Below are 135,663 nucleotides of genomic sequence, written 5' to 3'. Positions count from 1 at the left end.
GCTGATCTGCAGCGGCCTTAAATTATTCACAATAAAAGAAACATCACCAGGAGACTGTTTCAGGGCCAGCAGGGTGGGAGATGTCTGGAAGCAGATTAGGGGAATATTTTGCGAAGTGTGGGAATTTCGGTTTTGGACTCGGTTATCAGCATTTCTGGCTGGAGCCCCACTGCCGGGCCTGGCTACTGATCTGCATCGTTAAATTGGCTGCAGTTTAGAGGCGCCCCCAGGTGGCCGTTCCAGGGGCTTACAGGGTGGGAGGGGTCCTGAAGTCGAATTGGTGATACATCCACAGAATAGAACCTAGTGAGTGAGTGCATTGCGGGGTTCAGACACAAAGGTTAGAGTTTGCAGATGTGACCTCTCCCATAGGGCTGGCACCCAGCTGTGGGGATCCCTGAAAGGCTGTGTTACACTGTGGTGCTCCCAGGCTCCCTGTTGACCAGATTTGAGGTTGCCAGGTCTGAGTCCCCTAAACCCTGGTGGCCCATACCCCAGAGACTCACACCTCTTGAGTCTTCAATATCTCAGACTTTCCACCCCTGAATCCATCATGCCCTGAGGTCCATCTGAAGTCCTTGAATGTCCTAGCCCTCAACGTTTGCGTTTTTTCTTTTCTGTTTTGTTTTTATTTTTATTTATTTTTATTTTTTTATTTTTTAATGTCCTGATTGCTAACATTGCATTATCTCCTGGTCTTTTCTCCCAGCGTATCCCCCAAAGTCTTTTTTTTTTTTTCAGTTATTTAGGGTTTTTTTGTTGTTGTTGCTGTTGTGGTTGTTCTATATCTTTTTTTTCTTTTCCCTACTTGTCCCCACCCTTTACCCACCCCCTTTTTCTTTCTTTCTTTCTTCTATTTTTTTTTCTCTCTCTTGTCCCTCATTTTCTTCTTATTTTATTTTATCTTAATTATACAATAGGTGCTGCAGGGAACACCTCACATTTGTGGGTTTCCTCATCCTCCGCTGCCTCATTTCTGTGTGAATTGATTTTGGCTACCTACACTATCCCCTTTCCCCTACATCTTGATATCCCCCATCATCTACTGTCTCTCCTATATTCCACCTCCCTTTCTTTGATCCCCAAAGTGTCTAACTCTTAATTTCTAATACCTTTGTTTTGTTTTCTTTTATTCACTCTTGAAACTATTGCCTTTCTTTTCTCTTCCCCTCTCTCATGAAAACACTAGCTTTTTAATTCATACCATATTCCTCCCATATTCAGTTGACTACCTCATTATAGGTACTCTACCTACTGCTATAACTCTACACAACTTACACGAATCTAATATCCATCCTCCCAGATCTCATATTGTTGCTCTGTTAACATTTATCACCCATACTACTTTACAGTTTTTCCTTGCTTACACAATTGCCTTTCCCTGGCCCTAATACTTTCCTTTAAAGTGAACTCAACCAGCAATAAGAAATTAGAATAAGAAGAACAAAGTGACAAAGATAAGATATAACACTTATGCAGAAACAACAGCTAATTAATCCCCAAGACTAGACAAAGAAGCTAAGGAACTGATTAAACCCGTCAAGATAAAATGATGACCAGACAGCAACAAAAATTTACAAACCAAACGAGTAATCAGGAAAACATGGCTGAATTGAATGAACAAACTAAAAACAAGGAAGGAGAGCAGAACTTCACACAAGTAATTAAAGACCTCAGAACATATATCACCGACAAATTTAATGAAGTAAAGGAAGAGGTTAACAACATGAAGACAACACTTGGAGGGGAAATTGCAGACATACGCAAAAAGATAAAAGATATGATGGGAATGAACACCACATTCAAGAAATCAAAAATACACTCACAACAAATATCAGCAGACTAGAAGAGGCAGAGCAGAGAATTAGTGATGTGGAAGACAGTACATTGGAAATCAAACAGATAGTAGAATTGATCGATAAAAAGATAGAAAAAATCCAGCTAGGACTTAGGGACCTGAATGACAATGCAAAATGCTCAAACATACGTATTATAGGCATTCCAGAAGGAGAAGAGAAGGGAAAGGGGTCAGAAGGAGTGTTGCAGGAAATAATGGCTGAAAACTTCCCAAATCTACTGAAAGAGATAGATGTACATATCCAAGAAGCACAGTGCACCCCAATCATCATAAACCCCAACAGGCCCACCCCAAGACATATACTTGTCAAATTATCCAATGCTCAAGACAAAGAGAAAATTCTAAAAGCAGCAAGAGAAAAGAAAACCATCACATACAAAGGAAGCTCCATAAGATTAAGTGCTGATTTCTCATCTGAAACCATGGAGGCAAGAAGGCAGTGGTATGATATAGTCAAGGTACTAAAAGAAAAAAAATTTCCAACCAAAAATACTCTATCCAACTAAACTAGCATTCAAAAATGATGGAGAGTTCAAAATATTCACAGATAAACAGAAACTGAAAGAGTATGCCAACAAGAAACCTCCCCTTCAAGAAATTCTAAGGGGAGTTCTGCAGGAAGAAAGGAAAAAACAAGACAGGCAGAGTTGGAGGAGAGTGTAAGAGCAACAAAAAAGACAAAAAGAGAAGGAAAAACAAACAAACAAAATATGACAAACACAAGTCCAATCAAAATATGGCTAACAAAAATAATTCCTTGAAATATAATAACACTGAATGTCAATGGATTAAACTCACCTATCAAAAGATTCAGACTGGGACACTGGATAAGGAAATATGACCCATCTATATGCTGTCTACAAGAGACACATCTTAGACCCAGAGACTCATGGAGGCTGAAAGTGAATGGCTGGAAAACAACCTTGCAAGCAAACAATAACCAAAAAAAGGCAGGAGTAGCTATATTAGTATCAGACAAAATAGACTTTAAATGTGAAACAATGGTGAGAAACAAAGAAGGATACTACATATTAGTGAAAGTGACAATCTCTCAAGAAGAACAAACAATCATAAATATTTATGCTCCTAACAAGGGCACCTCTAAATACGTGAAACAAACGCTGGAAAAACTAAGTGAAAGAATAGATTCATCTACAATTACAGTGGGGGATTTTAATACACCACTATCAACTCTGGACAGAACATCTCATAAGAGAATCACTAAAGAAACAATATTTGAACAGTATATTAGAGGAGCTGGATCTAATAGACATATACAGATCATTACACCCAAACACAGCAGGATATACATTTTTCTCAATTGCACATGGATCATTCTCCAAGATAGACCTTATGCTAGGCCACAAAGAAAGGCTTAATTAATTCAGAAAGATCAAAATCATACAAAATAATATCTCTGACCACAGTGGAGTGAAACTGGACATTTGCAAGGGCCAGAGGCCCAGATTTCACACCAAGATTTGGAAATTAAACAGCACACTCTTCAGTGGGTTGAAAAGGAAATCTCAAAAGAAATCAATGACTACCTTGAAACAAATGACAATGATAACACAACATACCAAAATTTATGGGATGCAGCAAAAGCAGTACTCAGAGGGAAATTTATAGCCATAAATTCATATATCAAAAAAGAAGAAAGAGGAAAAATTGAAGAACTAACTGCACATTTGAAGGAATTAGAAAAAAAACAAGAAAGTAATCCAACAGGAAGAAGAAGGAAGGAAATAACAAAGATAAGAGCAGAACTAAATGAAATAGAAAATAAGAAAGCACTTGAAAAGATAAACAAGACCAAGAGCTGGTTTTTTGAGAAGATCAATAAAATTGACAAACCTTTAGTGAGACTAACAAAGAAAAAAAGAGAGAAGATGCAAAACCACAAATATAAGAAATGAGAAAGGAGATGTCACCACTGACCCCACAGAAATACAGACTATCATAAGAGGATACTTTGAAAAACTATATTCCAACAAAAATGACAATTCAGAGGAAATGGACAAATTCCTAGAAACACATAAGCCGCCTATATTGATGAAAGAAGAAATTGATGATCTCAACAAACCAATCACAAGTAAAGAGAGAATCAGTCATTAAAAACCTACCAACTAAGAAGAGCCCAGGGCCAGATGGCTTCACAGGTGAATTCTACAAAACATTCCAGAAAGAACTAACACCAATCCTGCTGAAACTATTCCAAAAAATTGAAACAGAAAGAATATTGCCTAACTCCTTCTATGATGCCAACATTACCCTAGTACCAAAGCCAAACAAAGACACCACAAGAAAGGAAAATTACAGACCAATTTCTCTAATGAACCTACACGCAAAAATACTTAACAAAATACTTGCTAATCGTATTCAAGAACACATTAAAAGAATTATACACCATGACCAAGTGGGATTCACTCCAGCTATGCAAGGATGGTTCAACATAAGAAAATCAATCAATGTAATACACCACATAAACAGATTGAAGGAAAAAAATCACATGACTATATCTATAGATGCAGAAAAAGCATTTGACAAAATACAGCATCCTTTCTTGATAAAAACACTCCAAAAGATCGGAATACAAGGAAATTTTTTGAACATGATAAAGAGTATATATGAAAAACCTACAGCCAACATTGTTTACAATGGAGAAATCCAAAAATCCTTCCCTCTAAAGTCAGGAACAAGACAAGCATGCCCACTGTCTCCCCTTCTATTTAACATTGTCTTAGAAGTACTTCCTCGAGCACTGAGGCAAGAACCAGATATAAAACGCATTCAAATTGGAAAGGAAGAAGTCAAAATTTCATTATTTGCAGATGACATGATCCTATACATAGAAAACCCTGAGAGGTCTACAACAAAGCTTCTAGAACTCATAAATGAGTTTAGTAAAGTCGCAGGTTATAAGATCAATGCACAAAAATCAGTAGCATGTCTGTACACCAATAATGAGCAAGATCAGGAGGAAATCAAGAAACAAATACCATTCACAGTAGTAAATAAAAAAATCAAGTATTTAGGAATAAATTTAACTAAAGATGTAAAAAACTTATACACTGAGAACTATACAAGTCTGTTCAAGGAAATCAAAGACCTAAATAAATGGAAGAATATTCCCTGTTCGTGGATAGGAAGACTAAATATTATTAAGATGTCTATCCTACCAAAACTGATCTACACATTCAATGCAATCCCAATAAAAATCAACACAACCTTCTGTGGGAGGAGGGGCACCCGGCTTGCCTCAGTGGCAAACAGTGCGGCAAGAGGTGACACCGCCTCTGCCCACTGGGCCTAGACAAGGTGACCACGCCTGACTAGGCCTTTGCTGCTAACGGCTAGCCGGCACCGCTCTCCCCCTTCCTATCTCCCGCCTAGCCCAGCTCTCACTTCCCCTCCCCCCTCCCTTAAACCTAATCTCTTTGTACGCTGTTTGCCCAGCAACAGCTAACAACCACCTATCAGCTTAGTAACAGTGTCAGCCTATCAAGAGTTAGCACATACTCTACTGGCCAATCACTAGCCCAATGCCAGAACATTGCCTTATATGGAAACAGCATTTGCCCTAGCCAATCAGAACCCGCCACACCACTCCCTAATCCTATAAATCTGCATCCCCTTCTGCAATAAACCAGACTTGTGCCATCAGCCTGTCTCCGCGACTTCTTCCTGGGTCGTGCGCCCTCCACGCCTTCGGAGCCCCCGAGGGAAGCCTCAGTGGCCGTACGAGGCTTTCTTCCCCATGCCAGGGACCCCTCTTGTCCCACAACGGGACCCCACTCGTCCCGCAACAGGGACCCCGCTCGTCCCATAACAGGGACCCCATTTCGTCCCTCAACCTTCTTTAAGGAACTAGAAAAACTAACTATGAAATTTATTTGGAAAGGAAAGAGACCCCGAATAGCCAAAGACATATTGAAAAAGAAAAACAAAATTGGAGGAATCACACTACCGGACTTCAAAACATACTACAAAGCTACAGTAGTGAAAACAGCATGGTATTGGCATAAGGAGAGACACAGAGACCAATGGAATTGAATTGAAAGTTCTGATATAGAACCTCATATATATAGCCATATAATATTTGATAAAACCACCAAACCCTCTCAACTGGGAGAGAATGGCCTATTCAACAAATGGTGCCTGGAGAACTGGATAGCCATATGTAGAAGAATGAAAGAGGATTACCATCTCACACCTTATACAAAGATCAACTCAAGATGGATCAAAGACCTAAATATAAGAGCCAAGACCATAAAGACCTTGGAAAGAAGTATAGGGAAACATCTACAAGACCTGGTAATAAGAAATGGCTTCATGAATATCACACCAAAAGCATGAGCAGCAAAAGAACAAATAGATAAATGGGACTTCCTCAAAATTAAAGCCTTCTGCACCTCAAAGGAGTTTGTCAAGAAAGTAAAAAGGGAACCCACACAATGGGAGAAAATATTTGGCAACCATATATCCGATAAGAGACTTACAACTTGCATATATAAAGAAGTCCTATATCTTGAAAATTAAAAGATAAACAACCCATTTAAAAAATGGGAAAAAGATTTAAACAGACACTTCTCCAAAGAAGAAATACAAATGGCTAAAAAGCACATGAAAAAATGCTCCAAATCTCTAGCTATCAGGGAAATGCAAATCAAAACTACAATGAGATACTATCTTACTCCCATAAGATTGGCAGTTATGAAAAAAACAGAAGAATACAAATGCTGGAGAGGATGTGAAGAAATGGGAACACTGATCCACTGCTGGTGGGAATGCAGAAGGATCCAACCATTCTGGAGGACAGTTTGGTGGTTTCTCAAAAAACTAACCATAGATTTGCCATATGACCCAGCAATACCACTGCTGGGTATATACCCACCAGAACTGAAAACAAGGACACAAACCGATATATGCACACCAACGTTCATAGCAGCATTGTTCACTCTCGCCAAAAGTTGGAATCAACCCAAATGCCCATCAACAGGCGAGTGGATCAATAAAATGTGATATATACATACAATGGAATACTACTCGGCTTTAAGAAAAAATACACTACAAACACACGTGATAACATGGATGAATCTTGAGAACCTTATGCTGAGTGAAGCAACCCAGGCAATGAAGGACAAATACTACATGACCTCAATGATATGAAATAAGCAAGCTGCCTCAGAGAGCTAGAGGCTGGAAGATAGGTTTACAGGAAATCGGGGGGTGGAGGAAGGATGTGAGCTGACGTCTGCAGGGGTGGAATCTATGATGAGCTGGCGGTGAGTATGAGCACAAAGAAGAGATAAAATGGGGGCAAGGGGTTGCCTTTGGGTGGGGCTTTGTGGGTTTGAGGGGGGCTGGGAATGGGCGGATGGGTAATATTGCCCAAAATATTGGGGGGAGGGAGGGGCAACATACGAACATAGGAGATTCTCAGGTGTTGGTTGAGAGTAAAATGCTGAGAAAACCGTTTCAAAATATAATTAGGAGGGTTACCTGTTTAGGCTGCTCGGAGGGGATGGTCTGATGTGGGATGGACTCCTGGGGAGTGTCTGAATGCTCATTTTGCCAGGGTGGGTTGTACCATTGGGTAGAGACCCAAGTAATGAGAGTGGGGGTGGACCCACATCCTGGAGAGGACTAATGCCATCAATTAGAGGGAACTGTATCTCTCGAGAGAAAGGGTGGCTCCCAGGGCATTAGGGCAGTTGAGCAAGGCAGGCCCTGAACACTATTGCAAGTATATCTGGACGTGGCTCCTCGGGAAATGGAGATTGGCTGTTGCTGTGGGCCCCAAGGGGAGGGGAAAATGGATGTTGAATGGATGGAACCAAGGTAAATGTGGGGGTAAGAGAGGAGTTTCACGAGAGTACACAAGGATGGATATAAAACATGTAATATTACACCAAAAACATATAGGGGACGACAGACTAATAATGTAAACCATAATGTAAAACATAGGATAACTGAAAAATTTAGAAAACTGTATAGCCTAAAGTATGGACCACAATGCAAGCATAGATATCATCTTGTTTGAAAGCTATTGTCTTGGAGTCTGTACATCAGTTTCAGTAAATATGATATGAATAAGTTAAAAGATTATCACTGTGGAAGGGAAAAGATTTTATGGTGGATGTGTGGGAGTACTGTATATTGTATATATGAATTACTGTGATCTAAGGCTCTTGCAAAGAGAAGCTCAATAATTAGAAAAAAGAAAAGAAAAAGATAGGATGTAGAATTTTTCCAAATCAATATGTATTCTATATCTAACCTTTAAACTCATCGCTATATTCCATTTTACTAGTAAGGGAACCTGACATTATATTGGGCTTCACTTTTCAGTAAGTTTTGGACCACAGAGTGGTTCAACAATGGCGGTGGAGGAATACTGGTATGGGATGTTATTGACAGGCGATATATGGTTGACAGGCAGTTATACAGGGCATGTGTCCAGGGTGCATGGAAATGTTTGGATATACTCATAGTGGAAACAATTAAAAACAACAGCTGGGGGGGTACTGGGTTCCTGGTTGGGGGGTCTCTGTTGTGGTCCCTGGGGGAGCAGCAGGAGTCCCCCAGGTGCAACGGTAAGAACCAGGAAGGAATGAGGGCCCAACAGTGGGCTCCTGATACTAATGGCTATGCTTGTGAGCCTATACATGTGCAATAAGAACAAGGCCTAGAGTAGCATTGTGCCTGGGAGTTTCCTCCTGACAGCCTTCATGTTACTCAAATGTGGGCATTCTCAAAGCCAAACTCAGCATGTAGATGCAGTGCATTCCCCCCAGCGTGGGACATGACACCCAGGGATGAGCCTCCCTGGCACCGAGGGATCACTACCACATACCAGCTGATGATGCAAATAGAAAATGACCTTGAATTAAAGGTTCAATGTGGATCAGCAGAATATTCCTGTCTACATATAATAACATGACTTCAAAATGCTGTTTGACCTAATGTAAGGGGGAAATGGAAAGGAGAAATGAGTTTATAAGGCTATGAGTCTCTAAAAAAGAGTCTCGAGGTTGTCAGAAGGAATGCCCTTATGCACAACTGAGCAGAGTCTCAGAGACAGATAAAGTAGATACAACCCCAGGTATTGGTTCTTTTGAGGGATAGAGAGACCCATGGTCATGGCAGATGGGGTTCACTGCCATTTCAGATGGCCGTTCTTTGGAGCTGGTGTTTCTGCGTGATGTAACTGGACTCAGATGGGATCTCTATTCACAAGACTTGCATGCTACTTTACTGGAATTGTAGTTGGTGCTGGGGTTTAAGATATATTTAGGGGATTTGAATCTCTGGACTGACAATATGATACCCAGGCCCAGAGCCTCAACAGACTTCAGCTCCTACACTCTGATTTATTGGACTTACCCCACTCAGCTAACATGGAGTTGCAGAAGGTCAACCACCACACCATGGAGCCTAGAGTGTCTACAACTGAAAGCAGGAGGAGTGCATCCAGTATCCATGTGGAATCTAAGCCCCCACTTGACATAGATGTGGAATGGACACAACCAAGCCAAGGTCCACAGGAAGGAGGAATACAGTAAGGATCAGAGTGGACTTAATGATATTCTATTCATGAACTATTGTGGTTAATAATTGAGAAAATGTGGCATTGCTGTGGAAAAAGTGGCCATGGTGGCTGCTGGGTGCAGAGAATGGGAGGAGGAGAAGAGATATGGAGACATTCTCGGGACTTGGAGTTGTCCTGGGTAGTGCCCCAGGGACAACTGCCGGATGTTGTATGTCCTCCCATGGCCCACTGGATGGAACTTGGGAAAGTGTGGGCTGTGGTGTGGAACACGGGACATGGGGTGCAGCGATGCCCGGAGATGTACTCACCAGATGCAATGGATGTGACATGATGATGGTGGAGAGTGTTACTGTGGGGGAAGTGGTGGGGTGGGGGTGGTGGGGGCGAATGGGACCTCATATTTTTTTAATGTAATACCTTTTTAAAAAATGAATAAATTGAGTAGAATTTGGAGAAAACAAAAAACTTTTCTCCAAATCTCTCACATTTGTTTTCTCCTTTCAGGCTGCAGCACCCCCTTTAGTATCTCTTATAAATCTGGTCTTTTGCTAATATATTCTGTCAGTTTTTGTTTGTCTGTGAAGACTTTGAACTCACCCTCATTCCTGAAGCGCAGCTTTGTCAGATACAGAATTCTTGGCTGGCAGTTTTTCTCTTTCAGTACCTTAAATACATCCTACCATTTTCTCTTCTCCTCCAGGGTTTCTGTGAAAGGTCTGCACTTAATCTTCTCCAGTTTCCCTTGTATGTGATGCTTTGCTTTTCTCTTGCTGCTTTCAGAATCCTCTCTTTATATCTTATGTTTGTCATTCTGAATAGTAGGTATCTCAGGGTAGGTTGTTTTGGGTTTATTCTGTTTGGGGTGTGTTGTCCTTCTTGGTTATTGATATTTATGTCCTTCATAAGGATTGGGAGGTTTTCAGTCGTTATTTCCTCAAATATTCTTTCTGCCCCTTTTCCATTCTCTTCTCCTTCTGGGATATCAATAATGTGAATGTTTGTGCATTTCACATTGTCATTCAATTCCCTGAGACTCTGTTCCATTTTTCCCATTCTCTTCTTTTTCTGTTCTCCTGTCTTTTCCAGTTCAGATGTTCTGCCTTCAAAGTTACTAATTCTGTCTTCAAGCTATTCAAATCTGCTCCTATGTACCTCTAACGTATTTTTAATCTCATCCATCATGTCTTTCATTCTCATAAGGTTACTTTCTTTGCAGGCTTGCAAACTGTTATTTATGCTTTTCCAGTGTCTTCTTAATATCCTGTACTTCTTTAGTCATATTTTCTCTACATTCTTTGAAGCAATTTGAGAGTTGTGTGATTATCACTGATTGTCTTAAATTCTGTATCTCTTCAGATATTTGGTTTGTTCTCTGGCTTGACCATTTCTTCCTGCTTCCTAATATAGCTTGTAATTTTTTGCTTATGTCTAGGCATCTGAATATGTTGGTGAATTTACTCTGATGGCCAATTTCTGTTGCCTATTGTTTTTTTTCCCATAGCTTTTCTTTGATATTTGGTTCAACTTATTCTCCGTCTTTAAAACTGCCCAGCTTAAGTTTTCAAAATCAGGTCAGGGACTCACTAGTGGAGCACTGACTTTCTCCCAGGGGTTGGATACAGAGAACATGAACAGTTTTCATCCATGCAATTTCCAGACCAGCCAGCAGATGATGCTAGCTAGCACATGTATTAGTCAGGGTTCTCTAGGGACATAGAATCAACAAGAGATATCTGTCAATAGTATACACTTTTATCAGAGTCTCTCATGTGACCATAGGGATGCATAAGTCCAGGTTCCACAGACAGGCTGCAATCAAGGGCTCCAATGAAGGTTCTTAATGAGTTCCGGGAGATGTTGGCTGTCCAAAGACAAGTTAGGAAATTGTTGCTCAATGCTGGAATCACTATCCCTTTTAAAGCACTCAAATGATTGGATAAACATCACTCATTGCTGATGGCAATCTCCCTGATTGATGTACTTGTAATCAGCTATCTATGATTTACCACTGCAGTAAAGTCAATGGTGATTAAAGTCCATAAATGCCCTTGTATTACAGTTAACCCAATGCTTGCTTGACCAAACACCTCGGCACAGTTACCTGGCCAAGTTGACATATTAGCCTAACCATCACAGCACACCTTTTCACAGAGGTGTTTAGTCTTGGCTTTCCTGTGTTCCTGCCTTGAATCTCCAGAATGGAGATTCAAAGAAGGCTCTGCTGGCTGAATTCACAGAAGAAAAGGACACTGACCTCCCCTCCCTTTTCCCTTGAAACAGCTGACAGGAAAGAAGCTGTCTATTCCCCTCAGTTGACTGGAGCAATCCAGGGGTTTTACCTCAGCTTAATATCTTAGGGGTGGGGGAGTGGAAACCTTCCTGGCTGTCACAGGGGCTTGGTAACTCAGGTTTGTTATTTCAGCTTCTTCATCTCTCCTTCCCTCACCCTCCTAGGAATTGTGTAGCACTGTCCTTGACTGCTGACCCCCAAAGCAGGTCCCTTGGACAGCTTTTGCCTCTCCCCATTGTTTTTATGAAAGCATTCATATCTGTCTGTTAGCCCTCACCATTTTCCCACAATCCCCTTTCATCTAAATTTTAAAATATAGTAACATATATTAAAATAATCCTTTTATCTTTTTTAAAGTAAAAGGTATTGAAGCAAAACATATATATAGGGGGAAGCAGACATGGCTCAACTGATAGAGCACCCATCTACCATATGGAGGGCCCAGGGTTCGATCCCCAGGGCCTCCTGACCCATGTGGTAAGCTGACCCATGCACAGTGTTGCCACATGCAAGGAATGCCCCTATATGGGGGTGCCCCACATGCAAGGAGTGCACCCCACCAGGACAGCCACCCACTGTAAAAATAAGTGCAGCCTGCCCAGGAGAGGCACCGCACACATGGAGACCTGACTCAGCAAGATGACGCAACAAAAAAGAGATGCAATTTCCCAGTGCCACCAGATAATGCAAGCAGACACAGAAGAACACACAGCAAATGCACACAGAGAGCAGACAACGGCGGGGGGCGGGGGGGGTGGGGGGGGAAAGAAATAAATAAAATAAATCTTTAAAAAAACATATAGGGGGAACTGTTTAGATTATAAAGATACAGCTTGATCAATTTTCATAAAATGAATACATTCATATAACATTCACCTAGATCAAGAAGCTCCAATAGAAGATGGCGGCTGAGTGAACTTCCCGGTTACTAGCTCCTGGGGGGAATCGGCTGGGAGGCGTCGGAGACTCTTTGGGACCGGCTGTTTCGGGATTTTTCCTGGTCCAGAGGTGTCTGGACATCGATTTGGAGGGAAGGTAACAGAGAGGATCCATCTGTGAAATATACACGGAGATCCCAGCTACGTGTGGAGGACTCCCTCCTTGGGTAGGCAGAGCCGAGGCAGCTAGCACCACGCGGAGCCCCGGCGGGCGGCGGCCAGGGTAGCCTAGCTGGGCCGAGGTGGGCAGCGGGCGGGGGATACGAGCCACACTGCGGCGGGCGGCGGGCGGGAGAGCCGAGCCGCGCTGCGCCGCGCCGGGCGGCAGGTGGGAAAGCCGAGCCCGGCCGAGCCCAGCCCAGCTGCGGCGGGAGGGGAAGCCGAGCCCAGCCGAGCCGCGGCGGGCGGCGGGCGGGGGACCGGAGTCCAGCTGAGCCCAGACGAGCCTGGCGGCGGGGTGTATGTTCTTTGGTTTTTTTTTGTTGTTGTTGTTGTTTTTTATTTTTTTATTTTTTGTTGTTCTTCTTGTTCTTTTTTTTTTTTCAATCCTCTCTTTCTTGTCCCCAATATTCTTCTTATACTATTTTACCTTAACAATACAATAGGTCCTACAGGAAATACCTCACATTTGCTGGGTTTCCTCACCCTCCACTGCCTCATTTCTCTGTGAATAGATTTAGCCTGTCTACACTATCCCCTTTCCCCTACAACTTGATATCCTCCACCATCTGCTATCTCTCCTATATTCCATCTCCCTCTCTTTGATCCACAAAGTGTCTAAATCTTAATTTCTAATACCGTTGTTTAGTTTTCCATCTGGTATTCGTCCCTGAAACTATTACCTTTCTTTTCTCTTTCCCTCTCTCACAAAAACAATAGCCTCTTAGTATGTACCACATTCCTCCCATATTCAGTCGTCTACCTCATTATAGGTACTTTCCTACTACTATAACTCTACACAATTTACATGATCTAACCTCCATCCTCCCAGAACTCATATTGTTGCTTTGTAAACATATATCACCAATGCTACTTCACACTTTTTCCTTCCTTACACAATTGACTTTCCCCAGCACTAATACTTTCCTTTAAAGTGAGCTTAACTAGCAATAAGAAATTGGAATAAGAAGAACAAAGTGACAAAGAGAAGATATAACACTTATACAAAAACAACAGCTAATTAATCTCCAAGACTAGATAAAGAAGCTAAGGAACTGATTAAACCCGTCAAGAAAAAATGTTGACAAGACAGCAACAAAAATCTACAAACCAAACCAGTAATCAGGAAAACATGGCTGAATCCAATCAACAAACTGAAAATCAGGAAGTGGGGCAGGACTTCGCACAAGCAATGAAAGATCTCAGAACATTATCACCGACAAATTTGATGAAGTAATGAAAGAGGTTAACAGCGTGAAGACAACACTTGGAGGGGAAATTGCAGACATGCGCAAAAAAATAACAGATATGATGGAAATGAACACCACAATTCAAGAAATCAAAAATACACTTGCACCAAATATCAGCAGACTAGAAGAGGCAGAGCAGAGAATTAGTGATGTGGAAGACAGTGCATTGGAAATCAAACAGATAGTAGAAGTGGTCAATAAAAAGGTAGAAAAAATCCAGATAGGACTTAGGGACCTGAATGATAACGCAAAACGCTCAAACATACGTATTATAGGCATTCCAGAAGGAGAAGAGAAGGGAAAGGGGTCAGAAGGACTGTTGCAGGAAATAATGAATGAAAACTTCCCAAATCTACTGAAAGAGACAGATGTACATATCCAAGAAGCACAGCGCACTCCACTGGTCATAAACCCCAACAGGCCCACCCCAAGACATATACTTGTCAAATTATCCAATGCTCAAGACAAAGAAAAAATTCGAAAAGCAGCAAGAGAAAAGGAAACCATCACATACAAGGGAAACTCCATAAGATTAAGTGCTGATTTCTCATCTGAAACGATGGAGGCAAGAAGGCAGTGGTATGATATAGTCAAGGTACTAAAGGAAAAAAATTTCCAACCAAGAATACTCTATCCAGCTAAACTAGCATTCAAAAATGATGGAGAGTTCAAAATATTCACAGATAAACAGAAACTCAAAGAGTATATCAACAAGAAACCTCCCCTTCAAGAAATTCTTAAGGGAATTCTGCAGGAAGAAAGGAAAAAACAGGACAGTCAGAGATGGAGGAGAGTGTAAAAGCAACAAGAAAGACAAAAATAGAAGGGGAAAATAAAATAATACAAACAAAATATAACAAACACAAATCCAACCAAAATATGGCTACCATAAATAACTCTCTAAATGTAATAACACTGAATGTCAACGGATTAAACTCACCTATCAAAAGATTCAGACTGGGACACTGGATAAGGAAATACGACCCATCTATATGCTGCCTACAAGAGACACATCTTAGACCCAGAGACTCATGGAGGTTGAAAGTGAATGGCTGCAAAACAATCATACAAGCAAACAACAACCAAAAAAAGGCAGGAGTAGCTATATTAATATCAGACAAAATAGACTTTAAATGCGAAACAATTGTGAGAGACAAAGAAGGATACTATATTTTAGTGAAAGGGACAATTTGTCAAGAAGATCGAACAATCATAAATATTTATGCTCCTAACAAGGGCGCCTCTAAATATGTGAGGCAAACGCTGGAAAAACTAAGTGAAAGAATAGATGCATCTACAATTATAGTGGGGGATTTTAATACACCACTATCAACTCTGGACAGAACATCTCAAAAGAGAATCACTAAAGAAACAAAACATTTGAACAGTATATTAGAAGAGCTGGATCTAATAGACATATATAGATCATTACACCCAAACACAGCAGGATATACATTTTTCTCAAGCGCACATGGAACATTCTCCAAGATTGACCATATGCTAGGCCACAAAGAAAGGCTTAATGAATTCAGAAAGATCGAAATCATACAAAATAATATCTCTGACCACAGTGGAGTCAAGCTGGAAATTTGCAAGGGACAGAGACCCAGACTTCACACGACAATTTGGAAATTAAACAGCACACACTTAGAAAAACAGTGGGTCAAAGAGGAAATCTCAAAAGAAATCAATGACTACCTTGAAACAAATGATAATGATAACACAACATACCAAAATTTATGGGATGCAGCAAAAGCAGTACTGAGAGGGAAATTTATAGCCATAAATTCACATATCAAAAAAGAAGAAAGAGCAGAAATTGAAGAATTAACTGCACATTTGAAGGAATTAGAAAAACAACAACAAAGTAATCCAACAGGAAGAAGAAGGAAGGAAATAACAAAGATAAGAGCAGAACTAAATGAAATAGAAAATAAGAAAGCACTTGAAAAAATAAACAAGACCAAGAGCTGGTTTTTTGAGAAGATCAACAAAATTGACAAACCTTTAGCGAGACTAACAAAGAAAAAAAGAGAAAAGATGCAAATACACAAAATAAGAAATGAGAAAGGTGATATCACCACTGACCCCACAGAAATAAAGACTATCATAAGAGGATACTTTGAAAAACTATATTCCAACAAAAATGACAATTTAGAGGAAATGGACAAATTCCTAGAAATACATAAGCAGCCCATACTGACGAAAGAAGAAATTGATGATCTTAACAAACCAATCACAAGCAAAGAGATAGAATCAGTCATTAAAAATCTCCCAACTAAGAAGAGCCCAGGGCCAGATGGCTTCACAGGTAAATTCTACAAAACATTCCGTAAAGAACTAACACCAATCCTGTTGAAACTATTCCAAAAAATCGAAACAGAAGGAACACTGCCTAATTCCTTCTATGATGCCAACATTACCCTAGTACCAAAGCCAAACAAAGACACCACAAGAAAGGAAAATTACAGACCAATTTCTCTAATGAACCTAGACACAAAAATACTTAACAAAATACTTGCTAATCGTATTCAACAACACATTAAACGAATTATACACCATGACCAAGTGGGATTTATTCCAGGTATGCAAGGATGGTTCAACATAAGAAAATCAATCAATGTAATACACCATATAAACAGATTGAGAGAAAAAAAGCACATGATTATATCTATAGATGCAGAAAAGGCATTTGACAAAATACAGCACCCCTTCCTGATAAAAACACTCCAAAAGATCGGAATACAAGGAAACTTTTTGAACATGATAAAGAGTATATATGAAAAACCTAAAGCCAACATTGTTTACAATGGCGAAATCCTGAAATCCTTCCCTCTAAAATCAGGAACAAGACTAGGATGCCCATTGTCTCCGCTCCTATTTAACATTGTCTTGGAAGTACTTGCTCGAGCACTGAGGCAAGAACCAGATATAAAAGGCATTCAAATTGGAAGGGAAGAAGTTAAAATTTCATTATTTGCAGATGACATGATCCTATATATAGAAAACCCTGAGAGATCTACAACAAAGCTCCTAGAACTCATAAATGAGTTTAGCAAAGTCGCAGGTTATAAGATCAATGCGCAAAAATAGTAGCATTTCTATACACCAATAATGAGCAAGATCAGGAGGAAATCAAGAAACAAATACCATTCACAATAGTAAATAAAAAAATCAAATACTTAGGAATAAACTTAACTAAAGAGGTAAAAAACTTATACATCGAGAACTATACAAGATTGTTCAAGGAAATCAAAGAAGACCTAAATAAATGGAAGAATATTCCCTGTTCATGGATAGGAAGACTGAATATTATTAAGATGTCTATCCTACCAAAACTGATCTACACATTCAATGCAATCCCAATAAAAATCAACACAGCCTTCTTTAAGGAACTAGAAAAACTAACTATGAAATTTATTTGGAATAAAAAGAGGCCCTGAATAGCCAAAGACATATTGAAAAAGAAAAACGAAATAGGAGGAATCACACTTCCTGACTTCAAAACATACTACAAAGCTACAGTAGTGAAAACAGCATGGTACTGGCATAAGGAGAGACACACAGACCAAAGGAATCGAATTGAAAGTTCAGATATAGAACCTCACATATATAGCCGTATAATATTCGATAAAGCCACCAAACCCTCTCAACTGGGAGAGAATGGCCTATTCAACAAATGTTGCCTGGAGAACTGGATAGCCATATGTAGAAGAATGAAAGAGGATTACCATCTCACACCTTATACAAAGATCAACTCAAGATGGATCAAAGACCTAAATATAAGAGCCAAGACCATAAAGACCTTAGAAAGCAGTGTAGGGAAACATCTACAGGACCTTGTAATAGGAAATGGCTTCATGAATATCACACCAAAAGCACGAGCAGCAAAAGAACAAATAGATAAATGGGACTACCTCAAAATTAAAGCCTTCTGCACCTCAAAGGAGTTTGTCAAGAAAGTAAAAAGGGAACCCACACAATGGGAGAAAATATTTGGCAACCATATATCTGATAAGAGACTTATAACTTGCATATATAAAGAACTCATAGATTTCGAAAACAAAAAGATAAACAACCCATTTAAAAAATGGGAAAAAGATTTAAACAGACACTTCTCCAAAGAAGAAATACAAATGGCTAAAAAGCACATGAAAAAATGCTCCAAATCCCTAGCTATCAGGGAAATGCAAATCAAAACTACAATGAGATACCATCTTACTCCCATAAGATTGGCAGCCATGAAAAAAACAGTAGAATACAAATGCTGGAGAGGATGTGAAGAAAGGGGAACACTCATCCATTGCTGGTGGGAATGCAGAAGGATCCAACCATTCTGGAGGACAGTTTGGCACTTTCTCAAAAAATTATCCATAGATTTGCCATATGACCCAGCAATACCACTGCTGGGTATATACCCATCAGATCTGAAAACAAGGACACAAACCGATATATGTACACCAATGTTCATAGCAGCATTGTTCACCATCGCCAAAAGTTGGAATCAATCCAAAAGTCCATCAACAGATGAGTGGATCAATAAAATGTGGTATATACACACAATGGAATACTACTCAGCTGTAAGAACCAATACACTACAATCGCACGTGATAACATGGATGAACCTTGAGAATCTTATGTTAAGTGAAGCAACCCAGGCATTGAAGGACAAATACTATATGACCTCAATGATATGAAATAAGTTAACTGCCTCAGAGAGCTAGAGTCTGGAAAAGTGGCTTACTGGAAATCGGGGGGTGGAAGAAGGATGTGAGTTAATGTCTGTAGGGGTGGAATCTGTGATGAGCTGGGGGTAAGTATGAGCACAAAGAAGGGACAAAATGGGGGCAAGGGGTTACCTTCGGGTGGGGTTTTCTGGGTTTGAGGGGGGCTGGGGATGGGAAGAGGGGTAATATGGTCCAAGAAATAGGTGGGAGGGAGGGGCAACATACAAACATGGGAGAGTGCCAGAAGTTCGTTTAGAACTAAATGTTGAGTAAAACGTATCAAAGTATAAGTAGGAGGTTTACCTGGTTAGGACGCTCAGGGGGTATGGTCTGATGCGGGACAGACTCCGGAGGGAATAGCTGAAGGCTCATTTTGCCAAGGTGGGTTCTACCATTGGGTGGGGTGGACCCATATCATGGGGAAGACTAATGCCGTCGAATAGAGAGAACTGTATCTCTTGTGAGAAAGGACGGCTCCCAGGGCATTAGATTGGCAGGCGTTGTGGGCCCTAAGGGGAGGGGAAAATGGACGTGCAATGGATGGAACAAAGGTAAATAAGGGGGCAAAAGAGGAGTTATGTGAGAGTACACGAGGATGAATATAAAACAGCTAATATTACACCAAAAACATATAGGGGACGACAGACTAATAATGAAAACCATAAGACAAAACATAGGATAACTAAAAAATTTAGAAAACTGTACAACCTAAAGTATGGACCACATAGTAAGCACAAATGTTACCTTGTATGAAAACTATAGTTTCGGAATCTGTACATCAGTTTCAGGAAATATGATATGAATAAGTTAAAAGATTATTGCTGTGGAAGGCAAAAGGTTTTATGGTGGATCTGGGGAAATACTCTATATTGTATATATGAATTTTGGTGATCTAAGACTCTTCTGAAGCTGACATTATGTTGGGATTCACTTTACGGGAAGTTTTGGATCACAGAATGGTTCAACAATGGCAGCGGAGGAATACTGATATGGGATATTATTGACAGGATATATATGGTTGACAGGGAGTTATACAGGGCATATGCCCAGGGTATATGGTAATGTCTATATATACTCATAGTGGAAACAATTAAAAACAACAGCTGGGGGGGGTACTGGGCTCCTGGCCGGGGGGTCACTGTTGTGGGCCCTGGGAGAGCAGCGGCAATCCTCCAGGTGCAACGGCAAGAACCAGGAAGGAAGGAGGGCCCAACAGTGGGCTCTTGATACTAATGGCTATACTTTTGAGCCTTTGCACCTGCAATAAGAACAAGGCCTAGAGTAGCATTGTGCCTGGGGGTTTCCTCCTGACAGCCTTCATGTTACTCAAATGTGGCCACTCTCACAGCCAAAATCAGCGTGTAGATGTGATGCATTCCCCCCAGCGTGGGACACGACACCCGGGGATGAGCCTCCCTGGCACCGAGGGATCACTACCACATACCAGCTGAAGAAGCAACTAGAAAATGACCTTGAATTAAAGATTCAATGCGGAACAGCAGAATATACCTGTCTACATATAATAACATGACTTCGGGAAGCAGTTTGACCTAATGTAAGGGGGAAATGGAAAGGAGAAATGAGATTATAAGGCTGTGAGTCTCTAAAAAAGAGTCTGGAGGTTGTCAGAAGGAATAGCCCTATGTACAACTGAACAGAGTCTAAGAGACAGATAAGGTAGATACAACCTCAGGTATTGGTTCTTTTGAGGGATAAAGAGACCCACGGGTTCTATGGTCATGGCAGAAGGGGTTCATTGCCATGACAGATGGCCCTTCTTTGGAGCTGATGTCTCTGCGTGATGGAAATGGACTCAGAGGGGATCTCTTTTCACAAGACTTGCATGCTACTTTATTGGAATTGTAGTTGGTGCTGGGTTTAAGATATATCTAGGGGATTTGAATCTCTGGACTGATAATATGACACCCAGGCCCAAAGCCGCAACAGACTTCAGCTCCTACACTTTGACTTATTGGACTTACTCCACTCAGCTAACATGGAGTTGAAGAAGGTCAACCACCACAACATGGAGCCCAGAGTGTCTACAACTAGAAGCGGGAAGAGTGCATCCAGTACCCATGTGGAATCTAAGCCCTCACTTGACATAGGTGTGCAATGGACACAACCAATCCAATGTCCACAGAGAAAATGTGGAATGGGTGTGGGAATGGTAGCCATGGGGGCTGCTGGGTGTGGGGAACGGGAGGAAGAGATGAGATGTGGAGGCATTTTCGGGACGTGGAGTTGTCCTGGATAGTGCTTCATGGACAATTACGGGACACTGTAGATCCCCCCAGGGCCCACTGGATGGAACGTGAGAGAGTCTGGGCTATGATGTGGACCATTGACTATGGGGTGCAGTGATGCTCAGAGATGAACTTACCAGGTGCAATGGATGTATCACGATGATGGGAGAGAGGGTTGCTGTGGGGGGAGTGGGGGGCGGGGGCGGTGGGGTTGAATGGGACCTCATATATTTTTTTAATGTAATTAAAAAATAATAATAATAAATAAATATTAAAAAAAAAAGAAGCTCCAGTAGACACTACCCCCCAAAGATAATTACTATAATGACTTCTATCACCATTGATCAGTTTCACCTTTTTGAATCTTAGATCTTTCAGTTTATACTGTTTTGTGTCTGACTTCTTGTGCTCAAATTTTTGTGAGATTTATCCATACTGTTTCACACAGCAGTAATTTATTCATTCTCACTGCTAAAAGATTTCCATTATGTGCACATACCACAAATTATATAACCCTTCTACTTTTTTCTTCTTTCTTTTAAATGTTGCATTAAAAAAATATGAGGCCCCCATATACCCCCCACCCTCCCACCTCCCTCCTCCCACATCAACAACCTCTTTCATCATCGTGGCACATTCACTGCACCTGGTGAAAACATTTTGGAGCACTGCTGCACCACATGGACAGTGGTCTACATTGTAATCTACACTCTCCCCCATTCCACCCAGTGGGCCATGGCAGGACAATGTCCAGCATCTGTCCCTGCAGCATCACCCAGGACAACTCCAAATTCTGAAAATATGCCCACATCATATCTCTTCTTCTCTCTCCTTACCATCAGCAGCTACCATGGCCACTTCTCTATGTCAATATTACAATTTCTTCCCTTACTAATCACAATAGTTTCCCAGCAGAACACCAGTACGTCTACTCTAATCTATACTCTATTCTTCCATCCTGTGGACCTTGGAATGGTTAAGCAGGGTACCAGAGACAGCCAAAGTAGATAGAAACCAGGCACTGGTTCTTCTGAGGGTTATGGGGACTCACAGATTCTATGATCATGGTAGATGGCTCTGGAGTTCAGGGCCATGTAAGTTGGCCCTACATTGTAATTCGTGTTCCTGAGTATGATGGAGTTGGACTCAGATATGACCTTTCTACACATGCCTCTTCTGTTACTTTTACAAGACCTGTGGTTGATGTTTGGGTTGCTGTATACTCAAGAGACCTGAATCTCTGGACTGTCCATGTGACAGCCAGGCCCTGAACCTCAGCAGGCTTGCAACTCTTACTCTCTGGTTTATTGGAATTACCCTGGCCAGCTAACAGGGAGGTGGAGATCAACCACCACACCAGGGAGCCAAGAGTGCCTACAACTGCATCCATCATCCATGTGGAATCTAAGCCCCCTCTTGATGTATAGGGGGGCTGAACTTATCTAACCCTTTTACTTTTGATGAACATTTGGGTCAAGTTTAGGGCTCTTATGAAGAATGCTGCTTTTGAGATCTATCCACATTTTTGTTAGAGCTGAATTTCTCAGTTATAGGGATGTATATGTTCAGTTTTAGTAGATAATGCCAAGTAATTATTCAAAGAGGTTATAAAATTTACACTCCTACCATCAATATATGAGAGTTCTAGTTATTCTTGGACAATTCTTGGTATTTTCTGTGATTTATTGTTTGTTTTCTTTTTTGTTTTTCACCTTAATTTTAACCATCCTGGAGTCTGGTGGGATTTCATTGTGATTTTAATTTTCATTTCCTTGATGACTGAGATTGAGAAACTTTTCATAAATTTATGGGGAATTTGAATATCTTATTTTGTGGAGGACTTAGGTTACCTTCCCATTTTCCTATTTGTTTTTGATCTTTTACTTATTTTTAGCAACTACCTACATATTTTGCAGACAAGTCCTTTCTTGCAAATATCTTCTCCAACTCCATGATTTGCATTTTGACACTGTTAATGCAGTCATCTATGAAAATAATTTAATTTTAATGCAGTTCATTTTATCAATCTTTTCCTTCATTGTCAATAAGTTTTTGCCTTAAGAAATCTTTGCATACTTCCAAGAGCATAAAGGCAGTTTCCTCCACTCTTCACATTTAGGTACCCAACCCATTAGGAATGGATTTTCATGTATTGTGTTATGTAGGTGTTACAATTCAGTTTTCCCCATATGACTATCCAATTGACCAAGCACTATTTATTGAATTGACCATCTTTTCCCCACTGCACTGAAGTATGCTTCTTGTCATAAATCAAGTAATTGTGTAGGTACAGGTTTGTTTCTGGACTCTATGCTGTTTTATTTACCTATCTTTGTAAGTCCCACATGATTTAATTACTGTAACTTTACAATACATCTTTTTTTTTTTAAGATTTATTTATTTATTTAATTCCCCCCCCCCTCCTGGTTGTCTGTTCTTGGTGTCTATTTGCTGCGTCTTGTTTCTTTGTCCGCTTCTGTTGTCGTCAGCGGCACGGGACATGTGGGCAGCGCCATTCCTGGGCAGGCTGCTCTTTCTTTTCACGCTGGGCGGCTTTCCTCACGGGCGCACTCCTTGCGCATGAGGCTCCCCCACGCGGGGGACACCCTTGCCTGGCACGGCACTCCTTGCGCGCATCAGCACTGCGCATGGCCAGCTCCACACGGGTCAAGAAGGCCCGGGGTTTGAACCGCGGACCTCCCATATGGTAGACGGACGCCCTAACCACTGGGCCAAAGTCCGTTTCCCTACAATACATCTTGACATACTATAGTATGAATACCCTACAACTTGTCTTCTTTAAAATTTCTAGGCTCTTCTTGGCCCTTTCCAACAATATAAAGGGGCTTGGATAATGATGAGTGCTTCAATCTACTGGCAATTTGAGGAAGTTTTGTATTTATAATAGTGGCTCCCCCAATCCATGAAAATGGTCAATCCCTTCATTTATTTAGATCTTTAAAATTTTTTCTCAATAGCAATTTGTGGGTTTTTTACTTATTGTATTGGGTCTCACAGATATTGCATTTTTTACAAGTTGAAGGTTTGTGGCAACCTTGCATTGAGCAAATCTATTGGTGCCATTTTCCCAGCAGCACGTGTTCATTTCATGCCTCTGTATCACATTTTAATTAAGGTATGTGCATTATTTGTAGACATAATGCTATTGCACACTTAATAGACTATAGTATAGTGTAAGTATAACTGTTATAGGCACTGTGAAACAAAAAAATACGTGTGGCTCACTTAATTGCAGTATTTCCTTTAGTGCAGTGATCTGGATATCTGAATCCATAATATTTCTGATGTATGCCTGAATGGTCAATTGATTTTCATATATAGATCAGAAAAGTTGCTAATTCACTCATTAATTTTAATAGTTTGTCTTAGATTCTTTGGAATTTTTCAAATAGATCATCTAATCCTGGAATTTGTCAATATGATTTTTATTTCTTCCTTTAAATCCCTTATTTCCTTAAATTTTTTTTTCTTGCTTGATACACTGAATAGGAAGATGTTTTTTCCTACCCGTACCATTTTCTTGAAAGGTGATGATATCCAACCTGACAGTCTTCATGTTACTCAAATGTGGCCAGTCTTGAAGCCAAACGCAGCATGTAGATGCAGTGCATTCCCCCCAGCGTGGGACATGACACCCGGGGATGAGCCTTCCTGGCACCGAGGGATCACTACCAAATACCAGCTGATGATGCAACTAGAAAATACCTTGAATTAAAGGTTCAACTCGGATCAGCAGAATATCCCTGTCTACATATAATAACAGGAGTTAAAAATGCTATTTGACCTAATGTAAGGGGGAAATGGAAAGGAGAAATGAGTTTATATGGCTATGAGTCTCTAAAAAAGAGTCTGGAGGTTGTCAGAAGGACTGCCCTTATGCACACCTGAGCAGAGAGTCTCAGAGACAGATAAAGTAGATACAACCCCAGGTATTGGTTCTTTTGAGGGCTAAAGAGACCCACGGGTTCTATGGTCATGGCAGATGGGGTTCACTGCCATGTCAGTTGGCCCTTCATTGGAGCAGGTGTTTCTGCGTGATGGAACTGGACTCAGATGGGATCTCTTTTCACAAGACTTCCATGCTACTTTACTGGAATTGTAGTTGGTGCTGGGGTTTAAGACATATCTAGGGGATTTGAATCTCTGGACTGACAATATGATAGCCAGGCCCTGAACCTCAACAGATTTCAACTCCTATACTCTGATTTATTGGACTTACCCCACTCAGCTAACATGGAGTTGAAGAATGTCAACCACCACACCATGGAGCCTAGAGTGCCTACAACTGAAAGCAGGAGGATTGCATCCAGTATCCATGTGGAATCTAAGCTCCCTCTTGACATAGATGTGCAATGGACACAACCAATCCTATGTCCACAGAGAAAATGTGGCATTGGTGTGGGAAGGGTGGCCATGGTGGCTGCTGGGTGTGGGGAATGGGAGGAAGAGATGAGATGTGGAGGCATTTTCGGGACTTGGAGTTGTCCTGAGTGGTGCTTCACGGACAATTACGGGTCATTGTAGATCCCCCCAGGGCCCACCGGATGGAACGTGGGAGAGTGTGGGCTATGATGTGGGCCTTGACCATGAGGTGCAGCGATGCCCAGAGATGTACTTACCAAATGCAATGGATGTGTCATGATGATGGGAGAGAGTGTTGCTGTGGGGGGAGTGGGGGGTGGGGGCGGTGGGGTTGAATGGGACTTCATATTTTTTGAATGTAATATTTTTTAAAAAATGAATAAAAAATAAATAAATAAACATATGTGAAAAAAAAAAAGCATCTGGGACAGACACTTAGTAACTCCCTCTTCAGTGGTGAGGGGTGAAATGGGCATTGGCCCTCCCCATTTCTAGAGGCACGGAAACAAATAAGGTGTGTTCTGGAATTCCCGGGAAACAGGCAGTGAGCATCCCAATCCCTGATCTCTCCTTCAACTCCCCAGAGTCCTTGGGGAGACATTGAGACACCGAGCTGGATGGTTTTCTATGGTCACAAAAGTTCCAGAGACATTTTCAGTTATTGGACTGTAAGCTTTTACCCTAATAAATCCCCATTATCAAAAAAAAAAAAAAAAAAGTTCCAGAGAAAGTCACACATCGTGTAGTCAATGCCGCATTCCCAGGATTGTGGGTGCTAATCAAAAACCTGAAGCATCTGTCCAGGTTCTTTATTTACTACGATACAGTGAATGCTCTCCTCCTTCCATAAAGAAGTTTTAGATTACACAAAAGTTACATAAAAAATATAGGGGTTTCCCATATACCCCCTCCCCCTCCCACACTTTCCCCATTAACATCTTTCATTAATTTGGTACGCTTGTTATAATTGATGAACAAATATTGAAGCATTGCTACTAACCATGGAATACAGTTTACATTATGGTCTACACTTTGCACAGCACAATTTTATAAGTTTTGACAAAATGCATAATGACCTGTATCCATCATTGCAATATCACACAGAATTCCAATGTCCCAAAAATGCCCCATGTTACACTTATTCTTTCCCCTCACAACCCCTGGTGATCACTGTCTTTATATCAATGTTAAAGTTCTACCATTACTAGAATAATGAGTCTACTTTGGTCCATAGTTGCATTTCCCCCTTTTGTGTGTTCATTTCTCAATCTTGAGGATTTGGAGATGGTGATGCCCACTCTACTTCTGATTGAGAAGGGGCTTAGATACCATTTTGAACCTGAGTGGATATGGCAAGCCCCAGGCAACAACAGTGGTGCTGTCCATGGCTGAAGCAGCGCCAGGTCCTGGCTCAGAAACTGTCCAGCTTTGCAGAAGGGTCTGACCTCAGGGCAAGAGGGCAATCATATTTCCTGGGATTGTGAAAAGGTCTGGGCAGCCTGAGAGGGAGGGACTTAGGGGACAAGAGACTCTCTACTCAGTGGGTGAGGTCCTGTCTCTGTTCCTCTTTTTTTTTTTTTTTTAAGATTGCACTTTGTTGTTGATGTTTTTAATTTCTCTTTATTTTTTTAATGTTACATTAAAAAAATATGAGGTCTCTATATAACCCCCACCCCCCTCACCCCACTTCTCCCATAACAACCACCTCCTCCATCATCATGGGACCTTCATTGCACTTGGTGTATACATCTCTGAGCACTGCTGCACCACATGGTCAATGGTCCACATTTTAGTTTATGCTCTGCCCCAGTCCACTCAGTGGGCCACTGGAGGACATACAATGTCCAGCATCTGTCCCTGCAGTACCACCCAGGACAACTCCAAGTACTGAAAATGCCCCCACATCACATCTCTTCTTCCCACTCCCCACCCTCAGCAGCTACATGTCTGCTCCTCCTCCTAGCTTCCTAGTTCCCTAGGAACTCTTCTAGATGCGGGCTGTTCCTGATTGCCTAAGGAAAGGCCCCTGGTCCTGAGAGTGAAGAACTCCATGGGCCCCTGAAGAGGGACCAATTCCAGGAGAGTACTGGACCTAATATACAGAAGTCGGGGATTGGGGCTACGGGGACTTGCCGGGAAAGGGACAGCAGTTTCAGGAATTAGTACTTATAACAGGAAGAAGTATTTGTAATCTTTATTTACTATTATTATTTCAGTTTCCTGGGTGGCAAAACAAATACCATGCAGTAGGGTGGCGTAAACAGTGGGAATTTATCGTCTTCACGGGTTTGAGGCCAGGAGAAGTCCAAAATGAAGACATCATCATGGTGCTGATTTCTTCCAGAAGACTGTGGTGCTCTGTGGCTGGCTGCCAGTGACCCCTGGTCCTTGACTTCTGTGTCACACAGCAATGCTCATGGGGTGGCCTCTCCTTGCTTCTCTGGGTTCCACTGACTTCCAGCTCCTTCCAGGGGCTTTTGCTCTGTATCTGAATCTCATTATGCTTCTACAACTCCAGTAACAGGATTAAGACCCATCCACACCTTAACTGAAGTAACCGCATCAAAGTGTTCTACTTACAATGGATTCATGCCCACGGAATGGACTAAGAACATGATTTCTGGGGAACATAGCTCTAAGCCATCATAATTCTATTCCAGGAAAGTTTTCATTGTAATTTTTTCTCATAAGACCTCATTAGATATGATTTATACTTACTAAATAGAATGTGGCTCTAGGCCTTGGAGACCAGCTGGCTCTTGCACCTTCCTGAATGAGTGCCAAGCACTGTCCACATGCGGTAATGATGGTGCTCACAGCACCACTCTTCAGAGCTGATGACATTTCATTACCAACTTGGCACTCTTCTCTTGGGCACTGGTTTTCTCCATCTTTTGATCCTATTGGAGGTATGGTTTTGTGTCCTTATATTTTATTTTTCTGGATAATTACCTAGTCTTCCAAATGCCATTTCATTGTTTTCTCTAGAGGAAGTCATGCTATATTTAATAATTAATAATCTTTAAAATGATGATGGGCATTTATTTTACTTCCACTTTATCTTAAGTAAAAGTGTTATAACTTCCCCACCTTTAAAGATGATCAGTTTGTCCATTTCTTTCTAATTTGGCAACTGGAATTAACTTTCTAAACAAAGATCAGTAGAACCCATATTCCTGATTAGAACTCTTCAAAGGTCCACCCTCTCCTTTCTCTACAACAGCATTGCTCAACCAATTTCCCACCTGAACGTCCTAAATGATGAAACCCACACAAGAAACCTACTCTCACTCTCCTGGAGCCCACGTCCTTTGAAACACATGGAGAAGAGAGGGAAGGCAACCAAATTCTGGCTTCTCATAAAAGGAATACAGTGCAATGTGTCCAGAATTTTAAAAAGAGGCTTTAACTGCTGTGTCACTTTCTTCAAGTCATCTCCTTCTTCAAGTTCCTCAAAAAGCATGAAGAGAGAAAACAGTCGTGCAATGATAGCACGGAAGTTTCCCCATTCGCCACATCTTCCTGGCTTCCCACAAGGGTTTTCTGATTCAGAGGCAGCCAAATGCTCCAGGCTTATATAGGAATATGTCGGCCACAAGGGGCAGAACCCTAAGTCTATCCCCACAAAGGGGAATTTTATGACAAGATTCGGGAGCTTCCCACGTCATCAAAGAAGAGCAGAACAATGCTAGGAGATAGTCTTCCCCATCTCTTGTGCTTCCATGTGCTTTGCTATGTATGCCAAAAATGCAAGGCTTACTCATTCCTTACCTGGCCAAGTTCTCAGGGCTGTGCTTTCATGGAGTGATCTTGAGAGTAGAGGTCTCCCTCCAGGACAAAGACCAGGTTCCCTTTACAGCATTGCTTGCCGGAAAATGAGGCAGATTTCCCAAGCTGCCCAACTTTGCCTCCTGGGGACCCATCAACCTGAACCGAACAATGGGGCTTGTTCTGCTGACTAAATGTACTCAGCTGACGTGGGATACAAAGCAGACCCACTTTCTGCCCCAGCAGGTGGAGGGGGAGCACTGAAAATGTCATTACAGAAAACGACAGGGGTGTCAGGAGAGTGCTGGGGTCAGAACTGAGAACCAGGCTGGAGCCAGCAACTTCAGAAGCATCAGCATCATGGTGTAGTTTCTTAAGTATTTTGGGAGCTCTGTCCCATGCACCAAATGGACAACCGTGCTTTCCCCTGGTATCACAGACCAGGCAGAGACTGGCCCTCAGGAATGGGCAGCGAGGAGGCACTGTCCAGGGCCCCAGGGCTGGGTGTGGACCAATAGAGGAGGGAGGGCAAGCCTGGGAGATCTGTCTCTCCCCTGTCCAGAACCAGGCTGCTTGTGGACAAGTGTTCGGAGGTGGGTAATGCTGGGCGAACATGCCCTGCAGGGCAAGGCATAGGTAGAACAGGTTAAGGGTAGGGTTAGCCTAGGTGGGAGCCAGAACTTGCAGAGCTCAACCGCGAGATTGAATAGTTCTTTCTCTGGAGGGTAATGGGGAGTTATGGTAGGGTTACTACTGTATGTGGGGGGGCAGGGTCATTCTCAGGATGAGAAAACATCCCTTGGGGTTTTCTGAGGTGATGTGAGGAAGACCTGGAGCCCAGGGGGAAGGATGGGCTGATGGTCCAAGAAGAAGAGGGTGTAAAGCCTCATCTAGGCAAAGGCCCTGGGAATGCTGGAAGGGGAAGTGAATTCACACATTCGGGAAGGGGCGTTTGCAAGACTCATTGACTCAGAGGATGTGGTGGGTGACAGAGGAAGGTCGAAGTGACCCCTAGGATCCTAAAAGGGTAGCGAGGGATGGGGGTTCCATTGCCATGAGGGGGAAATTGTGGCAGGTCTGGAGCTCAGAGCAGCCTGGGCTGGATGGGAAGGAGTGAGGGGCCTCACGGGAGGGGAGGGGGCATGCGCAGAGAGAAGAGCGGGCCAGGCTTGGAGGCGCAGGAACGTGCGCATACCAGCTCTGATGGGAGGAGAACAAGAGAGAAGGCCAGAGAGGCCCGGAAGAGCCTCAGAGGGGCTGCCAAGCAAGGGGTCTCACCTCTCACTGCAGGCTCGAGGCCATGCCGGGCCAGGGCCTCTTGGCCAGAATACGCTGTCGACCACCTTCTGTGACCAGCTAGTATGGAAGGCTGGCAGCCCCTCTTCCGGGGAGCAGAGAGGAGTTGGTGTTGACCCTGCCACCAGCCAGGGGCCATGGACATGGGGAAGGAGGCGGAGACTCATATCCTTCCTGCCCCCGAGTCATCCCCAGGACCCAGCCCCAGGGGCCCAAGGCTCGTCCCCCATCCCATTTCCCCTGCTCTCAGGGGCCAGGAGTCTTAGACCATTCCTCACGCAAGATGCTGGACAAGAGAGTTCTCTCTATGGCCGCATGAATCTGAGTTCACCCAGTGGGTGTACCTGATGGTCCAAAGCTGCAGGGAGAAGACGAGCACTGAGCATCCCAGGATAGGTGGGGGCCTCTGGGGGTGGGGAGGGGCACCGCTGAGCCCCGGCCTGGCACGGGCCAGGCGCCTGGGGTGGCTGGACTCCAAGGACCGTGTCAAAAGCAGCATCTGGGTCCCGGCCGAGGAGGAGGGGGGAGAGAAAGCAGGCTCCATTGTGGCCCACTCTCCATCTCCCCTTCCACTCGGGGCTCTATTTTCCCCCACTCCACTTACCAAAAGGAAAGTCAGAATTATCCTCCCCCTCTCATCACTCCGGGGCCCCACACAGGGAAGAGCTAAGGCCCTCCCAGGGGCAGAGTGAACCAAGACTAAGACAGGCTCTTAGTCTTAGACTGTGTTCCTGTGTGAACCCACTTGTAGATAGGACCCTTACCAGTTAAGGGGTGCACTCACTTCTGAGGACAGTCTTCTAAGATCCTCTCTGGGTATGGGCAAGTGAAATCCGAAGCCAGGGGTCACAGAAGGCCACAGAAAGAAGCAGGATGTCAAGAGAAACCGGGCATACAGACACAAGGAGAGAGAGATGGCTGCATGACGGGGGCAGAGATGCAAGTCAAGGAACCCCAAGGAGTGTGGCAAGCCAGCACCGGAACTTTGGGGAGAAAGCATGGCCTTGCCAATGCCTTAAGTTTTGGACTTCTAGCCTCTGAAATCATGAGGCAACAAATGTCTATTGTTAAAACAATCAGTGCGTGGTATTTGTCCTAACAGCCATGGCAAACTGAGACATGGCTGCCACAGCTATGACAGAAGCTAGGGAGCTCAAGCTAGGCGTGAGGTTTCCACCTGAAGGAAGCAGGGAAGACTTTCCAGGGTGGAAAATTTTGATCAATACCATGAAGGACGAGAAAATTCCCCGAAGAGGAGGCTACCCCATGCAGCAGGACATACATGCAAATAAAAAAATGCCATGATCAAAGCTCTCAGCATGAAGAGTGCATTGGTTATCTACTGCTGCACAGCAAATTACCTCAGAACTCAGTGGCTTTAAGCAACATCCATTATCTCACAGATTCTGTGGGCTAAAACTGGGGTACAGCTTACCTGGGTCCTGTGATGTAGGTGTCTACAGGCTGTAATCGAGATGTCAACTGAGGCTGCAGGCATTTCAAGGCTTGAGGGGAAGGATCTGCTTGAGGCTCACTCAGTGGCTGTTGGGAAGAATCTGTTCTCATACCTTTTGGACTGCAGTTCCTCCGTGGTGATCAGCTGGTGGTCTACCCCAGTACCTTGCAACATGGGCCTCTCCATGGCACAGCTCACGACATGGCATCTAGCTCCAAAAAAGTGAGAAGGCAAGGGAGAGCAAGAGACAGAGAACAAGGCAACAGCCAGCCTTAGAAGTAGCATCCCATCACCCTCACCGTCTTCTACTCATTAGAAGCAAGTGGCTAGATCCCACCCATGCTCAAGAGAGGAGATGACACAAGGCCACAAGGACTAGCAATGGGGAACACTCGGGCCCATCTTAGAAGGCTGCATATCACCGTCAGGAATAAACAGCAAGTATAGGTTCCCAGTTGGGGGAAAGGCATTACAAATGGAACTCAGAAAAAGAGGAGGAAGAACTCGGAAGGGGCCTGACCATACAGAGTACTGAGAATCAAGGTGGGAGATCCAAGGAGGCTCCAGGGACAGAAGGTGTAGCTTGAGGTAGGACAACAACCATGGGGATGGAAATTAGGGTCATGTGAGAGATATCTAAAGGACAGTAAAAGGAACACTTAGAAAAAGACAGAATGTTGGATATTCTGGAAGACCACTGGCCTATTACCTTCCAAAAAATGTCATGAGAAAAAAAGTTGGGGGACTGATCTAGAGCTAAACAGAACAAGATAGAAAAAAACAAAACAACCAAATACAGAGGGTGCATTTCTATTCCTCATAGGATGTAGTACATCATAGCAGGAAAATGTCCCAGCTCAACAATCAGAAATAGGTGAACACATTACACACACATGCACATACACAGATACACACATATACGTATTCCAGAAACTGTAGAATCAAAGAGGATTAGAAGAATGAAAATTCCAGAGTTGGGGAATATTTCTGAGATGAGCCAGCAATATCCAGCAAGTCTGAGTCTAAGCTTGCCTAGGCAGAGACATTCTATTGTAGGAAAAATAAATCAGCAAATGTTCTGCATTCTTGGAGGGCTGAAATGACAAATTAGAAAAATGAGGGCTCAAAAGCATGGCCAGCTTAAAAGGCAGTGGAAATTTTGTACAGTCTCACAGGGCTTAGGAGATAAAGTCTTGTCTAGGAATAAGAGACAGAGAGGTGAACTCAGTCAGTGAAACTGCAGCCCAACTCCCACGCAGCTCACTACTCTATTGGATTCAGGTCCTAAGACCATCAACCTATCTGCCAAAGAGAGGAAAACAGAGGAAGATTACGTTATCGGGAGCCTTTGTAGCTTTTTTATACTAACGTTTGACATACAATAAAAAATCATCGTATGGTATGTGAACATATCTCAATAAAACTGCTTAATAAGTAATTGTGCAAGAATAGCCAGAAACAGCAGCTATGTACAGCAGGGGAACAGAGAGATTGAAAAATTTTCTTGTTTGTCTGTTTTTTATTGTTATTCTTACTGAAATAATGAAAATGCTCTAATAACGACTGAAGTGATGAATGCCCAACTATGTGATTGTACAAATCCCATTAATTGTGCACTTAGGATGAATTGTATGCTTTATTAACATGTACCAATAAAATTCATTTGTTTAAAAAAAACAGTCACTGGACAAGTGACAAGACAAAAGCAGGACCAGTAATTAAAAGAAAAAGCTGACGAGAAAAAGATGATCTAGAAAATGAAATTAGCAGGTTGACTTAATTACTTCAGCATGTTAAAGAAAATAAAAGTCAAGGTGGACAAGATAGTGAAATGATGGAGAATTTCACCAGAATATGGAATCTGTAAAAAATAGGAATTCTAGAACTGGGAAAATAAAATATCTGAAATTTAGAAATCAGTGGATGGGTTTAGCAAAAGATTTGACTCAAAAAAAACATAAGATTATTGAATATGAAGAAATTCAATAAAAATACCAAACTGAAACACAGAGAGAGGAAAAATAAGGGGGTAGGGGGACAAGAACAGAGACTAAGAGCCAGGTGAGGCACATTCAAAAGGGGTAATATATATCCCATTCATTCTCAGGAGGAAAGGGGAGCATGAATGTGGCAAAACAACATTTGAAATAGTGACAAAGAATTTTCCAAAATCCATAAAATTCATTTGTTAGTTTCTTATTACAACTGTAGCAAATTACCACAAAATCTATGGCTTAGAAAAACATGCATTTATCATCGTACAGTTCTGGAGGTCATAAGTCCCACACGAGTTTCACTGGGATAAAATCAAAGCGCTGGCAGGGCCTTACTCCCTCCAGAGGCTCTAGGAGAGAATCCATGTCCTGGCCTCTTCAAGCTTCTAAAGGCCACCTGCTTTCCTTGGCTCATGGCCCCTTCCTCCATTCTCAAGGCCAGCAGTGTAGCATCTTCAAACCCCTCTGTCTCCAACAGCAGGGTTGCAATCGAGACTGGATGGCCCACAAAGCCAAAAATAGTTTACTATGTTCCTTTACAGTAGAAAGGAACTTTACAGTCAGGCAGTCTGGGGAAGTGACTTATCTCTGAGCTTTGGGTTCTTCACCTATGAAGTGGGAATTACAGCAACACCTACCTCATAAAATTGTGAGTGTTAAACGACATGAGAACAATAAACATTTATTGAGCTTTTAACTACCTGCCAAACAGTGTTCTAAATTCTTTACAAGTGCTCTTAATTCCATTTGACCTCACATAAACCCTGTTGGACTGGAATTATCATCATTCCCATTTTATGGACCAGCAAACTAAGGCAGTGGATGTAGAGAGTTAAGTACCATGGCTGGCGCATAGTAACTGCTGGTTGAATGGTTTCTTCCCCCTAATGTCCTGGCTAGCAGTATCAACTGTGTCCCTGTCTCCCCCACTAAGTAGGAGGGCCTGGAAGACCTTGACCAGGTCTGATACATTTGCATCACCAGTACCTAGCAAAGGGCTAACCTTGCACAAAGACGCCTCAGGAAATGGCCATTCCGCAAATGAACCAATGAGCCTGTGATGACCAGAGCTGGCCCATCGTGACCCTCAAACGTGACCTCATGGAGTTCATGAGTGAAGTCATATAATCGGAAACTAAGGCACCATGATTCTCCTGTCATGGACCACAGTGTCCATGGGTTCCCTGTCACATCACCACACACACACACACCCTGGGGCTCTGCACCTCATGGTCTTGTGATCTCTGAGGCACTGGCCCCCTTATCTTGAGGAACTTTGCCAGTTTTATACAGATCTGAGTTTGGGACCCCTGAGTCTCCACGGTTATTTCTTAGTCCTGGGATTTCCAGACTCTTGGGTCTTGGAAATCTGAATCTTTGGATCCCCCTGGGTCCCTGAAGTTTGAGTATCCGGGGTCTCCAAAGCCCTTGGTCTTTGCGGGACCTCCAGGTCCCTGGTTCTTCCAGCTGCTCAGGTCTCCGTTGTGCGAGTTTTTAAACCCCATGGTCTCAGGGGTGAACCTCTGCGCCTTTCGGCTCCTGCGGTTGGGGTGGATGATAGCCTGGAGTCTTTGGACCCTTTCATCTGGAGGGTCTGGGTCTCCAGGGTCTCCATGACTCTGGGCATAGTTGCTGCTGGATCTCAGGAGTCTAAGCCTTTGAATCTCTCAGTCTAGGAGTCAGGGTCTCTAGACTCCTGGCCTGGCCAAGACCTCTCTCACCTGCCCTCCATCCTAGGGTCCCATCTTCAGCACTACCCGAAGGACGGACGCGTGAATCCGTTTCACTGTCAGGCGTCTGTGCAGTGGATCTCAATCTTACCTACTGCCCAGAGCCAAGCGCACGTGCTGAGACATACCCCCCCCCCCCCGCCCCCATCGCTAACAGTTCACGCACTTGCAGAGCCCTCGGTAGGCACCTTGCTCCGTCTCTCGCCTCGGCCTTTCAGCGGGGAACAGCACCACTACTCCGCGCGCAGATCCAGTGCAACCCGCGTTCTCGGACTCTGCCCTGCGCACAAGCTATCTTCCCCGTTTACACTCTTGGCCGATCCCCGCACACCCACCTCCATGCCCACCCTCAACCCACCTTGAGAGGTTAATCATATGCCCTCTAATCCCTTTAAAAAATTTTATATAATCCCACGAAGGCAGAAAAATAATTTCGTCTTTCCAGGATCCTGCTCAGTGACAGCGTGTCACCACGGCCACAGCAAGCCCCGCCGCCTGTGTCAGTGCGCAAGCGCAGAAAGGAAACAGGGCAGTGCATTCTGGGGATGATAGGCAGACGGCGCCTAAAAGGCTGCTGGGAGTTGTAGTCCCAGCGGACCCCCAGAGCCTCGGGGACTTCAGGCCGAAGCGTTGCATGCGCTTCTGGGAATCGTAGGTGACGTGGTTCCGAGGCCTGATGGGAGTTGTAGTCTGCGAGACCGCTTCCGCACCAGGCTTCCGCGTGTTGGGCTGTCTGGACGTCCCAGCACCAGTTTGCCCAGGTGAGTATCTTCTCCCGCAGTAGTCAGCCGTGGGTCCCGGCTCCTTACTATACGGTGCTGTGTGAGAGTTGAACATCTCCTTCGGGGTGGTAACATGCCCCTCTATGACCCCCCAACCCCCGTTTCCCTGCGGTCGTGTACTCGGAGGGGGCCCCGGCTGCCTTGCCCAGCCTGTCCCCTGCCCTCGCCCCCACTGGGCATGTCTGGGAGGCCACTTCTCTGTCCTAGAACCTCTGTCCTGCTCGATCTCACACAAACCGCCCTCTGGCAAGGTTGCAATATGGAGGCCCCTCTGGGTCCACGTCCTGGCTTCTGGATGCCTTTATTATCCTCCCATCCTACAGATAGCCACTGAGCGCCGACTCTGTGCCACACCTTGTGCGGGCTGGCGGGAGGTGGGGGTGTGAGATGAGGCAGACAGGGTCCCTGCTTTTAGAAACTTTGCAGTACAGTGTAAGAGGCAGAACTCTGTCAGCTAGAGTCAGGACTGGGGTGGAGGAATATGTGCAGCTGTGGGAGCCCAGAGGAGGCCCCCGACCCAGCCTGGGGGTCCACGAGGTCGGGGGGAAGACCTATCAGGCACTTCAGAGTGCCATGCCCAGATGAAATAACTGGTTTCTCCTCACACCTGTTGTCCCACAGTCTTTCCCCCCTTACCAAATGGCCCCACCATCTTTCAATTGCTCAGGCCAAAACTTCCAAGTCATCCCTCATTCCTGGCCAGACCCCAGTCCAAGTGCATGTCCTATGGGCTCTATCCTCAAAACACTTTCAGAATGCCTCCATTTCTTCCTACTCCCACTGCAATCAGCCCAGTCCAGGCCACCCTCATCTCTCACTGACCACTGCCACAGCCCCCTCGCTGGCCCACCTGCCTCTACCCCTGCCCCCTACTCAGCAGCCAAAGGATCCTTTTAAATCCTAAGGCAGCTCAGAGCCCACCTCTGCTGAAAACCTCCCAGGGTTCCTGTCTCCCTCTGAGTAAAAGCAAAACTCCTCCTCATGACCTATGATGCTCTGCTACCTGCAGACTCACCTCCTTCCTTCAGAAGGTGGACCCCCAGGCCTGGGTGACTGTAGATTTAGGGGGTGAGGAGAGGTGAGTCCAGGGTGACTACTTCCTGTCCTGCATGGGCAGATGGTGGTGGTTCTCTTTAAGAGACAGAGAACAGCTCAGCAGGAAGAGGTTTCTGCCTGGGAGGAGGGGGGACAGCTTCAGTCTGGGCATGCCTGAGAGGTGCCCCAGCGGGGACCAGCCTGGCTGGACATAGTGATTCAGAGTTAGCCACAAGGAGAGTGCAAAGAGGAGTGATGACCGTGAGGAGGGAGGCAGGGTTAGAGGCTCCCCAAAAGAAACTGAGTGGAAGAAGGAAAACCAAGAGGGTAGAGAGAGAAGGGAGTCAAAGCCAAGGGGAGAAAAAGTTTCACAGGAGCACTGCTCAGCTGTGAAGGTGTGAACCCCTCCAGGCAGGAGTGCTACTGGGGTGTTTGAGAGGTCTGGGTGGGTAAAGGAGAGCAGCGGAATAAGGTTAGAGGAAAGAGGAGCCAGATCACGCATCACGCGGGGACTTGTAGACCATTCGCTATGAGATTCATTATAATGAGAAATAATCCATTATGATGACATGAGACCCAGTAGGACAGGAGATCCATTATAATGAAATCCATGGGAAGGCTGAGAGAAGATAATTTGGCAGGTCTCCCTGGCTGTTATGTGAAGGATAATGTGTGTGTGTTGGGGTGAGAGACAGGGGAGGCAGGGAGACCATCGAGGAGCCTGCTGCAATAGCCCAGGAGGGAGACGGTGGCTCTGCACCTCTTGAAGCTCAAGTGAGAGGGATTTACTACCTTTTTCTTGGGCACTTGGGGGTGGAGGGCACTTGGGGACAAGGTCAGGCTGGACATGATGATTTAGTTGCCCCCAGGGAGAGTGAGAAGGAGCAGCCAGAATCCTGAGGCCAGGGCTTCTGGCCTGAGCAGCTGGAAGGACAGAGCTGCCCTTTACTGCAGGAGAAGCTGGTTTAGGGGACAAAATCAAGAATTAGGGTTTTAAGATGACTGTTTGGCATCTGAGTGACACTGGTCCCTGCCCTCATAGAGTCACTTACAGTCATATAAAATCCCCACGTCATGGTAAATTTTAGCAGTGTGACCTGCTCTGATTGGTGTGGAAACTAGCAGAGCAGTCCCGGCTGGTGACAGTGGTGGCTGGGCCTGGGAAGGGGGAGACCTGAGCCTGGGGAGGCTTCATGAATTGGCCTGGCAGGCAGGACTGAGGAGGGAGGGGTGGAGGGCTGCGTGGGGCTGGGGTGAAAAGGTGAGAAGACTTGAAGGAGGATGGATTCAGGTCATGAGGCCACAGACCCAGGGTGGGAGATTCTGACACCAGAGCAGGGTTGAGTTCAATCCTGGAATTCCACCCACCACCACCCCAAAACAGGGGGCCACCCTGGCCCACCTCCTTGCAGGTGTGACCCAGGCTACCTCTGAGTTTCTCAGGGAGAGGCATCACCCTGCCTTTTGGAGGACACATTTCTCACCCGTTCCTGGAGTCAGTGCCTCACTCTCACCCCAAACAGTGCAATCCAGTTGCCCTTTCCAGCTTATGCCCTTTCTCTGAGTGGCCTCCCTCTGTCCTTCAGAGTCGCTGGACCATCCAAAGCTCTGCACAGCGCTGGGGCCTCCCTCTGTCCAAGGCCCCCTTTCACTAGGGATCCAGCCAGCCTCCCTGGAGAAGGACGATGCACCCCAGCCCCTCTGATCAAGACTATTAATAGGGGTGACCTTGACCCAAGTGGTGACACCAGCCCCTAAGAAGCATCCCCATCCCCGAGGATGGGTAAAATCCAAGCAGGTTCCGGAAGTGGCAACCGCTGGCCTCATCCTGGGCATAACCCGCTATCTCTCTCTTACCCCCCTGAAGCCGCCCGCTCCTGCCCGGGACCACCGCGATGCCGGCCCCGCCCTGCGCCTCCTGCCACACGGCCCGCGCCGCCCTCCGCCGCCCCCGCTCCGGACGCGCGCTGTGCGGCGCCTGCTTCTGCGCCGCCTTCGAGGCCGAGGTGCTGCACACGGTGCTCGCGGGCCGCCTGCTGCCGCCCGGCGCCGTCGTGGCCGTGGGCGCCTCGGGGGGCAAGGACTCCACGGTGCTCGCGCACGTGCTCCGCGAGCTCGCCCCGCGCCTGCGCATCTCGCTGCGCCTCGTGGCGGTCGACGAGGGCATCGGCGGCTACCGGGACGTGGCGCTGGCGGCCGTGCGGCGCCAGGCGGCGCGCTGGGACCTGCCGCTCACCATCGTGGCCTACGCAGACCTCTTCGGCGGCTGGACGATGGACGCCGTGGCCCGCAGCACGGCCAGCTCCGGCCGCAGCCGCAACTGCTGCACCTTCTGCGGGGTGCTGCGGCGCCGCGCGCTGGAGGAAGGGGCGCGCCTCGTGGGCGCCACGCACATCGTGACCGGTGAGCGCGTGCGCACGCGGCTGGGCGGGTCGGAGGGAGCAGGGCGCGTGCGCGGGGCGGAACCAGAAGGAAGGTGATTGGCGGGGAGTTGAGCGCAGGCTCAAAAGGTGGAGGCCCTGGGCATGTTCCCTAGAGGGAGGAGCCTGATGAGGAGAAGGGGGTATGCGCATGCTCCAGTGCGCAGGCTTGGAGGAGCCAGGCCGGGCATCATCAAGGCTCTTGGTCTTGGCCACCATCTTCTTCTACACAGATTGACATGCAGAGGGGATAAGTGAGGGGGGTCCTTAGTTCATTACTTTAAAAAAATTGTGCTAACATTTTTGGTCTCAGGATCTCCAGTTGTCTGGGAATCCCCTCGGAATCCATCTCTATCTCTGAAAAGCAACTGCCTTTTAACCCATTTTCTTCGGTGGCCTCTGGGCTCTAACATAACTCTTTCGTGCTCTCTCTCATCCATTCCTTCACCAATTACTGAGCTTCCACCGTGTGCCAGGTCAAAGCTGTGTGGCCACAGCAAATTGCTTAACTTCTTTGCAGCTCTGCTTTCTCTTTATAATGGGAATATTAGGGTAATTAGATGAGTTAGGAGTAAACAATAGCAGATACACATGGCTATCGTCATCATCACAGACCTGGGGCTGAGGATACAGCTTTGCCCAGGTGCATACCTAGTCCCTGCCACTGCACAGGTTTCAATATAAAATCACAAACCATTACAAGTGTCACTGAGGAAAGTACACGGACTATATGTGTGTGAAAAAGGATTATGAATGCAAGGCATTCAAGGAAGTCCTCTGAGATCCAAAGACTCAAGGTGAAGGGTGAAGGGGCCAAGGACTGGGGACAGAGGAAACAGCCTGTGCAAGGGTGACACGAAGACAGTTTTGCTTTGACAAGCTTACTCTGGCTGTGATGAGAATGGGTTGGAGGGGGCAAGGACAGAGCCTAGGAGACCAGTTAGAAGGAGGCTGCTGCTGCTGTCAAGGGGACACGATGGGTGGAGGAAGGAGAGAATCAACACACTTGAGGGGCAGTAAGGCAAAGTGCCTCTGGGTTGCTCTCTTTCCTCACCCCAACCCCCTAGCTAGGACTTAAACTCTGGAGGAGGGCAGTCTGAAGTTCAAACACTGGTGTGGCCATTCACTGCATAACCTTGGAACTTGGGGCAAATTCCTTGATCTCTCTGAGCCTTAGTTTTCCTGGGTTAAAATGGGAGGAATAATCCTTTCCTCACTGGACTGTTAGATCCATTCACCAAGATGTACGGTGGAGGAAGTTGCCTTGCGTTTTAAAATTAATTTGTTAGAATTCACTTATTAATTGTCCTTGTAAAAGTAATGAAAGCTTCCACCAGATAAATCCCTAACCTGTGAGATAATCTTTACTCTTTTTTTTTTTATGCCCACAGTTTTCAAAGACCTATAATTATTACAAAGGTAGGGAAGTCCTGAGTGGGTCTTTGATGACAAGGCTGGGGAGCAAACCCAACCTTCGGTGATTAATGTGGTTTACAGCTTCAAGGCAACAGGCACAGCATGGAAACGTAAACATTTGAACAGATGTCGTTTCCAGGAGCAAACATACCTGGTTACAAGGTCACAGCCAGTAGTCCTTGGCAGGCAACTATTAAGAGAAACAAAATTAGAGCAAAGTACTCCACCTATTCTCCCATCTAGTCCAGGGTTTCTCAACTCCAGCGTTATTGGCATTGGGGCCAGATACTTCCTTGGGGGATGGGCGGGGGGGCTGCCCTGTACATTTTAGGACATTTAGCAGCATCCCCAGACTCTCCCCACTAGATGGCAGTAGCACCCTCCCCAGTTGTGACAACTGGGTTGCAAAATCACCCCCAGTTGAGAACCACTGATCTAGACTCCAGTAGAAGTTGATAAGATACAGAATATAGATGTAGCTTCAGGTTTATGGTGACTGGTGTGTCAGTATTCATTTTTACCCTGGTCTTTCCAAACAAAGACAGTGCAAACACCGTGATCTGCATTCTCAGAGGAACTTTGTCAACAACTGTATTAGGTTCTTATTGCTGCTCTAACAAACTACCCCAAACCTTGTGGGTTAAAATAACGCATATTTATCTTACAGATCTGTAGGTTAGAGTCTGATGTGGGTCTCACTGGGCTACAATCAAGGTATGGGAAGGGCTGTGCTTCGTTCTGAGGGCTTTAGGGGAGAATCTATCCCCCTGCCTTTTCCAGCTTCTAGACGTTGCCTGCATTCCTTGGCTCACAGCCCCTTTTTTTCAGAGCCAGCAGTGGTGGGTTGAGTCCCTCTCATGTCACATCCCTCTGACCTTGCTTTCCTGGTCACGTCCCAGCTTCTGACTCTTCTGCCTCCCTCTTCCACTCTGCAGACCCTGTGGTCATATTGGGCCCACCTGGATCATACAGAATACTCTCCCTGTCTCAAGTCAGCTGCTTAGCAACCTGAATTCCCTTTGCCCCCTAAACAGGCTGCAGGGATGAGGAGTGGCCATCTTTTTGTTCTTGGGTTGGGGGCAGTATGATTCTGCCTACGACAACAGCCCTCTGGAGAATCTCTGTGAATTACAGTTTAACTGGGGCTGAAATGGTATTTGCAGGGGAAAGCACCTTCACTTTACCTGGAAGGTCAGCTAGCTCAGGGCCAGGTAGCAGTAGGGGGGGCGGGGTTCAAATGAGGCCCCCCCCCCCCAATTGAGGCGTGCGTGTGTATATTCCCATGGCTTTTCTCGCGGTACCCACCTCCAGCCTCTGCCAGGCTGCCCCGCGGTGTCCGGGGTCTCCCTTACCCCAGCCCCCGCCCACGCCCCCACCCTCCCTTCTCTCCCTGTGCCCGGGGTCTCCCTACCCCAGTCCCCGCCCAGGCCCACCCTCCCGTCTCCCTGGGCCCTGCCGCCCCCTCACCTGCTCCCCGTCTGCTCTCCCCGCCAGGCCACAACGCGGACGACATGGCGGAGACGGTGCTCATGAACTTCCTGCGGGGCGACACGGCGCGCCTGGCCCGGGGCGGGGGCCTGGGCTCGCGGGGCGAGGGGGGCGCCCTGCCGCGCTGCCGCCCGCTGCAGCTGGCCTCGCAGAAGGAGGTGGTGCTGTACGCGCACTTCCGCCGCCTCGACTACTTCTCCGAGGAGTGCGTCTACGCGCCCGAGGCCTTCCGCGGCCACGCGCGCGACCTGCTCAAGCGCCTGGAGGCGGCGCGGCCGTCGGTGGCGCTGGACCTCGTGCACTCGGCCGAGCGCCTGGCGCTGGCCCCGGCCGCGCTGCCCCCGGCCCCCGGCGCCTGCTCCCGCTGCGGGGCGCTCGCCAGCCGCGCGCTCTGCCAGGCCTGCGCGCTCCTGGACGGCCTCGACCGCGGCCGCCCGCGCCTGGCCATCGGCAAGGGCCGCCGCGGGCTGGCCGAGAAGGGGCCGCCAGGCGCGCGCGGGGCCGGCCCCGCCGTCTAGAGCCTCCGGCTCAGCCAGGAGACCACGGGGACGGCCCGGGTACCTGGAGGCAGGAGGCTGGGCTGATACCCGGGTTGGAGGGGAGAGGGGGCCGGGTCCAGATGTCTGGGTCTGAGGAGCAGGGGCGGGGACCTGGACTCCTGGGTCCGAGGGACGAGGGTACGGGGACCTGGACTCTTGGGTCTGAGGAGCAGGGGCGGGGACCTGGACTCCTGGGTCCGAGGGAAGATGGCCAGGTAGAAGGCAGCTGACCCCTGGCTCCCGGGTCTGAGGGAGGAGGTTGGGTCCAGATATCTGCGACTGAGGGTCCAGTCCCAGGCACCTGGAGCTGAGGGGGAAGGGAGCTATCAGCCTGTAATTCCTGAGCGACTGCTCCCCCCGCGCCTCTGCTGGGTCCCAGGTGTGCTCAGGACGCCCTGACCCTTTTGAGCACCTACTGTGTACCTGCTGTTTCCTTTGGCCTCTGGTGGGATAAGCGGGGTCCTGTGAGGTGATGGCCTCCGTCGTTTGCAGTGGTCGTGGTGACACCTGCTCAGGGCGTTCCTGTGAGCTCTTTCCTTGCATGGTCTCATTCCGTCTCATTCCACCACAACCATATTGGCCTTCGCCGTTACTGAGTAAGCAGAGACTCATGCAGGTGTGGTGACTGGCCCAAGGTCACGCGGCTTGAGCGTGGCGAAGCGGGCCTGGCTCCAGAGCTCTCTGAGACTGTGGAACTACCCCTCCCCGCTCCTGCCCCCCCCACACTGAATCTGCTGGTGTCCCCACGAGGTGGGTGAACAGCGGCTGGGTGAGCCCCACCCCTGCCCCCTCGGTTAAAGCGCTGCTGGAAACGTGCTCAATAAATGGTGGCCCCCTGGGTTGTTCCTACGGTGGCCACCAGAGGGCGCTGGGTTTGGGGGTAGCAGCCAGGGAGGTGTGGGGCCCAGAAGCTTCCTCCCTGACCCCTGGAGAGACTTGGGTTTCTCAGTCCCACCTCCAGACTTTTGCTGGGCTGGCCCCTTGTTCCTTTCCCCTCTTCCTGGAGGCAGGCTCCAGCTAGAAGTCTTCCCTGGCCTTCTCCCACCCAGCTGCTGGGTCCTGCCCTCACCGACTCTGGCTCACTTTTCCTAATTAGGCGGGGCTGGAGGGCGGGTCCCAGGCGCCCCATCTCCGGTGGATTAACTCTTCATCCAGCAAACGCTCCCAAGTGCCTGCTCTGCCCCAGGCTGCCCTCTGGCTGCTAGGGCCACAGCAGCGAACAAAGGACAGATCCCCTGCCCACGAGGGCGTCCCAGGCTGGGAGTAAACATAGAACGTCAGGTGGGGAAGTGAAAATAAAGCACGTGGAGGGAGGGAGCAGTCTCCACGGGAGGGCAGGGAAGCTGCTCTTTGAGGAGGTGGCATCTCAGAAGAGAGAAGTAGGCAAAGGCTGGAATCACGGAGCTGTCCCGGGCAGGGAAGAGGGGACTGCCCGTGCGGGAGGCCTAAGGTGAGATAAGCTCGGGGAGTGGGGGACAGCCCGGAGTCTGAGAGGTCCGAGTCGGGGAGGAAGAGAAGCACAGGAGATGTGGAGGCCGAGCCAGGAGCGGCTCGTGCTCGGCCTGGAGGAGGTGGGAAGCGTGATGGTAAGGCGGGGGAGGGCTCCAGCTGGGGTGGGTCAGTCATCCCAGCTGCCCTGATTGCAGGCTCCAGGGGGGTGGTGGGGGGTGCTGCCTATGTGCCAGACGCTGCCCTGAGCACTCCTCCCTCATCTGCTCAGAGATGGGGTGGGCAGTGGATTTTAGCCCCAATTCTATGAAGGCTAAACTGATGGCCCAGAGAGGTGAAGCGACTTGCTCAAGATCACACAGCCACAAACCACAGAAGGAGCTGGAGAACCCCTTCTCATCGCCAGCCCACCACCGATTCACCGGTCATTTGGACAAAGGACCTTTCTGCTCAACCCAGTTTTCCCTCCACAGTAGAAGACAGCTGTATTTCCATTGTGGTTTAGAGCAGCACCATCCAATAAAAGTACAGTGTGAGCCACGGGTGTAATTATTAAAGTTTTAGGAGACTTTTTTTTGAAAAACATGGAATTAATTTTAATAATATATTTTATTGGCCTGATGTATGTATAAATATGGGCTTGACATATAGTCAATAGAAAAAGTTATCCGTAAGATTTTCGTTCATTGTTTTGTGCTCCGTTTTTAAAGTTTGGTGCTTGTCGAGTCAGAACTGCCCCAGCGCAGGTGCCCAGCAGCCACCCCGGGCGCGAAGCCCAGCGCTGCCACCGAGCTCCGTGACCTTGGGCGGGTTCCTCACACCCTGTGGTTTTTGTGAGCAACTACGCAAAGGCGCTCGCGGCGGCGGCCGCCCTGGCGTGCGCGTCCCGGCGTGTGTGGGTCGGGTGCTGTTCTCGGTCCCGGCCGCGAGGGGGCGCCGCGACCACGCCGCGCAGGGGCGCCAGCCATTGCCTGGGCGGGGAGCCCTCCCTCCCTCCTCTCCAGGCCTGGCCCGGGTAGGTTCGCCCCCTCGTCTCTAGGCCAGTCCCTAAGGGCGGGAGGCACAGGTGGGCAGAAGTTTTGAGGCCCGGTATAAACCCCAGGGCACTTTCGGGGACCCAAAGACCCGGTGCACTCATTCATTCATTCATTCAACAGACCTTTATCAAGCATCTGATTTGTGAGGACGGATAACAAAACACAAAAACCTGCCCTTATGGGAGAGGCAAAAGAAACGGGGAAAACAGCACGTCGGGCGCGGGTGGTGACCACTGCCGGGAAGAAAAGCCCGGCAGGAAGGAAGATGGGGTTGGGCTGCCGTGTTCAGCCAGGGCTTAGGGAAGACGTGGAGGCGAGGCCGGGGCTCTGCAGAGCTGCGGGAAGCCCCTGCAGGCAGGGCAGCTGCCGGGCGGACTGAGGGCGCGTGGAGGGGCCCAGCGGTGAGAGGGGCCCGGTCGCGTGGGCCTGGGAGGTTTGGGGGCGGCGGAGTAACGGGGTCGGTTCTTTATTCATTCAGCAAACAACTCCCGACACCCAGCCTGGGCCGGGCCCTGCACAGGCAGTGGGGAAACAGCTGAGTCAGGTCCCCTCCCTGCTCCCCGACTGGTGGGCGAGGGCCGACCCCCTCCCCCACCCGAGGTCTGAGTGCCCGCGCCGGGGTCCGTAAGAGCGCCCGGGAGCCGGAAGTGGGGCCTCGGCAGGTTTCCTGGGAGACGCAGTGTGTAAACCAGGGCCCGGGTAAGGCTAGGACCCGGCAGGGGGCGGGCAGGGGCCGGGCCGCGTGGAGGGGGCAGCAGGTGCCACCGGGGGAGGGGGGGTCTCGAGCCGGCAGAGCTGGCCCGGGGGCCAGGAGGGTGCCCCCGCCCCGGGGTTGGGGTCAGGCTGGAGGGCAAACCCGGGAGGAGATGCGGCAGCCAACAAGCCGAGGGGTTGGAGTGGCGGGGTCGGATCCCGGGATATTTCAGACGTACCAGGCAAGAGTTAGCAACCCTGCAGGCGCTGGCGCAGGGTTTGTCAACAGGGCCTTGCAATGAAGCCAAACGCGCAGATACAGGAGAAGCCCGTGAGCAGGCGTCCTCCGCTTGGGCAGAAAGCCAGAGAAAACACGGGATCTTTTGATGGAGAGAGCCACTGAGGCGAGCTGCGGGAGTGCCGCGCAGCGCCTGTAGCCACTGCAGGAGCCCAGGACTCGGCCCCCTGGTGGCACCCTGTGGTGTGGAGTCTGAGGACCAGGGACCGTGCGGCTGAAATCCCAGGCGCAGGCCTCCAGGGAGGGGTTTGGAGCCCACTCTCAGAAAGCTCGGCTTCTCCTTGTGCTATCAGTGCCCCTTCCACCGGGTGTGTCCCCCCCACACGGCCAGGCTGACCATGCAGGGATTCGGGGGTCAGGCTCTGAGATTCTCTCATTCAGCCACTTGGGTAGAGCCCCTGCCGTGGGCGGGGGCCCAGACTGGGATTCAGTAGTGAAGGCGACAGACAAGCTCCTGCTCACTGGAAGCATGGGTTCTAGGAAGGGAGGACTTTCCTTTCTTTCTTTTTGTTTAATTAAAATTTTCCCAAATTTACACTCCACACCCACCAAGCAACAACTCGCCCGCCCCATCCCCCAGTAACCTCCCATCTACTTTCTGTCTCTACAAATATGCAATGTCTAGGTTTTTCACATAAGTGACATCAGACAGCATCTGTCCTCAGTGGCTTATTTCACTCAACGCCGTGTCTTCAGGGTTCGTCCATGTTGCAGCACGTCTCAGAACCTGGTTCCTCTTTACATCTGAATAATACACCACCCTGTGCGTCTACCACTTGTTCTTTCTCCATCACCTGCCGGGGACACCCGGGTGCGTCGACCCTTTGGCAACTGTGACGATGCTGCGTGAATATCGGTGTACAGGCTTCTGTTTGAGTCCAAGTTTTCCAAGCTTTGGGGGATCTACCAGGGATTTTCAGGTCACAGGACAAAATCAATCTTTATTTAGCTTTTTGAGGAGCCGCCGTTCTGCTTCCCCCAGCGGCTGCACCATTTCTCACTCCCATGGGAGACGGTTCTTCATCCAACAAACATTTATTGAGCAGTTACCATGTGCGAGGGACTGTCCCAGGAACTAGGGCACAGAAGCAAATCAAGCGGCCGCGAATCCCTGCGGCCAGAGCCAACCCTCAAGAGGAGAGAGACAAACTACACTTAAAAATAAGAACGTGGTGGCAAGTGCCGGAGAGAAAAAGTGACCAACAAGGAAGCAAAAGTAGAAAACAACTGCAGATTAAAATAAGGGGGGCTGGGATAGAAACTAAAAGGGGAAATGTCTGCCCTAGAGAACATGATCAGGAGGTGACATTCGAGCTGGCATCTGGGGGACAAGGAAGAGCCACAGGTGGAGTGGTGGGAACTGACCCAGGCAGAGGGCAGTGGGGGGGGGGGGCAAGGTTCTGGTGAGAAGGCCCAGCGAGGCTGGGGGGCCACAGGGGGCGGGCGGGCACCAGCCAAACACGGACCGCCTTGGAGGCACTTGGCCTTATCGCCGCGGCGGGGGATGGCACGTAGGTTTTAAGCAGGTCTGAACGTGATGCTGTTTATATTTTAAGAATGCGTTGGCTGCTGCGGCGGCGTGGGGCGGAAGGTGGGGGCGACTCGCTCTGAGGCTTTCACAGCTGCCAAGTGCGAGATTAGGGTGCCTTGGAAGATGGCCAGCGGGGTGGGGCCCCGGGGGCAGATTTGCCCTCTCGGAGCTACGGTGGGACAGGAATTGCCAAAGCGGGCGGCGAGAGTGGGGAAGAGGTGGGGAGCACGCCCGGCTCTCTGACCCCCGCGAGTAGGTAGATGATGGCTCAGTCGCTAAAATGGGAAGGCCGTGGAGCTCCCACAGAAATAAGTGGGTGGGACACGATGGAGCCGGGCAGGGGGCAGGCGGCCGTGGCGCCCGCGTCGGGTGAGCATGTAGAGGCGGCCTGGCACGCGGGGGACGGCGTGAGCGGATGCGGGTGCTGACTCAGAGACCTCAGAGAGAACTTGGGTAATCGAAGGAACCCGTGAGGCCAACAGTGGAGGGTCGAGTCGGGCGGACGTGCGGGGGTCAAATCCCACCTCTGCCCCTGCTGGCCGGGCAGCCTCGGGTAGCTCACCCCATCTCACGCCCTTTCCTCCTCTGTCAAATGGGGGGCAATCGCGCTTGCCCCTCAGGGCGGACGGGAGACTCCAACGAAACGTGGCCCGTAGCAGGCCCTGGAGAGACGGCCAACCAGGAGCCAGGCGGGTGTCCCCAAAAGCCAGAGGGCAGGGTCTGCGAGCTCATTCCACAGATTTTCGTTCCTGCTGGGGATCCAGTAGGGATCAAGGCGAATGCCCTTGATGACGCGGAGACGGATTTGGGGACAGAGAGGCACGGTGTACAGGAGCCAGGCAACCAGGCTCGAATCCCAACCCCAAGCTTGTATGAATCACTTCTATCTGAGCCTGTACCCCCTTCCCTGGGACCCCCAAACCTCGTAAAGCCACGAGAGGATTAAGCGTGGTCCTGTTGGGAAGGCCCTCGGCAACCTGCCCGACGCTCTGCAGATCTGCTTTTTCATGCCACGTGGAGACAGAGGCAGGCGTCCAGAGTCCTGCGGGGTGAGGACCCCTGCTTTGGACACCCGTGACCTCCAACGTAGGCAGAGACCACCTCCTCCGCCACCCATTCCCACCGTCACGCCCTGGCCCCTGTGTCTGTCGGGAAGGGCTCCACCCCTGAAATCACAGAACCCCACATCCCACTCCCTGACCACTTCCTCCCAAGCTCCCGGTGCTGTGGGTGGCTCCGCCATACCTGTTTCTCCACTGCAGAGACACCTCCTTGACCTTCGCCATGACGCCTCTTCACCAAGCCCCTGCCGGCTCCACTTCCGCCACCCCACAATCCCCCCTCTGTCCTCATCTCCCCTTTCTGAGCATGAGGGGCAATCCCGCCACTGCCCAGTCCCCCCACGCGCCTTCTCTCCACCTACATCTGGGCCACTAGAGAAAAAAAAAAGAAACCACCCAACTGGTGAGATGGTGACTCTTGGAACTCATGATCGCCCATCTCCCCGGGTATGTGGTCCTCCACCCTCCGCTGTCACCCACCCAGGTGCCCCTCGTGATGAGCTGGCCTCCGTCTCCACGGAGGAAACTGAAGCCACCCGACGGGCCCTCGCGTGCCTTCCTGCCAGGGCCCACGCCCCACCTGCCTCCTCACCCGCCCTTTCCTTCTTCCTTCCTGGAACAATGGAAGAGGCGCCTGCCCCTCGTCTGCGGCTGATCCCACCAGCTGTTGCACCATCTGCTCCTTTGTGCTGGGGCATCTCGCCCGCCGTGGTTGTCAGAGGCTCCCCGTCTGGGCTCCAGTCAAAGCGCCATGGCTTGGCGTTGTGCAACCTTGCATCCTTGGGCGAACGACATGCATCGTCGCTGGCTTGACTTCCTCCTCCGTAGAATGCGGATGACGCGATTACCTCTCTCATGGGACTCTGGGAAGAATTCCGTGAGTTAATTCACGGGAAGTGCTTGGAAACCATGGTCGACCCGCAAATGGGTGCTCTAATGAAACTGGCACTTGTCTTGGGAGATGACAGGGAGAAGACGTGGGAGCCTGAACTGTAGAGTCAGACCATTCTGAAGTTTATATCCTGCCTCCTGCACTTACTAGCTGCAAGGCTGTGGGCGAGCCATGTCCCCTCTCTTGGTCTCGGTTTCCTAGTCTGTAAAATGGGGACAGGATGGTATTGATCCATGGAGCTCAGACTTTCCACTCTCTGCCCTCGTCTCTACTCTCCCCCTCACTCGCTGCACCCTAGTCATCCTGGCCTCCTCTCTGGTCCTCAGATAGCCAACACCCCGCCTTTGCACCTGCTGTTCTCATTGTCCTCCCCTAGATATCCCCATGGCTCTCTCCCCAATCTCCTTTAGGTCTTTGCTCAAAGGTCACCTCTGTCAGGCATCCCCTACCCCCCTTTTTACTCTACTTTTTCCATAGCACTTAGAACTTGTAAGATCATGTGTTGTATTTCCTTGTTTCTTGATTGCTTCCCCTTCCAGAAGGTAAGCCTCAGCTGGGCAAGGATTTCGTTGATTTCATTCACTGCTGTATCCCCAATACCTAGAACTGTGGCTGATGCATATCAGGGTACAGGAATATGGGAATCAGTAGGTGTCGAATGGAGAGAGGGAGAAGAAAGGAAGACAGGCAAGGAAGGGGAGGGAGGGAGCGGAGAAGGACGCCGGCTAATTCACCTGAAGAATGTAACACAGAGCCTGACTGTGCTAAGCCCTCAATAAACGTGAGCGTTGGCTTTTGCTCTAATTATCCTCAAGTCTTTTCTTCTCATAAACAGCCTTCCCTGGTCAAGCACCCTTTCTCCTCCCACATGCGCCTAACAGTTGTCTTCACCAGAAGTCTCCACACCACTCCCTCTGCCACGTGGGCCCCGGCTTCCAAATGGCCCGTCCCCTCGCACCAGCCGGTCCCTTCTCTCCAAGGTCCACCACCCCTCTGGTGGGGTCCTTACAAGCCTCCCAGTGGCGACGTTGGAGCGGGTGCCACCCCCTCATTAAAAAGCTCTTGGCTTCCCTGGCACCAGCATCTCCTCCTGTCTTTTCCATCGCTCCTTCTCAGCACCCCCAGTCTCTTCCCATCCCCTAACCGTGGGTCCTCCTTGGGGTCCTTTGACTCCTCACCCTGTGCTTTCTCTCTGGGTGGGCTCGACATGCCCTGGCTGTCGGCGCCTTCTCTACTGGTGCCTCCCAATCCCTGTCTAGCCAGACAGCTCCCCCAAGCTCCAGCCCTGGGGCCCCAGCGAGGACCCCGAAGGGCTCGAAGGGCTCGTGTCCCTTCTCTTTTACCCACCACCCACAGGGTAAACCCCAAGCCGCTGCCTCACAGCCCCGGCACTCCTTTGCTGCGCTCTCAGCTCTTCTCTGTCATCGCAGTCTTGCTCGGAGGCCACTGCCCAGGGCGGTACCTTTGCTCAGAGCCGCTCACCCCCCTCCCACCCCACCAGCCCCCTGGGGAGCTCCTGCTCACCCGGGGGCCTTGGTGGAGTCTGCCCATCCTCTGGGAACCGTTTCCACACTCCTGGGCTCCTTCAGAGCATGCAGCACCCCGACTGAGTTTTCTGTTGCCCTGTTGGCCTTTCCCACCAGACCATGAATTTTTTAAGAGCAGGGACCCTCGTCATTCATTCATTCAATGAATATTTAGGGAGCATTTATGGCACGGTCTATGTGGGAAGTGTGGGTAGAATGGTGGGCGAGAGACCTGGAGAGCTTCGAGTCTGGCGGGGAAGGCTGCAAGGAGCCTGGCAGCCACCACGTGGGATGTTGAGGTGGTTGACTGAGCCTGATTCACCATGGCACCCCAGCTCTTTCATTGGGTTCCCTTGGCTCCCCCAAGGCCTCCTGCTCAGGCAGGGTGTTGCCCGTTCAGGCAGAGGGCCCCTGGGGTACATCAAATGGAAGCCTCCTGCTCAACCAGAGTGGGCAGGGGCTGTGTTTGCCACGAGGTTCTTTTTGCATGTTGTCTTTAACTTTTTATCTGAAGTAATTTTAGGCACACAGCCCCAGGTGCCCTCCCCCCACTGCCCCTGGAGGTGGCATCTTGCCTGATTCAAGTCCAATATCAAAACCAGGAAACTGATGCAGGTTTTGAGACTGCAGCTAACCACTTTTACACGTGCTTTTACGTGCGTGCGTGTGTGTCCGTTTCCACGCAGTGTTCTCCCGTGGGAAGAATCTGGTCCACCGCCGCCGGCACCGCTCCTCCCGCGGCGGAGCTCCCACGGGCTGCTCTGCCCCTGTGCCAGCAGAGGTCATTTCTAAAGGAAGGGGCCTTCTGTTTGCACGCTCGCCCTCCCGTTTACGAGGCGGAGGCCTCGGGCTCAAGAGCAAGGCCCGTTAGCGGAACCGGCTGGCGGGGAGCAGACTCGCAGGGGAGAGGCGGGCGAGCGGGTTCAGGTGCAGGCGCCCAGTCCTGGAGACCCCAGCTGGACAGACAGACCCAGGCTAAGGGCCGGGCACAGCGACGGCCCAGACAGGCGTCCGGGCGGAGAAAGGCCGGGGCAGGCACGGCCCGGCAGGAAAGTGGTTTGGGAGCCAGTTCTGGGGTGAGCGAGGAGCAGCACGGAGCCAGGGCCCTGAGTCACCACGCGGGGGCGGGTGGAGCTGCCAAGGCCCACGGACAAATTACAGTCATTAGGGAATTTAAGAGGCTGGGGGAGGGGCTGAGGACAATAGGCGAGGATGGGGCGAAGCCAGGAGGGGACCCCGGCCCAGGGCCCCGCCTCAGGTTGACCTGGCACCCTGCCCCACCGCCCCCACTCTGTCTCCCTTACAGCCCCAACCTCCTGAGCCTGCCCATCGCCGAAGCTGCACAACCCTGGGGTCTCTGCTCTGCCCTGAGTCTCTGTCCCCCTCCCTCTGGGTCTCTGCCCCCTCCCTGGGTCCCTGTCCCCCTCCCTCTAGGTCTCCGTCCCCCTCCTTCTGGGTCCCCGTCCCCCTCCCTCTGGGTCCCTGTCCCCCTCCCTCTGGGTCCCTGTCCCCTCCCTCCGGGTCTCCGTCCCCCCCCTCTGGGTCTCCGTCCCCCCCCTCCGGGTCTCCGTCCCCCCCCTCCGGGTCTCCGTCCCCCCCTCTCCGGGTCTCCGTCCCCCCCTCTCCGGGTCTCTGTCCCCCCCTCTCCGGGTCTCTGTCCCCCTCCATCTGCAGAGCCTAGCCAGGCACACCACTTCTGGCACTGACCCTCCTCTGCTGCGGGATCCCTGCTCCCCACCCCCGTTAGGACCATGAGGACCCCAAAATGAGAAAGCAGAAGGGACAGGAACCGCCCCGGGGCCCTGGCCCCTGCCCTCCGCCCCGTCCCCCACCTCCCCGTCTGCTAGCTCTCCACCACCGCCTGCCTCTCCGTCCACCCCCCCCCTCCCCGCGCCACAGGCCCTGCTCAGCAGCGCCTTCCTCCTCTCTGTCTTCACTAGGCCCCCCTTCTCTTGAGCGCTCCCCTCTCCACCTGCTCCTTGGGTGGGAGAGGCGGTTCCTCTGCCCCTTTCTCTCAGGACCCTCCTCTCTTTCTCGGTGTCTCTCCAGTTGTCCAGTCCCATCTGTTTTTCTGCGCCCGCCTCTCCACACTCGTCTCTCCATGAATCTGCCCCCACCACCTTCTCCCTCTGCCCTCTGTCTCTTTCGCTTCCTCTGTTCCCTCTTTCTCTCCCTCTCCATCCCTCCCCTTCTCAGCCCCTCCCGCACCTTCCCCCAACCCCCTCCCCCGGTGTCACGATCCCCCCATGGTGTGAGTGGGAGCTCCCCTGCCCCCCTGCCCTGGGGTCCCCCACTCCTGGATTCTTGCCAGATTCTAGCACCTTCTTCGGGCGGGCAGTGGAGGGGCAGGAGGCCGTGGGCCGGGGAGCCCTGGAATGGGAACCAGAAGGTTAAAGGAATGTCATGAGACAGGCGGGAGGCAGGGCCAGCTGCCCAGCCAGGGATAAAAGGCTCAGCATCCTGTGGGCAAGGGAGAGACGCCACCCCAACTTCTTCCACGTGCAGAAGCGGGTCCTGAGCCTTGCCCTGAGTCCTCCCTCCCTCCGCTGCCCAGGGAGCCCCCACGCCCCTCGCCTGGTCTCTGGGCCTCGTGGCTCAGGGCTCTTGGTGTGAGTGGCTCTGCCATCTCTGACTCGCAGTCTCTGCCCTCCTTCTCTCTCGCCTTCTGCGTTTGCCAGAACCCGTGACCCCCAGCCCCCAACATGTTTCTCCTACTGGCAGCCCTTCAGATCATGGCTCTAGGTAAGACAGCAGTGGGGTGTGGGGCAGGGGGCGTCTTGGAGGCTCTGAGAAGAGACAGGGAAGGGTCCTGGGGAGCCGGGAGACTCACGAGTGCTCTGGAGAAAAAGAGCGGGAGGTAGTTTGGGGGTCGTGGCTGAGGAGCGTGCGGGGGGCACAGCTGTAAGTTCTGAATTGGGGACATTTCAGGAAATGGAGGGGGTGGATAGGAGGAAACTGGTGGGGAGAAATAAATGAGGAATTGTAGAGAACTCTTGGGTCCTGTGTGGTTCTGTTAGAAAGGAGGGCTGACGGTGTTACTGCAGAACCAGCATGGGGCAATTCGGATATTGCCAGAAGTGATGGAGGAGGGTGGCGACGGGAAGAGGGGGTCACAGCAGGGTTGCGAGGTGGTGGAGATCCCACAGAGTTGAGGGGGCGGGGAATATGTGCTCATCTGCTTTCCCCAACCCTGCTTGCTCTAGGCCTGGTACAGAGCCAAAGTGATGAAAACAAGATAATTGGTGGCTATACCTGCAACCAGAACTCCCAGCCATGGCAGGCGGCCCTGCTGACGGGCCCCACGCATCGCTTCTTCTGTGGCGCGGTCTTGCTCTCAGACCAGTGGGCCATCACTGCTGCTCACTGTGCCAGCCCGTGAGTGACCCCCCCACCCCATTCTTGTGCCAAGTACATCTAGATGCCCAGAGCTCAGCTTTGATTGCAGAGTCCAGTTTAGAACCCAATATGGGACCTGGGTAATGGTTTAGGATCTAAATAAGAACCTAGAACCAAGTACACAGCTCAGAACAAGGAAGTCAACCATAAATCTTGGCTGTAGATTCTGAAAGCAGGCTGACAGCCCAGAACCCACAGGCCAGCTTGGAGTCTCATGCAGAACCTAGAACATGATGCATAACCTAGAGAACCTGATGCATGACCTGATGTGCAACCTGGAGATGCATAATCTGGAGTCTATGCCAAACTGCATAGAACCTAAGATTTGGAATCCATTCCAGTTTGGTGGATGAATTCAGGGCACAGTCTACAATCAGAAATTCAGAACCTCTCTCAGTACACAGCCTAGAACACAGAACCTAGAATGGTAATCCAGCTGTAAACCCAGAACTCTCCTTACAGCAAGAACATAAATCTCAGAGCTTAGAATGGAGAACAGAACCTGGAACCAGTTCCAGATCCAAAGTTTAATTCAGACCATAGACCACAGTTTAGAATCCAGACCTCAACCCGGTGTCTACAATCCAGAATGCCAACCATAATCTGAAGCCCCATGAAGTTCATACAGCTCAGAGCTCATCCCAGATTCTAGACATGAATGGAGAACGCAGCCTAGGAGTCACTCTCCAGACTAGAGCCCAGAACTCACCCAGTGCCTATAACCCAGATCCAGTGCCACAGTTTGAACTTCAGTCTAGAAGCTAGATCCTGAATCTCTGTCCAGAACCCAGAACCCTACCTGAGGCTGAAGGCTCAGACCAGTCCAGAACCAAGAGCCCAGACTACAAATTGTAGCTTGATCTGAAAAAAAAGCCAAGCCTAAAAATCAAGAGCTCAGACCAGTGTTTAGAATCCTCAGCCCAACTGGAGCATGGGTCTCAGTGTCTAGAACTCAGGTCATAAACTGGAGCATAATCTAGAACCCTAAATTTAATCTAGAAGCTGGAGCTCATACCAGTGTCTAGAGTCCAGATCATAATCCATTGTTCAAGATAAAATCCTCTGCCTACTCTAATACTAAAACTTATACCAGTGTCTAAAATTTGTGCTATCATCCAGTCCCAATCTAGAACCATAGACTAAAGCCCAAAACTCAGATTGTCTAGAACCCCAATCCCAGATAATATCCAAGATGGAGCTGCCCTGGAGCCTGCTCTAGAATATCAGTTCTGACTGATATTCCCAAACCCATAGCCCAGAGTCCCACATAGAACTCAAAGCATAAAACCTGGCAGACTCTGGAGCAAAACCAAGAACTCATAATCTTCACCCTACATCTAAGGCAGAAGCCAGAATGCAACTCAAGAGGGAAGGGAGGAAGATGGGATTCAGCCAAGAGAGAATGCCCAGGCCATGAGTAAGGGAATGGAAGTCCAGGAATTGCTCGGCTTGCAGTTAGAGGGAAGCAGGTTGGACTTGAGGAACTCATCACCAGGGTAGGGAACTGGGGAGGGGCGGAGAGGGAGGTCTCAGGTCAGACCTTGAGTAAGCCTCCTCTTGGGATCATGGGCCAGGATGCTTCAGGTGGTCCTGGGCAAGCACAGTCTCCAGAAGTGGGAGGCCACACAGCAGGTGCTGAACGTGGTTCGCCAGGTGCCTCACCCCAGCTACAACTCCCGGACCCACGACAACGACCTGATGCTGCTGCGGCTGCAGAAGCCCGCCCGTCTGGGGAGGGCTGTGAGGCCCATCAACGTGGCTAGATCTTGCGCCAGACCTGGGACCACCTGCCGTGTGTCAGGCTGGGGCACCATATCCAGCCCCAACGGTGAGGTCTGGGCTTCCGCATCCTGGGGAGGTGGGGCCTGGGGACCCAGACTCCTGAGACCTGGGGGAGGAGGGAGCTGGTGTCTTGGGTCTGAGGGAGGAGGCAGCTGGACTCCTGGGTCTGAGGGAGGAGGGAGCTGGATCCTGGGTCTGAGGGGAGGAGGGATGAGGGTCAGGGCGACTTGGTCCTGTTGGAGGACAGACCCAGGTGCTCACCCCCCAGGGCCCCCCCAGTCAGGTACCCCGACGCTCTGCAGTGCGTGAACGTCAACATCTTCTCGGACCAGGCGTGTCGGCAGGCCTACTCCAGAGCCATCACTGCCGGCATGGTCTGTGCTGGGGTCCTGCAGGGCGGGAAGGACTCTTGCCAGGTGAGACTCATGGTGGGAGCTGGAGAAGGGGGCGTGGTTGGGGCTGGGATTAGACATGAAAGGACCTCAGGGCCCTGAAAATCAGCACAGATCCTGACAGGGGTGGAGGCCCCAGGGACTGAGGGCGATTGAAGAGCCTGGCTGTGCTGCTTCCAGCCGGGGCCATGGGCCTCACGCCCTCCTGCCTCAGTTTCCTTTATGTTACGTGGAGAACACGCCTCTTGGGAGAGCTGTTGGAGTCAGTTGTTATGATGCATGGAACGAACGCTGTGCTGGGGCCTCTAGAAGTCTTTACCTAGCCCTGAGAGGGGCAGAGACAGGGAGATATGCGAAAAGGGAGATGCTGATTCCTAGAACAGAACTAAGCAGGACCCAGGGGCTAGAGGCAGAGAAAGACACAGAGGAGCCCCAGGGAAGCAGAGCCCTCAGGCTGGGCGCCCCGAGCTGGACAGGGCGGCCTCCGCAGCCCCTCTCTCCATCTCTGCCTCCTGGGCTCTGGCCAGACATCTGTCCCTCCGCGTCTCCATCTCTGTCTCTCCCCGCAGGGTGACTCCGGGGGTCCCCTGGTGTGCGGAGGCCAGCTCCAGGGCCTTGTGTCGTGGGGGATGGAGCGCTGCGCCCAGCCTGGATACCCTGGGGTCTACACCAACCTGTGCAGGTACCAGAGCTGGATCCAGAACGTGATGTCGGGAAGAGGGTCTGCAGCTTGACCCCGCACCTTGGCACCAGCTGGCTTCACGTGCCTCCCCAGACCCTCTTCTCCCCACTCAGCACCTGAGAGTCCCGGCCTCAGCCCTTCCTCCCTCTGACCCCAGAGTCCAGCCCCCTCCTCCCTCAGACCCCAGAGTCCAGCCCCCTCCTCCCTCAGACCCAGGAGTCCAGCCCCTCCTCCCTCAGACCCCAGAGTCCAGCCCCCTCTTCCCTCAGACCCCAGAGTCCAGCCCCCTCCTCCCTCAGACTCCAGAGTCCAGCCCTCTCCTCCCTCAGACCCAGGAGTCCCAGCCCCCTCCTCCCTCAGACCCAGGAGTCCAGCCCCCTCCTCCTCTAGGAGTCCCAGCCCCCTCCTCCCTCAGACCTGGGAGTCCAGTCCCCTCCTCTCCCAGTCCCCAGTCCTTACCCCTGCCTCAGATCTCCAGTCCCCCACGGCAGTTTCTTCAGTTGCACCCACCCATGCACCCACCAACACGACCTCACCATCCTCATTCAAGATCTTTTCAGGGGATCGGATGTAGCTCAGTGGCTGAGCATCTGCTTCCCACGTACAAGGTCCTGGGTTCAATCCCCGGTACCTCATAAAAAATGTATATTTTCAGCACAGAGGACTGGGGTGTGAAGTCTGAACTGGCACACTATCCCAAAGCACACGCCTCCCACGACTCCTCGTGGCTCTAAAATCAGATACTAATAAAAATAAAAATAGAAATGGAATAATCCCCAGTGTCACGCTCCCGTTCATTTAGTTCTTTCCACAAACACGTGCGCAGTGACCCTTGGTGTCCGGCTCAGCCCCTGCTGAGCTCTGGGGTCTGACCCTCCACCATCCTCTGGTGGTGAAGGAGGAAACACCCAGCCTTGCTGTGCTCTGCCAGCGGCGCCTCCCTTCTCCGTGTCCGTGTGTCCTCTGGGCAGGGGCTTCTCAGGTTCAGGGCAAGGAGGCCCTGCCTTTTTCCTGGAAAACACTATGCAGACGGGAGGCCCTTTTTCTCCATATCAGATCTCAGGTGAGGAGAGTTGAGTTAACCACACTCTTGAGTGCAAGTCCTGGCAAAGCCCTTCTTTCGTTTTCTTTATTTGCTTTGACCCTTCACCCTGGACTGCATCCCCCTTCCCCTCACAGACTCAAGCCGAACGGCTTGGAACTCATGCACCCCTGGGGAACATGCACCAGTGTACTGGGTTGTTTCTAATTTGCATGATACCTTTGTGTTCTGCATCTCATTCTCTATTCTTCCTTTCGTTCATCAAGGATTGTTTATTGGGCCCGGGTTATGCACCAGGCAATGGTTAGGTACAGGAGGTAGAGGTGCGGACAAGGCGGATGACACTCCTGCCCTCACAGAGCTTACATTCCAGCATGAGTGACACACAAGAAACAATACACATACTTTCAAAGTCACATATAGAGGAAAAAATAAACCCAAAATATGTCTTTTTTAAAGTTAAGTATAGAGTCCCTGTGAGTAAAAAGTCAACAATCACTGGAGGGCTTGAGGGCAGGCTTGTACTAACTTGCAAGAACCGATTGGCACATTTTCAGGAATTTTGAGAGGCAATTGTTAAGCACAGCCATTATTAAAAATTACATAAACTTACAAGTAAATAAGTTATATTAAAAACAAAGCTAATAAATACTCAAAACTCATCAATTTCTCATTATTGTCCTACATTTTACCAGTATTTATCCTCTAAGGTTATTGTCTCTTGAATTACTTCCGTATCCCAGAACTTCCACACAAATCTTCCCAACTCTGTATCCAGTGACGTGGTGTTGGTAGCTTGAAATCTGCCAAAGAGGGCGTATTTACACCATGGAAAATGGCAAGCCCTACGAATCAGGGTGTTTTTGTTTTGTTTTGTCTTTGGTCTGAGAGCGCCATTGTTAAACCTTTGCCAGCGCCCGCTGGGCAGGGCTGCTTGGGAATGAGTTAACCGCAGTGGTGACTGTCTTCTCGTAGTTCTGGGCTTGGATACAAGAGAGTTCAGGTAAACACAGAATGTCGGGCTGGCCTTGCAATAGGTCCAGCACGTGGGGGGCGGGGGGTGCTCTGAGCTTGCTGAGGTTGAAGGGAATTGCCCTTCTGCATCAAGGTGACTCTATACAACTTGGCTCCCACATGTCTCAGCTATACAAGATCCATGGGACATGGGGGACCAAAGAAGCTCGGGACTCCCAACAAGATAAAGATACAGCCCATGCGACAATTCTCACCCCACAGCCTACTATAAAGCTAAGTAAAGGTCATTTAAATTAAAGATGACTTTAATAATCTGATTTCCAACCCGTAGTCCCACCTATGGCCCTTGAGAGCTGGATTTTTATGTATTCCAGACCCAGGAATGCACATTCTTTTCACATGTTTAAACCTCTGAAATTGGGAGTTGATGGTGTCTTAGCACTGTGTCCCTATTCAATTGGCAGCTTTTTTCCTTTCCTTTTTGGTGGCATACAAAATAATAGTGCCACACAAGAAATGACATTTTAGATTTGGTGAAACGGGGTGTGAAGGAAGTTGAGCGTGAGTGAGGGGTCAGGTTACCCTGTTAAACAGGCTCTCTTATTCCACCAAACACTATTTCAACCATCTTTATCCACGTTGTTGCCTAATTTATCACTTCTAACTGCTGCAGAGTCCCCTTGACCTGGACCGTCCAGTAAGGTGGCCACAAACCACATGTGGTCATTTCATTTTAAGGTAAAACTAGTTAAAACTAAGGAAATGTTAAAGCTCTATTCCTTAGCCTTAGTCAATAACCACATGCAGCTGGTGGCTACCATCTTGGATGGGGCAGATACAGACTGTTTCCATCATCGCAGAAAGTTCTGTTGGACAGCCGTGCTCTAGTCTATGCTCTTGTGTCTCACAGTGTGGTCCATGCAACAGCAAGAGCTGATTAGAAACAGCATCACCAGGAGCTTATTAGAAATGTAAGCTCTGTGACCCCACCCAAGACCAACTGAATCAGAATCTGCATTTTAAAAAAGATCCCAGAGGACGTGATGAACCTCCATGGCTACCACTCATCATACTTTTTAAAATTAATTAATTAATTAATTTTAATTCATTTTTAAAAATATTACATTCAAAAAATATGGGGTCCCCATGTACCCCCCACTTCCCTCACCCCACTACTCCCCCCATAGCAACATTCTCCTCCATGATCATGACACATTCATTGCGTTTGGTGAATACATCTCTGAGCATCACTGCACTTCATGGTCAATGGTCCACATCATAGCCCACGCTCTCTCATGTTCCATCCAGTGGGCCATGGGAGGATCTACAATGTCCGGTAATTGTCCCTGCAGCACCACCGAGGACAACTCCAAGTCCCGAAAACGCCTCCACATCTCATCTCTTCCTCCCATTCCCCACACCCAGCAGCCACCATGGCCACTTTTTCCACACCAATGCCACATTTTCTTCGTTTACTAACCACAGTAGTTCATGAATAGACTATCATTAAGTCCACTCTAATCCATATTCTATTCCTCCATCCTGTGGACCTTGGATTGGCATCTATGTCAAAAGGGGGCTTAGATTCCACATGGATGCTGGGAGCAATCTTCCTGCTTTCAGTTGTAGGCACTCTTGGCTCCATGGTGTGGTGGTTGACCTTCTTCACCTCCATATTAGCTGAGTGGGTAAGTCCAAAAAACCAGAGTGTAGGAGCTGAAGTCTGTTGAGGCTCAGGGCCTGGCTCTCTCCCTGTGGCCCATCAGTGAAGCAGTACCTATTTTTGGACAGGACCCTTATCTATCTACATTTCTCTGGAATATTCACACAGGAGGGGGCCCCTGGACCAACAGGCTTACTCTTAAGAACTGACAGGTTTATATCCAGAAAAGAAGGGTTCCTATTTCCTTACACCCTCAACAACACCTGTGTTTCATTCATTCATTCCACAAACATTCATTGAATCCCGTTATGTACCAGGTTCTTTTCTAGGAACATACAAGATAAATACCTCTTCTCTCAGGGAGCTCACATTGCAGAGGGGAGGCAGACTAGAAACAAATGAATAAGTAAAGCATAAAGTGTGATAGATAGGAATAGTGTCATGGAGAAAAGGAAGCAGGATAAGGGGGCCAGAGAGTGCCAGAGGAGGGCACCTATTTGAAGTTGGATGGTTGTATAGTAAAGAGTTAACTCACACAAAAAAATTTAAAACATAAAAAAAAAAAACAATTAAAAAAAGAAAAAAACAATTAAAAAATCATTGAAAAAACAATGAATAAAAAAGAGTTAACTCAGCAAGCCTGTGTTATTCCAACCTGCACATTCCAAAGAGCTGGAAACCAGTTCCTGAGAGACAATCTCTGAGCTCTTGGAATGATCTGCTTGATGAGTGTCTTTGTTTACCTGGGATCTTGGGCCATGCCAGATATTCTATGCTAGCAATGTGATTTATGGTGAGAGCCATGGGTCACGTGGTATCAGCTTGACCTCTGGAGGGGCTGGAGACTGAAGTCAGCTATGTGATCCAGCCCCAATAAAAACCGTAGACACCAAGACTCCCTTGAGCTTCCCTGATTGGCAGTAGTCTGTGCATATTGTCACACATCATTGCTGGGGGAATTTAGTACTGTCCACAGGACTCCACTGGGAGAGGACAACTGGAAGCTTTTACCTGGACCCTCCTGGACCCTGCCCTATGTGCCTTTTTCCTTTGCTTATTTGCATCTGTATCCATAACTGTGAATTTAACAGCTTTTCATTTATTTTCTTTTTTTTTTTTTTTACAGAGGTACCAGGGATTAAACCCAGGACCATGTACGTGGGAAGCAGATGCTCAATCAACTGAGCTACATTCACTCCCCGTAACAGCTTTTCTGGTTTCAGTGAGTCTCTCTAGCGAATCATGGAACCTGAAGATGATCTCAGTGATACCCAACAACAGTGATCAAGGAAGTCTCCATGGAGAAGATGATGAGAACTGAAGGAGCCATGCAGATGTCTGGGGCAAGAGGGTTCCAGGTAGTGGGAGCAGCAGGAGATACCAAAGCCCTGAGACAGGAGTGTGCCCAGCATGAGTGGGGCTGGAGAAGAGGAGAGAGCAGAAGATGACATCAGTGGAGTATCAGGGGACAGACAGCATAGAACTCTGAATGTCATCATAAGGAAACTTCTCTTTCACTCCAAGTGAGGTGAGAGCACCGGAAGGTTTGGAAAACAGAGTGCCCTGTTCTGACTTACATTTTAAAAGGCCACCTTGGCTGCAGCATTGAAAATAAAGTATAGTCAGACAAGGACAGAGCGTGGAAGACCAGAATGGAAATGCGCAATAGTCCAGGTGAGAGACAATGGTGGCTGGGACCAGGATGGCTAGGATGGAAGGTGGTGACACCTGATCAGATTCTGGATAAACTTTGAAGGCAGAGCTGACAGCGTTTGATGACCAAATGGATGTGGGGTGTGAAAAAATGAATCCAAGAATGAGACTGAGGTTTTGGCTGAATAATGGAAGGATGAATTGGCCATTTATAGAGATGATCTAGTCTGCAAGAGTCTGCATTTGGGATGTGAACAGGGCGGAGAGGAGTTTGGTTTTGGACATAGAGGTGTTGAGTAGGCAGTTGGATGTTAAGTCAAGAATTCAAGAGCACGGTCTGGATGGAGACATAAATTTGGGAGTCATCAGCATGTAGATGGTATTTAAATCCACGAGACTAGATGAGATCACCAAGGGAGTGAATGTAGACTGAGGAGAGGTGAGGACCAGGACTGAGCCCTGAGGTGCTCTACCAGGTAGAGATTGGGAAGATGCAGAGAAACCACCAATGGACACTGATGGAGAGCAACCAGCAAGTTGGGAGGAAAACCAGGAGAGAGTAGGCATCCTGGGAGCCAAGGAGAGAAACTGACTGAAGGAACATGGAGTGTCCACTTGTCAAACACTGCTAATAACTCAAGTAAGATGAGCCCAGAAGACCTGGCCGTCAGACTCTGCAGCATGGAAGTCACCTGTTTCCTTAATAAGGCAGTCTTGGCAGAGCAGTCTGAGAGAAAGCCTGCATGGAATGGGTTCAAGGGAGGACAGGAGGAGAGGGATTGGAGACAGTGAGTGTAGCCAGTGTTTTAGATCTAGACTAGTTAAGGCGACCAGAAAATGGACCAGGAGCATAGTAGAGACAGAAGAGCTGATTAAAGTTTTTTTCTTTTTCTTCTCCTTCTCCTCCTCATTCTCCTTTTTCCTCTTCTTCCTCTTCTCCTTCTTCCTCTTCTCCTTCTTCCCCTTCTCCTTCTTCCCCTTTTTTCCTTTCTTCCTCTTCTCCCTCTTCTCCCTCTTCTTCTCCTTCTCTTTCTTCTCCTTCTTCTTCTTCCTCTTCTCCTTTTCCTCCTTCTCCCTCTTCTTCTCCTTTCTCTTCTTCTCCTTCTCCTCCTTCTTCGCTTCCTTCCCCTTTTCCCTCTTCTTCCCCTCCTTCCCCTTCTTCTCCTTCTCCTTCTTATTCCTCTTCTTCTCCTTCTCTTCCTTCTCCTTCTTCCCCTTCTCCCTCTTCTTCTCCTCCTCCCTCTTCTTCTCCTTCTCTCCCTCCTTCCTCTTCTTCCCCTTCTCCCTCTTCTCCTTCTACCTCTTCTTCTTCTCTTTCTCTCCCTTCTTCCCCTTCTTCCCCTTCTCCTTCTTTCTCACTATTCTCACTCTTCTTCTTCTCCCTCTCCTCTTCCTCCTCCTTCTTATCCTCTTTTTTCTTCTAATGGAAAATGGGAGGAATTGTAGCATGTTTGTATGTTAATGGGAAGCCTCATTGGGGAAGAAAAAATTTTGACAATGCAGGCAAGAAAGGGAAGGACTGCTGGAATGATGTCCTTGAGGAGGCAAGAGGGGACAAGAGAGCAGGTGCAAGTGGAGGGCTCTTTCTTAGGTGGAGGTACAGACTATTCATCCATAGAAATGGGAGAGCAGGCAAAGGATATGGGCACAGACACAGGTAGGTGGCAAGACTGATCTTTCTAATTTTTGCTATTCTGATGTGTGAGCAGTGGCATTTCATTGCTGCATGGAGGGGTTGTGACTGGGTGGCCATTTGGCCATTATTAATAGCACGGACCCAAAGAAGACTGGATGTCTCCCAACTCCTTGTTCATCTTTCTCTCCAGGAACCTGTCTTGTTTCTCCCTGGGTACCTCTCTGTCTTTGTACCTCTGTGTCTTTGTGCCTTGGTCTCTCTCATTTTCTCTGTCCTCTCTTCCAACCTTCAACCATCTTTCCATCTCTGTGTGTTTATCTCTTTGCGTCTTTCTATGTCTCCCCCTCCCTTCATGCTTACCTCAGGCCCCTCCTTTGGGCCTGGGTGTGGGGATGAGAAAGTCATCCCAGCCAGTGCCTCCAACCAGACCTTCCAGTTCCTGCTTGACAAAGCACCCCATGTTGAAGCCAAGCAAGGGTGGGGCCTCCGAGAACCTCAGGTTGCCTCCATCTCAGCTTTACTTTTTTAATAAGCACATTTCTGGCCTTCAGTATGTGTCAGGCTCTGGTCTAAGCACCTTCAGGTATTAACTCATTTACTATTCCCCTAGGATGTAGGTGCTATTGATAGCACCTTTCTTTTACAAATGAGGAAATTGAGGCACAGAGTGGCCAAGTCACTTCCTCAGGTCGTACAGCTAGTAAGTGGTGGAGCAGGTGTTTTTGAACCCAGGTGGTCTTCCACAGTCTAAGCTTTACCCACGAGAGAATACTGTCTCTTCTTTTCCTTGCTCTTGCTTCTTCTTTCTCCAGCCCTGCCCTCTGGAGGAAAGACCCTGATCTGTGAAAAGGGTACAACCGGGTTTGGTCCTGGTTGGGCGTGACTTTCAGTAGCCCACTGCCCTCCATGGACTCTGGTCTCCAAGTTCATCAGATGAGGGGGTGGAACTTGCCCCATCCTTAGCAAGTCCATGGCCTCACTTCAAGGAGCGAGTCAGCCAACCTGAGTCCTGTCTAATCATGACCCCAATGTCAGCATTGACCTGGCACTCGTCCCTCAGCAAATATTAAAGCCAGCCACCCCCACTCCAGACAGCAGCCCTTCCCAAGAGAGAATGGGTTCTCTGGGAGTGCAGACCCAGGCTGTAGAGCTGTCACCTCTCTTAACCCTGTACCCACCTTCCTGCCACCTGAATCTAATTCCACTCAAAAAGAGTGAACTCATCACCCATTCCAGATCCCATCCAGTGAGGTGGGGGAAACCCAGACGGGAAAGAACTATTGCATTTCTCTTACCTTGACAGGAGTTCACAGCCATGGCCCAGCCTACCAACACCAAAACCCTACCCTCAACAGACTCTCAACCTCACATCTAGTGTTCATCACCAAAATCAACCCTCAACCACAACTCAACTGTATCTCAACACCTCCCCATCCAAAGCCTTAACCTGGACCTCTCTCCAGCTCCAACCCAACAGGGTCTCATTTACAACATGACCCTATCCCAAACACCAACTCCAGTACCACCTCCAACTCCATACCCATCCTCATCCCTTTTCCATTCTCCTCCCAAAACTCACATTCCCAATGTTGTCATCTTATCCTAAACCTCAACAGGAACTCGACACCAAACCCATATTAAACCATACCTTTGTTAGTTTAGAGAAGACTTGTGAGGGACATTGAAATGGACCCAACAGATTAGTAAATATTGTCAGTGGAAAACTAGAATCTGCACCATTCATTATCTTTGAGCTATTTTATAACTCTGTAAATTGTAGTTGATAGCAATGCAAATAATTCTTGCCCATAACCTTGCAAATGAATTTTGTCAAGCGGAAGTATAATTAATTTCCCTCTCCCTCGGTAGAATAAGCCAGTTTTGCAACTATTTGCCTATGCATTTCAGCATTCCGTATTGCCTATACATGTGTAGTTCTTTAATTCTCTTTGAATCAGTTGTAACATTTTGGCTGGCTCTCTCAATTTTTACTGAGTTAGAATAAAATCTTTGACATTTGCCAATTTTATATAAGTATGAAAGTCATGGTTAGAACTCCATTTAAAGAAAAGATCCTTTAACACTAGATTTGATGCCTACATCCAAATCTGAACTCTCCCACATGGACCATACCAGGTTAGATGTGAAATTTCACCCCATTCATCTATCTCTACTTGTTCCTCTATCCTCATCCTGACACCACTGCTCTCCATTTGGTCCCCATCCCTGGTCTTCTTCCAAATCCTGACCCCACCTCTGTCCTCCCTAATCCCTAATCCTGCCCTCTCCACCCCCCTGGACTTAACTCACCGCCCCACCCAGACACAGTAGGTTCCAGAAGACACCTACTCACTCATCAAACACCACCCCTTCCTCCTTCCTCTTTTCCCAATCCCAGCCCCCAGAGCTTTCTGGTGCCCACTTCTCCCTCTCTACTCTCTCCCCCTCTCCCCCTCTCCCTCTCTCCTCTCTCTCTGTGGACTCCCTCACCCCATCTGACCCCGCTCCTGTGAGGATGTTTATCCAAAATATTGCTTTCCCAGGCCCAGTCCCTGCTTCCATCCAGATCCAGGAGTACTTGACTTCTCCACCCATTATCTAAAGCAGGGCTTCTTAACCTTTTATGTTCCATGAACCCCTTTGCCAGTCAGGTGAAAACCACAGACCCCTTACTAAGTCCACACTACACTGTGTATTATTTAATAAATAGATAACACCCGGACCAACATGTCCCCACAGGAATGTTTTTTTTTTTTTTTTTTGCATGTCAATTCAAGCTCACGGACCCCCTGTTAAGATCCCCTGATCTAAAGATTCCCTTCTTCTGCCGGATGGTCATGTAATCTATGATGTGGAGGTAAATCCAGAAGAAGAGGGGGGCTGGAGATGGAGTTGGGGCTGGAGACGAGACTGGGAATTGGAATTTGGATGTGTTAAGTTTGGTGTTGAGAGAGAGGCATGGGGTTGGAGGCGGGATTGAGTTGAGTTTTAGGGTAAAGGGTAGGTGAAGTTTGGGCTGGGAGATGGGATGGGGTAGAAAATGGCCATCTGGGAGCTGAGGTACGTGAAAAACATGCATGGGGTTGAAGAGGGAGCTAGAAGTGGGAATGCAGTTAGGAATGGAAAATGGGGTGAGCAGGGGTGAGCAGGGGGTTTGGGGGGGGGTATGGGGAAGGCATTCCCCTCTCTCCTGTTGGGTCCTGTTGCCTGAAAAGTTCATAGTGAGTTCAGCTGTGGCTTGGGTGGGGCCAGATCTGGGTCCCAGCTTGTCCTTGAAACTCCTCCCCAAGCAAAGGACCAAGCCCTGGCTGGGGGGTGCCTGCTGAGCCAGAGGGGTGGAGAGGGGAGGCCAGGGACAGGGAAATGCTGAGGGCGCTGGGGGAGGGCGTTCAGGGGTTAAAAGCCATGGGTCGGGGCTGAAGTTCGAGGCCGCTGGCAGGAGACGCTCTTCCCCGGCCCCTCACTCAGGTAGGGTTGGCCTGGGGAGGGGGCAGGAAGCCTTGGAAAAGGGAGAGGAAGGCGGGCTGTGGAGGGGGGCAGAGGGGGGCAGATGAGTCAGGGAGATGGAGAAGGAAGCTAGGGGCTCAAGCAGAGATGAAGTGGTGAGGGCCCACAGAGAGGAACAGCTCAGGAGGAGACCCAGAGAGGCGAGAAAAGGGGCGGAGAAGGCACCGGCGAGAAGGTGGCACGAGAGGCAGGGGCGGGGGAGTGCGTCGAGGCCCGAGCTCCTGCAGGCCGCTGGGGGTGGCGCGCGGCCCCAGGGCCCCAGGGCCCCAGGGGATGCTGCCCCTCCCACTCCGCCGCCCGGCCCCCACCGGAGGACGCGATTGGGGAGGGGGGATTCCGCGGCTAAGGTTCTCAGAGCCGATTGGGGGCAGCGGAGATCCCGGGCTGGGAAGCGCAGGAACAGAGGGGTAGCAGAAATGGGAGTTCCGAGGCAGCCCTCGACTCCCCACTTCAACTCCTCAGGCCCCGCCCGGCCCCCCACCCCGGAGCCGCCATGTGGCCCCTGGCCGCCGCGATCGCCACCCTGACCGTGGCCCTGTCAGGCGGTAAGAATGCGCGGGGGCGGAGGCGGGGTGGCCGCTGCGGACAATGGTGGGAGGAGTCGGGCCGGGGGCCGGGGGCGTGGGAGCCCCCGAGCACCGCCCCCCCCGCCCGCGCGGGGCCGGGTCCCGCGGGGACAGCCCTGAGAGCTTCCTGCTTGTCCCTGCGTGACCCTGTTTCCCTTCTGAGGTCAGCTCGCCCACCTCGCTGACCCCAGACCTCCTCCTGGGGTCTCCCAGCCCGTATGCCCCGCCCTCTTTTTTTAAGTCTCCCGGATCCCACCCACTGTCCCTGGTTCCAACGGGCACTCCCCCCCCCCCCCCCCCCCAAAACGTGCTCCGCGGCGGCCACTACAGCTTTCCAGGACTCCTGGAGAGCAGGAGAATCCTGGACCCGGTTCGGGAGCTCGCCCCCCTGAGCTGCCATTCCCACGGGAACACGGAGAGCTGCTGTGAATATTGAACTGAGGGAAAGGGCTCGGTGAGCGCAGGGAGAAGGGACTCAAAAGCTCGTCGTTAGTCATTATCATTATTGTTATTACCTCTTCATTCTCGGTCCCTCCCAAAAGCTGCTAGTTCAGTCTTCCTTTAATCCCTGCAGTGACCTCAAACCTCTCTGACACCACCCAAAGTTGGTCCCCAAAGATTTCTCTCCTCACATCGAAGGCCCTCGTCCCTGCCTCTCAGGCAGGTTCTCTGGAAACCTTTTAATGCATCTCTCTCCCCTCTTTTCTTTTTTCTTTTCTTCCAACAAGCGGCTACAGAGCCCCAGGCACAGCCCCTGCTTTCAGCATCCAAGCCGAGCTTGGGGGGCGGGTGTTCCTGCAAGCAGCCCAGCCAGCAACCTAGAGACGTAAGGGGGTGGGGGGCTGCTGACCTGGGAGGGGGGCCTCCCAAAGTCCTTGACCCTGGAGCAGAGAGCTGGAGGCCCAGGAAGGGCCCCACAGGACACGGCGCCTGGCACTGTCCTTGGCCAAAGCTGGGGTGGCTTCTCTGCTTTGGTGGCACTCCCAGACCTTGTGGCACGCCCTGGGCTGGGGACTCCACGTACAGCCTGATGAGCTTGTGTGCTTTAATTACTCCAGTTTCACAGCTGAAAGCACGAGAAGGGTCCCGTTTCCAAGACACAGGCAGCACCTGAGCCAGCATCTAAACACACGTACCTCAGTCATCAGGCCCCAGCAAACCACCTTCATAATTTCTGACCTAATGGTCTTTTTCAAGTCAGTGCTTTTGTACTTGCGTATTAAAAGCCAAGCCGATACTGTTTTCCTAAATGGAAAATAGCACCCTTTGCCATAAATAAAAGCAAAAGGAGAAAAAAAATCCTGCACAACGTGAACAAACCTATATTTCTATTGGGTGTAACCAATGCTTGATTCCTTTTGACCTTAATAAATTTTGGGTTGGCTGTGGAGGCTGCGGCTTCCTCCTGGTTTTAAACAGTGAGTGAGATGAAGATTAGAGAGGTGTTAGAAACACAAGAGCACCACGGGGAGAATTTCCCCTCAACCGGAATCAGGATAAATAGAGAACAGGAGGGCGACTCCGTTCAGAGCATAGGATTTAGTGTTATTTCTACCACCGGAAATGCCCAGCTGGGACTCTTGCCCCCAACTTGGAGAACCATTGGTGCAATCCCAGCACTTCCTGTACAGGTAGGGAAGCTGGCCCAGGAAGGAGAAGGGGCCTCCTGTTGTGGCTGACATCAGCCCTCACTCACCGAGGATGGTTAAATGTGAGCGCAGTCGAACCCTTCAGTTGCCCAGTGAGAGACAGACCATTCCTGCTCCTGCTTTACAGCTGAGAAAACCGAGGACGGCGACTCGTACAAGACCACACGGCACAGCCGGGACTGGGCTCTCTGCCCACTGCCCACCGCTCTGCCCCTAATGCAAGGCACATACAAGATTCATTTATTGAGCACCTACTGTGTGCCAGGTGCTGCCCTGGGGCCTGGGGCCACGGCACTGAATGAAGCAGTTAAGGTACCTATTCTCAAGGGAGCTTGCAGTCAAGGTGGGGAGATTTAAAAAGAAGTAAAAATATAGGAAAATAACAAGAGAAACAAATAACGATCATTGCTCAGAAGAAAATGAACCGGGGGTATTTAACAGGGAATGACTGGGGGTTGAGAGGGTCAATAGACCAGGTGGTAAAGGAAGGCCTCTTGGAGAGAGCTGAGCTCTCAGAGTCCAGAAGGACCCAGACATGTCTCTTGTAGATTCCGAGCACTGCCTGGTAGAACTTTCTGCCTTAAAGGAAATGCCCATTTCCTGCACACTGTCTAATATGGTAACCACTGGCCACAGTGGGCTATTGAGCATTTGAAATAAGGCTGATGCAACTGAATAAGTGAATTTTTTACTTTAATTTTAGCTTAAATGGCCACATGTGAGTAGCTACTACCATATTGAAAATCACTGATCTAGAGAAAGAATTGTCTAGGAAGAGGAAATGTTGAATGCAAAGGCTCTGGGGCTTGCTGTGTTGACAGAACTGATCCCTGAGGCTGGAGCAGAGTGAATGAGGGCATGAGATGTAGGAGATGAGGTTGGAGAGGCTGACAGGGGCCAAATGATGCAGAGTTCCACAAACCTCAGAAAGGCTTTTGGATTTTGTTTTAAAAGCCAATGCAGGATATTAAACCCGGGAGTTCAGAGGTTCCTCTGGCTGCTTTGAGAAGAGTGGATTGAAGGGCTGCTAAAGTGGCAGCATTTAGGAGGCTATTGTAGTCATCCAGGCTAGAGAAGATGGGGACTTGGACCAGGAAGTTGGCAGGGGAGCTGGAGAGAACTAGAGAGATGGAGGATAAATAGGAGGTAAAACCAGCAGGACTTGTGGGCTGTGAGTGATGAGAAAGACAGGAAGCCAGGATGACTCTTAGTCTGGGGTCTGAGCACCAAGATGTGGAAGGAACAGCTGCAGTTGAGAAAATCAAGTTGGGGATAGAAAGTCTAAGAAGCATGTATGGTGCTCATGTTGACAGTATTTGAGTTTGGAACTTAGAGGAAGAACTGAGAGCTAGAGATGTGAATTTAGGAGTGGTTAGCCTCTGGGTGGTATTTAAATCCATAGATGTTCCCAGGAAAGTTGGATGCATGGGTGGATGGTTGGATGGTTGGATGGATGGATGGATGGAAATTGCCTAGGTCAATATGTAGTCTAGTCTCAGTTCTGCCTCCTGAAATCCATCCCTATGGTGAAATAATAGGGGAAATACAGGCAAGGAAAACTGAGAACTTTACCCTTCTGGTTTCTATCAGAAGCATCTTCATTCCCCAAACTCTTCTCTGAACCTTCATTGAAGGGCTTGGCATTTCTACAGAAAAGGACATTGCCTCTTTGTTCTGATTCATCTCCACTGGATGGAAAATACCAACTCCCAGAGGCCAAATAAGTGACTCATCAGTTCCTTTCCCCTAAAGTCCTCGAGCCCAGAACTCCAGGCTTCCTCCTCCCCCTGGACTCAGTGCTCTAACAACTTCTCTTCTCCACCAGGCATTTCCCAAGAGTATCCCAAGATTCTGAATGGCACCAATGGGACCAGTGGGTTTCTCCCAGGTGGCTACACCTGCCTCCCCCACTCTCAGCCCTGGCAGGTAGCCCTGCTAGTACAAGGGCGCCTGCTCTGTGGGGGAGTCTTGGTGCACCCCAGATGGGTCATCACTGCAGCACATTGTCTGAAGCGGTATGTATGTGGGGGCCAGGGGAGGATAGGGGTGGGGTTGAGAATAGGACTGCAGAGGTGGGTGGGGATGGAGTTGGGTTTGAGGATGGGGTTAGAGTCAGAGATGTGGAAGAATTGTATTTGATTTTTGGGAATGAGGAAGGTGAGATGGGGATGAGGTTGGGGCATGGCTCACCAAGCCCTTCCTACACCCACAGAGGGTACAAAGTTCACCTGGGCAAGCACACCCTGGGGCATGTGGAGGCTGGCGAGCAGGTAAGAGAGGTAATCCGCTCTATCCCCCACCCTGAGTACCGGAGCAGCCCCACCCACCTGAACCACGACCATGACATCATGCTTCTGGAGCTGAGGTCCCTGGTCCAGCTCACCAGCCACATCCACGTCCTACCCCTGCCTCACAACGACCACCTCCCCCCTGGCACCTGCTGTCGAGTGTCTGGCTGGGGCACCACCACCAGCCCCCAGGGTATGCTCCCACACAGGGTGGTGGGAGGTCTCACAAAACTGGCTGGGGAAACTGGGGCTGAAATGGAAGGGAAGGTAGAGGGGAGTCCTTTGCATCAACAAGAGCCCTTGGCCTGTCCATAGCAACCCCTAGCCTTCTCCCAGGCTCACTTCCATCTTTCTCCCCAGCATGACCCCTTCTCTCGCCCCACCATTCTTTCCACCTCTCCTTCTAGTCTTTTCCTGGGAATATCTTGATTCTCCATCTCTCACATTCTCTAGCTTCTTATTCCTTCCTGACTCCCTCTCTTCAACTCTTTTCCTCAATTTCTCACTACATCCCTCTTCTCATCTGTCTCTCCACTGATATCACCTTCCTCCCAGTCACCCACCCATCCCTCCCTAGTCTTTCCTCCACTTTTCTCCCCACCTCTCTATCCACCCCCCCATTTCTTCCCCCATCTCCATCTCTTCCATCTCTTTCCCCAGCTACTCACCACATCTTTCTCTTCCCATCTCTGTTTCCTACCAACTCTCTGCCCATTCAATTTTCCTATTTATCCCTGACTCTGTAGCCTGTCCAGGACAGACATTTTTAGACCTTTCTCTCTCTCCCTTCTAGTGAGTTACCCCAAAACACTGCAGTGTGCCAACATCCAACTACGTTCAGACGAGGAATGTCATCAGGACTACCCTGGAAAGATCACTCCCAACATGCTGTGTGCCGGCACAAGAGAAGGTGGTAAAGACTCCTGTGAGGTGAGGCAAAGGGCTTGGTAGATTGCCATGGGCCAGGAAGGGTAGTCAGAATAGAAGCGAGGACAGATGCTGGGGTGAAGAATCTGCTTCCAGCCTTAGGCGAACCCAGCTCTGTGAGATGAGATTCCATCTCCCAAGTGGAGATCAAGACAAAAAAGAGGGTGCTCTCGTGGATGGCAAATGGAATTCATCCCAAGCACCAGCTTTGACTGACAGCAGCTGTCCTGTGTTGCGTTGCTTGAAAGTTGGAATTTTTTGGGTTGTGTATGACAGAAACTGAACTCAAAGTGGTTTAAGCAGAGAGGAAAATTACTGGCTTTTGTAGCTGCAGAGTTCAGGGGTGTCTCACTTCAGGCACAAATGGATGCAAGTGCTAAAATATTGTTTTCAGGACTCTGCCTCTCTAACTATCTGCTAACTATCTGCTCTTCTCTCTTCTTTTTGGTTTCATTCCCAAATAGTCTTTGCCCAGGCAAGGGCAAGATGGCCCCAGCAGCTGTGAGCTTACATCCTACCCTTTAAGCAACTCTTTTGGGAAAAGAAAACATCTCCTTTCCACAAGATTACACAAACATCCTGAGCATGGTTCTTACTAGGCTAACTTGAGTCATACATCCATTCCTGAACCATCATGTTGAAGGCCAAATATGAGTCACATGACTAACTGGGTCAATCCACATGGGTTGAGAGTGGGCAAGGGGTAGTTCTCCAAAGGAAAAACCAGGGAACTGTTACCAAAATAAGGGTGCACGGATATTACATGGGTAGAAACAACTGATGTCGAATGGAAATGGTTCTGTGATTGAGCTTTGTTTCAGTGGGAAAGGGTAAGATAATGAATTAGTGATGTATGTCTTGATCATTTAGTGATGTCTGCCTTGGTTCAGAGGGAGGAGTAGAGGTAGAGTGTGTTCCATACCCCACCCAGATGTGGATGGGTTAACTCAATAGCAGGATGGCACAATGGAGCAGGGTCAGTTGGTAGGTGGGGATTTGTCAGGAAGACAAGGTAAGCTGTCACATGCTCATGACAGAGGAGCAGAGAAGAACAGAGAGATAGAAGTGTCTATCTCTCTGTCTCTGTCTCTATTTCTGTGCCTCTCTTTTTCTTTCTTTCACTCTCTGTCCCTTTCCATTTGTCTTCCCATATTTTTTCTCTGTCTCTTTCTGTGTTCCTCCAACTCTGTCTCTATCTCTGACTCTGTGTGCATCCTTCTCCTTCCTTCACTCATGGCACATCTCCCTGACTGTGCCTTTGTTTATTCCTCATCTTTCTTTCTCCCCACTCAGGGTGACTCCGGGGGTCCCCTGATCTGTAACAGAACTCTCTACGGCATCATCTCCTGGGGAGACTTCCCATGCGGCCAGCCCAACCGGCCTGGTGTCTACACCCGAGTCTCCCAATATGTACCATGGATCCAGGAAACAATCCGGAAATACAAAACCCAGGAGCAGAAATGGATGAAGGCCCCCAAATAAAAGTTGGGTTAATTCGCCCGCCTAGCCCCTCCGCCACACCTTCTCACTGGTTCTGCCCAGCCCTTCTCTACCTCTCCCAAAGTGCCGCATTCTAGCTAATGATCCATGTTTTCAAAAACACTCAATCCCTGCTGACATTCAAAAGCATTCAGTCACTGCCAACATCGGGGTCTCCCTGACATATCCCAGTCTCCTGAATGTCCCAACCCAGATAAAGTTTCAGGTTTCCCAGATGCTGTGCCATGCCTAACAGAGACCCACATGATGTTCTAAACGTTCTGTCCATATTGTTAGGTATCAGTCCATCTCAACAAGATTCTGTGTCCCAAGAATGAACCTTTCCTGAAAATATCCTATACCCCTAAGATATTTATTCATTCCCAGTAGTCTAGATCCCTCTATGTTCTATACTCAGGAAGGTTCTAGATCCCCCCATAACATTTCATCCCGAAAATGTTCTCTTGTGCCCAGAATTTCCTGTCGCAACAACATCCTACGCCCTCTGAATTATTCGTCACAGCCAACACTGGATCCTCCTAATAGCTCATCCTTACACCGTTCCCGGTCTCCCAGAAGTCCCACCCCTAACTCCAGTCCACCCCTGCAACATTCCCTGTCTCTGAATTCCCGTCGCCGTGTACTCTAAACTGACAGTCAGTCCCCAAAGGTCTCCAGGACGCCATGACTAGATCCTTTGGTCCACCAAGTTCTCTGTCCCTGGATCTCCTCCACAAACACCCTTATTCAAGGTCCCTGGCCGCTGCATCTGCCCATGGTCCCAAAATGTGTGGCTCCTTTCTCAGTAGATGGAGTCCCTGCTTTGCACTCCTCAACTCTGTGCCCTTGAACAAGTCATAAAACTCATGTCTTCTCTTCTGCAAAATGGGGCTCACAATTTTTCCTCAGGGCATTACTATGAAGATTAATGTCAAATGCTTACCACCATCATTTTTTTTGCTGAATTCCCTATGCAACACAACCTCAGAAGGCAAATAACAACCCCTTAAGTTTTCAGTGTCCAAAAGCCTTGCCTTCATTTGTTTTTCTCCAGCTGACCTTGTGTAGGCACTCCCCTGGGTGTAGGTAAATACAGTTTTATTTATTCATTCAACAAGTATTGGTTCTTATCATAAGCCAAGAACTGTTGTAGATACTGGTGGTAAACAGCAAATTAAATAGACAAAAACGTCTGCCTTTGTGGAGCTCACATTCTTTGTGGGGAGATACCACGTAAAAAAAAAAGATAAAGAAATGGACTGTCAGATGTTGACATGAGCCATGGCGAACAGTGAAGTAGGGATGAAGCTACCGGATGCTGGGCTGGGGAGGTGCTGCTTTAAATGGGATGGTCAGGGAAGAACCTAACTGAGGTGGTGGCATTTGATGAAACACCTAAAGGATGGAGGGGCATATCTGGAGGACAGCATCCCAGAGAGACAAACGACAGCAAGCACAAGGGCCCCGCGGCTGGAGCCTGCCTGGTGTGATGATGGTGAATGGTCGGTGTGGCTGGAGCAGTGTGAGCGAGAGCAGCCAGCAGGAGTGGGGTCGGCAAGGGAATGGGGCAGATGGCACCGTGGGTCCTGGGCTGTGGGAGGGCTCTGAGCAGGGGAGGGACGTGAGCTGGCGTGGGCTCTGCTGGCATCCCTCTGGCTGCCTGATGGGCAACAGACTGAGTGGATGAAGGGCACGCTGGGAGTCCAGGGAGGTGCAACTGCTCGACCCCAGGTGGGAGCTGGTGCTTGGACCAAAGAGCTGGCTGTGGAGCGGTTGGGAAGAGCTCAGATTCTGGATCTGCTGACACTGGATGGGATGGGGGAGCAAGAGGGAAGTGTCTAGGTGACTCCAAGTCTTTGATCTGAGCAACCAGAAGGATGGAGCTGCCACACACTAACATGGGGAGAGCTTTGGGAGGAACAGGTTTTCGGAGAAAGATCAGGGGTTTGTGTTTTAAATTATTGGTTAAACAGCCAAGTGGCAATAAACCTTGTCTTCGGGGAAGTTACAGAACATAAACAAAAAAGCTAAATAGTCATAGATTCTGATTATTTCTATGAAGGATATAAGCAGGGTTTTATGTTACAGAATTGGGGAGGAAGGAAGCTATTTTCAATGGAGTGGTCAGGGAGGACTTCTCAGTGGAGGTGGCATTTGCCCAAAGAGCTAAAGGATGAGAAAGAACCAGTTTTTCAAAGAACAGGCCCGTGTGACTGGAGAGCAAGGATTTGGCAGGGAAGGAGATTGGAGGGTTCAGCTGGGGCCAGGCATGCAGGATCTTTTTAGGTTATGCAGCAGTTACAGAGAACCTAGATATGCAGGACAACATAGATGCACTCTAAAGGCACAGTGCTGCCCACTCAAATGGTGAAAGTTCAAAAGTCTGACAATACTAAATGTTGGCAAAGATGTGGGGCAACTGGAACTCTTATACACTGCTGGTGGCAATGCAAAATGGTACAACCACTTTGGAAAACAGTTTGGCAATTTCTCATAAAGTTAAACACACACACTTAACAACCAATCCAGACATTCCACTCCTATGTGTCATCTCCCCAAGAGGAATGAAAACATGTCCACACAAAGCATGTATGCAAATGTTCATAACAGCATTATTTGTAATAGCCAGAAAATGGAAGCCATGCAAATTTACAACAACCACTGAATGGCTGAACAAACTGTAGTATATCCATACTATGGAAGAAATGAACTATTGATCAATACACACAACGACTGAATCTGAAAGAAGCCAAACATTCATATGAAATTCTAAAAAAGGCAAAACTCCAGGGTCAGAATGTAGATCCATGGGCCAGGGAGCAGGGGGAGGGGATCTTTGGCAAAAAAGATACAAGGCAACTTAGGGCGTGTGGGGTGGGGGAGGCAGGGACTGCTTTATTTATCGATTGTGGTGGTAGCTACGCTTTTGCACCCAAATTCCAAAGTTCCTTAAACTGGACACTTAAAATAGGTGAATTCTGTTGTATGTAAATTTAAAAAAATTAAAAGGAAAACCACAGTTCTGAGTGAAAAAAACAAAACAAAACAGGAACAGAGTAAGCTCTGTTCCACAATACCATTGACATAAATTTAAAAATCCATGCACATGAAGCAATACACAATTTCCAAGAGGATATATGAATAAAAAGATATACAGCACTATGAGTGTACTAAATGCCATTGAATTGGCATTAACACTTTAAAACGGTTAATTTTAGCCTATGTGAATTTCACTTCAATGAAAAAAGACATACGATAATATAGATAATAGTATAAGACACACAATAAGAAAGCTAATAACACAAAAGATGCACAGAACTAAAGACAATAGGAGATAGGAAAGAATAAGGAAAAGAAGAGAGGGAGCTTGTAGAGGTCACTAACGATAGTGTGCCAGGTATTTCAACTCTCTCCACCTGAGGGTCAAGAAACATCTAAATATAATCATAAACTTTAAAATTAAAAAAAAAAAACCATATAGCACCTCCTTCAGAGAGCTGCTGGAAGCATGCACTGAGTTACTAGGTGGAAAGCTCAGGACGGCGCCCGGCACCAAGTCCCAGCTAGTAAGTGGTAGCTGTCGTTCGTGGCTGGCATCGGAGCGAGCTGCGAGAGTGACCGCTGGGGTCTGCGAGGGCGGGAGGGGGCTGCCCACGTCCTCCCCGCGGGACCCAGCATGGTGACCACCGCCACCTTGATTCAGGAAAGCCGGCGCAGGCGGGGGGACCACAGCCCTTCTTCCTCCCTCCTGGCCTTGCCAGCTACCCGCCCGCCTCTTCCTGTTTCCACACAGGGGAGCTTTAATCAACAATGGCAGCCTCTTTGGGAAAGGAATTTGGAGAGCAGGTAAAGCAGGGAGATGGAGAAAAAGAAAAGGAGTGGGGGGTCAAGAAGGACCTGGTCTAAGGGAGAACAGTGCGTTCTTGTAGCATCCGACTCCCTTTCCTTCTCACCGGGGCCCTGAGGGGGACGTCCCAGCCTCCCTGGTCCACAGAAATTTTAGACGTAGAGGGAAGGAAATTCAGCCCTGGTTGGGTCCCATCCAGGCTGACAGAGGCACATCCCGTGCGCCCCTCGCCCCCATAAACATCCTCTCGGACATCCCCCTCTAGCCTGGAGGGTCTGGGCCAAGCCCGGCCCCCGCCCCATGGGGCTCGGCGGGTCTCTGCAGCCCAGTGAGGGCGGCAGGCACATCAGCCAAGGTTTCCGCTAGAAGATCTCGCCTTTCGGAGGAGGGGACATTTGAGATGGAGCTTGATGAAAGATGCCGTGATCGTCCAAAATTCACTTCCTCAAATCAGGACGGCTGCCGTGGCCAGCTCCAGGGCCCTGGTTCTCTGGCGCCAGCAGGGGCTGGCTCAGCTGCGGTGACAAGCCCTGGGAGCTGGGCTGCCCGGGGCTTCGCTTGCCCGGTGCTGCCAGGCCTCCTTCAGGCTTAACCAGCCCGAGCCGGAAGCTCCGACCCGTTGGGTGTTTGCTCACGTGGTGCTGAAAGCACTGGGACCCTAAAGAAGCCCTCGCCGCCGCCGCACCCCACGTCTGTCCCGGCAGGGTCCTGGTTCTCAGGGTTTTGGGGAAAACGCCCATGGCGCCCTGTGGCTCAGCCAAGGGGGTCCCTTCAACCCGGCTTACGCCTGGTCCAGTAAAGCCACCCTTGCTACAGAGGTCTTTTAACCAGGATGATGTGACTAAAGGGTCTCTGGAGAAAGAAACCTATGAGCATGAGCGGGCTGGGGGGAGGCGGATGGAGCTCAGTGGTTGAGCGCCTGCTTCCCACATACGAGGTCCCGGGTTCAATCCCCAGTACCTCCTAAAAAATATATGAGCAGGGGATAGAGAGGACTCTGCCCCCCGAAAAATGCAAGAGAAAGAGGACAAAGGACAACCGCAAATTGCAGCTGATATTTCTCCACCTCTGAGAGAAACGGTTTCGCCGTCTAAGTCAGCTCTGACATTTCCTTCTTCATAAAGGAATAAACTCAGGAGGGCAATTTTGGTGGTGTCTACACTTAACACCCCCGATGTCCCCATCCCTCTTTGCCGCCTCGCTCCGGGCTCCGAGAGGGAGCCTCCCAGCAGCATCTTTCAGATGAGCAAACTGGTGAGGGGCGAGAGGGGCCGGGGACACCCCCATGAGTCATGATCCCTAAAGCCATCCATTCTCTGGAACCTGTGGGGATGAACGCCTATGTTCGCCTATTCACTCACACTTACTGCTTATTAATAAGCAGTTATGTACTAATTAATCAATTAATACATACTTATGCACTGTTCATTCGGTTAGTTACTCATCTCTTCATTCGTGCACCTGGTAACAGTTCAGGACGCAGCCTCTCAAGCCAGCCGGCCCGGGTTCAAATCCTGGCTCCGCCACTAAAAACCATGTGGCTTTGGGCAAGCCGCTTCATCTCTCTATGCCGGTCTCCACCTTTACGAGGGCCTCCACGTCCTGTGCCCTCTCCCACGTGCGGGGAAGGCTGGTTCCCTCTCCAGGGAGTGGGCTTCAGATTGCATTTATGGAGGACGCCCGAGCGTAAAGACCCGAGGCAGGGGGCCCTCCCTGGGGGGCTCGCCGGAGGAGGTGACGAGCGATGCTCAGAGCCCCAGGAGCTCTCTGAGTGCAGGAGCTGTGTGGCTGCACACCAGCCTTTGCCCTCTTGGGGCTTCGCTCCGACTACTAAACCAAGGGGTTGGCTTTGTCCAGAAGGCAAAAGCTGGCAATCTATGGATCAAACAAGGACCACTAAGCAGTCACCCACGGCCCCTGCCAACCGCTCGGTCTGCCGTCTGTCCCGACGGATCTGCCCATTCCGGACATTTCATATAGATGGGGTTTTACAACCTGTGGCCTGGGTGACTGGCCTCTTGAGCTCAGCACAGAGCTGTAGCTTGGATCAGATCTCCGTTCTGCAAAGAGAAACCTTTATGGAATTGGACGAATCCGGTTCATCCCTAGAAGGGGACCTGGGCTTCTCCAAAAGGGGGCGAGGGTCCCCCTAGGTGACCCGGGGTGGACCTGCCTCCTAAAGACCCTGCCAGCACCAGACTGCCCAGAGCCCCATTTGCAAAGCCCCTCCCGGCCCCCACGGCCTGTTTGGGGGCCTCCTCCCCACCCCCTCGCCTCGGCCCCAGCTCCCCCTCCAGCCTCCGGGTCTGCCTCCCTCTCGCCCCGCCCGTGTCCTCTCCTGCTCTCCACTCCTCCCGGGACCAGCCCCAGGCACCCACGTCCGCACCCTCCTGAGCCTTCGTCACGGGTTAGGATTAGGACCCAGCTCCAGCATCGCCTGAGACCTTGAGTCACCAGCCCGGAGCTGCCTGGTGGGAGAGGAGGGGAGCGCCAGGGAGGGGAGGGGCTCCGGGTCTTTCCTCCTGCGCCCCCTCCGTTTAGCCGCAAAGCCCAATTAGGCGTCATTACTTAAAAAGCGGATTAGAGGAAGCCCCTCCCTTGTTTTCCTTGTCCCCTTCCCTCAACCCGGAAATTGGATGGGCTGGGACAAAGAGAGTTAAAAGCTTTGTCAGCGTCCCTGTCTGGAGCAGACAGACAGAAGGAAGGGGACGGGTGCGGCGGCGGTGAGATAGGTGGTTGAGGAGGCAGGTGGGCAGTGGGGAGTCGACAGACAGGGGTGGCAGACGAAAGGGTGGGAACGTGGGTGGACGGAGAGATAGCAGGAGGACAGGCAGACTGACAGCCCACAGACAATGAGACCAGGTGAGAGGGGCAGACCAGGGCACGGCACGGCGGAGAGAGGATGGACAGAGAGAGAGCGGACAGACAGAGAGGGAGAGGATGGACAGGGAGAGGACAGACAGACAGGGAGAGGACAGACAGGGAGAGGACGGACAGACAGGGAGAGGACAGACAGAGAGGCAGAGGACAGGCAGAGAGGGAGAGGACAGACAGGGAGAGGACAGACAGGGAGAGGACAGACAGGGAGAGGATAGACAAGTAGGGAGAGGATGGACAGGCAGGGAGGGGACAGATGGGCAAGAAGAGAATGAACAGGCAGGGAGAGGATGGACAGAGAGGGAGAGGACAGATAGGGAAAGGACAGACAGAGAGGGAGAGGACAGACAGAGGGAGAGTATGGACAGGTGGGGAGAGGATGGACAGGGAGGGGGAAGACAGACAGAGAAGGAGAGGACAGACAGGTGGGGAGAGGATGAACAGGTGGGGAAAGGATGGACAGACAGGGAGAGGACAGATAAAGAGAGGACAGACAGGGAGAGAACAGACAGGTGGGGAGAGGATGGACAGGCGGGGAGAGGATGGACAGGTGGGGAGAGAACAGACAGGCGGAGAGAGGATGGACAGGCAGGGAGAGGATGGACAGGCGGGGAGAGATCAGACAGGCGGGGAGAGGATGGACAGGCGGGGAGAGGATGGACAGGCGGGGAGAGGATGGACAGGCAGGGAGAGGACAGATAGACCAGCCCTTTGTGAGCTTCCAAGGGAAGAAGAGAGGGCAGCGGCTGTCAGGACAGGGAAAGAGGGGAGTGGGTGTGGGGAGGGGCTGTCCCTGAGTCCCGCCCCTTTCTCTCAGCCCAGGGGCAGCCCAGCATGGACTGCAGCATCCTTTGGCTCCTGTGTCTTATCGGTGAGTCCCTGGGGCAGGGAGAGGGCAGGGCGGGGCTGGGAACCTCGGCCTGTGGGCCCTGGCCCCGCCCGGCCTGGAGGAGGGGAGGGCCGCTCTGTGCTCTGTGCCCCCTTCCCCCAGAGCTCTGCGCCCCTTCCCCTGGCACACGGAGCGGATGGCCTCCTCCCCGCGCCTGGTGCCTCACGCCCTCTCTGCTGCCTCTGTTTCCCTCCCATCGCCCTCCCTTCCGTCCGTTTCTTCTCTTCCTTTCTGTGTCTCCCCCGGTATTTGGGGGCGTCCCTTTCTGTACGTCCCCGGGTCGCCCTGTGCCGGCCTCCCTCTGCGTTTCTCCATCTCTCTACCTCGCTCGCCATCTATGATCCACTATCTTGATGTCTCTGGCCCCAGGGCTCAGCCAGGCGAGCACAGAGAAGATTCTAAACGGCACGGAGTGTCCCCCGAACTCACAGCCATGGCAGGTGGGGCTGTTCAAGGGCACCACCCTGCACTGCGGGGGGGTCCTCATTGACCGCAGGTGGGTGCTGACGGCTGCTCACTGCAGTGGCAGGTAAGTCCCAGGCTAGGTCCCTTTCTGGGGTGGGCAAAAGGAAGGGAAGGGAAGGGCGGGGCCCGGGGGTAAGGAGTAGGCCCTGCAACAGGGAAGTGTAAGTTTAGACAAGAAGTAGGACTTCCTCCACCATGGCCTGAGAGGTGGAGCAGGGTTGGGTGGAGGCAAGGAGCAGGCCTCGGAGACTGCCCCCCACCCGCTCCCACTCCTGCAGGCCCCGCTTCTTTCCTGCACGGGTCTGTGACCAGCCCTGGTCGTTCCCCCACCCAGGCTGGTCCCTGGACCCACATCTGCCCAAAACCTTTTGTGCACCTTCAAAGACTAAGTGGAACCTCCCTGGGCCGCAGGGATCCCATCTGTCAAAGGAGGCTGTGGGGCTTTCCAGGGGACACTCGGGATCTCTTGCGCACCGAGACAAGGACCTTGGGGACTGAAGAGCCACAGGCAGGACAGAGGGTCCATTCATTATCACTCGTTCGTTTATTCAGCACTTTCCGGGCGCCAGGCAGTCTTCTGGGTGCCGGTTGTACAGCAGGGAGCAAGGGCGAGCCAGAAAGACACGGGTGCACGGCAGGGGGTCCAGACGGGGTGAGGGGGTGAGGGGGGAAAGGGGGAGAACACTCGGAAAGACCAAGAGACGGAAAACGAGAGCAAGCGAGCGAGAGCGGGGACACAATCGGAGGGGCAGAGCAGCTGGTGGGGGCGCCGGGCAGGGTTGTGGCCAGCAGAGAGGGTGCGTGGGTGCCGGGGGGCTGCCCACCTGCTGCCTGCGAGCTGCCACGACCCCTCCAGCAGGTACTGGGTGCGCCTAGGGGAGCACAGCCTCAGCCGGCTGGACTGGACGGAGCAGATCCGGCGCAGCCGCTTCTCCGTGACCCACCCTGGCTTCCAGGCGGCCCTGCAGAGCCATGACCACGACATCCGGCTCCTGCGGCTGGGCACGCCTGTCGTCCTGACCCGCAGCGTCCAGCCCCTGCCCCTGCCCAGGGCCTGTGCGGCCGCTGGCACCCAGTGCCGCATCTCCGGCTGGGGCACCACCAACGGATCGTGGAGTAAGGGAGCCCGGGGCCGGGGGTCGGGATGGGTAAACGTGTGGGGTGTATGGTGAGAGGCCAGGAATCACATCTCAGAGGAAGGATGATGGGCAAAGGGTCAGAGTGTGCGGCCAAACATCAGGGATCATGGGCTGGGGTCAGAGATCATGGTGGGTGAGGGGGTGGGAGAGCCCAAGAGATGAAAGGATGGGGTGTGGGGTCAGAAGTCAGGGGTGAGGTCAGGGAGAGGGGTCATGGGTTCTGGTGTTAGAGGTCATTGTAGAATTAAGGTCACAGGATCCAGATGGTGCGAGGTGGGAATTGGGATTCGATCACGGAATCACATCTGGGGCTGGAAGTCCTGGAATTTGGGGTGCAGGGTCAGGGGTTAGGGCTCATGGAGTCTGGATCAAATACACAAAGATCAGAGTCACCGCGAAGTTGGGGGCTAATGAAGGAAAGGTTTAGAGGCTGCAGTCAAGGTAAGAGGAGAAGGTCAAAGTAAGGAATACAGGGGCAGGAGACAGAGAAAGGACATGAGGTCCAGTGGGGTCAGCAGAGGGCAATAAACTTGAAGGTCAAGGGTCATAACATCTGGGATTGGAGGAGAAGGTCAGGCCTGGAATCTTGAGTTATGACACTTGGGTCAACAGTCGAGGACAGCAAGCTAATGAGCTGGGATGGGGTCATCAGGAAATGGCCCTACATCTGAAGGTCTGAAGTTCAGGGGTTTTAGGCATGGGTTCAAGGTCAGGGTGGGTGGGGGTTATAGGTGAGGGGTTGGAGGTCAGGAGATGGGCTCCAGGCACCTGTCCTTGAGAGGAAGGATGTGGTCCCAGAGTGGGGGAGCTTTGGGAGACCCTGGAGCACCCATCTTCCACCCCAGGCCAATTTCCGGACCGGCTCCAGTGCCTCAACCTCCGCATCATCTCGGACGCGGAGTGCCGCGCCGCATTCCCCGGAAGGATCACAGACAACATGGTGTGTGCAGGTGGCCTGGCCGGACAGGACGCCTGCCAGGTGAGCGAAGGCAGGGAATGCAAGTGGGGGCAGCATGGGGGGATTAGCCAGGAAGGGAGGTGGGAGGGAGATGGGCTCAGAAAGAAGGGCAGTCCCAGAGGAAGGGAGGGACGGAGTCAGGAGGGGAGGTGGGCAGAGAAGGAAAGATGGGGCTGCGAAGACTTAGGCTGCCACCCAGTTGCCTCTCGGGCTCTGTCCTCCTCACACCAACTTCAGTGCATTTCGGCTCAGCTGAGGCCAGCGACGGTGGAGGCAGGAGAGGGGCTGATGGGCCTTCAAGCCTCTAACTCCACGCCCTTACCCTCCAGGAGGCTCCGTAGAGGAGGCTGCCCCCACCTCACAGCATGGTCCTCAAGGAGTCCTCCACCCTTCAGGGAGTCCCGCCCTCCTTCCTGGGATTGGTCATTAGACACAGTGTTCTCCTCTCTCATTGGTCAAGGCCCCTAGCCATGATCCTTAAGGAGTCCTCCACCCTTCAGGGAGTCCCGCCCTCCTTGCTGGGATTGGTCATTAGGCACAGTGTACTCCTCCCTCATTGGTCAAGACCCCTGGCCATGGTCCTCAAGGAGTCCTCCACCCTTCATGGAGTCCCGCCCTCCTTCCCTGGGATTGGCCCCTAGGGACTGTGGATTCTTCTCCATTGGTCAGAACTCCTGCCAATGCTTTCAGAGGACCTGGCTGTGCTCTCTTCCCCAATTCCCAGGCTTGGCGCCCCTATCCTCAAGGCCCAGTCCTGGGTTGGGCTTAGGGGAAGGGAAAGGGGAAAATGGCTTTCTCTCTGATTCAGGCAGTGCTCCTCCTTCTCCCTTCCAGGGTGACTCTGGGGGCCCCCTGGTGTGTGGGGGAGTCCTTCAGGGCCTGGTGTCCTGGGGGTCCGTGGGACCTTGCGGACAAAAAGGCATCCCAGGAGTCTACACCAATATTTGCAAGTATGTGAACTGGATCCAGACGATCATGAGGAACAACTGACCTGAGTCCTCCACTGCCACCCCTCAGTTTGGGGGCCACTCTGACTCTCTGAGCACCAACATATCCTCCATCAGCTCACCCACCTCCCACTCTTCTTCTTGGAACTCCAACTCCAACCAGCCCTTCTGTGACCCATAATTGGGGTGTGTGTGTAACTATCTGGAATAAATGTAATGCACGTGGAGGAGGGGTTATGACTGTCTATTCTGTTTGTTGGATGCCTCCATGCTGGCTGAGACTGGAGGAAGAGTTACCTGCCTAAAGGTATAGAAACAGAGATCAGAGAGGGTCAGGGTTTTCTCTGGGGATCACACAGGAATGGAGTAGAAAAAAATGCTTATAACAATGAAAATAAGGACCATTTTCCTCCATCTGGCACAATAGGAAATGTGCCCAGAATTTATAAGCTTTCCAAGGGCCCATGAAGGACCTGAAAAGCAAGAAAAACAATTTGGCTCCAAAATACAAAATGAAAACTTCCCAATCAAAATTCATGGCCACATAATTAAATGTCTATACAACATAACATTCTTTCAATGAGCCCATTCCAATTTGACTCTTCTGTAGGTAACATACATGATATTTAATATGGGGTGTCGGTTTGTTTCAATATGTCTGTGATGATTGGGGGGGGCAGGGCGGAGAGGGGAGAAGGGTGAAAGCAAGAGGCCCCAGCCTGGAAGTTCTTAAAATGCCCCAGGACCAAGGGCAGAGGCGGGGGATGGGCAGGGAGCAGCTCCTCCCCCAACCCCACCAAAATGAGGGGGGAGAGAGAGAAGGATGATGATTGACAGCGGCTGTGGGAGCATTTACTGAGCACCTGCTGTGTCCAGCTCCTTCCACCCAGCTCTTCTGAAGTCCTCATCTCCACCCCACGAGGCAGTGTTGTCATTCCCCATTTCCCGCCCTCAGATGAAGAAACCAAGCCTCCCAGGGGTGGAGTCCCTCGCTCCACGTCACGGTGGTAGGCAGAGGCAGAGCTGGGATTTGAAGCTGGGGTTGGCTGCAATCAGAAGCTAGGCCTCCCCTGCCTTGCTCCACAGCTGGTAGGAGAGAGAGCAGAGGAAGCCAGAGGGAGGAGGTCTGGTAGTAAACCCGCGGGGAGAAGTAGGGGTCAGCGCGTGCTCGAGGTTTGCAGTTGAGAAATTGAGTTGGCTCAGAGACGGGAAGCCACCTGGTTGAGGTCACACAGCGAGTAAGTGCCACAGCTGGATTCAAACCCAGAGACCCTGGGAAGGCTGAGGGAGGGGAGTGGAGGGAAGGGTTGGCAGGGAAGCCCAGCCTCAGAGGGGCCCTGGGGTTTGGGGCATCTGCAGAGGCACCTTTCCTGGGCCTCGACGCAGGCCCCAACTTGCCTCTCCCACCCTCTGTCCTGCCCCTTCTCCTGGCAGCTGCCCCACCTCTCTGACGCCCCAGTTTTTCTCCCTCCTTGGAATGGAGAAGGGGAGGGGCCCAGGGGGGGGGGGACCTGGGCTCTAGCTGTGAGTAGGGCGGGGGAGGGAGAGGATAGAGTCAGAGACAGAGGTGGAGGGGGAGAGATGAGGGGGGTGGGGGTGGGGGCAGGGAGCCGTGGGAAGAGCAGAAGAGACAGACAGACAGAGCTACCAGGAGTCAGAGGAGGAGATACTCGGAGACGGTCAGAGAGAGGCAGAAAGATACGGGGACACAGAAGGACTCAGAGACGGAAGGAGGAGAATGACACATCCACACGGACAGAAGGGGAGAATGTAGGAGGCAGAGAGTCAGAGAGATGCAGCTGCACAGGGACAGGGAAGGGAAGGAGGGACTCGGGCAGATGGACGGACAGAGGGAAGCAGAGAGCCAGGGGCTCGGGGCCAGGAGAGGGGGCGGAGGCCCGCGGCCTGGGAGGCCTGGGCCCCGGGGGGGCCCCACACCCTGCCCCCCGGGGCGGTAGAGGCAGGGCTGCAGGCCCAGTCATCTGGGGCCCTCCCAGGCCACCCCCGCCTGCCCGCTGGGTGCCCGGTGCCCGGTGCCCCAACCCTGCCAGGTGCCAGGCCCGCAGAGCCGCGAGTCTGGAGGGAAGGGAAGGCCTCGCTGCAGGAGGGCCGGGTGGCGGTGGCAGTCTCTGCCTCCCTCTGCATCCAGTCCTCCGCCTCCACCTGGCTGCCTCTGTCCTCAGCGACCCCTGGTCCCTGCTTCTGGGGCTGGCCTCAGCCCTCTACCCCTCTCCCGCCAGCCGGGGCAGCCGAGGCCACTGCCCTCCGCCTGGCCGGCCCTCCCAGGGGCGGGGGCTCCGCACAGCTGGTCCCAGCCTGAGCCCCGTACCCCAGCCCTGGCAGGCCTCAAAGGGCTTGTGTCCCGCTGCTACTGGGACGACCAAAAAGGGGGTGCTCACGGGTGGGGCCTGGTGCCCGTCCTGAGCTGCAGGACCCCGACCGGGTCTCAGGTGGACCATTCTCCAAAATGGACCTGGGGCAACCCGTGCCTGGTTTCGACGGGGCCAGCCTGCCCCAGACAAGCCTCTCCCAGAAACTTGCACATCCTCCTTGGCGCCCCGGCAGCTCCTAGCTGAGACCCAGATGGGCCAGCGTCCGAAACCGACACTAATTTGAAGGGTTTGGAGGCTGGGGTGTTTCGAGAGGAGAGCAGGCGAAGGAGAGAGGAGGGGCCGGCACCGGCGCCGGGCTCCCCGGAAAGTGATGTGACCCCTGTGTCCTTGTTCGCAGAGCCACGGGGCCTGCCCTCCCCGCTCCAGGCCATGATGAGTCTGCCACTGATCGTGCTCGCTCTGGCGACAGGTAGGCTGCGGCGCGGGGAAGGCGAGGGGCCTCCCGCTCCGCCCGCTAGAGCCCCCGACCCTCCAGGCCTGGGCGCTGGCAGGGCCGATACCCACAATCCGGAACAGCCCTTAGAGCACCCGAAGGGAGGACGCGAGCCCCGGGCGCCCCTGCCGAGCCCGGGCCAGCCCGCTTGGACGCTAGGATGAGGAGGGCCAGGGGAGGGGCCCCGGCAGCCGCGTGGGGGAGGCGTGCAGGGGGCCCCTCCCGCTCTCTCTCCTCTTCCCCCTCCCCCACCCCTCCCCCGTTTCTGGGAGTGCCCTGGGCCCACCTTCTCTGGCGCCTGAGCCCCTCTTTTGTCCCCGCCCCCCTCCAGGGCACGTCGGGGGAGAGACCCGGATCATCAAGGGGTACGAGTGCCCCCCTCACTCCCAGCCCTGGCAGGTGGCACTGTTCCAGAAGTCTCGGCTGCTCTGTGGGGCGACCCTCATCGCCCCCAAATGGCTCCTCACAGCAGCCCACTGCCGCAAGCCGTGGGTGCGGGGGCTGGGCGGGGCTGGGTGGGGGCTGGAGGGGGAGAGATGGCTGGAGAGGGGTTTGGGCGCGGGGAGAAGGGGGGCGGGGTGGGGAGGGCGCTGAGCTAGCGCTGGCTCTGGCCGTGGGGCCCGAGCTGGGATGGAGGACGCAGGGGTGGATGGCGCTGGAACCGGGCTGGGGCTGCGTCTTGGGTGGCTGCCGGGCCCGGAAGGGGGCTTCGCAGGGAGGCGGGGCGCGGGGCCGGGGGCGGGGCCGCCTGCCTTCGCCCGCAGGGCTCACGCGTGCATTTCCCCGTGTCCCTCGGCCCTGCCGTCCCTGAGCGCCCTCTCTCCCGCCTCAGCAGCTACATCGTCCATCTGGGGGAGCACAATCTCCAGTCGCGCGACGGCTGTGAGCAGATCCGGACAGCCACCGAGTCCTTCCCGCACCCGCAGTTCAACAACAGCCTCCCCAACAAGGACCACCGCAACGACATCATGCTGGTGAAGATGGAGACCCCGGCCGTCATCACCCGGGCGGTGAAGCCCCTCGACTTCTCGTCGCGCTGCGTCCGCGCCGGCACCCGCTGCCTCATTTCCGGCTGGGGCACCACCACCAGCCCCCAGTGTAGGGGCGCGGGAGGGGAGCGAGGGCGGTGCTGAGGGCGGGGGGAGGCCGAGGAAGCTTCCAACCCAGGAGGCTGCCGGGGGTTGTCAAGAGAGGGATAAGGTGACAGGAAGAGGGGGAAAGGAGGGGCCGGGGAGGGTCTCTGGACCCGATTCCCCGTGCCAGCTCCGCCATGCGCTAGGACCTCAGGCCAGCGGCTACCCTGTTTTGAACCTCGGTTTTCTTCTCCATGAAAGGAGAATAATCACAGCCACCTCCCATCGTTGCATGACAGATCATGCCCGTAGAGCAACCCGCTGAGCCTTGAATCCACAGCAGCTCTGTGGCTATGTTCTCAGGGGTGAACTGGCCGCGCGCGGGAAGGACAGGGAGTCCCCAGACGCTAGGTTCAGCGCGGCGGCTCAGGAGGAGGGAGGGTCCCGCCTCCCACACGCCCCGTGCTGTTCCCACAGTGCACCTGCCCCACGCCTTGCGATGTGCCGTCATCACCATCATCAGGCAGAAGGAGTGCGAGGACGCCTACCCCAACAACATCACAGAAACCATGGTGTGTGCCAGCGTGCAGGAAGCGGGCAAGGACTCCTGCCAGGTCAGAGGGCAGGGCCTGGGTCCCCCCCGTCACCACCTCCAGGTCAGAGGGCAAAGCCTGGGTCCCCACCCCCTCCCTGTCACCACCTCCAGCCCCCACTAAGTCTTCGTCTGCATCCGCAACCCCAAGCCTGCCTCTCTCTGCAGTCCCAAATCCATCTCCACCCCCAACTCCACACAACCTATAACGCCAACCACGGCTCCACCCCTGATTCCGACCCCAACCACCCCAGCGCATTATCAGCCCTAACCCCATCCCCAGTCCTATCGCCAATCCCAACACCAACCCCACCTTCAGTCTCTTTCCCACCCCGACCCCGTCCCCATCTCCTCCCCACACGGCGCCCGCCCCCCTTGCCCTCTTCTCTGACCCCTCCTCTCTCCACATCCCCAGGGGGACTCTGGGGGACCTCTGGTCTGTAATGGGTCTCTGCAAGGCATCATCTCCTGGGGCCAGGACCCATGTGCCATCACCAAAAAGCCTGGTGTCTACACCAGAGTCTGCAAATACGTGGACTGGATCCAGGAGACGATGAAGAACAATTAGCGGGACCAGCTCGCCACCGCCGGACAGCTTGATCCTATGGGTGATTTGGTTTCTGTTCATTCTAATAAAAAGAAACTATAACCAGGACCCTTTAGATACTTTCTTCGGGCCTCCTCGTGACTGCAGGAGATGCTGTAGCCCCATAACAGACCTGGGCTGGGAACCAGCAAGACCTGGGTTCAAACCTCCGCTCTCACTAAGTTGTGTCTCTGGGAATGATAACATCTGTTTTGATCCATAACTGTTGAATCTTCAGCCCCTTAGACAGTTTCTGGCCCACACCAAGGAGTCAATAAATATTTACTGAGCGAATAAATTTACTAAGTGCTTACACTGTGCCAGACCCTGGTCTGAGGACTTTTAAATGCATCAACTAATTTAATCCTGACAAAGATCTATGAGGCCGGTGATATGGTTATACTCATTTCACAGATAAGGAAACTGAGGCCCAGAGTGACAAAGTCACTTGCTCGAGACCAAAGAGGCAGTAAGAAGAAGAGCAAGGTTCTGAAGCCAAGGGGACCTCTTAACTACCAGTGGTACAGCCTCGGCAAAGGCTTGGTTTCCTTACCCATAAAATGATGAGGGTTTAACATAATGCAAAAGTATAACAGCACAGGGCCTGCACACAGTAAGACTTGGTGAAAGGGGGCTATTGTGCTTTTTTTTGTTGTTGCTGGTTTTTTTTTAGGCAGTACCAGGGATTGAAGCCAGGACCTTGTACACGGGAAGCAGGCACTCAACCACTGAGCTACACCTGCTTCCCAATGAGAATTGGTTTTTTTTCCATTTGTTTGCTTGTTTGTTTTTAGGAGGTACCAGGGCTCGAACCTGGGACCTTGAACATGGGAAGCAGGCACTCAACCACTTGCGCTACTTTTGCTCCAAGCTATCATTTTTTTAAAAGATTTATTTATTTATTTATCTCCACCCCCAGCCTGGTTGTCTGTTCTCTGTGTCCATTTGCTGCGTCTTCTTTGTCCGCTTCTGTTGTTGTCAGTGGCACGGGAATCTGTGTTTCTTTTTGCTGTGTCATCTTGTGTCAGCTCTCCGGTTGGCGGCACCATTCCTGGGCAGGCTGCACTTTCCTTCGCGCTGGGCGGTTCTCCGTACAGGGCGTACTCCTTGCACATGGGGCTCCCCTACACGTGGACACCCCTGCATGGCACGGCACTCCTTGCGCGCATCAGCACTGCGCATGGGCCAGCTCCACACGGGTCAAGGAGGCCCGGGGTTTGAACCGCGGACCTCCCATGTGGTAGACGGACACCCTAACCACTGGCCAAGTCCACTGCCCCTCAGTTTTTAACTAACCTCCACGATGGGTAGTTGGCTCATCTAGACCTGTGCTGGCCAATTTGGCAGCCAGTAGCCCTGTACGGCCATTTAGATGAAAATGAAATAAAATTGAAAGGCAGTTCCTCAGTGGCACTCGCCACCTCTCAAGGGCTTTAGAGCCACTGGCCGCTGCCATGTCAAACGCCTGTGACAATTCATCTTTGCCCGAAGTTTCATCGGACAGCGCTGAGCTGGGCGGCCTCGGGAGTTATTCTCCTTGGAGACCATGTCCCCCTGCTCAGGATCTTACCCCGTGTTCTGCTCCCCTTGCAGGGGAGGCAGCTGGCACGAGGCAGAAGCAAGCCCTTGGCTGGTAGTGATAATCTCCCTCTGTTAGGCTGCCTTGCTGTGTGATCTCCTGTGAGCCGCCTGTCCTCTCTGGGGCTTCCATGGCTAAACTTCCCTCCTTGGTCTTCTGTGACTGGTGGGCCTGCACGTCACCTGGAGGCACCCAGATGGCCGGGAGGACATGGCACGGTCCAGCTGTGGGTGCGGGCTTTGCCTCCGGTGGCCGCTCAGCTCCCTCTCTTTTCCTGTTTCTGTGTGTCTTCTTCTCTCTGGCTTTTGGGCCTGGGTCTCAGTCTCCCTCTATCCTGTATCCTGGTCTCCGCTCTTTCCTCCCATCTCTTTTCATCTGTCTCTAAGCCTCAGCCTTCTTGCTTTTCTCAGGTTGTCCTTTCCGGCATGCGGCTCCCCGCCTGTTTATCTTCCCTCTCTCTCCCCATCACCTATCTCCAACACCATCGCCGCTCCCAGCTCCCCTGGGGACCTGCCGCTCTCTCCCCCACTGGGAAAACTTCTCCGGACAAGGGACTGGGGGAATCCCGGAGGAAAATGGCTTCAAGCAGGGTGTTCTGGGCCCCTCCCAGAGCAGGAATCCGGGCCCAGGCTGGGCGCCAACCCCACCCAGGGATAATTAGGGAGAGGGAAAGGGAGGGGGCGAAACCTGGAGGGGTGGGCGGGCTCTTCCGGGCTCTTTGAGGTTAAAAGGGAAGGCCGGGCCAGGGGTCCCGGGGCAGAGGAGCCGGCGGCGGACGGCAGGGCCTAGGTGCTCTGGTCCCCTCCCTCCTCCCCAGCGGCGAACAGCCAGGTGAGGGGGGGCGCGGCCCACCCCAGCGGGTGGATCGCGAAAGGATGGGTGGGGACCCTCGGGCCACGGGGCAGGGGCTGTGTTTGAGCCTCGGTTTCGCCATCTGCGGGCTGCGGGGACGTCCCCCGAACCGCGAGGTCTGGGAAGAGGCCCCCGGCCCCTCGGAGCCTCCCAGCCCACCCCGCCCCGCGCGCTGCGTGGAGAGCAGCCGGGTGGCGCGGGCCGGGAGCGCGCTCCCCTCGGGCGCAGGGAGGGCGGGAGGACGCCACGAGCGGCGTCTGGAGGGCAATTGTGTCCATTAAGGCTGCACCCGGCCCTCACCTCCCGTCCAACCGCCCCTGCGGGACTGGGCGCCGCAGATCGAAAGGGGTCCCTGGGCTGCACGAGGCCGAGGCTGGGCCGGCGGGAGGGCGCGGAGGGTGGGGGTCTCCGACAGGGCACCTGTCTTAACCCCCCTCCTGCCCCCGCCCAGGCCTGGACATGAGACCCCCGCACCTCCGCCTCTCCGCCGCCGCCGGCGCCTGGATCCTGCAGCAGCTGCTGCTGCCGCGGCTGTTGGCGCCGCTCTGGGGTGAGGCGGAGGGCAGGGGGCGGCGGGCGGCGCGCGGTGCTGGGGCGGGGGGAGGTCGGAGGAGACGTCCTCGCCGCCCACCGCCCGCGCAGAGACCGCCCCGCGTCTAGCCCCGCCCCTTCTCTGGCCCGCCCCCTTTCGGCTCCTCCGGGATCTTTAACCCTTTTCTCTCCTCGCCCCCTTCTGGCCCCGCCGCGGGGTCGCCCCTCCGCCCCCTGTCCCCGCCCCTTCACTCTCTGCTCCGCCCCAGCCCCGCCGCGCCCTCTTTTGCCTGGTGCTTCTCCTCCCACTTCCTTCGCATTCTGAGCGAGCCCCAATTCCCGCTCTTTCCCGCGCCTCGCCGCATCCCGCCGCGAGCCCCAGTTTCCACCTGTCTCTAACGCCTCCCCCCATTCGGGCCGCGCCCCGGCGCCGCAGCTCCGCGTGGTCCCGCCTCGACCCCAAACCCAGCCCCTGCCCTGCCAGCTCTGACCCTTTTTCTTTCTCCAGCCGCGGAGGCAGCGCTGATCCCCAAAAACGACACCACCTGGGACGTCGCGGCCTCCGGCGCCCCGTGCGCGCGCGGCTCCCAGCCCTGGCACGTCTCCCTCTTCAACGGCCTCGCCTTCCACTGCGCGGGCGTCCTGGTGGATGAGAGTTGGGTGCTCACGGCTGCTCACTGCTGGAACAACAAGTAGGGGAACCCCCTGCGGAGGGGCAGTGGAGGCAGGCCTCGGGGAGGGGGCGGGAACGGCTGGGGCACCTGAGGGTATGAAACTCTCCTAGCAAGATGTGGGGGCAGTCAGGGAGGGCTTCCTGTAGGAGGGGAGGAGGAGCTGCGCTGTGGCCGCCAGGGGGCGGTGTGGTCCTTCTCAGCGTTTCTGGACTCCATCCGTCCCCGTCCAGCTGCTGCTCCTTGGGTTCCACCGAGGCGCAGGTAGTTGTAAGCAACAGAGAGAAGCAGGGTCTCCTGTGGTTATGAGTTCAGAAATGTCCAACTCATGCGTCCCCACTGATGGAGGAAGCGTTGGGTGACTTTACAGAGAAGGAAGGGCTGGGTTTGGGGGGCAGCCCAGACCCCAGCTCCCTTCTCCCCATCTCCTTCCTCCCTCCCAGATATCTGCCCCCACCCCACCACGTACCCTTCTCCCTGGGGCCCCAGGGTCCCAGTCCCTACCGAGGTGGGCTCCTTGGGTTCTTTCTCTCCCCAGGTCTCTGTGGGCTCGAGTCGGCGATGACCACCTGCTGCTCCTCCAGGGGGAGCAGCTCCGTCGGGCCATTCGCTCTGTGCGCCACCCCAGGTACCGCCCGGGATCAGGCCGCCTTCTGCCCAGACGCAGGCACGAGCACGACCTCATGCTGCTGAAGCTGGCCAGGCCGGCCGTGCCGGGGCCTCGCGTGCAGGGCCTGCGCCTGCCCGACCGCTGTGCGCGGCCGGGAGACCAGTGCCAGGCTGCAGGCTGGGGCACCATGGCCACTCGCAGAGGTAGGGGCTGGCCAGGACACTGTCCCTTGGGGGAGGGGGTCCACAGGGAGGAGGGGCTGGGCCTGGAGCCCTGGGGCTGCGGGAGGAGGGGGTGGGCCTGGACGCTGGGGAATGAGGGAGGAGGGGCTGGGCCTGGATCCCAGGGATGAGGGAGGAGGGGTGGGCCTGGACTCCTGGTCTGAGGGAGGAGGGGCTGGGCCTGGATCCCGGGGGTGAGGGAGGAGGGGCTGGGCCTGGACCCCGGGGATGAGGGAGGAGGGGTGGGCCTGGACGCCCGGGGATGAGGGGGGTGGGGCTGGGGCCTGGGCGCTTGTCTTGGAAGGTGGAGGCTGTCCCTGGGGATCACCTGGCTTACTCCTTACTCTCCTCCCCTCAGTGAAGTACAACAAGGGTCTGAGCTGCTCCCAGGTTTCTATCCTGAGCCCTAAAGAGTGTGAGGGCTTCTACCCGGGTGTGGTCACCAACAACATGATGTGTGCTGGAATGGACCAGGGCCACGACCCTTGCCAGGTAGTGGCTGGTCGGGGAGAGTCTCTTGCTCATGGGAGGGAGGAGAAGAAGGTTATGGGAAAGGAGAAGACACCCATTCATCCCCAAACCCATAGCCAATCCCATTCCCAATCGCAACCCCATCCTATTGCTATCCCATCCCCTTCTCCAACTCCAACACCAGCCCCATCCCCAGCTCCACCAACTTGGGATGCACTTCCTCATCTCCAACCCTGTCCCCAACTCCGTCTCCTATCCTAACCCCATCCCCGAGTCCATCCCTGTCTCCAGATTCATCTGCATCCCCTTATCTACCAAGAACTACAGCCCAACTCCACCATGTTTCCATTCTCATCCCCTAAACCAACCCCCAAGTTCAGATCCACTCCCCAAGTCCCACCCTAAGCCTCAGACTAATGCCATCTCCTCTAACCTCATACCGAATTCCAACCTCGTCTTTATCCCAACCCAACTCCAACCCTGCCCCCATCTGCACCCCTTCCCATCACTAACCCCAGCCCCCAAAGTGGCAGCCCTGTGTTGGCATAGTCACTGATCTCTCCTTCCTTCCATCCCCAGAGTGACTCGGGTGCCCCCCTGGTCTGTGATGGGACACTGCAGGGCATCGTTTCATTTGGTGCCTACCCCTGCGGCTCTGCCCAGCACCCAGTTGTCTACACCGAGGTCTGCAAATATGTCCCCTGGATAAAGAAAACCATGCACTCCAACTGATGCAGATGTCGTGTGCCTTCACCATCTCAGGTCCCTGCGCCTCCTCCACAGTCTACTGGACTCTTTCCCTCTCCTGCTCAAACCTCTGCCACCTATTAGCATCCCTCCTCATACTCCTGTCCACTTCTGATTTCTGCCTGCATTGAAGCAGAAGTGCAGAAAGTGGTGACAGCGTTTTACTCGAGAGCATTTTACGTCACCCGATCTCTTAAGAGAAGCTATCAAAGCATCACGGATCGGTGGAATCGCCTGACCTGACTTCCTTCACCACTCCCTGCTGTGTGATATAGGGCAGGCCAAGGGTCTTCTCTGATCCTTGGTTTCCTCACCTGGAAAATGAGGACAATGAAATGCTTATCTCACATGTTGATGAGCCTATGCTATAGTGTATGTGTAAATCATTATGATAATTATGTAACACAGAGGGCAATGAATTCTGAATAAATATTCCCTATTTACTTGACCTGAACAGGTCCTGGTGAGAGCATGTGTGACTCTGTGTCCTGGGAGAAGTGGACAAGGGACCCCCATTCCCAACTACCCCCCCTCCAGGGCTGATGGGAAAATCTTATGCCCCAGTTCTCCCAAGTTCTCATGCAGCAGCTCTCAACCACTTCCTTCTTCCTTGCCACCATTTTCCATTTCTGGACCCACCCTACCATACTTCCTCTTGCCTCAGCAGGAGGTGGGCTGGCTTTGCGTCACCTGTATTTTCTATGCCTTTATGGAGTTATTGGAACCCAGAGACCTCACCCTGATCCATCCCAGCCTCCAAAACCAGAGGGCTGGGAAATCTCCCCATTCCAATTGCCAAGATCAGAAGCCCTCTGAAATTGGCTGGGTGGGAGAGATATTTATTCATTATTTAATGGGCTTTTGAAGTTCTGTCCTGAAAACTTGCAGGGAGAGGGTTGGGGATTCTCTTTCCTCTCCCTGAAATTGTGTCAAGATAAATATTTCTATGCTGGGATTCTATACACAGGATCCATCCAAAGCTAATAGATGGTTGGGGGTCTCAGCTTAGCATGGACATTGGAGTGTGTGAAATAAGCTGAACATATGAGCAACAGAAATTCTCTCAAAATGCAGGTTGTCTTTGTTTCCTCTTTTTTAAATTTATTTTTTATATCAATGTCACCAGTTACTCAGTCAACACAAGATAATAGCTACAATAACAATAAGTTTGCTTTACTCAGTGGTTACAATCCCCTTTTATTTTTGTTCATTCTTCAGTCTTGAGAGATTTGGAATGATGACGGCTCTGGCTGCTTCAGGCTAAGAAGGGATGTAGATAATATGGAGCAGAGGAATGGAATTGTTTTGCTTGCAGTTGAAGATACTCCTTCCTTTTGGGCTGGGGCTGGTCTGTCATCATCCTTTTGTTAGTTGTCTAGTGCAAGTCCAAAGAACTGGAGAGCAGGAGTTGGCCACGTACCTGCCGGGTTTCAGGGCTCCACCAGCATAGGAACAATCCAAAGGTTAACATTTCTGAAAAATATACTTAATAAGTAAATCAAAAATTATAGCTTTGAATAAAAGAAATAGAAGAATCATGATTAGGGGATTTATACCCAAGTATACCTATGCTATATTGGGAGATAGGTTTTCACATTCATGGGGCCATGTGGCTTGCCTATGGTGTCTGGACATCTCTAGAACTCCCAGGAGCACTTTTGTTTGAGGTTTTGTTTACTGTGGCATTTTGGGGAGTCTGGCTGAGACCTGCACAAGTGTAACTTCTGGAATGACCTCTTGACTCACTTTGAAATCTCTTTGCCATAAAACTATTTTATTTAATATTTCCCCCTTTTGATCAAGGTCTTTCTTCAGGTACATCACTGATTAATGTTTGGTAATGATCTCTTGGTGCCAGGGAGGCTCATCCCTGGGAGTTATGTCTGGCATTGGGGGAAAAGTAGTGGATTGATTTGCAAAGTTTGGCTTGGAGAGAGGCCACATTTGAGTGAAAAAGGAAGTTTTCAGGAGGTTACCCTTAGGCATTAATTATAATTAGGCTTAGTTTCATTAGTACAGGAATAAGATTCATAAGTGCGATCATTAAGATGGAGGTCTTGGCTTATTAGCTATTTTCTTTTATTAGGCAAGTTTTATATACTCCAGAGCTTCTGGCCTTCTTATTTGAGAAAGTAGTAGGACTCCTCCAGGAGGAAAGTTAAATGTTTCTTCTTTCAAACACCAGTCTATTGAGCATTTATCATATGCCAGACTCAATGGCAGGTGCTGGGGACATATTGGTAACCTCAACAAGCCCTTGCAAAGCCTACAATAGACTGAAAGGGAAGTTCTGAGTTCAGATTCTGGTATACAAGAGGTACTCAATTTATGACTATTCATCAGCTCCCTTCCATTGACTCTTCCCTGCCTGCCATTTGTACACCCAGGAAATGTCAATCAGGTATATCAACTGAGTCTGTCACCCAAGGGTTAGAAGGTAAGTAGGTGGGAATGCAAAAATATGACTAATTTTTAAAGGCAATTCACCCATTTGTTTAGTCACTCCACAAATGTTTATTGAGTCTTGTCCTATGCTAGGCCCTGGGGATGAATCAGATTGGGCCCTACCCTCAAGATGCTGCTAGTCAGGTCACAGAGAGCAGGAAGCTTTGCATTCTTGGCATTCAGGTCTCCACTCAAAGGTGACTTCTTTCAAGGAGGCCTTCCCAGATTTCTCTGTCACCATTTCCACTGCTCTGTTCCTTTTTTTTTTTTTTTTTTGTGAAGTACTAGTTATACCTGAGATTACCTCATGCATTTGTTTATTTGTTTACTTGATGATAACTTATCTCCTCTTATCCCCCAGTCCAGGAGGTCTTTGATTTATTCACTGCAGTTTTCTAAGCATCTGGTAAAGGGAGTGGTATACAGAAGCCTCTCAACACATTGTTCAATTAATGAATAACACAAATTGATTAGTGCTGTGAGAGAAGAAGGTGTAAGATGCACTAAGAGGGGTACAAGGACAATACCTGGAGGAGTCAGAGAAGGCTTCTCAGAGGAGGGGACATTTGTGTGGGGTTTTAAAGGATAAATAGGAGTTCACCATGTAGAGAAAGAAATGCTTTTTTATCACCTACTATGTGACCTTGCATGAATTACTTGAACACTCTCTCCTACCTCAACTTTTTCCTCTACAAAGTGGAAATAAGTAATACTTGCTTGGTTAGACTCTTGTGAGAAGCAAGTAAGATAATATATATATATAAAATGCTTACCAAACTGCCTAGCATGGAAAGGTAGTTATCGAAATGCTTCTAAAAGCAGTTAGCATGGCACTTAACACTTGTGGGTAGTCAGTCTAGCCTGTCTAGGGAGGGAGTATGGTGACAGCACAGAGCTGTGTAGGCGATGGAGAGATACATTTATTGAGTGTTTTCTATGTACCAGACAGCGCTGTAGGTGCTTCATATATGTTAATTCACTCAAACCCCTAAAACTCCCGACTATTACTGCCACTCAACAGATGGAACAATGGAGAGAGGTCCAGTGACTTGCCCAAGGTCATACACTCAGTAATTGCCAATGTTGTGATTTGGACTCAGACAGTCCAATTCCCGAATCCATGCTCCAAACCACCATACAACAAGGTACAACCAGACCCAGGTTCCTATTCAGGGTGGGGGCAAAGAAAGGTGTAAGGGGCTATGAGTACCCAGGGAAGGAAGAGATGGACTTTGCCTGGAGAAACCCAAGAAGGCTTCTTGGAGGAGGGGACATTTTGGCTGTGTCTTGAAGGATGAGTAGGAGCTTAACAGGCAAAGAAGGATATGGAGAAAGACACTCACTCATTCAATTAACATCTCTGGATGCCTTCCCTGAGCCCGGCCCTGAACACGGGACACAGGTGAGTCAAACCTGTACCCAGCCCTCCAGGGACTGCCCGCCTGGGGAGGACAGATGGGGAGAGAGGCAGGGGGAGGGGGGTGATGGGAAGACAATAGGGGGCAGATGGGGTAAAAGATAAAATAAACAGGACAAATCTTATCAGGATTTGGCAGAGATCCGGGGGTATCAAAAGAAGGGGAAGGGTGTTTGGTTCCAGGCCTGCTGGACCCCCAGGGCCTTTGAGTGGTGGGGTGCGGGGAAGGGGCTTTCCTTTAGCCTTCCGGGCAGGTGTGGGTCAATCCAGCTGGGACCAGAATTTCCACTTCTGGTGGGAACTTTGTCCTGGTGGGAAGGGGCCCAGTCCCCAGGGCCGGGAGTGCCCCGTGGGTGTGCGCACTGCAGGGGTCCCTGCTCTCCCCCCCTCACCGCACAGCGCCTGCCCCGTGCCTTCTGAGAGCCGGGCTCCCCCGCGCCTCCCAGGACTTCTGCCCACCGCCTTCCTTCTCCCCGAGCCTGTGCCCTGGTTCCAGCTCACCACCGCTCCACTCAGGAGGAACTGGCGCCTTCCCCCGGGCCCCTCCTTAGGGACCTTCCGCCTGCCTCTCCAGGCCATAAAATAGCCTCCTGCAGAGACTGCGTCCCCGGGTCACGGGGAACGGGGCACGCCCCTCTGGGGACCCTGCCCGAGGGGCCCACAGCCTCCCCACAGCGCGGCCTCTGCCCCGGCTAGCCAAGCCCGGCAGGTCCCCGCGTTCTCCACGGGGGCTCCCTCGCTGCCTCCGCTCTCCAGGCCCCCGGCCCCGGGCCCCAGGGCTTTCCCCTCCCCCGGGGACATTTCTCAACCTTGATTAATCACGGAGGCGTCCCCGGGAGGAGGAAGGCGACGGCATGGCTTACCATAAAGAAGCACCCGGCAGCGCGCGCCAGCTCCAGGCCGCAGGAGCCGCGGGCCATGAAGCTGCTGTGGAGCTGCTCGGCGCTCTCCCTCCTCCTGGCAGGTGAGGCCCCCGCCGCGGACCCCCGGGCTTCAGCGCCCCGGGCCCGGAGGCTCCTGGGCACCCCGCTCGGCCGCTGACCCTTCTGCCCCACCCCACCCCAGGGCACGGCTGGGCCGACACGCGCACCATCGGGGCGGAGGAGTGCAGCCCCCACTCGCAGCCCTGGCAGGCCGGCCTCTTCTTCCTCACGCGGCTCTTCTGCGGGGCGACCCTCATCAGCGACCAGTGGCTGCTCACGGCCGCCCACTGCCTCAAGCCGTGAGTGACCCTCGGGCCGGCCGAGCCCGGCCGGGAGGCGCGCGCCGGGCAGGACCTCCGGGGGAGAGGGGTCGAGCTGCGGGCGAGAGGCCGGAGCCTCCGTTTCAGCTACCGGAGGGTCAGCTCTTGGAGTTACACCCGGCAGATGCCCCCACTTCTCCAGAGAGTTAATTCTGAGTCTAAGTGGGAAATCTAGACTCTTGGAGTCCTGTACTATTATCCAGAGAAATCTAGACTCTTACAATCCTAGTAAGAGTCTGGAGGGACCCTAGAACTTTAGCCCCCCAAAAATCTAAAACCCTAGATTCAGAGAATATTAGAAAATTAGAATTCTAGGGCAGTGCTGCCTCATAGGAATGTAATGGAAGCCACAGGAGTAAGTTTAAGGTTTCTAGTAGACACATTTTGAAAAGTAAAAAGAGTCAGTTTAAGGTTTCTAGTAGACACATTTTGAAAAGTAAAAAGAGTCGTAAAATTACTATTTTTTAGGAGGTACGGGGTATTGGACCCAGGACCTTATACATGGGAAGCAGGCACTCAACTACTGAGCTATACTAGCTCCCCATAAAATTAACTTTAATAATACATTTAACCTGGTATATTCAAAATGTTTCTGTTTCAACATGTAATCAATTTGTAAATAATTATGAATGAGATACTTTGCTTTTCTTTGTACTAAGCCTTTGAAATCCAGCATGTAGTTTAACCTTAGGGCACAACCCAAGTTGAACAAGCCACATTTTCAAGTGCTTAATAGCTGTATTGGACAGCGCAATCCTAGAATCTTAGAATCAGGATATTCTAAATTCATTGATTATAAAAACTCACAGTCCTTTGGTCTTTGACCCACAGTATTCTAAAATACTGTGATTCATAGCATTCTAGAACATGGTACCAAGAAGATTCGAAAAGCTTAGAATCCTAAATGCCTCAGATTCACAAAAATCTAGAATCTGGTGGACTTACTATCCCAGAATATTACTAGTCCACGTTCTTAAAATCCTGAAAGCTTTAATTCAGAGAATTCTAGAGTTTTAAATGCTTTGAATCCCAGACTCTCAAATGTCTAGAATCAAAGAGTTGTAGAATTCTAGGATGGTGAAAGTCTAGAGCCTTATTGTCCCAGATTATTAGAGTCCCATATTTAATTCAGATTTTAAAATTCTAGATTTTTTGTGATCTAGCGAAATCTAGAACACCAGAATCTTAGAAATTAGACTCTAAACTCTTAGAATCCTAGGACCCATATTGATGGGGGGGATCTGTATCGCCTCTGAAGAGTGGCCGTCCATCCTGTGCCACTACTCCTCCCTCCAGGGGAGAAGCAGGAAGGCTGGGGGCGGGAGGCTGTGCGGGAATTTCCCATCATGCATTGCTCCGATCGGGGCCTCTTTCCTCTCAGGCCTGCGCATCAGGCTGGGAGGACAATATCTGGGCTTCAGCCCAAAGACAAGGCAGGAAAGAATCAGAGACAAGGAGGTGGAGGAGACCCAGAGGTGGGGACCCAGGGTGGTGCTGCTGCTGCTGGCTTCCCAGACACAGAACATGACCGGGAGGGTGACAGAGGGAGGCGGAGAGAAACATGACACCCACAGCCCTGAATTCTCAGTCATTAGCCGGAGGCCTAATGTCGGGGGCTGGAGGAAGGATGCGTAGTAGATCCCCCCAGGGCTTGAGCTGTCCAGGGCTGGGGCTGCAGCGAGAGGGCTTGAGGCCAGGCTGCAGGAAAAATGCACTCAGGGGTGATGGATATGGGGTGCAGGAGAAACCCGAGGGCACAGAGAAATCTGGGGATTTTCCAGATCCCACCCCACTGCCTCCACACACATGCAAACACATGCAGAGCCACGCCCTACAGAAGCCATCCGACCTGTGGGGGCAGGAGTGGGGCTGCTGTGTGGTAGGTGGGGCACCCTGAGTGGAGCAGAGAGATAGGTGGCTCATTCAGAAGGGGGCTAGGCAGGGGCGTGCGTTTTGTGAGTTTTGAGGGATGGAGACAAAGAGACAAGAGTGGGGAGCAGAAACTCAGAGAGGGGGTGTGCCTCAGAATCACATGGCAACCTGTGGGGGACCAGAGAGGGTGTGTGACTTGCAGAGGATCACACAGCACCCTGACAGACAGGAACACAGAGAGGGTGTGTGGTTGGCTTGAAATTACACAGCACCCCCTGGGTCATCAATAGAAGTCGGGGCCCCAGAGCGGGCCTGTGACTCTCAGGGACAGGAAAAGAGGACCGGGGCTGAGAAAACCCTCACCTTCCCCTAGCTTGACCCTCCAGGGCCTGTCCCAGCAGGTACCTGTGGGTCCGCCTTGGGGAGCACCACCTCTGGAAGTGGGAGGGCCCAGAGCAGCTGTTTCGGGCCACAAACTTCTTCCCCCACCCCGGGTTCAACAAGGACCTCAGTGCCCATGACCACAACGATGACATCATGCTGATCCGCCTGCCCAGGCCGGCCTTCCTGTGTCCTGCCGTGCAGCCCCTCAACCTCAGCGAGGCCTGTGTCTCCACGGGCACCCAGTGCCTCATCTCAGGCTGGGGGGCCGTGTCCAGCCCCAAGGGTACGGTCTTGCCCTGCGGAGGGCCTAGCTCCCTGTTTCTGTCTCTTCATTTCTCTCTTCTATATCCATCCATGCACCCGTGCATCCATCCAGAGTTCATCAAACGAAGACGCTTAATTGTAAGATGCATCATTTTATGAGCCGCCAAGAACACTTCCACCAAAACAAAACAACAGCGAAAAACATCCAGTCGGTCATTTTATAAATCATTTACTGAAAGGCACATCCTGATTTCAGAGACATTTAAATGTGGGAAAAAGCATTTAGAATCGAACAAGGCACACGCATCTCGGAGTCACCAATCTACAGCCTGCTAGCCAAATTCAGCCTCCCAGATCAGTATTGGCTTTCAAAGCATTTGGGCGGGGGGGAGTCTGAATTTGTTACAGCCAACATCTGAAACCAGATTTCTGGATTTGCTTGAACAATTCAAAGAAATTGTGACGCTGGGCCCACGTTGCCTGGAAAGCAACCGTTGGGGAGAGCTGGCAGAGGCTGCCTCTCTCAGGCAAGACATGAGCCGCGTGGCCCATTCCAGTCCGCCCCTTGGCAGCTGTCTCTGCAGTCCCCTCCGCTCACTCGGATCACCCACATATCGTGCACGTGTTTACATGCACGTGTATCTGCATCAGCATCTATCTGCTCCGTCTGTGCTGCAGCCGCTTCCACCTCTACCTAATATCCGTCTCTCTCTCTGTCAGCGACGCTCTCACTATGTCTTCTTCTTTACCTCATTCCCTCTCTCTTGATGCATCCAGGCCCAATTCTCTGTCTTTCCTTCATTGTCTCTTCTAAGAATCCATGAGAGGCCTCCAGCTCTCCGTGGTCCTTCTTTTCCTCCCTGTGAGCTGTGCACGAATCTTTCTGGTCTCTTGACTGCCTCTCTCTGCTTCTCTGCCTTTGGCCCTCCCTCCCCATCTCCCTGTTTCTGCTTTGGACCTCGATGTCTGTTTCTTCTTCATTGTCTCTTACCTCTGTCTGAGGGTCTTACGCTGTGACTCCTTGGGTCAGCACTTCTTGGGGAAGGGCCCAGGGTGGGTGTCTGCATGTGATGATCCTCTGTGGCCCCTCTCCCCCAACAGTGCGGTACCCACTGACGCTGCAGTGCGCTAACATCAGCATCCTGGACCCCAAGCTCTGCCATCATGCTTACCCAGGCCACATCTCGGACAGCATGCTGTGTGCTGGCCTGTGGGAGGGGGGCCGCGGCTCCTGCCAGGTGAGGGGACGAGGGGGATAGGAGACCGGGGTGCCAGGTCCTGGGGGCAGGGGTTGGGGGCCTCAACCTGATCTGAGGAACTCGTTGGGGGAGGAGAAAACTGGTGCCTTCACGGGAGGGAGGAAGTGGCCCTCGTGGTGCTCCCGAACAGACCCGCCTAACACTTCTCTGCTGCTCTCCCCTCCACAGGGTGACTCTGGGGGTCCCCTCGTTTGCGATGGGACCCTGGCGGGCGTGGTGTCTGGGGGCGCTGAACCTTGCTCCAGACCCAGGCGTCCCGCCGTCTATACCAAGGTATGCCACTACGTGGACTGGATCCGAAAGACCATGGAGGAAAACAGCCCTCGCGCCTTGGACGATCCGGAGAGGAGGGTGGGCGCGGAGGAGCCGGAAACTGCCTCAAGCAGCGGCGGAGACTCGGATCCCACCTCCAGCCTCCGCCCCCTCAGGCTCCGCCCTCGCACGCGGACATCCACGGTGGAATCAGTCCCTGTCGGACTAGAGCGCAGAGAAGACTCCGTCCCTAGTGGCCCCGTCTCCGTGACGTCACCGAGAGATAGCTCCACCCCCAGGAGACTACGCTACCTTACGGCCCCACCCCAACAAATGACATCCAGGAAATAGCTCCGCCCCTCGGACTTTTGCCCAATGGGACTTCCCCCTCCGGACTCCATCCCTCGAGGCTCCGCCTCCGCCACTCAGGGAGCCCGCCCTCGTGACGTCAGGGACGCGGTGACTCCGCCCCCTGGAACTGGCCTGTGGCGGACGGCGCCGCCTTGTGGCCGCGTCCTGGGTTTGAATCCCGGCCGTGACCCGACAGGCAGAAGGGACCGGAGGGCCTGGCGCCCCCCGAGCCAATGACTGATTTTACAATAAACGCGCGGAGCCGCGACTTCCGTCTCCCCGCGTCGTGGAATGAAGGGAGGGCGACGGGGGGGGGGGGGGGGTCGGTGGGAGGCAGATGCGACCGCGTCGCTGTCCCCTGGAGCCCCTGGCGAGTCCTGCCCCAAGTCCGTGTCCACCAGCCCGTCTGCAGCCAGGCCCGGGCCGCCCCGAGCGGCGGGGGAAACCAGGTCACGGCGCCAACCAAACCTGCCGCCCCAGATCCCGGGCCTCCCGGGGCGGCGGGCGGGGCCCCAGCCGCCCTCAGCGGCGGAGCGCGAAGACCCGCCTTCCCTCCGCGCTGGGTGACCCGCGGCAGCCCCCTCCTCCCGAGAGTCAGGGCCCAGCCCCTCCTCCCTCAGACCCGGGAGTCCCGCCCCAGGCCCTCCTCCCTCAGACCCGGGAGCCCCCGCGTTGCCTCTCGCCTCCAGAGCCCGAGGTTCCAGCCCCTCCTCCCTCAGACCCGGGAGCCCCCGCGTTGCCTCTCGCCTTCAGAGCCCGAGGTTCCAGCCCCTCCTCCCTCAGACCCGGGAGTCCCGCCCCAGGCCCTCCTCCCTCAGACCCGGGAGCCCCCGCGTTGCCTCTCGCCTCCAGAGCCCGAGGTTCCAGCCCCTCCTCCCTCAGACCCGGGAGTCCCGCCCCAGGCCCTCCTCCCTCAGACCCGGGAGCCCCCGCGTTGCCTCTCGCCTCCAGAGCCCGAGGTTCCAGCCCCTCCTCCCTCAGGCTTTGGTGTCCGACCCTCGGCCCCTCCCAGTTAGACCCGGGGTTCCCCTTCCCGAGGCTTCGCCGGCTCAGGTGCGGGAAGAGGCGGAGCAAGAGGCGGGGATTCCCGGTTAAAAGGCTCCAGAATCGTGTACCCGGCAGACAGGACGGAAATGCTGGGACCATTTTCGTCGGGTCCGAATCAGTAGGTGACCCCCTCCCGGATTCTGGAAGGTGAGGTGCAGGGGTATTCAGACACAGGCAGCAGCACCCCACGCCCGGCCCAAGACCCCAGCCTCGGGCCCTTCTTCCCCCGGACCCAGGAGTTGGGGGCCACAGCTCCGTCCTTCCTTGGAACTAGAAATCCAGTCCCTCGGCCACACCCCTTCTCAGACCCCGGACTCTGGGTCCCCAGCCCTGCCTCCTGCCGGATGCTCCCCGCTCCTTCCCCGGTCCCAAAACCCCTTCCGGGGCCTCCAGGCTCCTCCCTCCTGCCTCTCAGCCCCGCCCTCTCCCTCAGCCTCTCCCAGACCCCACCATGGGATGCCCTGCGCCCGGAGCAGCCTGGACCTGCATGTTCCTGCTTTTGCTGCTGGAAGGCTGGGCAGGTGAGGGGCGTGGAAAGGGGGCTGCGGAAGGGGAGAGGCTGGAAGGCATCGGCGGCACGCGGGGGGTCTGGGAGATTGCCGGGATGCGTGTGGGGGCAGGTGCTGCGGATGGGAGCATGTGAGTGCAGGTGGGAGCTTCGGTGAGCGCTCCGACGGTGGGTGGAGTCCTGGAAACGCATGGGAGCAGGTGGGAGTGCCATAAGACGTGCTGAAAAAGAAGACGGTCATGGTAGCCTGACTCTGAGGGGTGCGATACACATGGGAGCATGTGGGAGCATGTGGACGCATGGGGCAGGTGTGGGAGCATGTAGAGGCACATGGGAGCTTGTCAGAGCATGTGGACACACGTGGGAGTGTGTAGATGCATGTGGGAGCATGTTGAAACATGTGGGGTGATGTGAGCCCGTGTGGGAAAATGTGCGAGCATGGGGATACATGGGAGCTTGTAGATACATGTGTGAGTGTGGGAATGTGTGTGGGATCATGTGGATATGTGGAAACATTTGGCTGCACGTGGATGCATGGGGGAGCCTGGAGACACATGTGAGAGTACATGGCTGTGTGTGGACATGTGTGGGAGCATGAGAATACATGTGGGAACATGTAGGTGCATGTGGGGACATAGATATACATGTAGGAGCATGGGGATGCATGTGGGAGCATGTGGCTGCATGTAGGACCCTATGGCCACACGGGCGCAAAATTGTGGACACATGTAGGAGCGAGCATGTAGACATATGTGAGAGCGAGTGGATGCACGTGGATCCCTGTGTGAGGACTCCCAGATGTAAAGGCATGGCACGTGTATCTGCATGGTAGCATGTGGGTGCATGGGGCCACACCCACAAGGGTGTATGCATGCGTGTGGGACCATGGGAAGGCCCGCGGAGAACTTGCCGTGTGTCCATTTGAACCCACAGTGGTTGTCCTGGCCCTGGCACTGCCCCGGAGGGTGGCGGTCCAACCCTCTCCCTCCTGCTGCAGGACCCTCGAGGGCGCAGGAGTCCAAGGTGCTGAACGGGGAGGAGTGTGAGGCCCATTCGCAGCCGTGGCAGGTGGGCTTGTTCCAGGGCAACCAGCTGCTCTGTGGGGGCGTCCTCCTGGATGCCAACTGGGTCATCACTGCTGCCCACTGTAAAAAACCGTAAGCGGACGCTGGGGCAGAGGTGGGGCAGAAGCCCGAGGAAAGAGGATGTTGGGGCTGGGACCCCTGAACCTGAGGGAGGAGGGGCTGAGGGCCCATAAGGTCTGAGGGAGGAGGGGCTGGGGTCCCCTAAGGTCTGAAGGAGGAGGGGCTGGGGGCCCCTAAGGTCTGAGGGAGAAGGGGCTGGGGTCCCCTAAGGTCTGAGGGAGGAGGGGCTGGGGTCCCCTAAGGTCTGAGGGAGGAGGGGCTGGGGAGGAGGGGCTGGGGTCCCCTAAGGTCTGAGGGAGGAGGGGCTGGGGGCCCATAAGGTCTGAAGGAGGAGGGGCTGGGGTCCCCTAAGGTCTGAGGGAGGAGGGGCTGAGGGCCCATAAGGTCTGAGGGAGGAGCGGCTGGGGGCCTATAAGGTCTGAGGGAGGAGGGGCTGGGGTCCCCTAAGGTCTGAGGGAGGAGGGGCTGGGGGTCCACAAGGTCTGAGGGAGGAGGGGCTGGGGTCCCCTAAGGTCTGAAGGAGGAGGGGCTGGGGGCCCATAAGGTCTGAAGGAGAGGGGCTAGAGGCTCATAGGGTCTGAGGGAGGAGGGGGCTAGGAGCCTGGACTCCTGGTTGCAATGGGAGGGACTGAGGTCTTGACTCTAGGTCTCAGGGAAAGTGAGGGACCGGTGACCCCAACTCTCAGATCTTGTGAAGGAGAGCTGGAATCCCAGCCTCCTGCCTGGGCCCCAACTGCCCCTACCGTTACAGGAAGTACAGAGTCCGCCTGGGAGACCACAGCCTGAAGAAGAAGGACGGGTCGGAGCAAGAGCTGGCTGTGGCGCAGTCCATCCCACATCCCTGCTTCAACAGCAGCAGACAGAACCACAACCATGATCTGATGCTCGTCAAACTGCACCGCCAGGCGTCCCTGGGGCCTAAAGTGAAGCCCATCCGCTTGACGGATCGCTGTGCCCAGCCGGGCCAGCAGTGCACCATCTCAGGCTGGGGCACTGTCACCAGCCCCCGAGGTACTGGGCTTGGCCAGGAAAGAAGGGACAAGAGGAGCTGGTGGGCCTAGTGGTCCCCAAGCGATCCGCAAGACTTAGCCCCAGGAGGCAGCCAAGAAGGAAAAGTGATTGTGTTGTTGAGATACACAGGCGACCCATGCTGGAAGGCTGGATGCCCGGAATATCAAAGGGGTGGGGGTGGGGGTAGAGCAAACTAACAGATTGTTGAGGAGGGTTCAGAAAAATGGATGAGGGGATGAGTGGATGAGTGAATGCTTCCCCCTGCATGGTGGAGAGCCCTTTGGTTGTTCAAGTTTTATGCTGAACTTTTAACAAGGTATATGGATTCCCCAGGCAGCCAGGGGGCAGGCTCAGAAGTACCTCTCTCCTCTTGAGCCCAGGAGTCCCAGCCGCCAGCTCCCTCTTCCCCCAGGCCCAAGCCCTTTCTCCCTCTGGACTCAGGAATTGAGGTCCCCAGTTCCTTCCTCACACTGGATCCTACAGGCAGGGCCTCCATTGCAGTCCTCCCTTTGGGACATCACTTTGCAGGTGAAGAAACTGGAGCTCAGCTCAGAGAGGCAGTGTGACTCACCAGGAAGCAGCAAAGCAGGATTCGTGCCCCTGCCTGCCCACCTCCTGCTTCTAGGGAGGCAGTGTGATGCTGTGGAATCCCACTGCGCACAAGCAGGGCAGTTTGTTTCAAGCCGTGACTTTGCCCCTTTTCTCTGGGCAAGTCCTTTCCCATCTCCCAGCCTCATTTTCCACAGCTGTAAAATGGGAATAATTATCCAATAGATTTTGAGCTCCAAGAGGGCTTGGCTTACATCTGTTTTCTTTATTGTTATGTCCCTAGTACTCGGGATGGTGCCTGGCACATAGTAGGTGATCAATAAATATCTGTTGAGCGGATGAATGAATGAGTGAAGAAATGAAGAAATGAAAAATGTCTCCCTCCTTCAAAGAGCTGCCATGAGGATTAAATGAGATTGTGATCATAGAGCTCCTGGCACATAATTGTGCCAGATAAAAGTGATTTTTTCCCTTCAAGTCCATTCCCCAAAGGAGGTTAATAAGAAAGTTCAATTCCACTTTCAAACATTTATTCAGCACTTATTTTTTGAGCACTTAATGTGTCCAAGGTACTGATCTATTCACTGGGGGTACAGCCATCAACAAACATTACAAGGTCCCTATCCTTATGGAGTTGCATGTTAGGGAATAGACAACAACAAAACAAAACGAGGTATCAGGTAGAGGTCAAAGCCGTGGTGAACTCTTATGGAGGGCAAGAAGGTAGGGAGCCATGGAGAGGTGGTGTTTTAACTAGTGATCAGGGAAGGCTTCTCAGAAGAGGTGACATTTGGAAGAAGTACGATTTAGCTGAGATCAAAGATCTGGTGGTCCATGAAAGGGGAGAAGGAGGAAGATTGGAGGGAGAAGGACAAAGGTGTCACAACAAGGCATCCCCAGGGACCCCAGCCACCTGTCCCTTGACTTGAAAATGACCCAGGGTAAGAAAGGAAAAGCCCCTCTCTGGATGAAGATGGGGATGGCAGGGGGCAGGTCTTATTTAATATGGTGAGAAGAGATGTTTTCTGAGAAATGTCAGATGAACTCCTCATGCGGCTGTGGACAGGAGGGAGGTGAGACCCAGACAGAGATGGAGGAAAAGGGCTGCTCTTTCTGGAAACTTATGACTTCCTTCCCCTTCAGAGAATTTTCCAGACACCCTCAACTGTGCAGAAGTAAAAATCATCCCCCAGAAGCAGTGTGAGAACGTCTATCCTCGGAAGGTGACAGATGGCATGGTCTGTGCTGGTGACAGCAGCGGAGCTGACACGTGCCAGGTGGATGACTTGAAAGTGTCCATGAAACAGAGCCTGGGGTTAGAGGTCAGGCAGGTGCCTGCTCCCTTTGCCAGTGGTAGTCGTGGAGTTTGTGCTGATTCTACCACTGGTCAGCTAGTCAGCCACTTTTCCTTAGAACCTAGCTGGGTTCCCAAGCGTGGCTTCCTTCTCCTCTGATTTGTGCCTTAATGCGCTCTTCCCACCAGGAAATGGTGCCATTGACTGCAGCGCTTCCCCAGGGAGCTCCCCATCACCTTCTGCTGGCATTTATCAAGGATGACCACTCTTTCCTACTGGCCCCAACTCCAGTCCATTGTCCTTAGGGCTCCCTCGGGATTTGTCCCCTTCGTGGAAACCCCACCCCTTTTGCTCATGATTGGTCACTGCAGACAATGCTTTCTTCCTCATTGGCCAGGAATAGAGCCAGTTTCATCAGCGACCTCTTCATTAGAGCCAATCTCTCTGGATTGCTCCCTTCTCACAGAGACTCCTGCCTTTGTCCCTTGGGGATCGTCTGCAAGTGTGTGTGCACATGCCTTCAGGAGAACCCAGCTCCTTTCTCCCATTTTTGGTCCCTGGATTCAATGCCCTCTTCCCTATTGGTCAGGCCGTCTGGAGCCATCAGCTCTGGCCCCTCCCTGTAACTCTCACTCTCTTCTTTCTGGGTTGGACCTTGGAATCCGCATTCTCTTCCCCAGTTGGCCAGAATTTCCTTAGACAACCTGTCTGTATCCGGTTATGGAAGCCCCGCCCTTCCCTCTCGTGATTGGGCCAGGGGACAATGCCCTTATGCCCATTGGCTAGAGGGGAGTCAGCAGGCGATGGTGCCAAGGGCCGGATACTGCAAGGAAACCCATCTGTGGACATCACAGGTGACTCGCCTCTCTCGCTGTCCCCTTCCAGGGCGACTCCGGGGGCCCGCTGGTGTGTGGTGGTGTTCTCCAGGGCATCACATCCTGGGGTTCTGACCCCTGTGGGCGGCCGGAGAGACCTGGAGTCTATACCAACATCTGCCGCTACCTGGACTGGATCAAGAAGACCATGAACAAAAAGGACTGATCCTAAGAAGAGCCCTGGCCCCTCCTCAATAAACTTAGCTCCGCAGCCTGTCTCCTGGCCTGTCTCTGCTTTGGCTGCCGGGCGGTGCGTTTTGGGAGCTGCGCTGCTGCTGGGAGACATAGTAAGAAGCCTGGAGCGACCCTGATAGCTAATCTGATCATCATTTGAAGGGACCCTCTTTTTACGGAAAGACTTGGGGGAAGGGGAGAGAAGACTTAGAAGGATTTACAAATATCCAAAGGGTTGGTCTGTGAAAGTCAGACTCGAAAGGAATTTTGTTTTTAATTTTTCTGGGGAACAGAATTTTAAAAGCTTTGGGGGAAGGGACTTGTTTTGTCTCCTCCCACCACCATTTCTTTTAATTGCGCGATATATAGACAGAAGTGTGCAGGAAATATGGGTATAGTTTAAATATTCACACATACCCATGAAACCATCACCCAGGTCAAGAAATAGAATAGTGAAAACCCTCCAAAGTCTGAGGGACAGATTCTTTTTCTCAAGAAAAATAGGCATTTTTCTCACAGCTTAGAGCTGTCTGGGATAAGGGAATGAGCATCTTGTCATTGTTGGTGTCCAAACTGAAGGCAGATACCCATTCAGTGCAGAAAGTAATATTTTTCCAAGCTTTCATTAGAACAAAGACTTAACACAAATTGTCTTGGGGAAAGATGTGTGTGGTGGAGGAAAGCTATTGTAAGACAATAAAGGAATTGGGACAGGAATCAAAGCCCCTTGGGAGAGCCCCTCTATGTCCAGTCCTCTCCATTTCTGTCCCATTCACTTTTTGCTACCAATCCTCTAACCCATTTCTTTGACTCTATTAATCCTTTCTCTGGTCCATGCTTCAGCCTTTTCATGGACTGCTCCAGTCTCTCTTCCTTCTTTATAACCTTCCAATTTTACCTCACTGCCACCTGCTTCATTCGTATGTGATTTCTCAGACCATATTACTAAAAAAGAGAATTTGATTGGTTCAGCTCATCTCATATTATAAGTCACTGAATGGCCAATGGTTTGACTGCATTTTGGCCAGCTGACCAATCCTGTCCAACAAGTAGCTATTTGGAATCAAGTGATACAAAACATGGCTGCCTTGGACTATGAATAGGATAATTCCCCAGAAGAGGAAGGGGGTGTAAAAGGAGCTTTGCAGATGTCATCTTCCTTGATCCATCATGACAGTCCCTCTCATTTTGTGAAATCCCAAAGAAATCTGTCACTTTTAGTACTAAACCCCTGGTGCCAGGGATGTCCCTCAAGAGAAAGAACATCTCAACCCAAAATTTATTTACAAAAATTATTTTACAAAATACATGATGGAACATTTCAAGCATATAAAACATATAGAGAGAACAGTGTAATGAACACTTGTATACCACTGCACAACTTCAGCACTTAATGCAAACCAACTCTTATTTTATCTATTACCCCTACCCCCACCCCACATTCCTCCAACCTTGAGTTGTTTTGAAGCACATATAGGTCATCATATCATTTCATTCTTAAATATCTCATTATGTATCTCTAAAACAGTTTGACGAACTACTACTGGTGGGCCTAATCTCACCAGCTAAGAGTGGTTTTTGCAGATGAATATTTGCTATTCATTTGATGATTGCAAACACTGATTTTGAACCCTAATTTAGCAAGATGTTATCCCCTGAAAAGAAAGCCATTTTTCTCATTAGTAGACCTGTATTACAAAAATTTACACTAAATTGTTATTACTATATTTTGAATATTGTCAATTAAAAAATGAGAGAAAATTTTGTTTTCTCTCTTGTTATGTAAGTACCCACAAAATATCCTTAATTTTGTCCCTTGGCCCACAAAACCTAAAATATTTAGAATCTGACACTTTATAGAAAAAGTTTGCTGACCCCTGTTCCAAAAGATAGATTCATTTTAAACGTAACTATTCTAACAATATCACACTTTACAGGATTAATGATAATTCCTTGTAGCATCCAATATCCAGGTGAAATTTAAAATTCTCCAGTTGCACATAAACCAGAGAGGACTTAAAAGTTGATTCATGGTATTAAGGGAATGTAGGAAGAGGTTCTGTGACCTGGGAGGGGATGGGACTTGGCCAAGGGCAACTAGCAAGTCAGGAATACAGCCCTGGGCTGTGGAATCTGGCGGGAAATGAGAATGACCAGGGTAGAGAAAGCCTGGGGGAATGCATTTAATCGGGGGACCTATTTCTGCCTTAGTCAGGGAGCTTTTGGACACATCTGTCAGATCCCCAATTCAATTTGCAGAAGAGGGAATTTGTTGGATCAGCTGGCCAGGAGGGCATGGGGCTGACTCATGACGCGAAAGCAAGAGTCACGCATCCCAGAGCTGCAAGGACTTGAAATGGTGACTTCAGCCAATCAGCTGTCTCTCTTTATGACACTTTTCTCTGGGTCACTCTACCTGCCTTTCTCGTCTGTTTCTCTCTTACACGTGTAAGTTGTTTATCATTTCTGCTTATCTCTTTTCTTCTCCTGTGAGTCTCATTCCAGCCTTGTGTAGGCAGACTTCTTCACATGGAAGGAATACAGCAGCTACTGACACACCCTATTAAGCAAACCCAGCAGAGACACAGATCTCCTTTCTCCTAGAAGCTTAATATTAATCCCAAGGAAGAACTCCAATTGGTCCAGCTTGAATGGGGCCCACTCCTTGGGTCAATCACTGTTGCTAGGCAGGAAGCAGTGTTCTTATTGGCTTGGCCTGAGTCCTACATCAATCCCAATGCTCAGGGCGAAGAACCATGATTGACAGTTTTACCGAACTATACAAAATGAGGGGGCAGCTCCCCAGAAGAATTGGGGTGCTGTTCTTAAAAGAAGGGAGAAGGGAATCTGGAAAGTTAAAACAATGGGCCTTCAGAAGCCAGGAATTGGGTCAGGAGGGCCCAAGGTCCCAGTGCCCAGGATCCCGCAGGGCAGGGCCTCACTGGCGGGACAGAGTCAGGTGCCAGTTCTTAGGTGTGATCGTGAGCTGCAAGATGACTCACTGGATGAAGGTTCAGGTCTGTGGGCAAGGAAGGCATGAGGCTGGGTGTCTGGGTGGGACTTAGGAATAGCTGCTGGGTCTAAACCTAAAGGAAAGAGGGGCTCTTGCCAACGTGTGGGCATGAATAACTAATAGGCTTAGGGTAGTTAAAGTCCAGTTTGAGCCAAAGGAGACTTCAGAGGTATGGGAGGGTGTAACAGGGAGAGGGTGAGTCCATGCACTGGTGGTACCATGGGCTTTTGAATGCCCAGCACTTCAATTCTGACCTTTCCACTCCTTAGTTCTATGACTTTGGGCTCTTTTAAGAGTCTAATTTCTCATCTATAAAATGAGGAATCTGTTTTTGGATATGATGAGAGTATAGATCTCAGAAAGTTTGAGGACTTGGCTTGAATTTAGTTGGGGGTGGGACAATGTTAGTATGATGTTGCTTGGCAGACTTTATTTCAGAGTATGCATGAAAGGAAGGGTCATAGTTGGGAATGGAGTTGGAGAAATGAAGATGGAGTGCAGGAAGGAATTGGGCACGGAAATGAAGCTAGAGATATAAACCAGGCTGGGGATGAGAATAAGGATGGGATTGGAGCCAGAATGTCAGGACTGATGACAGATGTGAGTTGGGGGTGAGTGTTCATGGGAACGATGTCAATGGGATTTCCTGGATTATGATTGGGATAGAGTTCAGAGTTAGGGTCAAAGGTTAAAGTCTGAATTGTGTGTGGGGTCAGGTTTGGTACTGAGACTGTGATGACATTCAGTGAGTTAAAGTTGAATTTGGCGTATGGTTAGGGGCTCAGGGTTAGCATCAAGTGACAGGATTAAGGTTGGTGAGGTCAGGGTATTAGCCTGAGTTGATATTTGGGGTCAAGGATTGGGTGAAGATACAGGTTTATGATTGATATATAAACCGGGAGTGGTCAAAGTTGAAGCAGAATTTGCAGATCGGATTGTGTATGAGTTGAGGTTTAGGGTCAAAACTAGGACTTGTATCAAGAATGGTTCTGGGGAGTGTGTCAAAGTGAGATTTGGCAGTAGAGTTAGGCTCTTGGGCCTTTCCCACCCTCTCAGAAGCATTTGCCCATACCTGACCATGCCTTTTCAATGAATGACACATTATCCAGCTAGAAACCATGAAGGCTTAACATCTCCTTCTCCCTCACTACACCCTCCATTCAACACATTGGCAAGGCCTGTTGCTTCTCTCTTAAATGCATCTTTAATCCATCCACTTATCACCATCCCCACCTCCCAATTGCCCTTATCCGTGTCACCATTATCTCCCGTTTGGACAACAAGGACCTTCTCCATGTCTCCACCTACCCTAAAATCCTTCCTTTATATATAGCAGCCAGAGTGATACGTTTTTTTAAAGGTTTATTTTTATTTATTTATTTATTTAAAAGATTTATTTATTTATTTAATTCCTCCCGACGTCGTCAGCGGCACTGGAAGTGTGGGCGGCGCCATTCCTGGGCAGGCTGCACTTTCTTTCGCGCTGGGCGGCTCTCCTTAGGGGCGCACTCCTTGCGCGTGGGGCTCCCCCACGCAGGGCCTGGGGTTTGAACCGGGGACCTCCCATGTGGTAGACGGACACCCTGGGCCAAGTCCGTTTCCCTATTTTTATTTATTTATTCCACCCCCCCCCCCTCACTGTTTTGCACTGTCTGCTCATCTTCTCTTTAGGAGGCACGAGGGACCTCCTATGTGGAAGAGAGGTGCTCAATCACTTTAGTCACCTCAGCTCCCTGCTTTATTGTGTCTCTCATTGTCTTTTCTCTTTGTGTTTCCTTTGCATCATCTTGTTGTGTCAGTTCACCACCACGCCTGCCTGTTGCACCAGCTTGTGTCTTGCTCTTCTTCTCCAGGAGATACCAGGAACTGAATCTGGGCTCTCCCCTGTAGTAGGCGGGTGCTTAATTGCTTGAGCCACATCTGCTTCCCCAGAGTGATGTTTTGAAAATACAAATCTTGTCATGCCATTCCCCTGGTGGAAGTCCAAGTCAATATCCATTGATAATAATATATAAATAAATATAAATAAAGACAAATTCACCATTGACGTACCAGGCTCTTCATCACCTGGTCCCAGCCAACCCCTGGCCTCAGAGCTCCATTCACACCCCATTCCATCTCTGGAGTCTTTTTACAGGCTGCTGCTTCTCTTCGCTACACCCTCCATACCCCCTCCCATTTTCTTCCAGTTAATACTATTCCTTCAGCTCTCAGTTCAATATCACTTCCTGAGTCAAATGCCCCTGTGAAAAGCTTTCATAATACCCTGCACCTTTCTTTCAGAGCACGTTATATTTGCAGCTTTACATTTACTTATGAATTAGTTGATTGTTTTTCTTCCACACTAGACTGTCAGCTCCTTGAGGGAAGGGACTCTGTCCAGTTTTGTACACCACTGTACCCTTGGATCCTGGCCAAACCTGGGGTATAGTTGATGCTTAATACATATTCCTTAAGTGTATACAGGTTTGGGTCTGAGATGGGATGAGGGCAAAGGAGAGAGGCTGGGCTAGAGGAGGCAAGGATGAGTTTATTGATTAAGGTGGCTGCAGGAGAGGGATTCAAGTTAGAATGGAATTTGGATTCATGTTTTGGGATCCCATTTGAGGTCTGGGTTGAGATTTGATTCAGGGTTCAGGTTTTACTAAGGAAGAATGATTTAGCCTCAAGAACCAAAAAACTCTGGCTCAGAACTTAACCTCAAGAAGTCATGGCGTGAAGACTCTCCACAGTCAGTTAATTCACCAGTTCAGTGACCTCACTGAAGGCCCCAGGGATCTCCACCTCTCTGTGCCTCCATCTGCAGTGCTTTGGCTTGGCCAGGGGCCACCTCTCTCCATGGTTCCAAGAGGGCCACTGCAGTTCCAGCGTTTGCATCCAGAGGGGGATACCATCCTTATTTTATAAATAAGGGAATTTTCCCCAGAAGTGCCCCAGTGGTTTTCCTTTCACTCCTAATCGGCCAGAACTGCAGCACAGGTCCTTTTCTAACCCAGTTACTGGCAAGCAGACTATGGCTTCCACGCGCTTGGTGCAGCGAAGCTTCTGGTCAGGTTTCTCATAGGAAGGCAGAAGGGCTGAATGTCTTGGGTAGTCTGCTGAGGATCAGGTTATGGGTTAAAGTGACAGTTGGGTTAGAGGTCAGAATCAAGATAAGGACTGAGCTCAGGGTGAGGAACAAATTACATTTTTGGGCGTGATCTAGAAGTCAGAATGAAGTCCCCTTTTAGGAATTTGAGCTCAAGTAATAACAGTGGTTCCCAGCTTGCTCGAAAGCAAAACTTCAGGCTCAGTGTCACCCTAGTCTTACAGATCTCTGACCTCACGGCTTACTTCTCCACCCCCTGATTTCTTTGCTGGGATGTGCTAGGTGCACTCCTCTCCTACCTAATGTACTTGCTAGTTCCCTCTGCCAGGGGCTCACTATTTCCTCCATCACCTCCTTCAAGATTTTGCTCAAATGTCACCTTCTCATGGATTCCTCCTGGACCTTCTTTGCAACTATTATAACCCTTGGAGAGTGGAGGGAACCAGTAACTCCCTCTGCACTTCCCTATTTTATTTATCACCAGAGCTTTGGCTTGGTGAATAAACCAGACATTTTACATCTTTGTTTTTGCATTGACTGTCTCCATCCACTAGGACGGGAGCCTCTATAAAGGCAGGAATTATTGTCTGTTTTGTTCACTGCTGTGTCCTCAGAAGCCAGAATAGTGTTGGAAGCTCAAGGGATAATTTTTGAATGAATAAAACAAGCAAAGAATGAATGAACAAAGAAGTCCACCCCAGCATTATTATAATTAAAGCTTTCCAAATATACTTTAATTTGAAACAGATTACATAAATTAAGATACAATTAGATAAAGGAGGGCACAGACAAACGTTACAAAGGAAGAAAGTATTTAAATGTACTCAGATATTTTATAAGCTATGGTAGATAATGATTAGTGCACACATTTTCGTTATAAATATTCAATATATAGGAACTGATGTATAATATTATTTAAATGAATATGAGAACACGTAAAATGATAAGAACATTTAGCCTAGTGGAGTGGAGTTGGGAAAACTTTCTCTATTAGAGCTGGAAATCGAGTTCAGGTTCACAGGCACAACTGGAACCCTTCCTGGGCAAGTTTCCACAGGCTGGTCAGAATTAGAGTGGGGGGCTAGGGCATCCCCCCAGAGAGGGGATGAGGGCAAGAAAATGGCCCCAGGGAAGGACCGGGGCCAGAGCCGTTGGGAATCCTGCCTCCCCTTGAATCCTGCTGCGGCCCTCCAAGCCGGTGCGCCTGGCCGCTCCCCGCACAGGAGGGCCCCAGCGGTGGGAGAGGGACGCGCGGGGGTGGACCGGCTGGGATCCGCCCTGCGGGAGCCGCGGGAGGGACGGTGTCCAGAGAGTCGAGTGGGGCTAATTGCTTTGACCGCCTCAGGGGTTCAGAGATAAACGCAGGCTGGGGTGGCCTGAGACGGCGCCGCCTGCGCCCCAGGGCGCTGGGGGCGGGCGCGGGGGCACGCGGCCGTATAAAAGGCCGCCTGGCGGGAGGGCGCGGGACACTTGGCTCCCGACCGCCGGCTGCAGCCCAGAGGTGAGAACGGCGCCTGCCCCGGGCCTGGCCCGGGAGCCCAGGAAGCCTCGCCTGGATGTCTGCCTTCCGCCCCTGAGGGCAGGGGGCTCCTGGTCCGGAAGGATGAGACGCTGGGGTCAGGAATTTGGGGTCGCAGAGAAAAAGGGACTGAGGACTCAAGACTTCTGGGTCCCAAGAAGGTGTGGGGGTTAGGGCCCTGCCAGGACCTGGACTTCTGCGTCCTGAGAAGGATGGGCTTGGGTTCCCAGGTCTTAGGAGGAGGGCTGGGCCTGGACCCCTGGGGCTGAAGGCGGAAAGTTGGGGACTGGACCCCTGGGTGTGAGGGAGGAAGGCTGGGCCTGGACCCCTGGTGCTGAGGGAGGAGGGGCTGGGGCTGGACTCCTGGTCTGAGGGAGGAGGGGCTGGGCCTGGACCCCTGGTCTGAGGGAGGAGGGCTGGGCCTGGACCCCTGGTCTGAGGGAGGAGGGCTGGGGTCTGACGGAGGAGGGCTGGGCCTGGAGCCCTGGGTCTGAGGGAGGAGGGCTGGGGGATGAACCCCTGGGTCTGAGGGAGGAGGGCTGGGCCTGGACTCCTGCTGCCTAAACCTTTTGTCCTTCCCAGGTCCACAGAAGAGCCCCTTCCTCCCTTCTGACAGCCCCTGAGAGGCTCCAAGGGGCCCTAATGGCAGGCACCGTGCTCCGGCCGCTGCTGACCCTCTTGTTGGCCTTAGCTGTGGGGTCTTCTGGACAAGAAGGTGAGGGTGGGATGGGGAGGCTTGACCTTGCCCCCTTCTCCAGTGTCCCCCCTGACCCTCTCCAGGGACCCCCTGAGTCACACCTCCCCCTGCTCCCACGGCGTCCTCCCAGGGAAGGCTGGACTGTCCAGCCCCCTTGCTTCTCTGCTACCTCCGGCTCTGCCCGGGGCTCTCTGCCTGTCCTTGCGGGGCCGCCAGGGGCAAGTTCCTGAGGCGCTCCCGCTCCATCTCCACATGTCCCTTCCCTGCCTGCCTCTCCGCCCCTCGGTTTCTGAAACCCTCTTCTTGGGGTTCCTCTGGGCCCCCTCTCTGCGCGGTGCTGCGGGCCTCCGGGTCCCTGCTCCTGCCTCCGCATTCCTCTGTCCCTCTCCGTCTCCATCTCTCCGAGCCCCTGGGATGCCACTCAGCCTTGCCCTGAGCTCACCACCCACCTTTTCCCCACAGCCCAGTACGAACAGGCCGATAAGATTATTGAAGGCGAGCCGTGCCCAAAAGGCTCCCACCCCTGGCAGGTGGCCCTGCTCAGGAACAATGCCATCCACTGCGGAGGCGTGCTGGTCCACGAGCAGTGGGTGCTGACCGCGGCCCACTGCAAGATGGAGTACGTGCGGGGCGGGGGCGCTCCCAGGGACTGGAGGGAGCCGGGAGGGCTGCCAGGGTCTCCCGATGCCTCCCTCTGGTCTCTGCACACCCCCCCCCCACCCCGTCTCTGTCCCCTCTCTGGGTCTCTTCCCGCCGCCCCCCGGCTCTCTCTCTGCCCCCTCCCAGCAGGGTCTCTGCTCCTCTCTCCCAGCAAGTACACCGTGCATTTGGGCAGCGACGAACTGAACAGTGAGGGGGCCCAGAGGATCGAGGCCATCAAGTCGTTCGTCTACCCTGGGTACTCCCCGGAGACGCACATCAGAGACCTCATGCTCGTGAAGATGCAGAGCAAGGCCAGGCTGTCCCCCACCGTCAAGAAAGTCACCCTCCCGGCCATCTGCGAGCTCCCGGGGACCGAGTGCACCGTGTCTGGCTGGGGCACCACCACCAGCCCCACGGGTGAGGCCGCTGCCGACCCCGGGCCCCGCCCCCAGCCCCTCCTCCCCCAGCCCCAGTGCCCAGCCCCACGCCCTTTTCCAGGATCCGGGACCCTGGGCCCCCACCCTCTCCCGTCAGGCCCTGTCGCTGACCGCTTACCCCGCGTCCTGCAGTGACCCTCCCCTCGCAGCTCATGTGCACGCAGGTCAGGATCATCTCCCACAGCGAGTGCAAGACCATTTACAAGGGCCTGCTGCACAGGTCCATGCTGTGTGCCGGCATCCCCGACTCCAGGACCAACGCCTGCAACGTGAGACCCCTTCCTCCCGGGCTCGCTCCCCTGCCTGCTGCCTCTCTGCAAAGACCTCTGTCTTTCTCCTCCTTCCAAGCCCTTGGCTCAGACTCTTGGGACCTCACCCAGGCACTGAGCCTCCCTAACCATCCCTTCCACCATCCCCAGACTGGAGCATTCTTAGCTCTCCTGTACATTCTCTGCCTAGATCAGGAGTGGGAACCCATCCAAGGTCTGGTGTGGCCTTGGGGGTGGGGCAGAAAGTTAAATGGGTCAGGAATGGCATGAAGAGCAAAGGGCTGAGATTAGGGTGAGGAGAGTGAGGCATGTGCCTCAGGTACAAAACTGAAGGGGACACCCAAATATTCAGGGGCCAGAATAAATCATACTCTAACACAGTACCTCCAAAAAAACAAATCATACAAATGAATGCTCAGAATCCTCGATGACCAAAATACCAATATTTAGAGAACGAGTGGATCAGTCTTACTGACTTTGTCCTTTGCCTCAGTGCCAGGATAGATCAGCACAGCACTGTGCTTGTCTTTATGTAAAATTTGAAGATTTTGTTCATCGTGGATCGTTGTTCATTCATTTTGATTTTAAAACAAATATTGTGTTAATATGAAAATACTTTTTATCCTGATTGCTGAGGTTTTACACACACGCCCCGCTTACATTTTGTGCCTGAGATGAATGTTGTGCTTGCCTCACCTAGTGTTGATCCTGGGGAAGGAATTATCCCTCCCCCACTCTTTCCCCCCCCTTACTCCACCTCTTTATGCTTGTCTTCTGTGAGTAGCCTCTTCCCACATTTCTCTTTAGGCCTAATTTCCTTTCATTCTTGTCCTCTGTGTCTCCATCTCTCTCCCTCTCTCTTCCTTTCTCTCCCACTGCCTGTCTCTGCCAGTCTCTTTTTTTTCATCCCATGTTTCCACCTCTTTACCCCCCCCCCATTTCTGTTTCTTCACATTCCTGCTCCTTCCCATTTTTCTCTCTCCATCTCTCCTTCTGCTTCTCTCTTTCCCTTTTCTTTGATCCTTTGCCTCTCTGTGTCTTCCCTTCCTTACTCTCAATCTCTCTTCTCTTATTTGCACGCTCAGCTTTCAGGGGTGGGTGGGAGGATGTGTGTTGGGCATGAGGGTGTTGGAAGAGGAATATGTGTTGAGAGAACAGGTGAATTCCCCTCCTGCCTCCTACCAGGACTGCTGCATGGATGTGCAAGCTGTGCAGTCCCAAAGGGCTCCAACTCAGAAGGGTCCATGCTTATTTAAAGCTCTCTTGTCACCATCTTGAAATTCTTCATAACTTTTTAACAAGACCCCACGTTTTCATTTTGCAAACCTGTTAATGCTCTATGACCACCAGCTTAGAAGGAGGTCTCTGTTACCGGGAAACAGGCGCTCCCATTCCTAAGGCCACACCCCCTGCCCTGTGATAGATCCTATTGGCTGGGACTCAGGCCAATGCCATTAAAGAATGTGGTTTGACACCTCCATGTTAGCACTATTTGCTGCCCTCCCATTGGTCTCCAGAGACAATGAGTCTCTTTTCATTGGTCCTGGTGGGAGTGTGCAGGATGTCAGGACCTTTAAACAAATTAGCCCCATCCTTCGTCCTGCCCCCCTCCCACCCCCAAAACCTCCAGCCACCTTGCTCTGAAGCCCAAGCTAAACTCTCTTTTCCTCTCCAGGGTGACTCAGGGGGACCACTGATGTGCAACGGTACATTGCAAGGCGTGGTGTCCTGGGGGACTTTTCCCTGCGGCCAGCCCAATAAGCCGGGGGTCTACACCCAAGTCTGCAGGCTCATTGATTGGATAAAGAACATCATAAGAAAAAATAGATAATACATCGTCAGCGTTAAATGACCATATGCAGTGAACAGAAATTTCACAGAAATAAGGATGTCAGTGGCCCACAAAGTCATCTTTGAGTTTATCTTTCCTCAAAGATGTATTTAAAACCTTAGCAATAGCTCATGTTTTGAAACCAAATTAGGAAGGACTTAAAACCAAAACAAAGAAAGAAAGAAACACACACAGAAAACTCAGTCCTGGTGAAGATGCAGTGAGACCAGTACTCTCAAACACTGGAACTGTAAATCCATACAGTCTTTTGTAAGAAGGTTTGATGATGTGAATCAAGATCCTTATTCATCATTTGACCTAATAGTTCTAGGAAGAGACTACTAAAAATATCCAAAATGGAAAGCCTGATTTGAATTTATTGCAACGTATTTATCACAGCAAAAAAAGTGGAAATGTTTCAAATTAGTGGATTGTTTTACGTAAACAGTAGTCCAGATTGACAGAAAATTATGAAGCCATTAAAAATACTTATGCAGAATTGTATTATATAAAAAATGTTTTGCTGTATAATGTTACATGAAAAAAATAAAGATACAAACATATATGTACGTGTTTCTTTTCATGTAAAAAGAATAAAATCTGAAGGGATATGCACCAAATTGCATATGACAGTAATTGTGTGTGGCCCTCCTTCCTTCCATTTCCATGTTTGTGTACTTGGATAACCTGGAAAATAAAGGTGGGAAAGTTCTGAAATCTATAGCTGGGGAGAGGTGACCTTTAAGAGAGGATGAGCAGAAAGAAAAGTGTATGTGATTTTGAGCCTTGAGCTTCTAGCTCTGTGGCATGTTTCCCTCCATTTCCTCCTTGGTCTCAGTTTTTCTCATCTGTAAAATGGAAGAGAGAGAAAAGAGAGGAGAGAGAGAGAGAGAGAGGGAAAGAGAAGATGCCAACCTCTTCAGGGTGGAAAGGGATGTGAAAGTGTTTCTGAGCATTTCACAAGTGACAAATTGGGAGGAGGCTCTTAGGGAAGGATGGGTATGGCTGATAGATGGAACTCCTGGGTGCCCCAAGTTCCTGCAAAAAGTGAGCAACCAGCCTTTGGGAGCCAGGGGAAGATGGGGGCTGGGAAGGCGGGTGGGTGGGCTGCTGCATGCAGGGAGGATAAAGTATGTCTGGACGGGAGGGGGGAAGAGGGAGGGGAGCCCTGTGACTCAAAGTTTGGCCACGCTCTTGGCCTCCTGCCATTAGTGGCTCCTGCGCAGTCACACCTCAGAAGCTGCTCCAAGACTCGGCCCTCCCACCTGTCTTTCCTGTTTCTCTCGTAGAATTCCGTCCTCACCAACATCTTCCAGATCTCTCTGCTCATCTCCCTCTGAGTATCTCTTAACCCATCCCACATCTTGCCATGTTGGAAAAAGTAGGCAGTCACTGCTCTCTACACACAGAAAGCTAAGACAGGAGTCCAGCCTCCACCCCTCCTCCCTCAGACCAAGAGTCCAGGCCTCCACCCCTCCTCCCTCAGACCAGGAGTCCAGGCCCAACCCCTCCTCCCTCAGACCAGAAGTCCAGGCCCAGCCCCCTCCTCCCTCAGACCAGCAATCCAGGCCTTCACCCCTCCTCCCTCAGACCAAGAGTCCAGCCTCCACCTTTCTTCCCTCAGACCAGAGTCTAGCCTCCACCCCTCCTCCCTCAGACCAGAAGTCCAGGCCCAGCCCCCTCCTCCCTCAGACCAGAAGTCGAGGCCCAGCCCCTTCCTCACTCAGACCAGGAGTCCAGGCCCAACCCCCTCCTCCCTCAGACCAGGGGTCCAGGCCCAGCCCCTCCTCCCTTAGACCCAGGAATCTCAACCCCAGCCCCTCCTGTCTCTAAACCAGTAGCAAGTTTAAGGAGCATCTAGAGTTTTGGGCCACTCATTTTCAGGAAGCCCCTCAATCTTCCTTTCTCCCCAGCAAGACACCCTCAAATAATATTTAATGTAAACATTTAGAAAACAACAGAACACTGCAGTTGTGCGAAACCAGCCTCAAAGCCCCTGGCCCTCCCCTCAGTCTCCCATCTAGAGAATTCCAGAGGCATACTGGTTTGGAACAGCTTGAGGCAGTTCTCATGTTGACATTTTTAAAAACAGCTTTACATTTTTGGGGGGGCAGACAGTTTGGCGTTAGTTAAAGACATTAACTCTGGAACTGGGCTTCTTGGGTTCAGATCCCAATTCCAGCACTTTTAAACTCTTTGTCTCTTAGCAAATTACTTCCCCATCCCTGTTGCTTCCTCCTTGAAATGAAAAAAATACATGCCATCAATTTCATAGGGTTCTTGTGAAGATTAAATAAATTAGAAAGAACTTAGGACATTGATGCAGAATAAACCCTTGACAGATGGGGGTATTTTTTGTATTATTATTGCTTATGACTTCTAACGCATTTTCCCACCTACAACCTCTAAAATTTCCATATAAAATATACATATTATTGAAGACTTTTGCAGAGCAAATCAATCCGGAGAAAGATACCCAGCAGGGTTGGCGCATGGTCCACTTGCGGGAGCTCAGAGCCAGTGGTGTCCTTCTCCCTTACAATTTCCTCCACTCCCACCACCTAAAACCTCCCTCCTGTCGCCACCGGCCTCCTGACAATCCCTTCCAAATCCACCCTTCCCGTGAAGTGGAGAGGTGGACCTGGCGTGGCTGTCCAGGGAGGAACCGCACCCACCGCCACGTGGGACGATGAGCTCCCATTGGGATGCCACCATTTCCTGGGTGTTTGAGGTGGAGCAATTGACTTCCCCTTCTCGGAGCCTCGGTTTTCTTATCTTTAGAATGGAAGTGGGAGTAACTAAGTCATTTAGTCATTTGGTCAGCACTTCCTAAGGATTCCTCTAGGTCAGGTTGTGTGTGGGCGCTTGGGACACACCAGGGTGAGTCAGGCGCAGATCCTGGTGGTCACGATCTGGGGAGCCATGAGGGGGGCCCCTGCCGTGGGAGTCCGGAGGAGAGGGTGACTAAGCCGGCAGCAGGGGTGGAGGCTTGGGTGGCGTTCAAGGAGGGCTTCCTGAAAGAGGTGATTCCAAGCCAAGACTTGAAGGACAAGTTGTTGCAGAAGAAGATAAGAAGAGCATTCTGAGAAGAGGGAAGAGCCCCGAGGATGGCGTGCTTGGCTGGATTTGGGACACTTCATGTGAACTCATTGGCCAGAGCATAAAGAAATGGGCACAGTCGTGCCACCTGGCAGCCGATCACCATGCGTGGCTCTTGCGTGCCTGAAAGGTGGCGAGTTGGGATAGGAAATGGGAAATACACACCAGAATTCAAAGACTTAATAGGCAAAAAATTATTTTATTTCATGTCGAAACGATACTATTTTGTATACCTTGGCTGGCATGACATATTAAAAGCCGGTTCTTCATGTTTCTTTTTTACTTTTAAAATCGTGGCGATGAGACCATTTAAACGTGCTTGGGTGGCTCGCATTGTATTTCTACTGGCCAGGTCTCCTCCAATACGGGCTGAGGGTCAGGGCTGTGAGCCGGACAGGGGAAGGTCAGCTCTGGACCCAGAAACACCCCTGAAGAGCCTGGGCCGGGGGTCCACACTGGGGAGAAGCTGCCTGAGGCCGAGCCATGCACGTGGGCGCAGAGAGAAGGGGTCCCTGCAGAGAGAGGAGGCAAAGGGCCGAGGTCTGGCTTGGGGTGGGAGAGGATGGAGGGGTCTAAGAGGAAGAGGACGCTTCAAGAACGATGCTAAGTCCAGCATGAGGGTGAGAGGCCTGGGGCAGCCAGGGCGAGCAGCCCAGGGAGGACATTTAGTGCCAAGTCGGACTGCACGCCTGGGGTGTTGGGAGCCAAGCAAAGGTGGTGACAATCAGATTTACTGCAAGAAAGAAACGTTTCCCCGCGTCAAGCCCAAGCCTTGCCCTCACTGCCCGGCGGTCTTGTTTCCCTGCTCACACCCGGTGCCTCCCCAGTCCTGGCGATCTTGCCCCCCACCCTTCATATCCCTCCCCCGGCCCACGGCCCCCACACCTGCGGCCTGCTGTTTCCCACTCGCTGGGCGCTTCCGAGCCACGCCTGGCTCGGCTCGGCGTTCAAGGCCCAGGTTCAAAGGCGTGTCCCCGGTGCTCCCGGACCCTGCCGCTCTTCTCCCCGCACCCCCGTTTCTCAGCGTGTGCCCACGCTGCGCTCACATGTTCTTGGATTCCTGCTGATTTCCACGTCTCCCTCGTCTCCCTGAAGCGCACCAGTAAGCCCCCAGGTCCTCTGGGTCCCACCTCCTGCACCACGCCTCCCTCCACCTGCCCTTCTGGTGCCCCAGGAACCTTCCCTTCTCTGTGCGCGCATAGTTCTCCTGGAAATCCAGGGGGTGAGCCCAGGAAGATACGCCGAGCGGGCCTGGAGAGCGTCAACAGAGACTTGGCCTGTCAAGGATGGGAGAGGCGCCCAGAGACAGAGAAAAGGAAAGAGACGCACAGCGCAGAGACCACGACGGAGAAGCGCAAAACACATTTCGTTTACAAACAAGTTTGGATGTCCAAGAAAAGAGCGGGAATGGGGGAAGGTGAGGAACAAAGGATGGGATGAAAAGAATGTTACCCAAACTCTCAAAGGAGAGAGAGGGGCGTGGAGCCGCCCCCACCGGGGTCGGGGAGGGAGGGGACATGGGGGAGAAAGGGCTGCAGTCCCCGCCGTCCCGGGCAGAGGCGGATGGACCGCCGAAAGGCAGTGACAGGAGGACCGTCCGTCAGGGACAAAGGGAAGCTGTTGACGCAGCCGCTGCCCGGAAGAGAGGTTGGGAACGGAGCTGCGCGAGCACGGGGGCTTGGCGGGCTGACAAAGCCTGATTGTTCCAGCCGCTCTCCCCGTGGCGCTCCGGGCAGGGGCGGGGGCCGGCCTGGTGACACATGGCCTTCCTCTCTCCGGGACGTGGAGGTCGCCAGCACCCACAGCGGGACTGACGGGCAGGTGCGTGAGTCAGCTCCCCTCGCCGAGCCCAGGGTGGGGCGCCCAGGCCCCGGTGCTCACTGCGGAGAAGCCGGGGTCCCTGGCGCTGGCGGGTGGGATGGCTCGCCTGGAGTGCGGGCCTCTGGGGCCTCACCCCTTTCCATCCAAGGCCCTGGAGGTCTCAGGAGAGCTAGGCCCATCTGCTGCTGCTTCAGACCCAGGAGTCAGGCCCCAGCCCTCCTCCCTCAGACCCAGGAGTCAGGCCCCCAGCGCCTCCTCCCTCAGACCCAGGCCCCCAGCGCCTCCTCCCTCAGACCCAGGAGTGCAGGCCCCCAGCACCTCCTCCCTCAGACCCAGGAGTCTGGCCCCCAGCCCCTAACGCCTCCTCCCTCAGACCCAGGAGTCTGGCCCCCAGCCCCCAGCGCCTCCTCCCTCAGACCCAGGAGTCTGGCCCCCAGCCCCTAACGCCTCCTCCCTCAGACCCAGGAATCTGGCCCCCAGCCCCCAGCGCCTCCTCCCTCAGACCCAGGAGTCTGGCCCCCAACCCCTCCTCCCTCAGACCCAGGAGTCTGGCCCCCAGCCCCTAACGCCTCCTCCCTCAGACCCAGGAGTCTGGCCCCCAGCCCCCAGCGCCTCCTCCCTCAGACCCAGGAATCTGGCCCCCAGCCCCTCCTCCCTCAGACCCAGGAGTCTGGCCCCCAGTCCCCAGTGCCTCCTCCCTCAGACCCAGGAGTCTGGCCCCCATCCCTCCTCCCTCAGACCCAGGAGTCTGGCCCCCAGCCCCTCCTCCCTCAGACCCAGGAATCTGGCCCCCAGCCCCCAGTGCCTCCTCCCTCAGACCCAGGAGTCTGGCCCCCATCCCTCCTCCCTCAGACCCAGGAGTCTGGCCCCCATCCCTCCTCCCTCACACCCAGGAGTCTGGCCCCCAGCCCCTCCTCCCTCAGACCCAGGAGTCTGGCCCCCAGCCCCCAGCGCCTCCTCCCTCAGACCCAGGAATCTGGCCCCCAGCCCCCAGCGCCTCCTCCCTCAGACCCAGGAGTCTGGCCCCCAGCCCCTCCTCCCTCAGACCCAGGAGTCTGGCCCCCAGTCCCCAGTGCCTCCTCCCTCAGACCCAGGAGTCTGGCCCCCATCCCTCCTCCCTCAGACCCAGGAGTCTGGCCCCCAGCCCCTCCTCCCTCAGACCCAGGAATCTGGCCCCCAGCCCCCAGTGCCTCCTCCCTCAGACCCAGGAGTCTGGCCCCCATCCCTCCTCCCTCAGACCCAGGAGTCTGGCCCCCATCCCTCTTCCCTCACACCCAGGAGTCTGGCCCCCAGCCCCTCCTCCCTCAGACCCAGGAGTCTGGCCCCCAACCCCCAGTGCCTCCTCCCTCAGACCCAGGAGTCTGGCCCCCATCCCTCCTCCCTCAGACCCAGGAGTCTGGTCTCCAGCCCCCTACTCCCTCAGACCCAGGAATGCAGGCCCCCGACCCCCTCCTCCCTCACACCCAGGAGTCCGGGCCTGCACTCGGGTACCAGGGCCCCACTCCCGGAGGCCGGGGTCAGGGGTCATGGTCATGGTCAGCTGAGCGGTGAGATGGCAGGAATGTGTGTGGGAGACCAGGATGAGAAGGGTGGGGCCGCTCCCTCCTCGGGGACCTGTAGAGGCAGGGGTTAAAAGCGGGTGCCAGGAGCATCTGAGGACAAGATCAGAGGCTGCCAGGGAGCCCGGGCGAGCCACCGCGGGGTGACTGTTGGCGGGCCCCCACGTCCGCGGCGCCCTCCGTGGCCCTCCCGCTGACTCGGGGTGCCCTTGCACTCGGGGGCTTCCCTCCCTGTAGCTCCCTGCGCTTCTGACGCTCTGGCGTCCCGCCCGCCTGGGACCCTGCGCTGCCCCTTCCCCCAACGCCAGGACCCCGAGCCCGTGGGCAGCCAGTCCTGCAGGTAAGACGTCCTGCCCCGGCGCCCGCCTCGCCCAGCGCCCACAGCGCGGGGCCGCTGAGGGGAGCCCGGGCAGGGTGGGAGGAACCCACTGCAGCGGGAGGCGGCCGGGGTCCCCCGAGGGCCCCTCTCCTCTCACCAGGGGCAGACCAAAGCCCAGGGGAGGAGGAGGCGTTCACCCAAGTCCCTCGGAGCCACCGGGGCGGCCGCTGCGGTGCTGGGCTGGGGAGACACCAGGAGGCTTCCCTAGGCGGGAAGGTCACAAGTCAAGGGTCAGGAGAGCACGGCAGGCCAGGGGGGAAGCGGAGGCGAAGCGGGCGCCCGGGGCGGTGACTAATGGAGCCCTGGCTTCCCCGCTCAGGCATGGCCGCGAAGAGGCTGGCGCTAACCCTGGCGCTCGTCATGGCAGGTGGGCAGAGAGGGGACGGGGCTGGGGCTCGACGGGCAAGGGGGCGGGGACCAGCTCAGGGGCGGGTCTGCTTGGCCTCGGGGTTGGCGCTGCACGGGGGGAAGGGGAGGTGGGGAAGGGGTGGCGGATGCGCTGGGTTTGGGATCGGGATGTAGACGCGCAAGGGGGCGGGGTGGAATTCGGGGAGGGGGTGGCGGCGACCGTGCTGCTGGAGATGGGCGGCGCCTCGTGCGTCTCTCTGATCAGATCCTCTCTTTCAGCCTGGGCAGAGGAGCAGAATAAGGTGGTACATGGAGGACCCTGTAACCAGACCTCTCACCCCTTCCAGGCCGCCCTCTTTACCGCAGGCCACCTGCTCTGTGGGGGCGTCCTGATCCACCCACAGTGGGTCCTCACCGCCGCCCACTGCAAAAAACCGTGAGTCTCTGTGCCACGGGTAGGGACAGGGTACCTGGCACCAAAGCCAGCAGCAGTTCACTGGGGGATGAGGATGGTGGGAGATAAGGTGGGACCAGTTCCCACAGGAGTGCCAATGTGGGCTGAGGGACTCAGGCTCCATCCTGGGGGCACTGGGGAGCCGTGGGGGAGTTTTGAGCAGGGCAGTGATGCGGATTCCTTTTTTTTTTTAATTTTTAATTAATTAATTAATTTTGTCTTTATTTATATTTTAAAAAATGTTTATCCAATACCTAGCTCACGTACCCAACACCCTCCCAGGCTCTGGGGATACTGTGTCTGCAAACAAAAATCCCCTTCTTGGCCTTGCAGAGTTGGGCTATTTACTGCGGTAGCAGCATGTCGTGAACTACATTGAAATTAATTAACATGTAAAAACATTAAAAATGCGCAAGCCTATATTTGAAGTCAGACATAGGGAACATTCCAACCTCACGGAAAGTTCTGTCGGGCAGCACTGGTATCAGAGAAGGAGAGACAAAAAAGCAAGGAAATATTCAGCAATAAATATATACTGTGTCAGATGGTGATCATAGTGGAAAAGAAAGCAGGCAAAAGAGATAGGAATTGCCTGTGTGGACGGTGTGTGCATTTTAATTGGGTGGCAAGAGAAGGTCTCACTGAGAAGGTAGCATTTGAAGGATGCCAGGGAGTGAGCAGGATGGATTTGCCGGGAAGGAGGTGCTGGCAGCGGGAACCTGCTGTGCAAAGGGCCTGGGGCAGGAGGATGCCTGTGTGTTCCAGGAAAGACAGGTCAGGCACAGCTGGAGCAGAGAGAAGCGAGAGAGGGAGGAGATGAGGTCTGAGAGGTGATGAGAGCCCGCTGTGTGGAGCCTAATAGACCATGGGGAAGACTTTGGCTTTTTTCTTTTTTAAACTTTTCATTTTGAAATAATTGTAAACTTACAGAACAGCTGCAACAATAATAAAACCCCAAGTGGAGAGCTCCAGCATGCCCCACCCCTCCTAGATACCCAGAACCTTCGATTTTAACATTGGCCACCTTTGCTTTATCATTCGTTCTATCCATCTATCTGTCATCCATCTATCTATATCTATATCTGTATTTTCTGAAATGTGAGAGCTTGAATATATAATCCTTGAATATACAATACTTCCCTGTACATTTCCTATAAACAGGAAATTCATTTATGCAACCACCTTACGTGCAGCTATCCAGTTCAAGAAATTTAACATTGACATAAAGCTTTCAGTCTATATTCCATTTTTTCTCATGTCCCAGTGTTGTCCTTTTGAGCCTCTTCTCCTTTCTCAGATCCCTTCCAGTATGGTGTCCTTGCATTTAATTGTCATCATGTCTTTAGTTTATCTTTCATTCTTTGTTATTTAATTGTGGAAGCATATATATACAATGTAAATCTTCCCATCCCAGCCCCTCCCAAGCATGCCATTCAGTGGGATTAATCACATTCACAGTGTTGCAATACCCCCTCCACCACCCATTACTAAACCTTTCCTTCACCCCAGAAAGCAACCCTATGCTCATTTGCATTAATCCCCCATTGCCCCTGCCCCCCACCTCTGTAACCTGAACTTTACTTTCTTCTCTACATATTTGCATGTTCTCTAATATTTTCTTTGTGGTTATCATGGGGCTTAAATTTAACTTCCTAAATCTACAATAATTTCATTTGCTTTGATACCAACTTAACTTCAATAGCATGCATAAGCTATGTTCCTATAGCCCTTTGTTCCCCCACTTTTATGTATTCTTGTCACAAGTTATGTATTTATACGAGTCCAAAGTCATTGATTTATCATTATATTTTATACATTTGCCTTTTATCCTTGTATTAGTCAGCAAAAGGGGTGTTGGTGCAAAATACCAGAAGTCTGTTGGCTTTTATAAAGGGTATTTATTTGAGGTAGAAGCTTACAGTTACCAGGCCATAAAGCATAAGTTACTTCCCTCGTCAAAGTCTGTTGCCACGTGTTGGAGCAAGACGGCTGCCGACGTCTGCCAGGGCTCAGGCTTCCTGGGGTCCTCTTTTCCAGGGCTGGTTTCTCTCTGGGCTCGGCTGCTCTGCTCCCTCCACAAGGCCAGCTGTAGACTATCAGGCAAACAACTTGTCTCTCTTTCCAGGGCCTCTGCCATGTCTAATTCAGCCTTCTCTCCTTCCTCCTGTATCTGCTTCTCTGTGTGTTTACTTCCTAAGCTCCAGGATAAAAATCTCTTCTCCCTTCCCTGAGGTGTGGTTACTCTAAGCTCCTGCCCACTGAGGAGGGTGGGGACACAATTTCCTATTTACTTGGTTTAATCAAAGTCTTAATCATTATTTAATCAAGTAAAAGTGAAACCTCTGAATCCATTTTAATCTAATATGCCTGGAGGAACAAGCCAGTTTACAAACATAATCCAATATCTATTTTTGGAATTCATTTAAATTGCTACATCCTGTAGAAAATAAAAAGTGGGGTTACAGACCAAAAAACAGTTGTACTGGCATTTATATTTACCCATGGCATTATCTTTACTGGAGATCTTGATTTCTTTGCTTGGTTTTAGGCGGTTTACCAGTGCCCTTTCCTTTCGACTTGCAGAACTCCCTTTAGCATGTCTTGTAGGGCCAGTTTAATGAGGAAGTCCCTCAGCTTTTGTTTATCTGAGTTTGTCTCATTTCCTCCCTCATTTATGAAAGACAATTCTGCCAGATATAGAATTCTTGATTGGCAGTTTTTTGCTTTCTGCACTTTAACTGTGTCTTCCCACTACTTTCTTGCTTCCATGGTTTCTGATGGGAAATCAGAATTTAATTGTATTGAGACCCCCTTTTATGTGACATGTTTTTCTCTTTTGCTGCTTTCAGAATTCAGTGTTTATCATTGGCCTTTGATGGTTTGATTATAACACGGCATGGTGTGGGCCTCGTTGGGTTTATCGTGTTTGGAGTTCATTGAGAATCTTGGATTTGTATATTCATGTCTTCTGTTAAGTTGGGGAATTCTTCAGCCATAATTTCTTTCAATATTATCTCTGCTCCTTTCTTTCTTCTCCCTCCGGAGCTCCCACTGGGCATAAATTGGTATACTTGATGGTGTCCC

General features: G+C 51.6%; 10 protein-coding genes across 11 annotated transcripts in view; all 10 read left to right on the top strand.

Annotated features, from left to right (window-relative positions):
• Window positions 1-36,342: 36,342 nt before the first annotated feature.
• Window positions 36,343-45,359, top strand: CTU1 (cytosolic thiouridylase subunit 1). The gene is made up of 3 exons (XM_004447405.4): window positions 36,343-36,408; window positions 39,332-39,867; window positions 42,795-45,359. Exons 2-3 carry the CDS (start codon window positions 39,360-39,362, stop codon window positions 43,304-43,306), a joined length of 1,020 nt encoding a protein of 339 aa, XP_004447462.2. The 5' UTR covers window positions 36,343-36,408; window positions 39,332-39,359; the 3' UTR covers window positions 43,307-45,359.
• A 9,157-nt stretch (window positions 45,360-54,516) lies between these two features.
• On the top strand, window positions 54,517-58,215 carry KLK14 (kallikrein related peptidase 14). The gene is made up of 5 exons (XM_058280715.2): window positions 54,517-54,556; window positions 55,018-55,189; window positions 56,785-57,038; window positions 57,272-57,408; window positions 57,954-58,215. The coding sequence occupies exons 1-5, from the start codon at window positions 54,517-54,519 to the stop codon at window positions 58,116-58,118; spliced, it is 768 nt and encodes a 255-aa protein (XP_058136698.2). The 3' UTR covers window positions 58,119-58,215.
• A 10,790-nt stretch (window positions 58,216-69,005) lies between these two features.
• On the top strand, window positions 69,006-75,534 carry KLK13 (kallikrein related peptidase 13). Its single transcript, XM_058280714.2, has 5 exons — window positions 69,006-69,087; window positions 72,583-72,772; window positions 72,970-73,238; window positions 73,839-73,975; window positions 75,266-75,534. The coding sequence occupies exons 1-5, from the start codon at window positions 69,036-69,038 to the stop codon at window positions 75,452-75,454; spliced, it is 837 nt and encodes a 278-aa protein (XP_058136697.1). The 5' UTR covers window positions 69,006-69,035; the 3' UTR covers window positions 75,455-75,534.
• A 7,463-nt stretch (window positions 75,535-82,997) lies between these two features.
• Window positions 82,998-86,787, top strand: KLK12 (kallikrein related peptidase 12). Its single transcript, XM_004447401.3, has 5 exons — window positions 82,998-83,046; window positions 83,434-83,593; window positions 84,386-84,645; window positions 85,514-85,647; window positions 86,461-86,787. The coding sequence occupies exons 1-5, from the start codon at window positions 83,010-83,012 to the stop codon at window positions 86,614-86,616; spliced, it is 747 nt and encodes a 248-aa protein (XP_004447458.1). The 5' UTR covers window positions 82,998-83,009; the 3' UTR covers window positions 86,617-86,787.
• Window positions 86,788-87,646: 859 nt separating this feature from the next.
• On the top strand, window positions 87,647-91,719 carry KLK11 (kallikrein related peptidase 11). Its single transcript, XM_058280712.1, has 6 exons — window positions 87,647-87,811; window positions 89,304-89,375; window positions 89,731-89,887; window positions 90,232-90,497; window positions 90,950-91,086; window positions 91,480-91,719. Exons 2-6 carry the CDS (start codon window positions 89,336-89,338, stop codon window positions 91,630-91,632), a joined length of 753 nt encoding a protein of 250 aa, XP_058136695.1. The 5' UTR covers window positions 87,647-87,811; window positions 89,304-89,335; the 3' UTR covers window positions 91,633-91,719.
• Window positions 91,720-93,953: 2,234 nt separating this feature from the next.
• Window positions 93,954-97,780, top strand: KLK10 (kallikrein related peptidase 10). The gene is made up of 6 exons (XM_004466688.3): window positions 93,954-94,060; window positions 94,533-94,631; window positions 95,121-95,304; window positions 95,822-96,096; window positions 96,473-96,606; window positions 97,165-97,780. Exons 2-6 carry the CDS (start codon window positions 94,541-94,543, stop codon window positions 97,315-97,317), a joined length of 837 nt encoding a protein of 278 aa, XP_004466745.1. The 5' UTR covers window positions 93,954-94,060; window positions 94,533-94,540; the 3' UTR covers window positions 97,318-97,780.
• A 4,316-nt stretch (window positions 97,781-102,096) lies between these two features.
• On the top strand, window positions 102,097-107,079 carry KLK9 (kallikrein related peptidase 9). Its single transcript, XM_004466687.5, has 5 exons — window positions 102,097-102,158; window positions 102,260-102,416; window positions 104,711-104,976; window positions 106,059-106,195; window positions 106,385-107,079. Exons 1-5 carry the CDS (start codon window positions 102,113-102,115, stop codon window positions 106,817-106,819), a joined length of 1,041 nt encoding a protein of 346 aa, XP_004466744.1. The 5' UTR covers window positions 102,097-102,112; the 3' UTR covers window positions 106,820-107,079.
• A 514-nt stretch (window positions 107,080-107,593) lies between these two features.
• KLK8 (kallikrein related peptidase 8) lies at window positions 107,594-113,460 on the top strand. Of its 2 annotated transcripts, none has more exons than XM_058280710.2 (6): window positions 107,594-108,013; window positions 108,282-108,387; window positions 109,372-109,531; window positions 110,271-110,530; window positions 112,223-112,356; window positions 113,260-113,460. In XM_058280710.2, the coding sequence occupies exons 2-6, from the start codon at window positions 108,318-108,320 to the stop codon at window positions 113,413-113,415; spliced, it is 780 nt and encodes a 259-aa protein (XP_058136693.1). In that variant the 5' UTR covers window positions 107,594-108,013; window positions 108,282-108,317; the 3' UTR covers window positions 113,416-113,460. The 2 variants fall into 2 exon arrangements, with proteins under 2 accessions (XP_058136693.1, XP_004466743.3); XM_004466686.5 differs by having other exon boundaries at window positions 107,595-108,013; window positions 108,300-108,387.
• An 8,225-nt stretch (window positions 113,461-121,685) lies between these two features.
• KLK7 (kallikrein related peptidase 7) lies at window positions 121,686-124,919 on the top strand. The gene is made up of 5 exons (XM_058279507.1): window positions 121,686-121,758; window positions 122,203-122,359; window positions 122,552-122,799; window positions 122,952-123,088; window positions 124,764-124,919. Exons 1-5 carry the CDS (start codon window positions 121,686-121,688, stop codon window positions 124,917-124,919), a joined length of 771 nt encoding a protein of 256 aa, XP_058135490.1.
• A 4,764-nt stretch (window positions 124,920-129,683) lies between these two features.
• KLK6 (kallikrein related peptidase 6) overlaps window positions 129,684-135,663 on the top strand; it is a 10,016-nt gene continuing 4,036 nt past the window's right edge. Inside the window, exons 1-3 of the mRNA XM_004466527.5 lie at window positions 129,684-129,839; window positions 132,097-132,144; window positions 132,405-132,561. Of these exons, the coding sequence (XP_004466584.1) occupies window positions 132,099-132,144; window positions 132,405-132,561 (203 nt within the window). The 5' untranslated portion in view covers window positions 129,684-129,839; window positions 132,097-132,098. The remainder of the gene's footprint in view (window positions 129,840-132,096; window positions 132,145-132,404; window positions 132,562-135,663) is intronic.

This window comes from Dasypus novemcinctus, chromosome 18, assembly GCF_030445035.2.
Source record: "Dasypus novemcinctus isolate mDasNov1 chromosome 18, mDasNov1.1.hap2, whole genome shotgun sequence".
NCBI classification, from domain to species: Eukaryota; Metazoa; Chordata; class Mammalia; order Cingulata; family Dasypodidae; genus Dasypus; species Dasypus novemcinctus.
Note: the sequence above shows the minus strand (reverse complement) of the source record. Positions and strands in the feature narration are given on the sequence as shown.

Bases quoted from the DNA above. Each gene is read 5' to 3' on its own strand.
- KLK13 (XM_058280714.2), top strand. From the start codon at position 69,036: ATGTGGCCCCTGGCCGCCGCGATCGCCACCCTGACCGTGGCCCTGTCA. The intron at 69,088-72,582 runs GTAAGAATGCGC...CTTCTCCACCAG, and splicing joins GACCGTGGCCCTGTCAGGCG to GCATTTCCCAAGAGTATCCC. The intron at 73,976-75,265 runs GTGAGGCAAAGG...CTCCCCACTCAG, and splicing joins GTGGTAAAGACTCCTGTGAG to GGTGACTCCGGGGGTCCCCT.
- KLK10 (XM_004466688.3), top strand. From the start codon at position 94,541: ATGAGACCCCCGCACCTCCGCCTCTCCGCCGCCGCCGGCGCCTGGATC. The intron at 94,632-95,120 runs GTGAGGCGGAGG...TTCTTTCTCCAG, and splicing joins GCTGTTGGCGCCGCTCTGGG to CCGCGGAGGCAGCGCTGATC. The intron at 96,097-96,472 runs GTAGGGGCTGGC...TCCTCCCCTCAG, and splicing joins CACCATGGCCACTCGCAGAG to TGAAGTACAACAAGGGTCTG.
- KLK7 (XM_058279507.1), top strand. From the start codon at position 121,686: ATGGCAGGCACCGTGCTCCGGCCGCTGCTGACCCTCTTGTTGGCCTTA. The intron at 121,759-122,202 runs GTGAGGGTGGGA...TTTTCCCCACAG, and splicing joins GGGGTCTTCTGGACAAGAAG to CCCAGTACGAACAGGCCGAT. The intron at 123,089-124,763 runs GTGAGACCCCTT...TTTCCTCTCCAG, and splicing joins CCAGGACCAACGCCTGCAAC to GGTGACTCAGGGGGACCACT.
- KLK14 (XM_058280715.2), top strand. From the start codon at position 54,517: ATGTTTCTCCTACTGGCAGCCCTTCAGATCATGGCTCTAG. The intron at 55,190-56,784 runs GTGAGTGACCCC...ATCATGGGCCAG, and splicing joins GCTGCTCACTGTGCCAGCCC to GATGCTTCAGGTGGTCCTGG. The intron at 57,409-57,953 runs GTGAGACTCATG...CTCTCCCCGCAG, and splicing joins GCGGGAAGGACTCTTGCCAG to GGTGACTCCGGGGGTCCCCT.
- KLK9 (XM_004466687.5), top strand. From the start codon at position 102,113: ATGAAGCTGCTGTGGAGCTGCTCGGCGCTCTCCCTCCTCCTGGCAG. The intron at 102,417-104,710 runs GTGAGTGACCCT...CTGTCCCAGCAG, and splicing joins GCCGCCCACTGCCTCAAGCC to GTACCTGTGGGTCCGCCTTG. The intron at 106,196-106,384 runs GTGAGGGGACGA...TCCCCTCCACAG, and splicing joins GGGGCCGCGGCTCCTGCCAG to GGTGACTCTGGGGGTCCCCT.
- CTU1 (XM_004447405.4), top strand. From the start codon at position 39,360: ATGCCGGCCCCGCCCTGCGCCTCCTGCCACACGGCCCGCGCCGCCCTC. The intron at 39,868-42,794 runs GTGAGCGCGTGC...TCTCCCCGCCAG, and splicing joins CGCCACGCACATCGTGACCG to GCCACAACGCGGACGACATG.
- KLK8 (XM_058280710.2), top strand. From the start codon at position 108,318: ATGGGATGCCCTGCGCCCGGAGCAGCCTGGACCTGCATGTTCCTGCTT. The intron at 110,531-112,222 runs GTACTGGGCTTG...CTTCCCCTTCAG, and splicing joins CACTGTCACCAGCCCCCGAG to AGAATTTTCCAGACACCCTC. The intron at 112,357-113,259 runs GTGGATGACTTG...GTCCCCTTCCAG, and splicing joins GCGGAGCTGACACGTGCCAG to GGCGACTCCGGGGGCCCGCT.
- KLK12 (XM_004447401.3), top strand. From the start codon at position 83,010: ATGGACTGCAGCATCCTTTGGCTCCTGTGTCTTATCG. The intron at 83,047-83,433 runs GTGAGTCCCTGG...CTCTGGCCCCAG, and splicing joins TTGGCTCCTGTGTCTTATCG to GGCTCAGCCAGGCGAGCACA. The intron at 83,594-84,385 runs GTAAGTCCCAGG...CGACCCCTCCAG, and splicing joins GCTGCTCACTGCAGTGGCAG to CAGGTACTGGGTGCGCCTAG.
- KLK11 (XM_058280712.1), top strand. From the start codon at position 89,336: ATGATGAGTCTGCCACTGATCGTGCTCGCTCTGGCGACAG. The intron at 89,376-89,730 runs GTAGGCTGCGGC...GCCCCCCTCCAG, and splicing joins CGTGCTCGCTCTGGCGACAG to GGCACGTCGGGGGAGAGACC. The intron at 90,498-90,949 runs GTAGGGGCGCGG...CTGTTCCCACAG, and splicing joins CACCACCACCAGCCCCCAGT to TGCACCTGCCCCACGCCTTG.